Source organism: Rhamphochromis longiceps, linkage group LG2, assembly GCF_057381845.1.
Source record: "Rhamphochromis longiceps isolate RC_006_pf linkage group LG2, R_longiceps_female_GT1.1, whole genome shotgun sequence".
NCBI lineage: Eukaryota > Metazoa > Chordata > Actinopteri > Cichliformes > Cichlidae > Rhamphochromis > Rhamphochromis longiceps.
Genome location: NC_140558.1, coordinates 8,098,860 through 8,243,038, shown reverse-complemented (window position 1 = coordinate 8,243,038; position 144,179 = coordinate 8,098,860). Strand labels below are relative to the sequence as shown.

The window sequence follows — 144,179 nt, the reverse complement described above, 5'->3', positions numbered from 1 at the left end:
GTAGAATTTTGGTGATATGTGATTTTTCAGTTAGGCAGCAGGATCAATCATGGATCATTAAAAAGTTAATATAAAAGTATCAGCTCTTTCGTATATACTTCATTGATTTTATTTACAGAATAATGAAAAAATGATTGTTTGGCGCCTGCTTTTCATACTTAAAGTGACAGTAATACATGTGTATTAAGTACCTAAAAGCCTATAACAAAATCGTGGGTCAGCTTCAAGCGTTAAAGAAAAACAAAAATCTGTGCGTGACAATCATGTTCATAATATAGACCAATGACATCCCAATGACATTTGGTCCAAAAAAGTCCAAATGAGTGCTACTGAAAACCAATATTATCTTATCAAATATTTTGCTTTTTCCCAATCAAACCAGTCCATGCAGTGTTTTTGATTCAGTGCACAGTTTTATTGATTCGAGATTCAGATTATAAACTGAATCCTACAAAATTAAAAATCCCTCTGACAAAGTTAATTGTATAGTTAATGGTGTTTGTTCTGAGGCCTTCCCATACAAACAACAATATGTCAGAATATGTAATCAAATTGTAATTTGAAAAGCTCCTTGAACCCCATTGAACATCACTTTCACTCCAAAATGGATCCATCTCATTTCTCTCTGAAATGCTTCACACTCTGATCCATCTGACAAATCTCCATCTCCCCTTTCCCTTTTGTAGCCCTAATAGGTAACATTATCCCATATTAATGGTGCCAGCAGCTATATGCTGCTACTAGCCAAGCAAACGGATGACTACAGATCAGCGGGGTGAGGCGAGCAGATCATTAACCATAATTACCTCCAGCTAATCCACTTCCAAGCGGTACAAAATAAACAGCCAGGCCCATTAGAGGAGATGACTGTCAGCCTGCAAGTGGCCTGTGGCTCCTTTGGCAATGATCTGAACACACTGGGGGATAAGAGAAGGGGGGGGGGCGCTGCATGAGTGATGGTGAGTCCAACAACCCCTCTTTCACCTGACTGGGAGGGAGGGGGGGTGGGGGGTTGCAACATGGAAGGTGGCGGTAGTATGGTGTTGCTGGTTACATGCTGGCAGCGCTGGTGCATTTGTTTTGTTTCACCCCACCACCTCCCTTACCCACCTCCCTTTCATGTACCCAGATGGTGTTCATTTTGACCTGCTCTGTGTTTGCCCCCCTCGTTTCCACGTCCCATTCATTTGGTGCCTGCAGGCGTTTTCCCACTCTCTTTCTCTTCAGTCTCTCCCTCTCTCAAACACACACACACACACACACACACACACACACACACACACACACACACACACACACACACACACACACACACACTCGGTGTTCAACCATATAATTGTGTCATGGCACATAATTATGATTGTATCAGCTCTTTCACTTTTGTGTGCGGATGATTCATTAGCATAGCCATTATTATCTTCTCTGAGCATCAAAAGCACACTTTGTATTGTTTGTGTTAAAAATAAAATAAGATATTCAACAGTTGCTCCAGCCTTCATATTCAAAATTCTAATTATGCCTTTTGTTTTATGTAATTAAAGCCTTAACCAGTCAGGTTAATTAAAGGCAAGTTGGAGGTAAAAGACTAAATGAAATCCAAAAAAGAAAAAAATGATAGCATTATCTACAACAGATTAAAAAAAATAAGTGCCAGCAGTTTTCTTTTTAAATTTCCTCTAATGAACTACAAATTTTCATTTTAGTTTTGTAAACAACAGTTTGGTGGATCCTTTTTTGACATTTTGCTTTTATCTGACATTCATTATACAGGCATATGATAACATATCTACTGTTATGACTCAAAGTTTTGCATTTATTGTTTCCGGTATTTCTGGGGAAAACCCGAGCAGGAAATGACACAGTATGATTTTTTTCAAAGTAATGACTTTAGTATTACGCTATGATCTAAACAGAGATGCTCAGGAGCTTCACCAACATCTTCAAAAAAAGAAAAAAAGAACGCTTTTATAGTTTGGATTTTTCTCAAATGACTCAAGTGAATGCAGGCAGGTTCATTGTAAGCAATGGGACAGTTGCACTGGAAGACATCCAGGTCTATTTGTTTTCACTCCTGGCTCTCTTTCAGGTGCTTATTGCGGTTTTCCTTCATGCTCTTGATGTCTGTTCAACTGATGAAATGGGGGCACTCATCCAAAGAGCAGCGTTCAGGCAGATAGATGAGGGTACACGTCTCAGCGTCTCTTTGATGTCTGTGAACCTGCAGCAGCTGTCACTGTTCACCAAGTAACTGCTCGGAAGCTAAAGAATGACACATTAAGCTTCTGTTTGATATGAGCTGATTATATTATTCCTGTTGTGGTTTTGGTTAACATGAGATTATTGCCTTTTAAAGGGATGCAAAGCGTCAAGCTGAAACAAACCTCACCACATCATCATCAGCAGGCGAGTAACTCATAGAAAGAGAAAGCAATGGAAATTTAATTTCCTCGCAATTAGAACCTCTCCCTCATAATGAAATCTGAAAGGGGATTCTTCGGGCGTTGTTCATTATTTTCTTTAAAATCACAGGCTTTTGACACAGGAAATTCAATTCATCAGGCGCTGGGTAGACTTCATTTTGAAACAACGGGAAGTGAGAACAGCCCTGCCAAAGGCTTTTTAATTCAGTGGGAGCTTGCGGCTGACACAGTCGAAAGGAAAAAAACAAAACTGAGATGGAAAAATTCTAAGTGCTAACCAGTGGGCTAAACTAAAATCTTACTGTTCAGAAAAGCATAGCAGGTCGTGGAAATCCTTCTTATCTTTTTTCTTTGTATACTTCATTGTATACTTCCACAAAGAAAGCCTTGACACCATTACTCATTTTATAAATGCATTAAAAAGGCTTTTGTGAATCAAAATGAATCAGCTTTTCATAGTTTCTCTTCACACAGTATGTGTTGCATCCCATACACAAAGGAGTTGTTTTGACATGTTCTGACAATTCTTTCTTGGCATCCATAAGTTTTGTCAACATACCTCAGGATAAACAGAAAATCAGCACTTCATGTTTGTTGGTATACTTTGTACAAGAGATGGTTGAGACAGTGTTTGCCATGAAAGTGAAGATAATTCTAGGAATTATCTTCACTTTCTTCCTTCCACTTTCATCTTTATCTATCTATCTATCTATCTATCTATCTATCTATCTATCTATCTATCTATCTATCTATCTATCTATCTATCTATCTATCTATCTATCTATCTATCTATCTATCTATCTATCTATCTATCTATCTATCTATCTATCTATCTATCTATCTATCTATCTATCTAGATACACACACAAAAATTAAACAGCAACATGCGTATATAGTTTTTAGTTTGGATTTGTTTGCAAGTATTATAACCTATCCTTGTCTAAATCATGTTCAAAAAAATGATAATAGTCTGTCATGTCTTCCTTCAGGGTACAAAATTCTGTAAGCAGTGTTTACCTAAAATAAACATTGCAGAGATGAAGAGGAAAATATTTATTTTCAGCACTTCTTCAGTCCTGTGAAAAATCCAAGAAGGAAGTCTGGCACCCTGCATATGAAGAAATAGTAAATTAAAAAATAGTAAAACAAAATATTTAATAGATTTGGAGAAATTTATTTTAATGTCAAAAACAAACAAATAAAAAACAAAACAAAAAAACAAAGAAGTTATATAGCTGGAAGCAACAATGAGGCAGCTAAATAGTGCAACAGGTTGCAGGCCCAATAGATTTCTGATAATATTAAAAAAGTGTGGTAGTAAGTTAGATGGACAAAAAATATTTTCTTCATTTCCTCATTTGTCCTCTAGAGTTAAGTATGATGTTAGTAGATCAAACATTTGCTGAGCTATAGCCTTGCTTTTTGTTTCGTGGTTCTCTGCATCATTTTAATAGGCTCTAATAAAGAAAAATCTCTACACAGCTGGATAGTGTAGTGCAGTACTACCTTTGGAATGATAGTTGCGAGTTTGATTCCCACCTGGTATCCAGTAAGGGTCCTGGCTAGACCCCCCATGCTAAAACCAAGCCCTGGAATGGTGCGGCTATGTTTAAATTGAGCTGATAAGCTTTGTGGCGCTTGCTCTGCAAGTCAGCCAAATGGTGAAGATTCAAAGAAATGTGAGTGAAGTTTCAAACCTTTCAATAAAATCCAATATCGTACTCTCATCATTCAAAATGGCAAGCTGACATGTCATTCCACACTATTAGCCAACGCAAAAGTGTTTAACATTTTTTCTTTATGTTTAGCATAAATATAATTTACCTTACTGAGACATCCTCCTGGGAGACGAATAGACTTATTTTTTGCACTGCATTAGAATCGTTTCCTGAGACCATGTATCAAGATTAGGATTTGCTGTGACAGATGAAAGCCTTTGAATAGCAGAAATCCATAAAACAGCTTTTGTGAAGCTTGGTCTCAAGATCACTTGTGCCAATTTTGGCAAATGTTAAAAAACTGAAACTTGGTGAAAGCAATTAGGGAGCTGTTACCAATCACTGTGCCAAATTTTAAATCTGTTGACCATGTGGTTCTAGGGGGTACAACAGACTGCAACAGCAGAAGAAGAAAGGGAAAGAGGATGATGGTGAAAAGAAACACTATGGGTGACTTGGCTGCTTGGCCTCAGTTATTTGCTAGTATTCTCTGGCCATTGAGTCATTAATATCCAGCTTAAGAAAAGAAAGGCTAGTCTAGCCAAAGTTAGCAATCAATCCCTGCAAATAAATCAACTGACAAGAGTTTAGAAGACCTCCAAATCAGCGATCAGGTTCACTTGACCTAAAACAAAGGAAAGTTACAGGGTTTCAACAACAGGTGCATTTGACTCCAGTTTTCAAAGTGTCTCCTTTTCAGTTTTAACAGCACCTGCTCTTGCTTTTGAAAACTTTTCTTTTTTTTTCCAGATCAAGTGATCCTGTTTCCAGCAGTTACCCAGAGCAACACTAAAAGCCACCCAACCCAAGAACAACCGGGAAACATTAACTGGCCGCTCCGCTACCCACTAATGGATCGGACCCATTTCATCAGCAATCTGACATTTAATGAATATATATTTTATCTTCCCGTGCCAGTTATCGGAATGTCCTCCCCGTTCCGAGAAATGGTCGTCCTGGGACTCTTTTGAACGGACCTTTTTTCCTTCGACTGGCACCTGTACGCCAATCACACTCACTGCAACTGGCCACAATCTTCCCTTGTTTTTTCCTCTTCTCTCTCTGTCTTCAATATGGTTCATGGATTAATAATTCATGGCCAGTTATTAGGGCCAGTTCAATAGGAGATCTGCTGATGGAGGGTCGGCGCTCTGCGAGCGTGCCCGGAGGGATGCTGCGTGTTGTTGTGTCAGCCCCCATCTGCCAGAATGCAATAAGGCAAACAATGGAGGCCTTGATTTCCACCAGCAGGCCCATAATCTTTAAATGGCTATTAGCTGAAGAGTGCAACCAGTCAATAACCGACAAAATCCTTTTAAAAGCTCTCTCCCTCTTTCTCTCTCTTTCATTCTCTACTTCCCTCTCTCTTTCTGTCTTTCTCCACTCCTTTTAAGCTCCTTATTTCTCCATCTCTCAATCTTTTTATTCTCTTCTGTTTCTGGTCAAATTAGGACACAGTACATAGTATAAAACTCCCATAGTGATGGTTTTTATGTATTGCCAGCAGTGTCAGGTGGAGCCAGTACCAATAGTAGTGGCAAAATGAGGATAAGTGAGGTCAAACTCCATTTTTAAAGGTGCTACATACACATTGGAGCATCAGCACCTCAATCCAAAACAAATTGGTTCCACTTCCCCCTTACCCTCATGTTAAATTTAAAAGGTAAGGCAGCCACTATCACCTACCCATTGTAGCACTGTAAAATACTTTGAATTGCATGGATATTTAAGTCATTAGATGCTTAGACTACCATGTGCAGATGTTATGTTGCCTCTGCTCTCTGTTTCACCATGCATATCTCCGTTGATTGTGTGGGTCTGCTTCATGGAGCAGAGGAGAGATAAACATGATGAAACTGAGAGCAGAGGAGAGCAGCAAAACAACAGCAGCAGCTTCCAGCTGAGCTAAAATCCAGCTATTGTATGTGAATGAAATAAATAACATGAAGTAAACATGTATTGGGAGAACTAGCGCAGTGCTCCAGAACACTGAATTGCTTTTAGTTTAACTTTAATATCTTTCTAAACGGCACGATGGCCATTAGTTTTAAAAGAACTGACTCACACATAATAACAGACACATGCAGCCTGATCATCTATTAAACAGAGAGGCTCGGATTACAATACACAGAGAAGTATGACTTCATTTCCTGCTAAGAAAGCACTCTATATTTAGTGTAGCAAATACTTGTTTCCTGCTACAGTAATAATTAAAATCTCCTATGAAGAACTTTTAAATCATCTGAGGAATTATTATACTCTATCAATCTTGCTCTTGGTGTGTGATTTGCTTTGACATGTAATTTTTCCCTTAAGCTGATATCTTTGACCTCTAGCTCTCTTTCAGAACATGAATCCTAATCCCGTCCAACAGAATTTCACTTGTCAAAAGAATCGCCTTAAATCAAGAGGCAATGTCTTGATATAAGGCAGTTGTCTCCAAGTGACATCGTATGGATGATATACTTCTGCTTTGCCATCAATCACAAGCGATGCAGCTTGAAAGGGATTGAATTACTGTTTACAAGGATGAGATTAAATTGTTTTTAATATACAATGTTATGAAAGCAATAACCTTTTTGATGGCCGCAATCATATCCTAATAAAACTGATATTCATTAGTGTCAGAGAATATTCCCTGCTTCCAATCTCCTCTAATCTCCTCGTTACCTGAATCGCCGCGGCTGGTACACAAACAAATCCTGTTGCTCTTCACTGCTGACAAGGTAAACATCACATGTGCTAGGTGAAAAGACAGATCAATTACGCTTTCGTGAAAAGGGAGACTTCAAGGTTTTGGGGGAAAAAAGTTTATATTTTCTTCTGCTCCAAAGAAAAATGTTCAAAAATATATTTTCAAGACATATATATGGAATTTTAATACTTAATGATTGATGATGGATTTTGCTATTCATTCTGCAGAGGTAGAGAAGGAAAACTCACAAAGGTTATTGAAATAACTTAAACTTGTAACACCAAATGAACAAAGTATTCACTTCAAGTTGCCTTAAAAAAACAAACTAAAAAATGTAATTGTGATACCTTTCTATCAGAACCAGCATTAACTTTTTCAGCAATCTGAGCGACAGAAGGTTGTTTATTGGGTCTGACCACATGCCTTCACACCCCGCATGCATCAATGAGCCTTGGCCAACTGTTGCTGATGCATCAATATTCATTCCTTGGATTACTTTTGTTAGTTACTCCAGTTTTGGAGACCCAACTGTCAAAGTTGCTCAAAAAATTTTTCTCGCTTCTAAAACATAAACTTTGAGGACAAAAAATGTCCACTCCCTAATATATCCCATCCACTAACATGCACCACGATAAAGAGATGATCAATATTATTCACTTCACCTGTCAATGTTATGCCTAATCAATATATCTAGATAGGCTGCAATACAGCTTATATTCTTTTTAAAGCATGTTTTTTGTATATATTTACTTCATATCATTGTAGCTCTCTATTTTACTATAGCTCTCATTCTTATGGCAGGACCAGGTGTGCCTCCAGAATTGTTTTCATAGGGGTGGGCATATAGGGGCCAAAATATTGGGGTGCTACACCAAAAACAGAAAAGTGGAGGGGTGCAGCAGAACCAAAAATTATATACGCAGGAATAGCAAATCAATGTTTCAACTCATTCTAGGGTGTCTTTCTCTCTTGTGCTCACATTTATTGAAATTATAACCAACACATAACTGTCTTGCCAGAGGGAGCCAATCAGAGGGCCAGTAACTTTTTCGGGGTTGGCCACTGCTGCACCCCCGCCTCCAACTAACCCCCCCACACACACCCTCCGTTGGTTGCACCACTGGGCAAAAAAAGTACAGCAAACATGTTTTTTTTGCACTAACATTGACCTTTCACAATGTGAGCCTATGAGGAATGATACATAAGTGGAGTCACCACCAAGCGGCCATTAGTAACTACAGTTTTTGGCAATTTGGATTCATATTTTTGCCCCAGAAGTTGGGCTACATCATCTATTTTTAGCCACAGAATTAAAAATTGGCATTTTTTAGAAGACACTGTCCAACAAACATCGTTGTGTTAACAGTTCGGTCACAGTAAGATGGCAAAAACTGCACCAAAGCAAAAAATTTTTTCGCTACTTTGCCAGACAATAGTGTTTCTGTCAGTTGAACCTCTGCAATCCAAGAAATAATTCACCATGCATTTTATTTGTTACGTGGGGAACTTTTTGGTCACGGCCATCATGCTCCCTCTAACATCAGCATTGTGAGCTTGTTGTTCAGGTTACCTACAGTGGATCAGTTCCATTGAACTCATTGGATGAGAGGCCACTTTAAATATCCCTTGATGGATTCATTCCATGACTTTGAAATCTTTTTTTTTCTAATCAAATGTGATCAAACCCCTTAGTATGTCCTGAAAACTCAAAAACTCATATATCAACACAATATGATGAAGTATGGTCCTTGAAAACACGGCACATTTAGTCCAATAAAGTAAGGAAAATAAGTAATAACTATATGAAAATGCTATCCGAGAGCTTCATAAATCACATCAAAAACAAAATTTTGCAATATGAAAGTGTCAGAACCACTGTTCTTCAGCTGAATTATGCATTTCCATGTTCATCATAACAACAAAGAAGAACACATCCTCGGACTTCATAACAGGCTCACACATTCACTCCTTCTCAGTCTGATTGAGGCACACTAAGAGCCATGGAAGAGTGAAGTGAGTCAAAAACATCACTTCAAACAGATAGCCATGTTGGTTACCACATTGTCACTCATCAGCACTGGTGTTTTGACAAGCCAGCGTGACCCCTGTGTTGCACAATCACATGATCACAACTGGTCATGTCAAAGGTCAACGCTAATGGATGGTGCAGTAAGGGAAGCCGCTTTATGTCAGGGTGTGAGCATCTGTATATGAGTGAGTGTTTGTGTCTTGCAGTTTTAAGGCCATACTCTCATAAAGACTGTGGGAGTTATCCCATTATTTTGCACTTAGTTTGACATGTAGCATTAATAATGGGCTTTTAAAAGGGTATTTTGAGAGGTGAACTTAGATTTTTACATATATTCCTCATTTAGGTTTAGCCACATATACAAAAAATAGACTACATTATCAATACATTTTTAGCCCAGGTTACATTTTTGACACATGTAATGTCACAGAAAACTATCATGTACATATGTATAGCTTGTATTTGCATTGTGAAAGCACACTTAAGAGCACAGTTGTTTAATTCGCAATGGAAATAACTGAAAAAATGCCATTTGTTCATACTGAACCCAATCAAATATAACACTAGTATGGTTAATTGTGATCTTTTACATGTCAAGTATAACACTGGTGAAAAATCATATATGCTAATGGCATTTTTCACACGTGAGAAGCTGACAAAATTTAGATATCACTTAAATAAAGCGTGCAAGATTTACAAGATTTACAATAGGTATCCTTTCTTTAAATGAAAAACTGCTGACAGTTAATGTTTTGGTACTTGGAGACTATCAAAATAAAAGTCCCTATTCTTTGGCTTGGTCCAAGGCCAAAGCGCCCACACAGGAAACACAACATATTGATGGCTCAGTCCACATAGGAAACGCCTCAAAATGAGCCTCAACCTCCTCCAACTTTTTATCTCCTGTCTCTCACCCTACCTTTTTCCCTTGCTCTTTTTCCCCTCTGCCATTTGTCTTTCCATTCCCCCTCTCTGTCTGTCTTCATCTTTTCCTCCTCCTCCTCCTCCTCCTCTGCTTCTCTGTTTTTTGCATTCCTTCTCCATCTTGCCCTCCTCTCCCTTCCTTTCCCAATCCTCCTCTGAATCCCTGAGTATCCACCCGACAGAGAGTCATCCATCTTCATTGGGGAGACATATGTGCTGTTTTGACAGCAAGTGCTCTGATGGAGCAAGAGGAAGGAAAGCAGCAACCCCACGACAGCAAAGACACATTGTCAGTGGGAAAACACATCCGACCATCAATTACTAAAACCCATCCAATTCTACCAACACTTTGGGTATTAGGTGTTGCCACTGGCGTCTGGTTCAATAATCCGCAATGACTGCAGAGGTGTTAAATCTCGCTACTGTGTTAATTTTCTATGAGATAATCCTATGTTTTTAATATTTGGAGGGGGGAAAAACACAGATCCAAAAATGTTTATAATTTTATTTTTAAATTTAACTGTACAGTACCTTCTCAGATTTGCATCTTGTGCTTAAGAGTGTTTAATTTGACATGTTTAATGTATGGATTTTTTTTTAGTGCTACAGCTAAGTATCTATCTCAGCTTTTGAATAACTCACTCAAATGCGAAACAAACATCACATCACTGAGTGAAAACACCAGTCAATGGACAAAAATGAAATTACCATTTGTTTTTAAAATTGGGAATTATTACTTCACTGACTGACCATCCATCATATCTATGTCTTCTTTCCAAGTGACAGTTTGATTGATAAGGGACAGTCAATCTGATATGGAAGACATTAGCGATGTAACTGATGTGAAGCTGGATTTGTTTGTAATTGTTGTCAGAGGTGATCTCAGTCAGTGCCATCCCATTTGGAACGGTATTACTTTGACCTAAAGATGACAGTTCAATAAATACAGTGTCTTCAGGCTGAGAGGATGTGACAAGCATGTCCATGATACTTGCCACGAGGGCATTAATGACACCCCTGCCAGTCAAACTGTCACTAGTCTCCCTGTTGTTGCAAAAACAAAAAACCCAACAAAGAAATCCTTGCAGGTGAGTCAATAATCCAATACTCCTAAAGTCACATTTATGACTTTAATAAACAAGGGAAATTGTGATCTAGCTACAGTTAAGAATTAGGCTTGATTCTACAAGAATGACTATCAGATCAAAGAGAACTGTCAAATTTAAAGGGGTACATCACCAATTTTTGCAGAGACTTCCATTTTGTCATTTTTTTAAACTCACACAGAGACACTGGCCACTAGTATTAAACCTGTTTTATATAATCTCTGTGTGTTTTTGTTTTGTTTTTTGTTTTGCGTCACCATTGTAAACCTGCTATCTAGTGTTACTAAGTTCGCCTAGTCAAAGAAGAGCTTGGCCCCTGGGTGAAAGGTCACGAGTTTAAGTATCCCTAAAAGTGGATCATCATTCCAGAATTTTTTATTCGTTTTTATTCTTTTATTCTTTTCTTTCTCAAATAAGAAAGATTTGTTTATTTTGTGACAAAGCTACTTTTATCTGCTCCTTTGTCACAAGGGCACACCACAGTGGGTAACTCAGCATTGGGTTTGATCTGGCAGAGTTTTACACCGGACGCCCTTCCTGATGTAACACCAAAGGGATTTGTGTCCCTGGGTGGAATTTAAGCAATGGAAAATGGATGCCCAAGCAATGTTCTAGAGTCATGTCCAGCACAAAGTGATGGTGCTTTGTGAGAGGTATCCTTTCACAAAGCATACTTAATACAATCACCACAGCCATACATCAAATAAGGAGCAGCTGGTCCCACCTCAAAGTGTTACAAAAGAGATTATTTGTTGCATTTTTATGTAGAAGAGATACTTTTTAAAACAAATGCAGAAAATTACTATTTTAAAAAATGTCCTTTCAGTAGCTTAAGATTGGTTTAACAGAATTAACGTTGAATGTTGAAAAGTGATCTTTAAAGGTAGTGTGCTAAATCCCTAAAGGTTGATTTTGTTCATCTGGATGTAGCATTTTCCCACTGAAAATACTACATCCAGGGATTTACTTATCTGGATGATTGAGCATGCATCAAGCGTGGTAAGTGTTGTATTAAATGGTCCACACCAAATATCTCAGGATTGCTGAAAACACCGCAAAAAGGCACAAACCCCACACATTAGATAGTGTCACACTTTAAGATGCCAGCTGCTCTGCGAGAATGGTAGCATTTGGTGCCATGTGAATGAGGACAAGGTTGTTTTGGATGTTTGAACCCATTGGCGAGAAATCGTATCAACTCAATCACCATTTTGCAAACTTTATTGCTATTTTTTAATCTAAAACCATAATTTCCTTTCCTTTTTATTTAGTATGAAAATCTATTGTGGAGCTATTATAGCTTGTTTGTCTTGTTCATTGTATTACGGTTAACATCAGGTCTGCTTTAATTGAGATGATGCAGTGCAGATGTTTCAAATCAAATCCATCTACTCTTAAAGTGCATTATGACTCAATGATAATGCATCATTGACAGAATGAAAGGGGACTTGATGTTGACTGTAAAAGATTATGAAACTCAAGCAAGTTTTATGAATGTAATGACAAACCATGATATAGTACTCTATAACAGAAGTTAATGAAAGTCAGTCGCTGCTGGAAATAATCAAAAGATACTCATATAGAACAGCAGAAACTGCTATCTAAGAAGCTAAAACTCAAGAATGTTAAATATCCTTCATAATAAATTACTTTTAATTACAAATCACTATAGTTCAATCATTACATTTAAGTTCATTTTCTTTGTCACGGCTTATCTCCTCAGATGGAGTTGCAAATTTCTAAAATAAGAAGCTTCACAAAAGTACCATGCTTGGTCTGAATCGTCTCTAAAATTAGAGCGTAACAAACTCTTTTGTTGCTTACAGTTTCACTAAACGCAAAAAGATGGCAGACACACTCTGTGTGAAAAGCCAAACTGAGCTTATAACATAAATGTAATGATGCATGAAGCTTCTCTTGCTGAATAGATTGTTTGTCTTTTGTAAATCTCCTCAATATGAAGGTATGCTGACGGAAATACATGAGTTCACACTGGTTTAAAACGGCACTGCACTTTGATGGGATCATATGTCTGAGGTCTAACTTCTATGTTATGCATTCAGTGCACTTACACTGCTTTAAAGCTGAAAATCAGCAATTAAACCGCATATTTGCCCTTTCAGTGTAAATGTAATGCACTGCAGAGTCAAAACAAGGATGCAGCAGTCTGTGTAAAGATGTTACATAGGATGACACTTTCTGTACCTTTATTTTAGACATTTTATTTTTGCAGATTGCTATTATGACGCTACATAGTAAATAAAGGTCCCATAGATTGTATAAATTTAAAACAAGCCCCAGCAAGTGACGTACTCAATGATGAATCAAAACTAGCATTTCAGTATTATTATGCACATGACTCCAGAAGTAATCGTTCTCCATTGCGAGGACTTACTAACTAGGTAATTGCATTTTGTAAAATTCTGTACTTTAAGTCAATTTTCATGTTAATACTTTTAAAGTTTTTCTTAGTTGTAAAACCCAATTAGTACCTTCAAATTGATATTGTTCACTTAAGAAAAGTTCTAAATACTTCATCCAAAACTAACCAAGCAATTATTGAATACAAAACAATTTTCAGACTCCTTGCAGTGCCATTTTTCATGTAATATCGTCTCTGTAGGGCATGGGGCAATAGCCTCAAAATTACGTTCAGTGTTTTGTAAGCCAATTTTCAATTTGATTTCCCAGGCCCATCAACCCTGGAAGGATAGACACTGTACTTTTTGTACATATCTGAAAGCATGAATCCATTCATTGACAGTTTTATATGAAAATATAACCCTTGGAAAACAACACACAAGCACAGTGAATGACTACTGAAGAAAAATGCCCTGCAACATTTGAATTGGTATGAAAAGTGTTGGTGATGCACTCACATGTTCTGGTAATAAATTTAAAACAAACTTCATCCCAGTAAAGCCTTACATCATTACTAGAACTAAATGTGTTCCGCAAAATGCTTCCTTCCCATCTTGACATCATGTCGATCACAGTAATAAGTATTTGATTTACAACCAAAATAATCCTGAGTGATTTTATTTGTGCCTAATGTTGTTTTTAAAGTTGTCACATAAATCAAGTCGAATCAAGAGGAGGAAGAGGTGATTCTCCCTTCCTCCCCCGTGCATTAGCTCATCCTCTTCTTGCAGACACTCTCCCCGCCTGGTGCTCACTTCCCGTCTGTAGGCGCTCATACCGGGACTGCATTCGCTCAGCGCTTCCTCTTGACGACCCTCTGAGGTACATTTGATGTCAGCGTGAACAGCTTGTTTTCCTTTCCTCCCTCGGATTCCCTCTCTTGCTCCCTCTTCCTCTCATGCTCCTTATTTCTTCTTTAGTCTGAAGTGCTGTCGCGTTATTGGACTCAGGTTTGAGTGGCCGTGGTACCAGATTGATGGCCGCCGGGGAGCGTGTCCGTGACATGCCGGGCCTGAAGAAACATAGAAAGAGCTTGTTTTTGCCCCCATCAATCATCCCAAAGCCATAATCACCCGGTGATGGAGAACGTACAGGATGGAAGAAGAGAGAGTTGTGGATGACAGGCATGTTTGTCTTGTACAACAAAAGCAGTTCAGATTGCTTCTGTGAGTCACCTTCTTCTCAAGTTTCATTCAACCAGCGAAGGTGGTTTTTGGGGCGAAGAGCTATCTCAGTATCACTGGCCATATACTTACTGTAGAAGTACGAAATCCTCTCAGCATTCTTCAATACAATTGTTTATAAGATTATAAGTGACTTCTCTTGCCTGTCTTTAGGTATTAAGATATTAGCCTTACGGGAAGAAAAGTACAGGAAGTGGTACAGTCAAAAACTAGCCCAATCACACTGCTCTGGAATAATTACCTATGTGTGAACATATCTGAAACAGTCTCCATCACTCCACACAAACAAAATGGAAGAAAAGCAAATCCTAGCAACACCTGATTTTGCAGCAAACAAGTCAAGTTAACATAAGTTTAAAAAAGTGGAGTCAACAGTGCAGAAAAGAACAGCCTGAAGAAACATCTAGTTTGCTGGATAAATATTCCCGTGTACTTTTCTGCATGTATCCCTGTCTGCTTTATGTTCATTGTTGTATTATTTTTTGTTTCTCTGTGCAGTTCAGGTCTTCACTTTCCCCTAACCCAAACCAGTATGGGTAGATGGCCGGCTTCTGTGTGACTTTAGTTCTGCCTAAAGGTTTCCTCAGTTTCAGAGTTTTGGCAAGTCAGGTTTGCCAAGTGGAGGTTTAGGTCATTATCTGTTTCCCACAACATTCATTGCCTTGAGATGACTATTGTGAATTTATGCTCTATATCAATAACATTCAGCATGATTGAATACTGAACATACAATTGAAAATGTCTTTGTTGCACCTTTATTAAATGTCACTGCCAATTATGCAGCAAAGGAAACTTTGCTGAGTATATTGTTTATAATTCAAAAATCTCAAATGCAGATATTTGTCTTCTATTTCGCACAGTAGACTATACTTTTATTTACTACCACATAAGCCACTTGCTTTGTTACTAAGGAGTGTGTTTGCTCACTCACTAAAATAACTAGCTGTGACTTATCAATGGCTGGCTCAACCTAGGTTACATTTGTAAACCTTGAAAACTGTCAGTCATTTCTATATCATTAATGTAGTGACTTTCTGCGGAACTGCAGTGATCTAACATTGTGTGAAACTGTTAAACCTAAAGCTTGAACAATATCCCCTGCTTATCAGCGTCTCAAAGAGAAAGCAGAGCAATCCTTTGGAAAGTGCGTCACTGCTGACTGTCACCAGAATCATCCCCCAAGAAATGAAGAATCAGCTGAGCCTAAGTAAACTTTACCAGTTTATCACTTTCAAATTTAAAATTAAAAACATAATTTTCAAAGAGAGAAATAGTAAGTGTTCATCAGGACTAACTTTTACATTTAACACATTATAAATTTAACTAAAAAAAGTGCATAAGAGATAACCATAGCATGTTAACGCACTGTCCTTTTGAGCTTTGTACAATCAAACTAACACATGGCTTTAAAATACTAGACAAAATTAGCTGGAATTCACAGTATAGCTGACTTGCTCTTTAAATCAAAAATATTTTGCCAGTCTACATAAGCTCCTTTTCCATTGGTAGCTACACGGGTCAGCTTAACTCCATTTCCATTACAATTGCTTCCTACTTAATATGCATGGTTGTTTTAATAGCGACGCCTGCGACGCAATTAATATGCGACACGAACGCTACAAAAAAAAATGGACGTCGATGCAAGAATATACCAATAGAGGGTTTTCACCTACGTCACGTTCTGGGCGGTAACCTGCATGTGCGGCCATATTGGAGGCACACGAAGGTAAACACTGCATGGATCAATGTCTGAAACCACAGAAAAGCTCATCAAAATGCGTTATAGATGCAGAAGGCATACAGTGAAGGACTTGGTCTGCAGGAAAGAGCACAATATTTGGAAAAGTTAAGGTTTATTGGTGGTGCAGATCCAAACGAGTTGTCTTGTCTGGTTTTCTCGCCAAGCCCATACACAGCAGAACACCTTAAATCTTAGAAAAGTTTGGCGGCCTATAACCAGATGGTGTGTGGATGGGAGATGCAGTATCAAGTCATCAGCGACAGATGTGTTGTGAATGCCAAAGTAAGTAATGCAATAACATCTTTAATCAACCAAACCTTCATCATCCCTTACCAAAAAGTAGCATACGAGTATATTTTATTAAGTATGCTTAACTATAGAAAAGAAATGAGCAGAACAAATTCGGATGTTGTCCAGATTTTTGCCTTGTTGATCCTGGTTTAGCTTCGCTAACCACAACCGCCTCCTTTCCTCTGATAACTTTCGGCATTGTCCTCCCTGATTTGTAATAACTTTTGGCAGTCTATAAAACTGCAAATGTTTTTCACGGTCTGACCGATTGGTACAGCCAAAAACACGGCAATAATTCACCATTTCCTTTCATTTGACGTTTGGAATCTGTTTGAGTGCGCGTGCTTTGTTTACCTCCAGTATCTCCAACATGGCGACTTCCGGTTTGATGACGCACCATGAAAACCCACTGTACTCAGTCTGTGGCTTTTCATTACACTTGGGGAACACAGCGTTGTTTTTTCTAGCCATTTCGTGCGTTGCCGGGTTTTTCATGAACTCTCATGACTCATCGAGTAACGCTGCTGACAAACCAATTGGTGGCATGCAGTCTGACGACGTCACATTTTAGTACCTGCTCGGGTTGATTGGAACCCCAGGTGAGCAGGTACTAAAGAAGTAACTGGTACCAGGTGCTATGACCTAATGGAAAACCCTGAAAACCGTTCACGAAAAGTAATTAATGGAGATGGAGCTTACGAGAGCAGATCTCAACTTCTTGTATTAAAAATGCATAACCTGTCTATGCTTTCGCCTCATGGTAGGCGATAACAATGAAAAGAAGCTTCACCTGTGAATTTGCTGTTCAGTATACTCTGTTCCTAGGCTATACTAAACTGAAGGAGTAGGAGTAGTTAGTGAGTTTGCACAGAACAAACAAAACAATACACACACTCAAAGTCTTTAAAAAAGTTTAGTGCCTCATCAGCAATTAGGCTGTTGAGAACTTTTATCTACAGAACATCAATCAAATGCAAGTGTCGTCCCACGTATCACCTTTATTTTCTTAATTGTCACAGAAGTGATTAATAGTCACTTAGTATATTATTCCACAGCATGCTGCTGCAGCTCCTGCAATTACACAATACTTAGCTTCTCAGCTGTCAGTGATTCATTGGAAGAGGATACTTTAGGTTCACGAGGCAGAGGTTATTACACTGACAGAGAGCATGTGTCAGTGTCAGCCCATCTGTTTTTCTGACTTACTCTTGAAGTTTGTCATCTACTCCAAATATTAGCCCCAAATGCTAAAAATGCACAGTCATGGAACTGCATATTACTGACAATGATAAATGAACCTTAATAACCAAAAATTTAATTGTTATTGATTTATGTGCTGTTGAAAGCAACACAAATGTCAGCTGTCAAATAAATAATAAATGGGAAATTCTCTTCAAGCATTTATCAAAGGAGCTGGCAGTCTTTCTTTCAGTTTTGAATGCATAAATGCAGTGACTAAAGTTATTACTATATTTACCACATTCATAATCTGTCAACAAACTAGTATTCTAACTTTATTTGGAGACTGTGGATTTTAGCTTTATACATACTCAAACATGAGCACAAACCTTGTTGTTGTCTAGTATTGTTTTGCGTATCTATGGAAAATAAATGAAAAATGCTCCATAGTGAATAGAAACGATAGCATGACCTCATTTAGTCTGGTCCTAACCACTGATGTAATACAAACACTGTTATTCCAGGTACTACTGAGCCTCATTTATCAGCGTCAGATGAAAGGTTTTGGAAGACAAAGATCCATTAAGTGCTTAGACTAAGTGTTTCTTCATTCAGATTATTAGATGATAGTCATTTGTTTCCACTGTCACACAAAGTAAAGACATTATTGATTCTAATGTAACAGAGCAAAAGAATTATTTTTAGTATAAAAACTTGGTATTAGCTGAAGGAATTTCTTTCTGCAGTTACACACAGTCTCAAAATGTTTCCAATATATTGACTGGGACTGGTACTTTGCGTCATATTACTCTCGGAAAAGGAAAAAGGTGCTGTTTTGTAGCCAGGTTGTGAATGCTCTTGGTCGATACTGACCTCAGTTAGTTCACTGACAGGAATACATTACTCTAACCACGTCACGAGAACTGTCGCTGCCTGTTTTGCTACTTGTTGTTTGAATATGAAGCTGCAGCGGAGCAAAAATATTTGACTCATTTTACAGGCATAAAGCCGTTAAGAGGTTCTAGGCAAATTACACAAAACAACAAACCACAATATAAAATTGCATGTACGGTCACTTCTTTCCTGCAAATCCAGAATTTGAAGGCATAAGAAATTCAAATCCTGCGTAACTGGGATGAAGAAATTGCTGGCTCATCTACTGACAACTGATAAAGTCAATACCAGGAAGGTTTTATTTTCACTGCTGTGTGGGTGCTCACAAGATTATACAAAACCTAGTCAGCTGATTTTCCTATAAGTGGAAATCAAACAAACTGTATCTGTCCCTCAAACACTTGCTAAAGGTCAGACATATTTTTGTGTGTTTACCAAAATCTTGCAAAAATTGTACTCCTGAATACCTTCGATAAAGCCAAATTCATATTATATATATTATATATTATACATATTATTATGATGCCAGTTTCTACAGTGTTGGATTGTTCCAGGTTTTACCAAAACTAGTAAACTGACCTTTCCACCATTCTGATTTTCTTTTTAAATCTATTTGTGTGTGTTCATCGAAGATGAAGTGAGATTCTGTTTCAGGGATACTTTAAACTATCATGACCAAACTTTGACTCCAGTATTTTGAAGAAGCAGAATTTGTGTTAAATGACCTTTTGGTCATTCATGATGGCCAAGGTTTGTGCTCTGTGTATGTCAAAAATAGAACATAAACAATATTTTTTCATTAACTAAAATTTGTTATAACTTTTAATCATAGCTTTAATTCATACACCTGCACGAGATGCTTGACTTTTAATTGTTACAGCTACCTTTAAAAAAAAAGAAAGGTACACGTCTCTTATGGGATGAGTTCAAAGATTGATGTCTCCTGTCATTTTCTGTTTACTTAATAAATTGTGTTTGTTCTTCTGCCTGTCTGTAGCCATTCAACAGAGAGAAATAAATAAAACCCATTTCACCAACGACTCCTACCTGAGAAATGTGTTTCATATGAAATTCCTCTGTGTTTGTATTGGCCTGAAGAACTAAGAGAACAATATGGAAATTCCCATTTTAAGATTTCAGGTTTCCTCCACCCTCTCTGTTGGCATCGCCCATTAAAGTGCTCATGCTGTTCACTTTATCATTCTTATGACCCCCGTCTTCAGCATCGGCATGAAGGCTTACCTCCCCCTCTTTCTCTAATTCATCATCCTTTATAGAGACTAATAGGCTAGGTGACACCAGGGAGAACCACCGATGACTCCTGGCTGCTCAGATCCACTCATAGTGAAGGGTTTTCATTTGCCTCCAAGACACGGTGGTATTCATTTGTTGCAATGGCACCCAATTTTCTCCTCGCTTGGAGCACAAAGTCTGTGAATCTTTACGAGGCCTCTTAAATGGAGATGTACAGCCAGAGTGTAAAGATGCTATTTTCATCTTGGGCACCTCTTCCTGTTAATATTACCAGTTTTATATTACCATTTGTTAAATAGCATGTATTTTATTTGTTAGCTGTAAGTTACACTTAAAAAAATGGACATCTCACTGTTGTTCATAGTAAATTTACTGAACAAATTATTAGGATTATTATTTTTGTTCTTTGATTTTTTTGCACATTTTTTGTTTTGTTGTTTTTTAATGAAATACCAAGATGTAAATGACTTCTTTATGAGGCAGTGTGGCATTGTGGGAGCACGATGCTTGAAATTAAAAAGGTGTCCTTTGAGAGGTGATGTGATTGTATATAAATTTGTATACAATAAAATTGTATATAAATTAAATGCAAAGAAAAGAGTTACTGTTTTAAAACTTGCTTACGCCCACATTAAAACCCCTCTGCTTCAACATTCTGTAAAAGTTGAGTACAATAAAACATGAGCAAATTATATTGTTCTGCACACATAGGTTCTTACGTTCTCTTAAATAGTACAAGTCCTAAGTAAGCAGGTGAGTTGGACAGCTGCTAAAACTGCCTAAAACTGCATTTGCTTGACAGTTTGTGCTCAGCAAACACCGGAGGACATACAGATGCCTGCAGGTAACTCTTGACTCCTTTGTTTGCATGACCCACTCTGACATTTGACAGCTTAGAGGCATGTACCAAAGAAGGTCATGGCCCTGTTATGATGTTTACTTTCAAAATAATCACAAGAACACCGTCTCCATGATTGACAGCTTCAGTTATTTCTTTTCCACTGAATTGCAATTTGGCAGCAGCATGCTTACCATGCTTAATATATTTGTTTATATTCCAAATCCTTTGTGCTGGAGACCACTGGAACCAGTGTCAGCAAGTGCATATGTCATGCATGATCTGTTTGTTAGCCTAACCAAGATCTTTTAAGTGCTGAAGTCTAACCAAGTTGTTTGTAAGGCCTAAACTAAAACAAGTGATCATTTGTCATTAACAATGTGTTTAAAATATAAAAAATGATGTGTGAAAATCTGTGTATGACCAGAACTTGGTCTTGTGTTTGTATTGAAAATTCATGCACAAAAAAATGAATTGATAATTTGAAAGTTGTGACTATTTGATGAAAAGGTTGGGATGTTTTACTATGTTTCCTTTCAAAACATCTCTAAGATCCTGTACATACAGTATAAAGACCTGCTAACAGATCATAAAACAAGAAAACAAGAGCTAAAGTCAACAATCCACCAGGTTCACACTTATTAATATGAACCAGATCACACTGTGTGCTAGCAGTTAGTGTGAATCACTAATGCACCATAGGTACATAAGCACAGGTTGTGGGAGACTGGGCGTGCTTATTCTGTCTAATTTAGTCAATGTGATGCAAATTTAACCCATCTTCCACTGTTGTTACACACTCATGGACTTATGTGCAACACATCTGTCATCTTTAATTTCTGTGAATGTATTCTTACAGTGCAAACAACAGACTGGTAGGATTCACTGAATATGCAGTGGAGCAAATCCAAGCCTTTTGTACATGCAAAGTGTTTAGTTTGGTAACGCTGGAAAAAGATAAATTCTCTAACTAGTTCAATAAGAAAAGAGCTAAAGGCAAAAGCACAAAATCAAATTTGTTATGTATAGATTTGCTTATTATCCTAGATATGTAGAAGATACATAAGATTTTAAAGAGCTCATGGAAGGTGTTAAATCCACAGGTAAACAATTATCAGGGTGAGCTGAGTTATAGCTCTCATCATCTAAATAAATGAGAAATTATTAGGTGAATTAACAAGGCAATGATAACATCATTTCACCCATCCCAATTTTAGACAACGTGGGAAGAAGATGCTAAATGACTCTGCTCAGAAACCACTCATCTGTTAATAGTATTTCCAATAAAGGGTAATAACGTTTGATTAACCAGGACATTCTTCCTTTGGGGAGAAAAATATTAGGTTGAGAAATAGTTTATTTTTAAACTGAATAACAAGTGATATTTATCTAAGCAGGAAAGCATGAGAAAAAAGGCAGTTTATCACTATTTCTTTGCACGAGTACTAACTCATTGCTTATAACAGAAGAGTTAATAGAAGGAAAATGTGTACATTTGAACAAATAATATGATGTTTAAAAGGCATCATATTCAAATTTTAAATAACTCAGTGACTCTACATACTCAAATAATATAGAATGCACTACTAAAAATTACTCTTCTATGATGTCCCCTCAGTTAGTTGCCACCTCAACATGGTGGAGGGGTTTATGTGTCCCAGTGATACGTGGTGCTATAGTGGCAGTAACTTTTGCCCCTGGTAGGATCTCCCATGAAAATGATCCTGGGTGAGGATCTAGATGAAAAACCTTTCCTAAAACCTCTATGAAGACACAGCGGAATGAACAGTGTAACCAGCATGGGACAAGGTTACTGCCTCACTTCGAAGCCAGGCCTAGGGAGGAAACTTGAGGGGGCATTTCTGGTGATTGGCCTTGGCCTGTTGGGTCTTTTGGATGAAATACAAGGAGCCAACAAAGCACCATCATCAGCAGTAAGTGTAATAGGACTCGGCTGCCATGTCTGTTGGGTGGCATTCAAGGGCAGAAGCCCTGGTAGTTCAATCCTTGTCTGCTGAAACAAGTTCTTGGAATGTGGATTGTCACCTTTCTAGTGGGGAAGGAGTTTAGAAATACCTGCTATAGCTGAGTTTGAATGGGTAGGAATGAGAATAAGCATTTTCAGGTCTAAGGCCATGGTTCTCAACTGGGAAAGGGTGGCGTGCACACTCAAGTTTAACAAGTTTATTCATCATTGGGTTTTGTTCATGAGTGGGGGGAGTGGAAGATTGACAGATGGATTGGGGCCATGCCTTGAGTGTAATGTAATGGTCCATCGTGGTGAAGAGAGAGCTGAGAATGAAAGTGAAGCTATCAATTTATCAGTCAATCTACATTCCTTGTCTCATCTGCGGTCATAAGCCCTTGGCAAGGAACGAAAGAATGAGATCAAAGATACAAGCCGTGGGAATGATCTTAATCTGAACAGTAGCTGGGCTTTCCCTTAATGATAGGATGAGGAGTTAAATCATTGGGGAGGGACAAGAGTAGAGCCCCTACTCTTCCATACTGAAAGGAACCATTTGAGGTGGTTTCAGCATCTGACTAAAATCTGTCCTGGGCGAGATGTTCTTAGGATATAGGAGGTCCTGAAATAAACCTGGGACCCGTCCCCCCACGTGACCTGGAAGAAATGGCTGGGGAGGTGTACTTCTCTGCTTAGACTGCTGGGTAAGCGGCAGAAGATGGATGGATTGATGGAATCGATTTCTTCTCTGTGAGCTTTCAGTAAAACTGAAGTCTGCAGCGATGCTTCCAAGAGATTTATTGTTTGCTGTCACCTGTCTTTAAAAAAGGTCTGCGTCACAGTAAGTCTATTTAAACTAGACATGACAGCAAGAGGAAGAGAACATTTTTCATGGGAAATGTACACTCACTCACTTTATTAGGTACAGATTTCTAGTACCTTGTTAGATCCCCCTTCTTTCTTAAGAACTGCCTTAATTCTTTATGGCATAAATTCAAAAAGGTGCTGGAAACATTCCTCAGAGATTTGAGTCCATATTGACAGGACAGCATCACACAATTGCCAAAGGATGAATGCTACAGCAGACACTGAGAAACATCTGACCAAGAAACATTTTTCAATCTTCTATTGTCCAGTGTTGGTCAACTTGTAGCCTCAGTTTCCCGTTTTTCTAGCTGACAGGTTTGATCTGTTTTTTGTTCTAAGATGCTCTGCATACCTTTGATTGTGATAAATGGTTGTTTGAGTCACTGTTGCTTTCCTATCAGCTTGATGCAGTCTGGCCATTGTCCTCTGATGTCTGGCATCATGAAGGGATTTTTAATGAGACTTTTTAATAGAAATGTGTATTTAAGAACCAGTCAATCTATCATGTACCTTAGTCAGGGATTTCCAAGCAAACTGGGTGATGGAATTTCTCCTGGTTCTTTCATGGGTTACTTCCCTGTAAGACATTTACAAAACACCTCCTCAACTTGTGAGGCACCCAAGTGGCATCTTAGCCAGTTACCTAAATTATGTCCAAGGACTCCTTTTTAGGAGTGCAAAGCTATTAGCAACAACACAGACACACATATTTATTATTTATTTACACATGTAATTGCTGTTCCACTGAACAGAATTAAAGCATTCTTTACAACCAATGAGCCAAGTGTATTCAATTAATTAGTAGCCAAGAGGACGTTTTGTTGTTGGTTGTAATGAATATCTTCTGGTGCCCCTTTTCAGTAGAGAACTGTCTCAGTTTTTTGACATCTCAGAGCTTATACTGCTGACCCAGTTACTTCAGACATGAAAACATGCAGAGAAGCTGTGACCCCTGTGAAAGGGTGGGGTGGGATCTCAACTCTCATACTCTCATCTTTACAGGTCTACCTAAAAAATCAGTCAGACAACTACAGCTCATTCAGAACTCTGCTGCTCGAGTCCTCACTAAGACCAAAAAAGTGGACCACATCAGTCCAGCTCTGAGGTCCTTACACTGGCTGCCTGTCCGTCAGAGGATAGACTTTAAAGTTCTGATGCTGGCCTATAAAGCTCTGAATGGTTTAGGACCAAAATACATCAATGACCTCCTGACCCAGTATGAACCATCCAGATCCCTCAGGTCATCTGGATCCGGTCTTTTATCAGTTCCCAGAGTCAGAACCAGACACGGAGAAGCTGCATTCAGCTTTTATGCTCCTTATATCTGGAACAAACTCCCAGAAAGCCTCAGATCAGCTGAAACACTCAGTTTATTTAAATCCAGGTTGAAGACTCACCTGTTCTCAGCTGCATTTGAATAAAGCACCAAATCCACACTTTAAGCTTAAATTTCAAAACTTACATTTAACTACTGATTTTATCTACTGTTCTGATTTTATCTGTTTTGATTTTATATACTGTTTTGTTTGTTTGTTTGTTTGTTTGTTTGTTTGTTTGTTAATTAGTTAGTTAGTTTATTTGCTTGTTTTAATCAATTTTAAATCATGCTTTTTATTTGTTCTTGTTTCTAATGTCTCTGTAAAGCACTTTGAATCACCTTGTTGTTGAATTGTGCTATACAAATAAACTTGCCTTGCCTTGCCTCATATAGATGATCTCTAAGCAAAACTTCCCATCTGCTCTGCCATGCTGTCTTGCAATCCCAAGAGAGTGCTTAAACAGACTGTCCAGAAATTAAGAGTGCAACCAAAACTCTCTTGATGGACGACACAAAGTTAAAAGTCAAATGGTCATTTCAAATTTTAATTCCACGGCAAGAAATATCGAGTATTCTAAATTAAAATAGGTTTTTGTCATTATGGTTTGGTTAAATAACTCTTATTAAGCAAAAAACAAGAAACATAACTACTCCTCCAGCAGTCAACTATAGGTGCTTTAAGAAATGAGAGTTAACATAGAACAAGTTGGAAAATAACAATCGATGCTGTGTAAAGTTAGTATCAGTGATTATCATAGCAAAGTAAGGACAGACTGGGCAGTGGTGCCTCATTGCTTTTGTGGGTTCTGTCTGGGTGCTCCCACAATCTAAGACACACATGTTGGATTAATTGGTGATTGTAAAATTTCCATTAGGGGTGTATGCAATCTGCTGGTGATCTGTTTAGGTACTCACCTGTTGGGCAGTGTTAGCTGGGAGAGGGTCCTTATTTGCTGGAAGCATTTGTTTCCATTGCTGCTAGATGCAACAGTTTTACTAAAAACCTTGTGCAATGTTCAAAATACAGATAAACTCAGCATCGGTGACACATATTATTTTGTTTTATGCTTCCTAGCTACCCAGCTTCTTTTGATACCATATTTCCTGCAATCCGCAGTTCTTCCTAAAGTCTATCTTATCATTATCCTCTGGTGTCACTCCATTTCGAAAGTTCGGATCATTGATTGGTAACTTTGACACCTGGCCTCTGGCCCCCAGCCAAAAATGATAACTGTTCATATGGGACAATGAAGCTAAGTGCTAAATCAATGGGGCCAGCCTCTCTGATGCGGATATAGCGTTACCAAGAAGGCCAATGGCAAGAGGTGGGGAAGATGTTTCCCCGGGGAAGACTTTTGGAGACACACCACCACTGCCAGGCAAAACTCCAGTCTGGGGATTCATCATTCACGTGATCGATTACACCACCTTAGTGCTCATTTCGCAGGAGTCACAGTTTGTTTATCATTATTGTCTCGTGGTTTAAAGTGTTCTGCTCCCAGTCGACAATGAAGTTTGAAGATGTGGTTGTGTACATGAATGAGAATGAAAGTCAGCCAAAGAGAAAAGAAAGAAATTCTGCAAAACTGTAGCTTTAAGGAGTCCCATTAATCTTCAAACACTTTGCCATCCACATATTTTCTGTCATACTGAAGCACTGGATCAAGCAAAGGTCATTTTTCAAAGCCCGAGCTTTAGTTTAAAATGAATCCTTGCTTGCTTTGCGACTGGACCAGAGCTTGATTGTGATAGGGGGCGATTTCGGCGGCTTGGCGATCGTTTGGGCCGTGCGATGTTGTTCTTGGGCCTGGTAAATTAGCTTGCCCGTCCCAAATGGACATTACGCATGCACACAACTGCAAACCTCGCTGTTGGGGAGGAGTCTGGGCAATGTTGCTGCCACATTAAGTTGTTTCCATCATTAGGCTCGCTGTTGCTTATTTCCCTTGTGAGTCGTGTGTTTTTGTTTTGAGCAATGTGTCTATCAAGGTTGGATGTGAGGCTCAACTGTACTGTTGAATAGTCGTGTCAATGATTATGTGTCCCACTATATGTCTTTTTTTTGTTTTCTTTTGTCTCTTTAAATTAAAAACAAATCCCTTGAAACACATAGATGAAAATGAGAATTTAGGTAACAGACAACATAAGCATTTGCCAAATGAGCAATTTCTCAAATAACACCACAGTATCTGTAATCAGCCGTGCTGCCAGGGTCTCAGGCTCTCACTGTGATAATGGTAGTTGATAAGCTGGGTTCAAATTAGCCATTGCTTCTATTATTCCTATTGTCTTCAATGTGACTGTGTCTGAAATTGGATGTCAGCATGGGACATAGTGCAGGTTTGGTTAATAGACTGAGCAGTGTCAAAAGTTGAGAATTCTTTAAAATGTATCAGTTACAGAAATCTTTTGAAGAAAAATATATTTTAATGATGTAGGAGGTAAGAAATAATATGATTTGGCAGGTAGAGTTTGAAATATACAAATTTCCAATGAAAGCAATTCATTTGCAAGTCGCTTTGATGTCTCCAGACACCAGAGGACATGATTATTTTGATTTAGCTTTGGGATCTCTAAAGTTAATCATATATCCCAGGAGTCACCAACCCTGCCTCGCCTCAGGAACATAAGGGGCTCTAAAGACAAGTTGCTAGAGTGCAGACTGAGCAGTTGTGCATGGAAACCTGATAGAGCGCCCCTCACCCAAAACTTAAAATACCAGCAGGGATCAATAGCTGCAGCATGTTATCTATTGTTCAGCGGAGTGTATTGCACATCCCAGTGTTCCAGCTAGATAGATACCCATGCAACATTTCTGCACTCACTCTCTGACACTAATGAAATGTATCCCAAAGTAAGAAGGATTCTGATGATTTTAAAGTGTGAAAATAAAGACAATGGATATGTTTAACGTTTATTTTTGTAAGGTTACTTTGGTTCAATTGTTAATTCAGCTCAGGTTTAACTTAAAAGGTCTGTTAACTGTAAACTCAAATCCTGCATATCTGTTCCAACAGATGACACCAGCAAGTGTAAAAGGCTCTTAAAGGAAAGATTATGCTAACTGGATTACAATTTCTATAATGATTTCATTCTAAATGACAAATCACAGAACACTAAATTTGGACTCAATACTCTTAATACTCTGCACATGTGCCAAACTACATGCAAATGATCTGCTTTACACCTAATTTTGCAGTTTAATGACATAGCACAGTCTGGCTAATTTCCTTCCCATTTTGACTCATGTAAATATACTACCAAAGCTTGAGTACTAAAAATAGGATACAGGTAAACATTTTGTTCAGCCAAGACTGAAGGCCAATATTGGACAGAGCGTAAGGGGAGTGAGAGCTAGAGGAGGACGTGGAGGAAAAGGAGGAACAAGAGGTGAAGTAAGATGGGAGAGGGAAGAAGAAGGGGAGTCAGAAACATAATAACTTATGAAATCAGAGAGACTGTGGTTGACCTTGTTGGAATGAGCAAGAGGAAGGCTGGGCAAGTAGTTTGTCCAAATCTGAGCCACTATATTGTTACTGCAATCACACAGGTATTTCAAAATAAGAACTAAATAACTACAAGTCAGTTTCCACTTGGTTCACAGATCATCTGCTTTTGATTGCACTCCCTATTAAACTATATCCTCTGTCCTTGAACTTGATTTGGGAATTCTTGGTGCTGTGTTTTCATGCAAAAATGTGAATTTTGCAACGATTTTTTTAGTTTCTCAAGGTTTTGTGGTTAGTGTGCAGTGAGAAAAGATATATAATGTGAATGTCGACGGGCAACATCGCCATATCACCCAATTTCACGCATCTGTGGAGATAAATGTAATATTTAAAAATTGCCTCTGTCGCTTTGCAAATGTTTATCTTTTTGTCACTAGAAACTTTAAAGGATTTCAAACTTTATTTAAACCCCATCAAAGGCGATAGCTATTAAAAAAAATATCTTGTCTGAAATCTTAACCCTCATTTTTCATCAACAGAAGTAATAAAAAGAATTGTGTATTAATATTTATACAAAGCTGCTGCCCCACAGATCCCTCACAGCAATGCAAATATTTGTACATTTAATGAGTATCCTGTCATCGGCGCCTTTTCTAAAACAATATTGAAGATGTGATGAATTATATTTTCTGTTTCAAATAAAGAAAAATAAAACAAACCCTTGTATAATTAAAAGCTGGTCTGGAGCCTCTGGGCGTCACTGATATAGGCTCAAACTGTGAGAAAAGATGAAAAACAGATCCTGCATAATCAACAATGCCTTCTGCAAGTCAGTGAAAGTGCACCTTACTCAGACGCCTGTGTGGAATGCATTCTGGAAGCATGCTGTCTAGCCCTCATGGTCGTCATTTTAAATAGCAGCAAAGACAGAACACTTGTGGACCTTTCTGGCAGATTTATGGGCTGTTAATGTCTTCCCCCTTCACCTTCTATATTCTTTCTGCTTTTGTTTTGACGTTGGTGAATGCAGGTTGGGAGTCTCAAGACTGAGATGTGATAAATCACCAAATCCTTGAAATATCAAGTTGACTCATGCCCAGACCTCTATTTTCTAGATGGTCCAGCGAGCTGAATCTAGCAACAGAGGTCAGTCAAACCCTCGGGGCGGTGGGGTCAAGTTTAGGGAGACTTTTTTGGCAGATGGTGTTGAGAGTTCAGTCTGTCACTCAGGAAGAACAGCGAAAGAAGAGAAAAGACACTTTACAGCATTAATTGACTTTTGCGTGTCTCAATATTGACCCGGTTTACCCTAAAAATAATTTTCCCTCTCATCTTGGTAAAGAGGCACTTAAGGTAAAAACGTCACCAAAACAGTCCTTAAATACCACTTATTCACCCTTCACTTAAATATTGATGATAATGTGAGTAGCTTGGCAATACTCTCAGTCAATTGGAAATCAATTCTTTTGGCGTCATTGTCACAAAGAACAGTAAAGACGGTTTCTCGTTAATTCTGTAAGTTGCTATTGTTGCATGTGGCAGGATTTTGAGCTGCATCTGGAATCCAAAAATACTCAGAGGATAAAGCTATTGCTGAATGTATCAGGAGTGGAGAAGAGCAGGGATACAGGAACCTTGTGGAGGCCTTCAGGGACTGGAGCACTAGGATTTGCGTCCAGCTCAACACCAAGGATTTCACAAGATCTAGGGCTCCTCATCAATTTAGCAAATATCCAAGTTTTTCAGAAGTCGGGAGCAAAGCTGAAACAGACGTGGGCATCTTGCATGTCCTGACTTACTGCATTCAGCCACAGGCAATGCTGGTCTAAAAAAAGAAAGTGAAGGGAGGAGCACAGAAACACAGCAAAGTTATTAAAGTTATTGTGTACATTCACATTAAATAATCCTCTGCTTTCCTAATCGCTACTTAATTTTTTTTAGTCTCAATCAATCACCTGTTTTGCTGTTGGGGGAGCCATCTTTGCATCCTGATGTTAATCAAATAAACAGCACGTGTTTTACACGGGTTTACCATCCCACACTCATTGCTGCTTGCTTGTATTGTTACCGTGTAATTATTCTAATGTTGATTAACCCACTTGGGTAATTTGCATTTTTGATTGCGACTGCATCCGCAGGTGAATTGAAGGGAGGGAAAGATAAAGAGACAGCCAAATGACATTTAGAGATGTTGAAGATGCTTGTGGTAACTGAGGATTGACGAGAGCATGTTGGCAAACTTGATCTCCACTTCAAATAAAATTTTGTTGCTAATTTAATATCTGATGTTAAAATGTCAACGAGAGCAAGTTTTAGCACTGCAGCAGGATGCAGTGCTCAAGTGAGATTAGATTCCTAAAGGGAGATATCTCTGTGGACTGAACCGTGACTTAAGGCACCCCTCTTAGTGTACTTTTTTCTTGCTTTGGGAAAACATGTCTGTTGAAACAGTCAACAGAGTGCACCAACGCACGATGGCTTTAGCCTGAATTTACTCAGGTTACCCCATATGGACGCCTTGCCACATGCTCCCTTCGGCCCTTAAGCACGAACCACAGCTCCGTGCCCTTGAGAGGGACAGAGGATATCTTGAGAAGATGCTGTGTGTGTGTTTGTGTCTGTATATATATGAAGCTTTAGATTTAGCTTGTTATGTGTGTGTTTGTTCATCTCTCTATCACAGTTTAAGCGATCACGCTGAATTATTTGTGACTATCTGTAACTTGCTGGATATAAACAAGACAAAGGTCATTGCATCAGACATGAAAAGCTTTAGAAGTGGGCATGGTCTGGAATCTCTGCAGCATACAAAATGCACATTTTGGAAAAACGGCTTTCACCATGTGTTTTTAGGCACAAATAAAAACTCCCAGGAATCAACCAGTGGGCCTGTAAATGCTCAGAGAAAATATATATACACATTTTTTTCCAGGGATAATAATTGATCTTTAGGCTTGGAATTGGTTAAACATCTATCAGCTCTGCCACTGGCGACTAGGGACATAACAGTAAACTGTGTATACGCTCACCGGTCTAGTGGCAAAATTCATAAATAGTCACAAAAGTTCATTTGTTTGTTTGTGTATGTTTCCAAAAATCACAAGTCATTTTTTAATAATGTCCAATGTTACTTTTGAACAAATATATGTCAGTTGAAAGTCCCTAGAACACAACCCTTTTCAAGACTCATCTTATGGGAGTATTGGCATGATAATAATTAAAACCAATATATGGTAAACACCACATTTAAACAACATTTTCTTTTCCTTAAAGTACCCAAATAGTAGTGGTGCCTACCTGATAAAACGTCAGCTGAAAATGAAACAAAACCACAGGTTAAAACACAGATCAACTTTATACTTTTATCCAAAAGCATCACCCCCGCCTTCATCACCCATAGATGCATTTTTATTTTGACTGTTCCACACACAGTGACTGCACTGCAAACACTCACAACAAATGTTTCTTGGTAAGACTTCTCAACATCTCCTTACTCATCGGGCGTGGTGCAACCTTTGGATCTATTTGGATTTCTGGTAAGCCAATATTTTTTCTCTGTTTGGTTCCTACATTGTATGAACTACACCATTGTTAATCGGCAGTTAGGTGTTAGGAGAGTGACATACAGATGTCTTGATCAGTGAGCTGCCTCTAACTGAACTTGAATTTCTCAGTATTTTGTCTGTTTTTTGTGTTATTTTGCTTGAAAATAAATGAAATTAAACTACACTGAAAAATTAAATGTTTATATCTTATAGTTTATTGTAGACCTACATAATTAGACAAATAAAAGTGAACAAGAGCAAAATTAGCCAGTTTTGAAGCTCTGACTGAGCTGAAGCATAAAGTTCAATGTGTAATTAAAAAAAATGCTCTGAAAAAATCTAATTAAAAATTCACTTTCAGCCGTCCCAGTTATGCTGTGTTTACATATTAGCTCATTAACTGGTGGTCACTTACCTGAAACACTTTAGGAGCTTCTCTTTTTCTCTACCTTTAACATGAATAATGATAATAATAAATACTTATTTTTGAGCTTTGAAATACATTAATTATTTAAAAAAAACAATTTAAATTCATGTTACCATATTACCTGTTTTTCTTTATTTGCTTGATTAATAATATCACATTTGGCTAGATCTCTTGACATCGAGTAATATTTTAGGTCATAGAGATCGCTTTTTTTAATGAAATTGTGCCACTATATATCCTTTATGCAACTGCGCGGTAAAATCAAAACAGTCAGCAAGACATTATTTATGTGAAAAAAAAAGTATTTTGACATGAAATTAGTATATTCTGAAGCCTTGCAGGAATCATGAATTTATTTGAGCTTTTGAATAACACACAAAACGTAATAAAACACATTCTGGGACAGCAGAGGCAGAGCTGAAGGGTCCTGTATGCAGGGGCTGGTGATGATGATGGTGGGGGCATGATGAGCTGTAGTGCTCATCCATCAAGACCACTTACACGCCATAGGATCTGTGCTATAGCTGAGGGGGGAAATTAAGTTATAGACCCACATCTGCTGATACCCGCTGGTTCATTAGAGGATCCGCTTGCTTAGGCAGCAACTGTACAACAACGAAAACGCTGCTAAAAATGTCAGGTATGCTGTAAATACGGAGCCTGTCCATTGTGGAAAAATACCTGAGGTTAGGTATTTTATTTTCAGTGTGAAAATAAAAGCTCTGCAGCTGAAAAGGTGTCACTTATTTACCTTGTGTTCTCTAAAAAAGAAACCCCCAGCTTGAACCATTTGATACTGATTGACTTCGTGTTAGATTTGTTGCAGAACGTTCTTTGACAGTAAGACAGTTCTCCAGTGCAGTTTGCTTTCTATTCATCATGTTTAAACATTAATAATCTTGCAAGAAGGAAAACAAAAGAGCACCAGTTGTTGAATCAAGCATTTCTTGCAGTACAGGTTTTATGTAGCACAGCTCTTTGTTCAAGGGTAGAAGAGAGAGTATGATGCAAGGGCAGAGATTCACTTTTCATTTAAGCAAGAGGCCACTATCAGCATGAGCCCACCACCACAGCACAGTGCAAATTAAACTGATTGGATGCTATTGGTTTGGTGCTCATATTGCTGACATTGACAAAAAAGTTAGTTATCTTTTGTTTTAATTAGTGCCACACTGAGCATGGATGCAACTGTGGAGGAGAAGGTTGCTTTTACTTATCTTGTTATGAGAATTTGGGTACGGAAGCTGATCATGTATCACTCATGTTTGGGAACTCGATATTCCTACCAGGCAAATGAACAAATGAACAGTTGTTTTTAGAGTGACAGTCTTGGATATTTTAAAATTACGAATTCTTATATTATACTATTGTGTCTTTTATTTGTTTTTACCTTTGCATTCTTTGAATGACACCATCTGTCTTTACACTGGTCCAAATTATTGTAGTCAACTAAAAACTAACTAAACACTTCCTAAATCCTAAATTTAATAAAACATTTTAGTCTATGGAAGTAAATTTAAAAACCAGGCATTTCAAACATACGGAAAATATTTTTAGATTTAGTCTTTACCAGTTTTGTCAAATTTCTCAACAGAACCATCATAACAATCCTTTGTACAGATGGTTATTAAGTCTTGGATGCTTACGTGAGAGTGTGGTCTCATACAATTTTTTAACTAAATAAAAAACTAATGCAAAACGGCCATAAGTCCTCCTATCACTGTGCAGTTCTGTCTGAATCCTTTCTAAAGAAGCAGTGAAGCATCTCTGACTCAAATCATTTACGAACAATGTCATTTCCTGCTCTGCTTTTTGGACAAAAGTAGAAACTCCAGGGAGCTTTTAGTGTAGTTAGATGCTGAACTTGGTGGTCATGTCTATTCACTGTACACTTTCGGTGTTTGGAAAACTACTTTAGCAACATACATCATTCATTCTGGTTTCAGTTGCTCATAGCCTAATAAATAATTGTTTGAAAAAGAAGGTTTGGAAAATTAAGTGCACTGTATGATTCGATAGCTTGGAGAACCACTTTTAGCAGCTTTATTAGTCTCTCACATTGTATGGAAGAATTCTGGACTACTTTTCTTTACAAATTTAGTTCAGTACATTGAGTTTTGTGGGTATTTGTTCATGCACAGCATGCTTTCCTCTCTCTGAGCCAATTTTAGCCAAGTTTCATCTGTTTCACATTTGTCTCCATAATGCTTAAAGTTTAGTTTGTGGTCAACTGTGACTGCAAGCTGTCCAGGTCCTATGGCAGAAAAAGAAGCCTGAATTATTCCCCCTCTGCCATTGTGCTTGCTGGTTGGTATGGTTCATAGGTCTAAGCTGCTGGGGGATTCCCATGATGGATTGAGTGTTTCTTCTTAGGTCACCTCTCTGCATTTGGTTATTAATTATTATTAATCTCTGGGTCTCTTCCACAGCGTGTCTTTGTCCTGTCTTCCTCCCCTCATCACAACAGGTCGCGGCAGATGGCTGCCCCTTCCTGATCCTGGTTCTGTTGGTGGTTTCTACCTGTTTAAAGGGAGTTTTTCCTTCCCACTGTTGCCAAACTGCTTGCTCACAGGGGGCCATGTAATTGTTGGGGTTTCCTCTGTTTTCTTTCCATTATTGTAGGGTCTTTACCGTATAATATAAAGCACCTAGAGGCAACTGCTGTTGTGGTTTGGTGGTATATAAATAAAATTGAATAACTGAATTGAATTGACATGTTTGTGCTGATATGCTGTGTTTGTTCTTTGCTATATGTGGTGCCGCTCCTTATCACCAAACATCTACTCTTTGGTTTCGTCTGTTCAAAGGACGTATTTAGGCTTTTTGTTGTGAATAACAGGCAATTATAACCCAAGATTATTGAGGTCCACATTCAGACAGCCACATTATTAAAAAAGCAGACTTTCAGAGATTACAGTTAAAAACTTTGGAAATTTGATTGGCGTTATTGGTTTCTTTGATAAAAACAAAACAACAAAACCTTATCTTGATTGGCGTTGGCCAACTTCTTTGAATTGGTTCTCAGCACTTTCAGGTGAATCTGAAAGTCAAGCTGTGCTTCTAATACTATGTTGTTGTTATTGTTTGTCTTTTTAATACATTTTTTTTACTGCCCGTGGTGCTGAGAAATAACAAAAGTTATTTATTCAGTCAACTAGTGGGATCAACTCTGTAATTGAAGCTACATGTTTTTACAGCAGCAGCCAAGATATATAAAATACGATATGAGGAATATGGATGAACAAAATCCCATTTGCTTTCCTTTTATTTAGCTTTCATTTATTCAGGGACGTTTCGCTGACTGTGCATTCTTACATTTTGGCAACACTCACATCACATCAATCAACACCATGAGGGACCTAGTCCATTTTTTTTAACAGTTCACCATTCAGCCACTGAACTAGAATGCCTTTTGATAATCTTGGGAAAAAAAGAAAGAAAGAAAGTTGGTTGCTTCACCCATGAAATCCTTTTTAATCAGCTGCAGGTATTCACACCAACAACCTTCCTGTCAGGTACTGTTTACGGTACCTTTACAAACCCTTTTCAAATTAGACTGAAAATGTTTGAAGCGCCCCGTGAATCACTGTCCATCCTCATGTTGCTCCAGACTGTGGAGCATTTTTCAATTATGCATTTCAATTCTGACAGCTGACACGAAACCACCGAAGCTTAAAATGTATGAATGATGGCACTTAGTGAGAAACTATACTGTCCACACTCCATTAACCGACATCGTTCATGCATTCGGTTGCAAGATTATGAGTCATAAGTCAAATGCTCAATTCAACATGCCTTCCTCTGGCCCCTATCATGCTGGAGACGAGAGAGCTGAAGTATGCAGGCTGCTAGGTGTGATTGTCACATAGGGGTACTTCCTCCCTTTCCCCATATCTAGATTCTCCAGATTAAGCAGCGAGGATGTAAACAAGCGTTAAGTGGGTATAGTAACATCAAACTAAACTGAGCTGTGTGAATTTACTTAAACTATCCATTATTTTATTTTACAAAGGACTTGCAAATCTATATAAACTTTAAACTAACTTGCAATATCATAAAAGAATCCATCCAAAAAAGGTAAAACTTGAAGTTTTGGAAACTTTTTTTTAAAGGCAGATAAAATTGAAAAAATACCTGAGATGCAATGCATGAGAACATTCTTAAAAGTCTTATTTCTCCCAACTAGTTCTGAATATTGACGTGATTTGTTCATCTATTAAAAACACTGTCAGCTCAAAGTTTTTCTCAATTAAAAAAGTGCTTTGGTCACATTCAGTGTTGGGAAGGTTACTTTTAAAATGTATTCCATTACAGAATACAGATTACATGCCCCAAAATGTATTCTGTAACGTATTCCGTTACGTTACTCAATGACAGTAACGTATTCTGAATACTTTGGATTACTTAATATATTATCATGCTTTTTACAACAACGTGAATGTACTATTGCTGTGTGATTTATTACTATTACTGAAGGTCCGCGACTCCGAACTGTAGTAAAGGGACCTCTGACTAATACGGCGGGGTCCCTGTCGGCTGGTAGCCGAAAAATAGCTTTACTTTGTTGTGTGGGTCAACATATCTTGCAAGAGCCAGAGAGAGGCGTTGAAAGGCTGCTCCAACGGAACTTATTGTTTCGGAGGAAAACACCAACACAGCGTACAGTCGAGTCTTAATAGCTTACTTACAACTGGGCTCGTCAGGCGCTCTTCTTGGCTGCAGTGGTTATTATTATATTTACATGCTTCCAGCTCCCGTTTTTCCTCGATGACAACTCGTACCTTTCCACTCGCCTTTTTCTCCCTCCTCGCGCTCACAGACCCATAACGTGTATGGCAGTCCATTCTCCCTGCAACACGGACTACACTGCCCATGATGCTACATTCTTTAGAGCTATGCTTATAGCATTCTGCCTGTTAGCTTAGTACAACAACAACGAAAAGGCGCTCTCTCACCCAGGAAACACACAGTCGCAGAGAGAGAGCGAGCATCGCCCTGTAACCATGGCAACCATAACGCTGCCGCCTGGAACAACAGAACGTAGCTGTCAAACAAAACCCAAACAGTCCTGACCCGCGACAAAATGAAACAGGAAAGTACCGCCGTGTAATCCATTTATTTCAACAAAGTAACTGTATTCTGAATACCACCTTTTTAAACGGTAACTGTAACGGAATACAGTTACTCATATTTTGTATTTTAAATACGTAACGGCGGTACATGTATTCCGTTACTCCCCAACACTGGTCACATTACATTTTAGTATCCATCCTGCCAATTATGAATGTAACAATAATTGTTACAAATAACTGTTTGTGAAAACTACAATGTCAGTTTCCAGAGTTGGCTTGTGGCATTTCAGATTGAACCTGTATAGCATGAGTTTAATATTACTTTGCTTGTCCTTCTCAGTCACAAGACATTATAAGAAAGATATTTAGCAATCAAAAACCCCTCATTAGAAAACTACAGGCTGGTTCTGTAATGGCAAAGACAGTGGTTTCCTACCTCTGCTTCCAAACAGCTAATCAATAGCTGATATGAGCCAGTCAATTTGTTGCACTGATGCATGATCACTATCAAGCTGGACCACAGTTTTAACTGCTTGATGGAAGACAAAGATCTAAATAAGCATAATCATTTTTTCCAGAGTTACTGTATCCAGCTAGATGTTGATCATGTTGCCACTTTATTTACGAGAAATGAAGCTGTAATGTTTCATGGCTTTGCACATGCATAGCAGACCCAGCAATATATTTTTGTCCAATGTGGGGGTCATGAGTCTGAGCCCTATATATCAAACACCCTTTACAAGATTTATTTGATTCCTTCTGTACTTGCTAAGAGAACATCCTGAGGGATTTAAAAAAAAATACATCTATTGTTAAAATTCATATTGAGTCTTCAGTGTACACGTCTTAAATTTGGTTTGGCTTGATTTCAAAAATATGAAATTTTTTTTTTACCTGTTTTTAAACAAAACTTTCATTCAGTGTCCTTTGTAGTGGAAGGCAGACGGCTGAAAGAGGCAGAGAGGATGTTATTCAGAATTGTGGAAGGGGAGCCAGACTAAGAGCTTTCAGGAGATTTAGTGGAGGAAGTCCAAACAGCAGAGCAGGTGGTGACAACTTGGAAGAGGAGATACCAGCCTTTAAATAGAATGAGGAGGGAGAAAATAATGGCACTCACCCTCCATTATGAATAAGGAATACTGTGTAAGTTAGGGCTCTGAAGTTGTGGAGTTTGGTTCCAGGCCACCGGCCTGTGGAAGGGATCAGCAAATTGAGGCAGCACTGCTGCAAATTTCACTAAACCCTACCCCTCTTATCTTTATCAGTTTAATTTCCACCACATTAAATTGGTTGAAAAAGGTTTTAACTTGCAACATGAAAAAAGGACAACACTGCCCACAATCATTATCGTTGTTGTTATTTGTTAATGTGATGATATTGCTCATTAAAGCAGTCTGTGAAGTTTATGAAGTATTTAACACAGACATTTGCATCATAGAATGTATATAGGCATTTTTAGCCTATGTACCTGGACCGAAGGAAAAAAAAAGTCTGGAAAGTAGTCTTTCCATCATGTGACGATTTCATTGTTATGCGCTAGTCTCTCATATTCTTGGAAAAACCAAATGATTTTCTTCATAATTTAACACAGTTAACTGTAAATGACAAAGAACCGGAGCAACAGTCGTGCCTTATCAGGAAACATCAAAGGCTTTATCACTAATGGCCATTAACTTGATCTCTTCTCAGCATCCGTCAAGGTGAGGGTAATGCAACTCAAGCAGAAGATCAGAGATAGGTTGATGAATGAATGAATCTGGGTCGTCTTTATTGAGACTAAAGCCATGATGGTAGCGTTTGTGTTTCTCCAAACACTCTCAGCTTTGTCCTCAGGTTATTATGGCACAGCATCAATGGTTTGAACCTCATACATCACCTGTTCAGAGATGGTGGCTGAGGGCGTTCTCACACACTGTGAAGGAAACATCTTTTGGAAAACTAAGAGATATGTCTGAAGCCTCTAGGAAAGTTGCAAAACTGCAGCGGGTCAAACTTATTTCCCAATTGATTGAAGCAATTGTTAATGATTGCAAATCTCGTCTTATTCATGATGTGTGGAATATAATCTTATGAGATTCTTGAATTCATATTTGACCCCTGTAGGTTTACATGCTGTGTGATGATCTTGAGAGAGCTTAAACAGATGTTTTATGTAGTTGTTTTGTGTCTCATTATTATTCTTTTATATGTTGTGTTTTCACTGAGGAACCATGGCAAAGACAATTTACTGTCACCTGCAGAGAGACAGACATTAAATTTTTGCTTATTCTATTTCTAATTATTCCTACTTGGAACATTTAGAATAAGACTGCCGTGTAATGCAGTTTCTTCATTACTAAAGTTTTGCACCAAGGTAAATTTCGCTGCTGTAGTACTTTAACTAGGCAATATTTTTTCTGTAAAATTACACCCAGCTGGGTGTCATGCTTGGTCGGCCTTATCATGACAGCACTGCCTTCACGTCAGCCTGAATCACAAAGTGGGGCTACAACAGAGAAATGTGCCCCATTCTACTTTAATTGAAATACTGTAGACCCTATTGCCCAAATGTAATTATAGCATCAAGGATGGGCACAAGAGAAAACAGCAAGAACCAAATTGAAATTTAAGAGTGGAATACAAACTGTCTCCAGCAGTGAGTAAGTGCTCATAATGCCCGCAAGACCTGGAAAAGCTGGTATAGATGAAATAACAGTGAGACACGGTCCAACTAATTGGTGGAAATGCTGTTACAAAGACGCTTCAGATACCTAATTAAATAATTAGCAATAATTGCATACACCCATACGATGTAAAAATGCATCATAATCGTTTTGTAGACGATTGTGTCCAAAGCATAAAAGGCCCTAAAAAAACTACAAGAGGGGGAAGAGGTCATTAAATTTAAATTGTGAGCCACACTTTTTGACTACATGGAATTCAAAGTAGGAAAAGGTGAAGTTATTAATAAAAGGAAACATTAACAGCTAAGATTACCGTGTTTTGCTTGCTTAAGTCTATGTGACAATGCCAAACACAGATTTTTTAAAATTCATTCATTAGTCTATTAATTCTCTTATTGTAAGTGATAATTGTCATAAGTGGTTTTAATGATACATACAAAATATTTGTACATTTGTAAGGATTATTTGTGGTACAAAAACGCAGGATGAGTACTTAACCAGAAATAAGAGGAAGCTATTTCTGTCAGTCAGTGCACAGGGTGTTAGTTCTTACTAGAAATTGCTGCTCTTTTCAGATTGATTGATAAGTCTCATGATGTTTTACCAAAATGCACTGATGGTTTTTTCAAAGCACTGCATCAGTGTAGTGACGACTAAATATGGTATATAGGCTGTTTTTAAAACACTTATCCCCCAGCTGCTGGTGTTGTGACTCCCCTCACGTTCAGAAGCTGTCAGCAGGTCGGCCGTAGGGAGCTCAGAGTGGAGATGACAGGTGGAAGAGCAGAGCGGCTGCACTGGAATGAAAATGGCACAGGCTGGACAGCATGGCGACAAAACGTTTTAAGAGGCTGAATAGTTCAGAGGATTCAGTCAAGAGATGCTATCCAGATGCCTCTTTTCGGCTTTACCATGAGTCAGCGTGTCGATCACTGTTTGGAAGTGAGGTGGAGGGAGGGAGAAGGTGGGGTTTTTTTCTTTTGTTTTTTTTTCCAGGTCGTGTTCTTCAGACTTCATCGTTTGCGTGCTTCAATATTAGTAAGACCTGCAGGCTTGGACAGGCCAAGTTCATCAGTGTCAGCTCCTTCTCTGACTCTGCTCCTGTCTAATGTTTGTGTATGGGTTACTTATCTGAACCTCTTAAGTAACTCTTTAAGCAGTGAAAACTTGTGTATGCACGTTGGTGTTTTCTTATCTTTCTAAAGATCATCACAGTTGGTGCCAATAAGAGATCATTACTACTCTTCTCCATGTTAACTTTACAAGCCGCAAATAATCTTTGAAAATTAAAGCATTTACAATCTGGCACAACCTTGAGACAGAGCCAGTTGTTGTTGTGAGGTTAAACCCCACAGCACCTGCTTCATGATTAACATAAGAAACGGCAACAGGCTCATTTTAAGCTCTGACATAAATTAACTTGTGTCCTTCTTTATAAAAGAAGCATATCTGGTTTCCGGAGGACTACAATCCATTGGGACTAATGCATTTTCCTCCTGCTAGAAGGCCGCACCGTCGACAACACAGACGTTTCACACAAGCTGGTGAAAACTGCAGCCACTTCACTCATGCTTAATCCAGATATTTCAATCTTGACACTTTTATGGGTGGACAGTCAAAGGGGAGTAGAAGCTGCACTGCTGTGGAAAAAAAAATCCCCTTAGTTACAGTAGCCAGGAATTTGGCCATGGTGGAAAGACGCAGATGTGGAGGATCATGTTTCAGATGAAGGTTGATACACCAATAGCTCCAACAAGCCTCTGCAACAGCTCTGCACAAAGGTATGTGCCCCACTCTCCATGGTTGATGACGTTTTTGATGACACATGACCAATTTTTTGTCTTCTTTTTAGACCCCATGTGAAAAGCCTCACAGCTTTGTGTTTCTCTGGGAAAGAGAGCTGAAATCTCAAAGTGCCAGACATGTCTGCTGTGTCTTTTCATATACCTGTGGCGCCCCAAACACAAAAATCTAGTCACCACAAGTGGATTGACCTTGCTTTGTAACCAGAGACGTAGTTGTTCTCTGGAATTCACAAACTTTCATTGCCGCAGTCAAAACCTTTCATTGCAATTGGTTCAGCGTCTTGATCTGCCGTCAGTTATCTGCCAAGAAAAGTAAATATGAAACAAAAAGGCCCGCACTTTTAGAAATATAGAGTAACTGAGACCATGAAAAACATTTTAATTATGGGCAACTTGTGAATGCTTAAAGTGTTCAAGCGATTTACAGCTCGCGAGCCTGCGAGCAGACGACAAGTTGAAGAAGTCCTCCGATTCTTAAACATTATAAACGCAGCATTTAAAGGTTCAAAATTTTTTAATGTACATCCTAAAAAATATTTTGTCATGGCATGCTTGAAAACAAAATTTTTTTTGCATGGACAATCAAGTAAAGTTCAATCCTGTAGGTGATGCAATCCTCCAAAACATTCCATCAGGCTGCATTGGAAAAAAAAGAAAACATTCATTGTGCACCTTCAAAGTTTGCAAGATCACATTATGATTCATTAGCAAATATGATTTCACTGAAAGCTGATAGTGACAGCATTAACCTGTTTGATTAGGCAAATATTTTAAGCTAGAGGCTGCAAACCTCCCCATTTATCTAGGCTTGGGACATGCGCAAGGAGTGCATTGGTTTGGTTGAATGAAAGTTGGCTAATGGCAAATGGTGGAAAAATGCTGGTTGGAATCAGTAGCACAAGAAGCTGTGACGCCCCTGCAGGCTAATGGTCAGAAATACTGTTTTACCACATAGCGAAACTCAAATTGGTCATTATATTCTGCCTGCTTGGCAAGTCCTCTTGCTTTTCAGACCCTTCTTTCACTTCAAATAAAAAAAAAGCGCAAGAGAGATTACTTATTTTCCAGGCTTGACAAAACTTCTCCAGCTCCGATTACAGAACAGGAATTACTGGTTGAGACACACTTGTTTGATATCATTGGAGGCCCCGTTTAAACAAAGATGCACACCTAAAGGAAGTCAAATCATGTCTTCTAGGTGACTCCTAACTATCTTGTGTAACATCTGGATGTGTACCAGTCCTCATTTATTTTTGACTAATTTCAACCATAAGCAAAGCTAGTTTGGCCTGCTGCATACATGGAACTCAGTGCCATAAGACTCCTTCTCTTCCCTCTTGCTGTAAAAGAGCAATCATTTCTTCATTAGCCTTTTATTTGTTTCTAACTGTTCCACTTCAGGGGTAACACACACAGTTTATTTGGGTACTCTTAATTACAAAAGGGAGATCGTGTGCCCTCTTCACCAAAATGAATGTCTCTCTCAGCCTCCCAAAGGGCAACAGCAGCTTAGAGTTGGACTGTATCTGATTGCATTTTCCAGGATTGATGACGTTATTGAAATACTGACCAGACTGACTTAGAACTTATCTCACTTGTATAGGGCCGTGAAGTCCTTAACCTATGTCTTTCACCCTTGAGGTGAAGAGGATTAAGAGGAGAAAATGCCTTTATTTCCTATTTGTTCGATTTTTACATTTTTTTCCTTTAGAAGAAGCCCGAGGGCTGTGAGCTCAGTCACGATAAATTACATTGCTGTGCTGTTTCTCTCTCCAGATAGCCGTTCAGGAGGTATAGCTACCTTCAGGAGCTTTTCATTTTTCGTGCCGTTATTAAACCTAGTGATAAAATCGCCTTCCCCTAGTTGATTCAGAAATGCCAGGGTTGACAACAGAAGGAGAAATGTGGATTGCTGTTTGCACTTTACTGTCACCCTCAACATCAAATCAGTGGCGAAAAACACACACACAAGGAAAAGCTATGTCATGCAGCCACACAAAAATACAGTGACCTAGAATGTAATTCATGAAGTTGAATAGGAAATAAAATGTGGAGGAAAAACAGGGATGCAGCTCTGCGTTTTTCAATTTTTAACTATGACCTTACCGTCTTCTTGATATGAGCGGTTTAGTTGCCTTTTGAAAACAACACTGTGGTTCCACTGATGAGCATCTTATTAAAACCTTTAAACATCTACAAAGAAATCTTTAAAAAAAATTTGTAACCTAAAACAACCTAAACAACCAAAAATAAAAATTGAAAGAATAACTTGAGATTTCTGTTACTCTTGTATAGAGCCACGTCTTTTTTTATTCAGTCCTTATATTGACTAAGCTAACCAGTTTCTAGCCCCAGCGAAGTTTTTGTGTGCTCTTGGTAAGAGTTTGCAAGTGAGCAAACACATCTCCTTACCAGGGGTTAAACGAAAAGATCAATCCCTATATTTGCTTCCTTTACTGTGGAATTTTGATTGTTACACAATCCTACTCCTAATATTGATAGAGAGTAGCAAAATATGTTGTTATTTCGAGCCACTAGGAAGAAGAACAGAACTCTGACACATAATATGATTGCCTACTGCTAATGTGACCAACATGTTAACCAAATGAAATCATATTTAATTTGCACATTTAGCACAGTTTGCCATGTGTTTATCACTGGTGTTAAATGTTGTATGGATAAAACATGATCAGAGTGATCAGCAAAAGCTCGCTAAAGAAGATCATATTTCACTTTTTTGTAAATGCAATGTAAATTAGCACAGTGATACTATTAAGAAGACACCCAGCTCTACTGAGTGGATGACTACAATATGTTTTTTCTCTCTCTGGAAACAGCTGCCTGCTGCTGCTTTCAAACCAGGTTAATGAGAGCCTTGAGACTGAACCATACAGTGAATGTGGTGTAAAATACAAACATGAGCTAAAAATGGCTACAGACATTCATTCAGACGTTCATTGATGTTTCTCTGTGGGTTTTTAAACTGAAATCTGTATAATATTAATTAGTGATGTTTAAACATTTAAAAAGCTTAATTGTGCTTTAGTTGCCTCGGTCAATGTGAAAGCAAATTAAATAACATTTTGACAAGCTTCATTTACTAAAGAAAAGCTTTCTGCAGCCATGCATAGAGCTAATAAATAAAGCATCCTGCAACCTGTATGTTTTGTTAACCAAAATAGTATGCAAATACGGATGATTTTCCTCCAAAGTGACCGACGGAATGAGTCTGGTGGAAAACATTCATCTATGACGATTCAGTATGAGAATCGCTGTTGCTCGGTACATATAAACACCTATAGTTATTTCCTGGGAAGCTTAATTCTTGCTATCCATCCAAAATCTAGGAGGGTGAGGCTAAAAGGCCTTGAATCTCATCCACAATTGATTGTGGGCATCGAACTCAGCGTACATTAATTCAGTTTATGGCCATTAAAAGAAGAAGAATGCTTGGGCTTGCAAATGGCAAACTACGACTGTCAACAGCATGATGTATGGTAGCTTATTATATTCCCCTCATTATGATTAATAACATAGGAAGGTATCCTCCATTCTTGTCGAGATGGAAAATGTAATTAGCTGCCTTGGCTGGCGTTGCAGCCAGGCCTCCTCTGGCTGCTTGCTTCCCAAAGATAAAACACCCAGTTTACAGCAGGAGACTCGGGATCGAGTCGGCGATAACCTAAAGCCGGTTATGCATCATGCTAAACGTTACTTTTTTCTCCCCAACATCCTGTCATACCACAAGTATCAAATGTGCTCGTACTTTCTGCCTGATAAGACTCTGCATGAAATACAGTAAATTCTTTCGGTTTCTCTTTCTGAGTGATAAAAAGCACCACAAGGCTGATGATTTATATCCTGAAACAATTATTTTCTTTTAAATTTAAGCCTTTTCTGTTGATTTCACGGGTGTCTTAGGGGTGGTCGGTTAGTTAGTTGGAGGGATTGTGGAAGAGAGTAAGGAGGGGGGGTCCTAGTCCACCTTCACGTAGACTCACAGAAGCAGCCTCCTGATTTCTGCGATGGCTGTGAGGAACCAAGTGACACTGATTGAAGATGTTTCAGTGAAGGGCTTTAATCACAGTGCATTTAATTCTGACCTTATCTGGACTGCCCTACAAATGCTATGATGACAGATTTCAGTTTCTACATCGAGGGGAGAGGAACAAGGAAATCCCTTCTCTGATGTGTGACAATGTCATGATATTTAAACGTTACGCAGTAAACAAAACACATTTGATTTCTTTAAAAAATTCTTTATTTTTATAAATAGGTAATACTGGTGAATGTAAGAAAAAAAAATGATACAGAAGACGTAAATAACCTGATAATTAACGTGACATTAGAAAGACATGGAGAGACACCACTACAACTTATTAATGGCAAACTAACTACACTAATGTACAGACATGATTTTCTTTTATTGTTAAGAACTCACTTTTAGCCATTTAATACACAGCAAAAAAGCATTGCATGCATTTTTGTAATTACTTTCACACTGAGGCGTCTTTGAAGTCAATGGAAAACATGTTTAATCTGATTAAACATTTGAGTTGGTGAAAACAAATGGTATAAACAGATTATATAAAAGGGGGTAACAACACAGATTTATCTCATCATCAGCCCAGAAGAGGAGACACTGTCTGAGTACTTTTTGGGCTCCTCCTTCCAGTTTCCTCACCTAATTAGAAAATACTATATATTCTTTTGGCTCATTTTGACGAATAAATATAGGGAAACCAGATGATTCTGTTCATTTTTCTCCAGCGCTACCTCGTCTGATGTCAAACAGATGGCATGTCCTTAATATGGTCAGAAGTCACACCCACATGCTGTTCAAACCGTATGTTTGCAACCTGCAGAAGAAAGTTGGCTTTATGGGACAGGGAGGGACCTAAAATGCCTCGTTTCTGTCAGTGTGCAAATATAAGGGGTGCACAAACGTTTGGTGTAACTTAAATAAGGATTACAAATAATGTAACTTATTGCTATAGCTGGGAATGTGGTGTGTGGCATGTACTACATGAAAACCAGGTGCCCTCTCTACTTGCACATCACTCTGACCTCTGCCCTAAAACCCTTTTGCTATTACTTCCTTGGTTGGTTGTTGGCATTTAGGTGCATATTGTGAAAAACAATAAATTACATGTTCTATTTTTACAGTAAAGAGTTGTAGTTTTTGTTGAGTCAGTGCATCAACTTGTCTTTGGACCTTTCTCTGCATTCTGCTTGAGAAGCGATTTGACTAAATTGAGGCTTTTTTGCCCTTGTCTTGGATACTGCTGCTGAAAATGTTTAGCTCCTTAGGTTAGACAGAAATGTTGTGCTCTTTAGTTGGTATGAAAAGGAAAAAAGCTGAGTCATCAGCTGACTTCGCTCAAGAATCAGTTTGAAACATTATAGTTGATCTGATTTATGGCACACACCAGTAGATAGTCTGCTTCAGACAAATTCTGAACACCAGAAAGATTTTCTTTTCTTTGTCAGTGGGCCATCCGATTAGTTGTGCAGGAGGCACAAACGTTGCACCAGAAAAGCAGCACAGTAAATACAGTTTAGTGTTCAATCAGACCAAGCATTTCATAAGGCAGGATCTAAAAACATTCAGGGCTGCATGTGTGAAAACAATTATCCTTAAGAGGGATCTACGGTTAATAAATTAAGCAGCACTTCTACTGAACGTTAGCATCCCGAACAATGACACACAAAGATGCAAAGAAAGCTAAACAGCTTTAGCAGTTAGCTTTACTTCATACCCTTGTCAACAGAGATTGGAAGCAGAATTCGACCGCGTCCAGAAATATATGTAAACTGTCAAAAAAAGCATAAAATCAAACTAAAATCTTACACAGGCATCATTTAGAAACACGAGAAGAAGTCCTGGAGTGTCAACATAACTGCAGTTAACACCTTACTCCTTCTGCAATTACATCTGCCCAAGTTCAACTCCCATTAGCCCGCTTTGCACCGTCTCTCCCTCTCTGTCTTCCTACAGCCTCAATAAAGAGAATATAAGGTGTATGTGTGCAGACTGGCTAACTTTCCTATTAGAAGAGAGGAGGAAAAAAAAGTCACCAATAGCAATCGACTAAGAGCAACTTGAGATGGTGGGCTCTCATCCATCACTCTGCATGTTCACGGATGCCATATGAAAACACAAACAAGCAATCAATTGTTTTCTGCACAGCTTGGGGCCTCCTAATAGAGAACATTTATCTGACGCCATGGTGGTAGCCCCAGCAATACTTTAATTTGTGAGACATTATGTTGAGTTAATGCCTACCAGGTTGCCGTTCAACCAGGGGGACTTGGCACATTTGGCGGCATTGTTAAAGCCGGCATCATGCTGTATTGTACTGGGACACTGTGATGTAAATGATCTCACCCGCTGTATCTTTAATGGGTTGTGAAATGAATTTATGTGAGAATATTTGGAGAGGAATATTGCATTGTATCATGGTTTAATTAGAGAACAGGAACTGCGCTGCCCTGTACGGAAGCTTCCGCACGATGGCCGTTCTGTTTGTCCTTCGACCACCCCTGCGATTGGATGCATTGGGTCTGGTAGAGTTAAGAAGAGGCAGAGAGTAAGAGAGAGCGAGAGAGAGGTGGAGATGGAAATGGAGAGAAAGGGAGCGAAGCCAGGCTCTCTAATAATGATGTGCCCCCAGGCCTAATGTGCCATCTTTCTCTCTCTCTCTCTCCCTCGCTGCTGGTCTAGTAAACAAACACACACAGCTCGGTACATGGTTCATTCTTCCCCAGACTTGTTTAATACCAATAAAGAGTTAATTTATAAAAGCTTCTTATTTTTTTTCTTCTTGCAAACAAATTTAACCTTTTAAATTCATTATTTAATTTCTAAAACATAAACAAGAATCAACCCTATAAAGATTTTTTCTTTCTTTCTTTCTTTTTTTTTCCAAATGAGAAATTAAATGACCTTTAAAGACAGGTCTGAGTTTTAAATGCGTAGCAGAGCCTTTTATTCCCTTCATACTGTGCTCAATTAAATTTGAATTTGTCCTAAAAACACCACCAAATGTCTCCAATGTGAAATCAGCAACTTCAGCCCGCTGTGTGGTCTAAATTTAATTCTTGTATATTATTATCATTATTTATTGATATATTTATTTTTTTACAAAGTGTAAGTAGTGCTTCCTCTTTTCCAGACTTGAACCTGGCACGGTTGCTTTTAATTTTACTTTGCTCCTCTTTCACATAAGAGCGTCAATGTGCTTTTGCCCCTTTGCTTTCTTTCTTCGTCCTAGTTTTTTGTACAAAGTCTGTGATGATAACGGAAAGGGTGGTAATGCTGATCGTCATCAGAAAAAGAAATCCATCAGTTGTAATATCCTGATCTTATTCTTCCCTTTTCTGTTATACTGTCTCGGATTCTAGGTTAGGTAGGTTTAGGTTAATTTTTCACGTTAACTCAAATTATTTTGTGGCGAGGGGAAAAAAACAAGACGTGAGTGAGCTTACATTTAAATTAAACAATAAAAAACAAGTGACGGATAAAATTAAAAATCTTTAAATAATCTGTAAATAATCTGTAAATAATCTAAAGGCGATGAAAGCGAATTAGTATATCTTATGTTGCTATAATGTTAATATGAAATAATCCATTGATAAGAAGATATGTGCAACTGGAAGCTAACGGGTAAACAAAGAAAATGTACATTCATCAAAAGCAAAACACTCTTGGTCACCACTTGGTCACAGCAGTATAAATATTTTTAAGCCATAATGACATGTCCATCCTCCATTGCATCCCAGCATATCATTCATATTGACTTTTATTGTGAGGCAGATGTCGCCCTCCTCATCCTCCGCCCCTCCTCTTTCTCCCTTACTCTCTCTCCAGAATCGCCCCGGGCCTTTCGCCTACCCGCTGCCCGGGGATGGGGAGGCTGTGCTCGGCCCTGACAGGCGGCTGGTGGCTCTTCAATGCGGCGGCGGAAATTAAATTACCGCTCCTGTTGCCCGCTTTGTAAACAAGACAAAAGCCAATGATACGGCCAATTACACTTAAATACGACGCATGTGTACAACAGGCTCTCCGAGCAGTCGGGATTTGGACTGTAGACTCAGGGAATGAAGGGGACGACAAACAACCTCTGTCCAGTTTGTTTATCACGTTTGATCCTGGTTGTCCTGCAGAGATTCGTCACGTTTTTGTGGCCAAATATTATCTTTTATTTATATCTCTCTCTCTCTCTCTCTCTCTCTGTGTGTGTGTGTGTGTGTGTGTGTGTGTGTGTGTGTGTGTGTGTGTGTGTGTGTGTGTGTGTGTGTGTGTGTGTGTTTGTGCTAACTGCAAAATTAGCATTCAGGAAAAACACGTATTTCTATCCTCCCATTAAAAAAGAATCTAAAGTGTAAAATGTAAATCTTAATTTTTCCCCACAGTACCTGCATTATTATTAATCCATCTAATCAAATATAATTTCAAATAATTCATTTAAGGGGGAAAAAAAACATAATTAGTCAATTAAAAAGATGCTCCGTTTTATATAGGTTCACTGGAGAAGTGGAAAGAAGTCTTCTCGTACATCTTGTAGCAGCTCACGTGGAAATTGCAGATTTCTGTTACTCCTGCACACAAAAAATAAAATTAAAAAAATAATAATAACAAAAACTTTATCGGTTTTACTGAGTGAATATGATCACATTTACAAAAAATTACAGGTAGGTAATAATAATTTTATAAATATGTAATCTTGCGGCTTTGTTCTTCTTTTTTTTCCTGTTCTTCTGCTTAAACCTGTAAATATCGAATCCTAATTCAAAATCCTAATTTTCTTTCCTCCCGAAAAAACCTCCACCAACTCTGCCCTCACAGTCTCACAATAAAGCTTCGATGAAAATGGCGATCAGAGTAAATAAAATAGATGGTCTTTATCAAAGTAAATTAGATTCACCTAAATAGTTCACCGGAGGGGCAGAGCAGTTCCTGTAATTCACTTTAAGGTTCACCAACTTACTCAATAAAACCCTGGCTAGGAATCTAACTGATGTCTAATCGATAGGTTTATCTGAGGCAAACAGCTGAGAAGGGCAAAATGAATCGGTTTGCATTTAAAAGGAAAGGAGAAAAAGATAAACTCAAGAAATCTGACGTCCAGTAATGAAATGATCGCTTCTATTTTACCTTTTTAGGGGTCGATTTTTTTTTCATAAAAACTTAGAGATTAAATACAGTTTAGCCTTTTAAAATAAATACATGTATCACAACAATAAAAACAACGACAACAACAACAACAACAACAACAACAACAACAACAACAATAATAATAATAATAATAATAATAATAATAATAATAATAATAATAATAATAATAATAATAATAATTACCCGATTCTTTTTTTAGGCCTAGTGCAGAAACATGACATCCCTCCATCCTCCCAGTCCCATGCCTGTATTTCAGCGGTTTCTCGTCTCTTTTTTCACTGGTTTTACTCCCCTCTTCCTCCCCTCCTCCTCTCCATTCAGTCCAGTTGAGTCGTCTGATAGGGGCATGAGGCGCCAGGTTTTCCCCTGAGGGAGGCGAAGAGTCAAGGACTGAACCCTCCAAATGCAGAATAATGTAATCCTACACTCTCAACAAAAAGGGTTCCACGTACATGACGGTTCTTTATGGGTTCTGTGATTTGTAGCAGAACACTGGTGGCGCTGCACTCTACATGCTGATGTTGTTTCTTGAGTCGCTGAGTCTTGTTTGTCTACACTCGATAAAAGGCTCAACACCATGAAGGTTGATGGCTACAGCAACACGAGGAGGGTCACTAGTGATTATAGGTGTCGTTCCTATGGCAGAAAATGGGATTTTGAATTTTTGAAAACTGGGGATGTGGCGAAATCAGTGCTCAGCAAAAAAACCCAACACAACCTGCAGATTGCAAACATAACTTAACGATATTACCAAAACAGAAAATGAAAGTGATTTTCGTGTGAGTAAACAACCCTGGCTGCCAAAAGTAAAACCTGTCACTGTCTGGAACCAGTGAAAAGTTTGAACAATCTAATACTGTAGAGGTTCAATTTTACTAAGTAGAATGATTGTTTTATATTTCTAAAAAACAACAACAACAACAACAACAACAACAACTTTATAGCTCTTAGCTTTAATAGAGACATATTTAATCCAGTTAGATATCCTGGAAAATAAATTTAAGAAAATATAAGCAGTTGCATTCATCTACTTTGATTAATACTTCTGTCACAGCTCATGGAGCCAAGAGGACTTCTCAGTTCATGCATTTTATATAAAAAAAATACCTTAATATGTACCATCTTTTAGACAGTAAAGTCAATACGTTATAATTCTCCATGTATCAAGTGGGCATGAGTGCAAAAACAAGTCCACAGAAAACCTGAAATATTTTTCTATGAAATTCTTCTGCTTCTCTGTTTCTATGAGGCTCCTGTAAGTGTTTGGAAAAAAGCACAAGTACATTACCCTCTTCAAGCCTGAATTCTACACCTTCAGTACCGTCTGCGGATCACAGCATAGTTATTGCACCACAGTTTTGTAACTGGAGAGTGACATGATTCAGGGTTCTATGGGTATATCCTATTCTTGTGGCTTTTTGCTTCTTCTTTTATGTCCAAAGACTTTGACTCAAGACACCAGGGTTTGTGCCCCACGTGGAACCAATATTTTTACACTTTGTTTCCTAAGATTTAACAACTTATTTTTACTTTTCAGTTTTTGGCTGCATTAAGGCACTATAATTAATAGCTATATTTTGAAAAAAAAAATCTTAGACTTACTTACAGACATTTTTACATAATTCCACATTTTTGGAAACCTTTATTTTCAAGGTTACCAGTGTGACGAGCTCGAAATTGGTGCAGACATGCAAGATTTCAACAAGTTCCATTAGCGTATTTCCATACTTCCCATCCACTGTCTATTTAGTCATGCAAGGCAATGCTTTCAGAGAGACTGATTATTAAGTTAGCTGATACTTAATTCCATACAGTCAAAGTCAAGCCTGAGGTCAAGGATAAGTGGTGTCAGGTCAGATTTGCTACCCTTTGGAAACTCACACAAAACTGTCAAACGAACTATTTTTGATCTAAAATGAAAAGAGATGGAACAGCACAAGGCTAACCTCTTGTTTCTTGTCTTCAGAAACCCATTTCTTTAAACTATTTCTAGATAGGAAGTTGTCATATCAAAGAAGGTTTTCAAATATCCGACCATGTTGGTGTGGTTTAAAATTTGTGGGCACACAGCAGCCAAGTGTTAGCAGGCATTTGTCCAAGAATGTACCTACGCACAAGTAACTTTTACTTTGAATGTACTCTGGGCTGAAAAAGATCAATTTCTGTCCATGTATTCACAAATTTGTATACTTTGAATTGCAATAAAACAAGGCTCCTGGCAGCACAAAATACTCTAGCTGTTATATATTTCTAGATACTTTCAGAGATCATTAAGGTGCTAGCATTGAGGCCAAATATGATTTTTGTGCAGGTGTCCATTTATTTATCTCGCTACCTGGAGAAAAGACTCTGGGAACTAAACCCACTCAAAGGCTACCAAGACACCCTTGCCTGTAGTCTTGCTATGAATCAGAAATCTGTAAATGTGCCTAAGCTGATCACTGATATGGCTTGAACTGTAAAGGTAAGGGCAACAGCAGAATTCACCACCAAACGTAAAGCAAATACAGACAAATCAGACAAATATACTTGTATTAAGTAACTGTGAAAAGGCTTTTGTAGAAGAACTCATGTTCTTCTCACAGACAACAAAACGTGCCGTGGTAATGCTATGTGTTTCCAATAAACATGTGGTATTGAACTTTTGAGTTTATTAAAATTCATGGGTATTTTATAATGATATTTTTAGGTCTTTGGAACAGTGCATTTTAATTTTTAACTTGATGCATGGATGAGTCCTTTAACAGTTGGACTTTGTTATTTTTTCTAGGTGTGTCTCCTCTGAATTTCAACCTAATAGCAACAGAGAACCAAACAAAACTGGGAAGAGAAGAGCATATAACTTGGCAGGTAGACATCCATTATGAGATGCCTGTGTTTGTCCTTAGTGAATTTTTCCTGTGTTAACTGCAGGTTTTGTGTGTGTGGTGTCAACTAGGCAGGAAGATGTTCACAATTATCAACGTGCTCTCAAATTTTTCTTAGTTTTGTTGTTTTTTGTTGTTTTATGGAAAAATGAAGCCAACTTTAAGTGAATGGAGGGGTGTGGGTGGGGTTCTTTTGTACAAAAAAATCCATGGACAGTAAAAAAATTCATAGCACAATCTAAAGATACAAAGCCAGTGATATTTGCTGAAAGTTTTGTTGATGATTCACTGGGTAAAATTATACTTTTTTTTTTTATTTATTTAAGTAACATTGTGTCTAGTATTTAACCTTAAGCTTTTTCTGTTTGGTGACTTTTATTTTGTCTTGTATTCCTTTCTTATCAACGTTCTGTTAATAAAACCCCTCAAGGATTACATATAAATAATAACTTAGAATAGGCCTGAACTGTGATCCCCTCAGTGCTGGAGAATTAGGCCAAATCCAGATTTATGACCGGCTGAAATGTATTGGAAAACGTTGAACACTTGCAGCACGGAAAGCTGGTTCGCATGCATCTTAGAGCATTATGTGAAAGATTACCTGTAACTAAAGTATAAAGTTGTATATTATTATGAATTTGTAAGCCCAGAAGGAGATCTATACGGTCCTCTCCCAAAGCCCGAGCATCCTTTGGCTCTTTGCTTATACGTAACTTTGCCATTTGCGTCTTTTTTATCATCCTCTTCTGTTCATTTTAATTTGGTGTGCAGCTCCCTCAGTCCCCCAAATGAGAGCTAAATCGGCCTATAGGTCACTAATATATCGGGGAGGCAACTGTGACAAATTCCTTTTGTCTCCGCTTTGCTGGTACTTTATTACCCAGACGAGCAACATGGCCTGGAGATAACGATTCATCACGCACAGCCGGCAACCATAGACAACGCCTTTGGGCAAAGTCAGCAAGGGGCTTTCATATTAAGAGAGAGTAGAGAGCATGCGTGCATGCGCACATGTGTTTGTGTGTGTTGGGATGTGCGTGTCTGAGTGTGTGTGTGTGTGTGTGTGTGTGTGTGTGTGTGTGTGTGTGTGTGTGTGTGTGTGTGTGTGTGTGTGTGCGATGGGGGGGGGGGGGGGGGTATCTTAATTGGCTATGGGGTTTTATTGCATTAGTAAAACTGCTGATTGCAAACCTGCACAGCATCATGTTGAGTTTACGTTTAAAACCTATAGATAAACCTCCTATGGGCCTATTATAGATTTTTATAATGACAAAACAAGTTCAGGGATCTTTATTCAAAAATCTACAATAATTTAAGACGTTCTGCAGGTGTAGCACATTGGAAGAAAAAACAGTCTCTTTTGGAAAACTGGGTAATTGCCACCGCAGATTCGCAGACTGGGAGATATATATAAGTGGGAAGTGTGGCCAGAGGAAGATATTTTAACTCGCACTTGAAGCTAGAGAGAATATGGAGTCCACAGAGAACAGTCCCAACAGTGTTTCACAATGCGCTATGTCATGCGTCTATAAGATTTAGCAAGATATGGCTCAAAACCTGGTGCTTTGGATGTCAAAAGAAAATAAAATCCAGAGAATTAAAACAAATCAAAAAACCATTTAGAGGATTGAAAATAATAAAAAAAGTATACAAGTAGAAGGAAACCCTGCTACAGGTCACAGGATAAGAAGTTGCTCGATCCATCTAAAGAGTCCCAAACTACACATTAGACATCAGATAAGTTTTAAAACCCCATCTTAACTCCCTGGTGTCTCATTATAATACGTTCATTTTACACGAGAGCTAATCATGGTGTGCAGTCTAAATTGTTGAGAATAATGAAACAAGACGCTTGGTGTCCTATTGAGCAGGCTCAGGTTGTCAAGCTCAATAAAGAGATCTCAGATATTACACCTACATTAGAGGTTTACACTTTAACTCTTTTGTTTAACATGATTATGTCTCTTAAAATCCTTCGGAAATGAGATGTCAAATAATCAATATAAATGTAAATGCTACTAATACTACTACTAATTACTATTATTATTATGATCTAATCGGAATATGCGATCTAACAGCTTCCCTCAGATCCCTCAAATTCCAAATGTTTTAGATTATAATCACTCAGAATTTGTGATAGGAGGCATTCATCTAACGCTGACCCCACACACAAGTTGATCATCCTTTTAAAAGTCTGAATCTACATTACAGTGTTGCGCAACAATAGAGCAGTCGGCAATTTTAGATACAGTTCTGTAAATCGTGCATCAGTACATCAGATTTTCTATTTACTGGACATGGAAAAAATGGGATTCCCTGCATGCTCTGTATCCAAAAAGAAAAAAAATGTCACTTAAGGTGACGCCCAATCAGACATCACATCACAGCTGCTGACATCACCAACAGGGAGAGATGTGTTACCCCAAAGTGGCTTGCAAACATTATTTTCCGCCTTCCTGCCCATAGATCTTCCTGGTTTTGCATAAACGGCCAATTACCTTGTCAGTAAGCTGATCCGAGTCTCAGTGCATCCTCCCGTCCCTATTCATTTTATTGTAACGCACAAATATAAACAGGCCTAATAGCAGCTACACTCGCACCGGTCTCGTCCCGCACCGTTATTGATATGGCCTCGAATTCACACAATTGATTTTTATGCTTCCCTCTAGCCACCTTGTGCAGTTGAGAGATATCTTTATTCGCACAGAAAGTGAAATAAGTGCGTAATAAAACGGTGATATATTAAATTCGTTTTTCCCCGTGTCGCGCTTTTATTATGAGCCATTTTTCATTTTTATTGAATTGAGACCCGACTGATCCACGTCGTCGCTCCGGGCGGGGAAAGGTTAAATAATTTGTGCAAATCAGAAACGCCGCTTTTCACATTTGGCTTCTTGATATCTGTCCATCTGCTATTTATTTGTTTAATTCTATCTATCTATCTATCTATCTATCTATCTATCTATCTATCTATCTATCTATCTATCTATCTATCTATCTATCTATCTATCTATCTATCTATCTATCTATCTATCTATCTATCTATCTATCTATCTATCTATCTATCTATCTTTGTGATCGTGTGTATTGGAATGAGACGATCAGCGCCTACAGTGATCACATCAAAATCTGAGATTTATGACTTCATTGTGCGCAAACGCGCAACAAGCACCTTTACACTTGCTCACAGTTTGTTGTTTCATTTAGGATAAATTGTACTGCTATCAGCTGCCATCAAATCAGCGGAGATACCACACAGCTCGCTGTCACTTCTTTTGATCTTCTGTCCGTTTCTACTGGTTAGAATATTGGTGAATAATGGATAAATGATGGTACCAACAAACTCTGGCGGAATATGTGTCACTGTGTATGCAGTTTAAGTGGCTTCGTGGATTACACATAAAGTAGGATTAATTGAAGAGTAAACTGTTGTTTTCCTTAAAGCGTCCCCTTGCTATTAAGTTCTGTTCCAAATCATGTCCAGCAGCAGTTTTCCTTGGGGAAAGAATAAAATCCTAACAGAGAGCACTGATTTGAAAACCTTGGTCATAACATAAAGATAATGATTATCAGACCATTTGCTGTCATAAACTCACCAAAGCTCATAATGTTATTGTGGGAAATGTTTACATAAATCTTTAGTTTATGTTCACAGACAGCAATGTTCATTTTTTTTGTCCTGTGATTTTGTCCCCCACTGTTGTTCAATTTTGATTTTTGTTAAATAATTTACTTTCTTAAAACTGAAAAAATATTATCATTCCTGAAGACCTAGCATAGTTCTCAAATCTCTGATACGTAGAGGAGCATTAAGGTGAAAGTAGCCACTTGACGCGGGCCTCAGTTCCACTAAATGCACGAAACCTTGCATTTGAAACCAGAAGAGCTGAATAAAAAATAAAAAGCTGCGGTTTCTTTAAGACATCCGAGCAAAACAACTGTCCTACCGTGGAGGAGGGAGGGAAGAAGAGAGGGAGGGAAGGAGGGTTGGCTGGAGGACCGAATGGCAGCTTTTACGCAGAGGGTAGTCTCACCTGCTGAAACGCAGCACTACAGAGCACTCTTCCGCGCTCCCCTCCAATTAATAAACACGCCTGCGAGGTCAGCGCTTCGTTTCGCTTCTTCGGGGTTGTTTTGTTTTGTCTTCAGCTCCATTTTGATGCGACGAGCTTGGTTATCCTATCGTGACCCCAGCGTATGGATCGTCTTTGCCCGAGTAGGCGAACAAAGCGCATCAAGTCTCTCCAGAGAGGTGCCTCCCCCCAAAATCTCGGATTTTTCTCAGTAAGTAGGCTACTCGGGATAGCCATTTGGCATTTATCGGCTGTTTTTCTTGTTGTAAAGCTGCCTTGTATCTAATTCACTTGGAAAGAACTCGCTATTAAAGATGGATACGGTATTTCTTAGTCCGACGGATAGGCATTTAATTTAGGGAACACCCGATCCCACTGTTGGACAAAAAATAATGGGAAGATTTTGGATAGCGCTGGACACCTTATTGGTTTCCTGGGAGTAGAACAGGCCCGTGTCGATGCTCGAAAGCAAAAAAAAAAAAAAAAAAAAAAAAACCTCACCACTGCAGACTACATCCAAATACTTCATTTCCAAAGGCGTGAATTGCCATATGTCAAAAACACATCCGTGCGCTGATAAAATATACTGACAAGCACATTAAGAACAAAAACTATGGAGCACACTGGGATCGAGGAGGTGAACCAGACGCACCAGCAGCAGCATGAACCCATCAGCTTCGGCATCGACCAGATCCTCAACAGCTCGGACCAGTCCAGCGGCTGCATGCTCCCTAACCGGACCGGTGACCCGGATTACGCGCTGGCCTCTAATGTCTACAGCAATGGGTACAACAGCGTCTACAACCCGGCCTGCTCCATGGCAGCAGCGGCGGGTTTAGCCGGCTCCTATAATGTCAACATGAACATGAACGTCAGTATGAACATGAACGTTAACGTGAACTCTGGAGGTGCAGGTGGGGTAATTCGGGTGCCGGCGCACAGGCCCATGCCGCCTCCGCCACCGCCACCCGCCGCTGCTGCTCCTCATCCACCCCCATCGACGCATCCACCGGGCATCGGACCCGGCATCCCCTCGATGCCGGGGATGGGAATGGGGAATGCAGCAAACTTCACATTTCCGTGGATGGAAAGCAGCAGAAGATTCGCCAAGGACAGATTAACAGGTAAAGAATAAATCTTATCCTGGTCCCACAACACTTGTAGTTTAATGTTTTTCATGAACACAGACATAGTAGGTCAGAAAGCAAGACCTCGTTATTTACCACCAAAAAAGTGAATATTTTCCTCACAGCCACTAAAGAGGAAATTATGAATTTACTAACACTTGTGTTGAAAACAACCCCCGACCGACGAAGCGTGAAGTGGGCCTATAATGGCTCAACAAAGTGGCGCTGATGATTTCATCTTTAGGTTGTAATCTATAACGAATCATATATGCGCACACAGTCAGTTTTATTATGCTGGAAGGGCAGCCTGATAAACGAGTGGAGAAATTGACTCGGACATGCTGATGAATCAGTATTGGACCATCACTCTCCATTTACAGCGGATGACGGATAACAACGTCCCCCGTTTTTTCATGAGGATGAATGATTTTTTCCCCCCTCTCCCGGAGAGCCAATTGAGAAAGCAAGAAGATGAGTCACCGTAGTAACAATATATGACATGTTAAATTCTAAACAAGAATGTATTATTATTATTATTATTATTATTATTATTTGAACTGAGTAAATTAGGCTATAATTGGACAACAGCTACAATATTGCTTGCAGACTTACTCTAGCAGACTATATGTAGACTTCAGTGGGGTTTTTTTTTAATTTGTAGTTTTTATTTCCAATTTTACTTCTTTCAGAACCAGCTGCTTTTATTTTTTTCCTTAAAAATGAAATTCACCGAAGTCGATTTTTGTGCCATTTGGGCTTTTAATACCCACGATGAGTTACATAATTCCTGCCTATGTTTTTTATTCAGGTGTCTGCAAACACATGCAGCCATTTTTGTTCCCAAAACCCCACACGCCCTTCAACACTATCAGAATCACATGCTACTTAAAGGCTGACATCGTTTTTTTATTTGTTTCCTTCTCAATCCAAAATGAGATATTTGCTTTACTTAATTAAATATTATATGTATGCTTATTTAAATAATGAAATGTAATGCAATTGAAGATAAGTTCTTTTCTAGTATAACGACTATATATTGTTTATAATAAATTATATGAAAAACATACGAAAGATAATTCTCAGTGAGAAAATGGTAAAAAAAAACCGATTGCCAATAAAATTTTAATGGAATATGCTGAGATAGGTAAACGTATTTCATAAAAACGATTTCTGCGTTCTCTGTTTTCTTTTTTTGGGTGGGGGAGGGGTGGTTCAGCTTATATTTTTCTCATGACCTCATTGCTATAAAGGAAGAACATCATGGATTTGCGCGCGCACGCCCCTCCTCTCCATGCATTAAATATTCACTCTTCAGTTCTTTCTACCTGATTAATTATTAAATACCGGGGGACGATATGTCATCTGCAAAAAGATACAGTGTAAATAGGCTTATCAATTTTACTCATAGTCACCGAGGGCCCCTCGTTTAATTTCTCTCAGCTTTGTGTCGCTGTAATTATTTCGCAGCTTATATCTTTCCTCTGTATTGATCAGCCAAAGATCACCAGCAGCAGGAACAGCTACAGCAGCAGCTACAGTAGCACTATCCACACATACACACACACACACGCGCGCGCAGACACACACACACATTCAGATATACACACACAAACACTCCAGATTTAGCCTGCTCTGTTTCCTATAAAAGGCCGTAAATCAAATGGACTATCATCTATCCTGATGGGTAGAGCACCGTTTTAAATGTTTCTCCTTGTTTCTTGTTTTTCCTTTTCGCCTTCCAAGTTGAAACCGGAGGAGAAAAACGGTCCCGTGCAGATTTAAACAGCTAAACATGTTGCCAAATGCTTCCAGCTCTGGCATTCATGGCAGGATTTCTTTCTTTTTTTTCTTGCAGAGATGTAAACGAAACCTGTTAACTTCGACAATAGATTCTCATTTTTCACGCCGGGATGCCTCCCACATGGCACAAACTCGTGTTATTAATCACAGTAAGCTGAATTGGACTGTCGCAAAAGATTTACGGGTTATAGGGGCATCATTTATCCATCTGTAAAGATACACTTCATGTAGCCTACTGATGTATCCTTGGTGGTCACCCACTCCTCTGTGTATTCACTCAGCGCTTACAGGCCTAAAATGTTGTGCGTCAGGCTATTTTATTGCAACTAATTTATGTGTTATTTTATTTTTATTTATTTCTGAAGGACGAGTGAAGAATTAAAATAAGTTCACCAGGGTTAGCTAGCTGCTATTTTCCATCTGCTGTTCCTGAACATGTAGGCAAAAATCAACCAGAGAAGAATAAAATCATACATAAAGCCGCACCGTGCGTAAAAGTACACACGCACAACTATAGCAGCAACAGCATCAGTAGTAGTCGGAGGCTAACAGTAGCCACCTTTATTTTTCAATGTACTCTGCTCAAAAAAATAAACAAACCCGTCTATATACGGGTTCAAGATTTATTTGTAATGTTATTTTTTTCACATTATTATTTTTTTACGTCAGAAACGAATTAAAAAATAATACATTAATAACATAAAACATAGCACAATAATATGTAATGAAAATTAAGACTAGTTAGTAACTGAAGAAAAATATAATGGATAGTGAAATGAAAATTGGGCTTTACAGCACAAAATGTCAAGTAAAATATGTACTAATTTTAAGAAACCAAGCCTTTTACCACTAGTGATTACTACTACTAATAATAATAATAATAATCTAACAGAAATTTGTCATCTTTGATGAAGGATCAAAGTACATAATAATATGTTCTTTGAATTGTTTGGACATTTTGACAATAAACAGAGCAATAATACAGCGTCTTTCACTGTAGACCACCTAACAGAAATAAAAGAAATATAATTAAAGCGCCTTTTCTCTCCTGTATATCTGTGTCTGGGTGTAAATGGCAGCAGTGCCGAAAAAAATATGATTTTATTTCAGAGCTGAACCCGCTCCTGCCCTTTTGCTTCCACGCTGGCCTGATTTTCCGTGTGACAAAAGACAGTATCCCTGCTTTTTGTTGCGTATAGTGTAATAAATAGCAATATATGTTCATGTTATATTTCAATATCCCCTTTAGAATCCTTCACGGATATATTTATTAGATTGCTACAAAGGTAATATCCGCCGTGGGGACGGGAGGCGCTGTCACCGGGAAGTGTTATTAAGTATAAGTGGTTTTATTATGGCAAACATATTCTCCACGGTAGCATTTTATTTTTTGATATGCTTATGCTAAATTGTGTTATCCAGGCAACAGATTTAGCATTCGCACCCATTTTCTTTTCCATTTGATGAAGAGGGGGAACAAAATGTGCAATGTGTTTTGCAGCATTTATTTTTGGTTGCTGGTGATTCTTTTCATTTTCTTTGTTTCATGGGAACACTTACATGATCGCTTTTTTGTTGGGGATAATGGCCACATACAGACTGCTTAACTGTTTTCCGAGCTATAGGAAAACAATTAATTATTAGAAAAATAATTATGTTTTACAGCTTTATTTAATAACTCATTTCCTAATTGTGGAAGCTCTAAGCTCGTGGGACTTATTATACCCTTACATTTGGAATCTGTACAGGAGTGGTATTCTTCTCCAGATACAAATTACTGCCATCAGTATTTCTGATATATTTCAGATTTATAAAATTTTGACTAGTATATTTATTATTCCATATGGCTTTAATTTTTGGTACTATTATTTGTAACATATTACTTATAATCCAGTTACATCCAGCTAGTTTACACTGACTGTCTCTAAACTAACCGACTCACTGATGCAATTGAGCAAGGGCATTCTTAATTGGTTTGGCTTAAAATCCAGCACATTGCATAATTCATTTTGATTCTATACTGCAGTTCACAGTCTCGATAATTATAGTAATGAATAAACCTGAAGGCATATGGAGTAAAACCAAAGAAAAAAAAAGCATTAAACATGTCTGGTGGGGTATCACACCACTGGATCATATATTTATCAGGATTTTGCACACTGTAAAGCAAAGCCTTGCTGTACTTGTCAGGTCTAAAGGGTGCTGCTGCATGTTAGGTTGCCTCTGAACGTGCTTGTATGTGCCTGGCCCATTACTTAGCCCACAGATGGCCTGAAATAGCCATCTAATGCTGTATTAGTTAGCCAGACCTGCCGCTGGGAGCAACAACAGGCATGCTTGCTTTCTCTGTGGGACCCATAAAGCTCCAAATAGATTTGGGCAATGACACAAAAAGCAAAAATGATATGTTGCTTAACATATGTGCTGTACATTTAAGACTCCACTTTAAAGTTACTGTAAGAATGTGGCTTTACAGGAGATTTAGAAACACACTATGAAGTCCAATAAGGGCCGTATAATTCAGTATTAAGGACTGTGGAGGTGCTCCAGTCCATTGTGAGCACCTATAGTAGTGTTATAGAAATATCTTGGGGATTTTGTCATTAGAAACTCGTGATTAAATACTACAGATGCCGGTCTAAGTCCCAAAAGGAATGTTGGAGGGGTACAATTACCATTTTTTATTATTATTGAGCATCAGAGCAGCACATAACGTGAAATTGTTATAAGAATATTAACATAGAAGATTAAAAATAATAATGAGAGGGAACGAAGAGGTCATGGTCACTATAAATCCATGCGAAAGCCAATAACTGTAGCACATTTTCACTTCAGACACTAAATCTGTGCTACTAATTTGCACTTACGTGATGTTAACTTTATGTGACCTACCGTAACAGTGCATAGTAGCTATTCATCTTTACTTTACAAATCATTTGTTTGTGTACGCTTCAATTTGCCACTCATGTTCAGCACCATCAGGGGACGTTGGCGGCTCCCTTGAAATGACTGCCAAGTGCGTAATAACTTCATGTTCTATTTTACATCCAAATTGTCATCGTCTGTATAGCAAATGAATTTTCAAGTCGCTGAAAACTCTGAGAACAGCAGCAGCAGGAGGAGCAGCAGCAGGAGCAGCACGTAACCCTGAGGGGACACCTATGCAGATGTTTTCATATTCATTTTGGCTCCTGGTGAGCTTTTCTGACAAAACAAAAACAAATAAACACCCTGTAAGACAGCAGGCAAAACAGCTTGCTGGGGACGGATGACATAGAGATAGAGAGAGAAGGAGAGAAGACAGAAAGTATTTTTTTTTCTCTTTTCTTCTGCTGATTTCCATTCAGAATGAGAATGTGGCCTGGGAGTGGATCTATGGCCAACGATCTCATTACATTTATCGATCTTCTGTTTACCCATGGCTGACAAAATAGACAGGATTCATAGATATTTTATGATGCAAGAAGATAACTTGTTATTAATACCCGGCAGTTGAAAAAGAACCACGAGGCACTGAGGCAGAGAGTGAAGAAAAACACAATGTACACCCTTACAGTGCAAAACTGCAGTTTATATTTTTGAGAAGGAACAGTGACTAAGCGACAAGAGACAAAGTAAGACAATACAACAATACTTTGAAATAGCATTTATTATAAAGTGTCTATATTCTAAATAGTAATGCGTGTAAAGTTTATGACAGCCTATTCTGCAAAAAATGATGTCACTGTGCAAGAAGTTACACAATTGCAAATTGAGGTTATTGCTTGAGTTGTAATGACACACGCTTCATGTTTGTGCTCCAAGACATTTTGCAAATATCAAATATTTTTTAAATGCAATTATTGTGATGAAAAAAGACCCACCAAAATCTACTTTCCTTCAGAAATTGTGTTTTGTTAGGCTTACAATTATATTATGTAGGTCTGTGAATAGTACTTATGGAGCTTCATCACATTGTCAGAGAATGACCTTGGCTGTAGGTTTTTGATTGGTCAGCCAGGGCTTGATTTATCTGTGTAATCCTGCTAGATGTCACTTATTTTTTTTCCGAATGGCATATATCTCATTTCTTAGCTAAAGATCTCCAAATGCTAACTTAAGAGACTAGAAGCAAATGGCATTAAAGTAGACTCTGTTCATCATTTAGGCCCCTTCATGTGATTAGCTGCTATGCGTCGGTGCCCGCCCGGCGGCAGCTGCTGCTGTGCTCCAGATGCGGGACCTCACTGTGTCTCCCTTTCCTTTAGGGGAGCAGGCAGAGGAGAGCCGAGCTGGAGAGGCCACAGGGGGGCCGGGGGCCACCGGATCCCTCTGTCCTCTCCCCAAGGGAGACATCGGCAGGGTCCCTGTCTGGAGCACGGTGGAGACATTAGCCAAATGTTATTACCCCGAGCTTGCCCACCTGCGAGACGGCAATGGCCTTCTAGCAGACTATCCTTTTCCAAAGGGTGCTTGCCCAGGTGAGTCACCCCCTCTCCCCCACCAAAAAACCTCACCTGTAGCTAATTGTTAAGAGCCACCATTGTGTGCCACCAGAAAGTATAAACTGGATTTAAAACAGCATTTGAAATCTTAATATGCGTCAGTATTTTTCACGTCTTTATCCTCTAGCACTTTAAATTTTGAAGTGATAATTCACATACCATTTTTCTACTTCTGCCTCAATTACTTTTTCCTTGGATTTTCTGTTTGCACATCTCAGCGTGCTCTTCAGAAATGGAAAATGTGGCAGTGACGTTATCTTCTTCAGTTGGCAGCTTCTAGGCCATCTCTTAAGACTCCCCAAACATCATAGCTTTTTTTTTTCAGTTAGCAGCAAATGAACAATAATTTTTATCTTACCAAGGAATGGAAAGCTAGCTAGGTTTATGAGTCTATAGAAATAAATCCTCAGGAGAAATGCATTTATAATTCAGAAGAACAGGTCACTCCAGCTTAGAAATGGAAATAAGTAACCAATCAAGCATTCATGTTAAATCTCTAGAATTTTACAAATTTAAAACACTCATCAGACAAATTAATCCTCTTTTTCCTCCCTCTTTCAGCTGCCCTCTCGCCCTTTTCTGTGACCCGTCGAATCGGCCACCCGTACCAGAACCGGACGCCACCTAAGAGGAAAAAGCCTCGCACCTCCTTCAGCCGGGTGCAGATCTGTGAGCTTGAGAAACGTTTTCACCGACAGAAGTACCTGGCATCGGCCGAGCGTGCCACCCTGGCTAAGGCGCTGAAGATGACGGATGCACAAGTTAAGACCTGGTTTCAAAACAGGCGGACAAAATGGCGGTAAGATTGCAGCAGGGTGTTATTGGATGCTAAAGTAACATAGTTCTCCGTTCTACGTGTCACGTCTTGCTCTTTTTTTGCATCCCACTATATACTTAAGCAAAACAAACAGGCCTTGATGGTTTTTGACTTCATTAGGACAGGATGTTTGCGCAGAATTACAAATCTTCTTGTCCCACAAACTGACATTACAGAATGTGTCTCTGTTTTACACTTGCGTCCAAAAATGTTTACTGGTGTCTTACTTTGAAGACAAGTAAAATGGCCCACATTGCATTGAAGGAGTTGTACAACACTTATTTTGCTTAGCTTAGCTGCCAGTTGAGGCCAGTTCACTTGACCAAGCACAATTACTCCTGAGCCTCCTGAAAGGCCTTTTAGAAACCTGCTGTCCAAAGCAATACTGAAACACTCACAGGAGGAATTGACTGCCGAGTCCATGAAAAAAACACACACTCATTCACTTCATTCTAACTGTTGTTTATAGCCATTTGAAAGTAAATGAGTAGGAAATCAAATTATGATGCCCTGCCCCTTGTTAAAGGAGCAGGATACATATTTCAAACGCATATTACACACAGCTAAATTACCTTAAGTCATTACCCTAAGGGTTTTTATGTGTAAATGGCTTTAAAGCTTTTTCGAATGATTTTCTATTTAAAAGTTAAAGAAAACAGTTAAAAATCACTGCCTTCTTTGTTGTAAATTAAAGTATAATATAGAATTTTGGTTTAAGGATGTTCATTTACATTTTCTTAAAAAAATGCATTTATAGAAGAAAAAAACCTGCAGCAATCATGTCCTTAAGCCATAAAATGCTAATGCACAGTTTCCACTACAAAGTGCAGTAAAAATGAATTTGCTTAAAATAAACAGCAGACTGAACGGCATGTCACGAGTAACAAGGGAATTGGCTTAACTCGCTTTTCTGATTTCCTACTTTTGCTGAGATTTATGCCATTTCCCTGTAGTGTGCACCTGATAGGATGAGCATGAGGGATGTCTTTGTGTGACGACTACGCGAGTAACAAGAGGATGATCAAATCAACAGCCAGGGAATTAGATTATGATAATGCTGTTAACAATAATGTGTGGCTAATGGATGGAGGTTGGCGTGCTTGAAAGAGTGTTTTTAGAGGTGTGCTTATGCTGGTGATTTCTAGCTGCCATTTGTATTTTGCTTTATATTTTTAAGAGAATTGAACATTTATTACATGTTGTTTAACATATCATTTCCAAATGTCCGTAAATAAATCACCATGAATTATTCTGTTATGGTAATAAGAAATTTTCAAGACCGATAGAGTAAAATGTTCCACTGTTTATAGATATGCTTGCCTTTGTAAAGTAATTCAAGTAAATTGCCAAAAGTATTTACATTCACTATTTAAATTGAAATAGAAGTGTAATTTTTGTTGAGTACTAAAACACCAGTTCACTCTGGAGGTTTTCCAACATAAACGCTACAAAACAGGCTGTTTTTTTTTTAGGAAGACGCATGACTTTTCAATGCAGCAAATGTTGATATCAGCACAGCGCATATACAGGATGTGCGGAGTCGTTTCTTTGAAAAGAAAAGAAACAGATGCAACTTTTCACCTTGAGGCAGGAAGTGCTTTGTATGTCTTCCCCCTCTATTAGTCACGTTCCTTCAGCAACACCTGTCACTCATCTTGATCAGCTGTCGTGTAGCCAAAAGCAGAAGGAGTATCTGGCACAGGTGTAGTACAAAGACAGAAGAAAAAACAGGCAATTTGCAAATCCACATGATTTATTATGAAATTTGCAATCTCATCTGATCGCTAAAAGCTTTTTTTTCCCTTGATTCCTTTGACTTCTTTGATCAGTGGCTTTTTACTATATATATATGTCTATATATATATTTTTTTCTTGTTATTTTCAGGCATTGCAGCATATGATTGAAATTCTTCACCACCAGTACCAAAGACTGCCAGCTTTTTCTTGGTTTTGTCAATTAGAAATGACAATAAATGAGCCCTGGATATGCTAACTTATCCAGGAAAATTTTAACAGAAGCACCTAATACAGAATTGCAGATCTATTCTACGTATGGTGTCTGTTTAAAAAGTAAAGAAAGAAGGAGGGAGAGAATCCCACTGTTTCTTTATTAAAGCATAGCACACTGCTAAAATGCTCTGGCACGTGGTACAAGTCGATACTGTGTACAATCGCCATAAAAAAGAAACATTATATTGGTCTTAAATCCTTCTTTGCTCTCCTTTGTCTCCTCCTTTCACCCAGGAGACAGACTGCAGAGGAGAGGGAGGCTGAGAGGCAGCAGGCCAACCGGCTGATGCTGCAACTTCAGCAGGAAGCTTTCCAGAAGACGTTGAGCCAGCCACTGCAGCCGGACCCACTCTGCCTGCACAACTCCTCCCTCTACGCCCTGCAGAACCTGCAGCCCTGGGCAGAAGACAATAAGGTGACCTCCGTCACCTCTGTAGCATCTGTAGTGTGAGCGTGTGTGAGTGTGTGTGTGTTTAGAAGAGAAAGGGAGGGAAGGGGAGAAAACAGAATGTCTTGATCAAAGTGTCGTGAGTGTGAATGGACACAAGAGAGGAATTTCTTCCAAGACTGACATTCAAAAACTCAGAACCATTTTGGGATATCATAGATGCAGGATGCTTACTTTGGAAAAAAAATCAAATCAAATAATGGACAATGTGCTTATTCACTCATTGATCGTTACCAGCAACATGGTGGGGAAGAGTCTGTAGAGAGAAAGACACAGCTATCGGTTACTGACCAGACCTGCAAAACACTGTTTGCGGACTTCACAGCACAGGAGCCGCACTTACATTGATGTTTGTCAAAACTAAGCAAGTCTAAAACTGTTATCTTAAATATCTAAAGCATGTTGAGTAATTTCCTGCCTTACACCAAGTTTCCGCTCTCCCTTCAGCTGTCGGTCTAAAAGAGAAGAGGGCACTTTATCCCTAAGTGCCAGGAAACAAATGGACACCTCTGTACATGCCCAACTGTCAAGACTGTACCCTCTTTTGCCTCTGGATCCCTCACAAGGTGGCAGAGAGACTCTTTGCCAATAATGGCAAAAAGAGACCTCGTGTTTTCGCTTTTGACTTTGTAACAATGTAGTAAATGCATGTTTCAACCCTTTTCTGTGTGAACTCGGATGTACCATTGAAGTCAGCGGCTGCCAAGGTGGATCTCCTCCCCAACTGCAGTGTTCAAATGGTAGTGGATTGGTGAAAGCCCTGATCACGGATTCCTCATTATGTCGAATTTAAAGGTGTTTTATATTAAAAAATATTGTGACTTTTTGAAAAGATGACAAACCTCTCCGTTTTTCTTGCCTCTTATTGTCTTGTTGGGTTCCCTCACTCACTTCCTGTTGTTGTTTGTCACCATTATGAAAACTGTGCAATAATACTTTATGATTTTAGGGATGTAGTTAGCCTCATGGGAATTGGCTATGATTACACATTAAAGTTTCAAACCACCCAAAGGTAAGATACCATCAAACTGTATGAGTAGGACAGAGCAATACCTTTTTTTATCCATAAAAACTGATGACTACAGCTCCCATGTGTGAACGTGAAGCAGGGCGTTGCCGAAAAAACAGCAAGCGTGCTCGGCAAAAGCCTCCCTGGATAAATAAAAGGTTTGAAAACCGATGCCAGCTCAAATTAGAATGAGAGTACATGAGAAAGTACGAGCTGTGCCTGTGCCAAATGAACATCTGAAATGCGGCAGCCTGATTTTGTTTGTATTTTTGTTTTACTCCACTGAACTGCGAGGACTTAATGAAGCAGTTGTCCAGTGATTGGTGCAGGAAACCAAGCAACAAATGAAAGGCTAACAAGTTTAGCCTTTTTCTGTGGGTCACTGATTGAGATAGCGTCTCAACAGCAGGGATAGCAGGGAACGGCTGAAACTATCGGGGGCCAGATATCTTGTTTAATAATGTCATTCCTTCCTTCATCCCAGCACAAAAAAAACATATTTCATAACCGAGTGAGATCAACAGTTACCTTAAACAAGAATTTTGATGCTTGATTTGATCAGAGTTCGTTTGCCTTTTACTGTAATCCAGCAGGAATGCAAATCTCAACCCTAAATAATCTCCCAAATACCTGTTGCCTTTTTTATGGTTAATGTATCTTTACGTTTCGAAAGAGTTTCTTTTTTGGCCAAAAAGAATGCGATTAAACTTAAACTTACGCTAAATGTACAAGCGGAATGCCAAAAGACAGCACTATTATTTAGTATTTAGTATTTATTTATTTATTGTCATTGTCAAGAACAATGAAATTGCGTTTGGGGCTTCCATACAACCCAAAAAAAGAAGAAAATAATAAATACCCCTTAAAACCCAAGTGTACATATTTAACCCAGTGTGACTCCAATGCAATAAGACAATCCTTAGCAATAATGTTCGTAGAAATTCAGACAAAGACCTGAGAAACATGACAAAATACAACAATGCAACCCATTCAATATTATTGTACTGTGAGATATGATATCAGATATGATAGTTATCTATTTAAGAAAGAGGGGGGGGGGGCCAGGAGGGGGAAGAGAATAAAGATATGATGCACCAATGCAGACCAGTTCATTGCTATTAAGAAGTTGGATATGGTTATTGTCCGTGAGAGGGGGGCAGAGAGTTCAGGAGCCTCACAGCCTGTGGATACAGGCTGTTGGCCAGTCTGGATGTTCTGGCCTGTATAGACCTGTACCTTCTCCCTGAGGGCAGCAGATGGAAAAGGTGGCGCGCAGGGTGATGTTGGTCCCACAGGATACTGTGCACCCTCCTCAGACAGCGAGTGGGGAAGATATTACTGATCTCTGGCAGACTTGTTCCAATAATTAGAATAGAAAACGAAAACAAAACATCCTCTATTGGAGAGTAGCCATTTTTGGTGTTTGCCTCCATTGTTGTCTGGGCGAATCGTGGCCACCTGCGCACCAGACAGTCGTAAACATTTGTTATCAACACATCCAGCCTATCGTGCTTATCGCCCAAGTCAAAACAAAAACGACCCAGGCAGACCTAGGCACAGTAAACACATCATTCAGGTTCCCTGCTTGTAAATGAGCCTTCAACACAAAGAACGTCACAGGAAATGGGCCTTGTTGTGCTCTATCTTCTTTCCTTAACAGTGAGCTACTCAGTTCCTTTGGACTGTAAAGCATAACATCAACCTCCTGTTAATCTTGGCTGTACCTGCCACTGAAAAATACCTATCAGAAGGCCTGTCCCTTTCCTTCTTTTTTGAGATTTGCCTGTTTGAGCCTTGCCTTTCTCTTAGAGCAGCTTGATGATGTGGTTCGAAACAGCTGTCTGCAGCTGCAGCCACCCTCAACAACCCTCTGTTTTCTCAGAGGCATAGTGCCAATGTTTAGTCAGTTTCCAGAGCGTCTTGCCTGGTTGAGATCGTGTCAATATCAGCCAGCTCTCCAGGTGAATCCTCCTCAACCCCCACTTCCTCTGCTCCCTGCTGCTTTCATCTCTCTATCTCGAATGCCTTGAAGACGTGACTTGGCCCATTTTAGAAAAATTCCTTCCTTTTACCGTTTTCAAAACTGCTCATTGTGTTTTGCTACAGGTGCTTAAAGATTTTTTTTCCTCCTCTCCTATCGTGGCACTGAATTTTTTTTCTCCCACCCCCCTCTCTGTTGCCACTGAGGAGCCCTGTCCTTATCCAATAAAATGTCACCACACAAGATGAACAAGAACAAAGAGGCTCAAGGTATATCAGACTTCCTATCAAGCATTTTGTTTTGAACAGGAGCACCATAAACGAAAAAAGTACTCACCACGTTGTGCTGTCTCCTCCAATCAGCTGTTTCCATTCTTGAGAAGTGCAGTAAACATTTAAGCCGTTATCAGGCAGTTGTTGACGCTTCGGTGGGTTTAGCTCTTCGAGCATTGAAAGTTCGACTTCTATAGTATGATTATCAAGTCAGATCTGCTCTTGTGCAATAAATATTTCCTACTTGTTATCACCCTGCATATCTTAGTGTCGATATATACATCTATCTATCCATCTATCGACATATATATATATAAGTAAAATGCCTGTGACCTGCACATTTGGTACAAAAAGCATAATTTTACGGCCTCATCTGGACAATAAATATACTAAATTCCATTTAATCCAGTGACATATTTGTCATTCTTTACAAAACCAGGCATTTGATAAGTTTTATTTCCAGACTGGCTTGATGCCATGACACCAATGTTCAGATGCCAAACATCCCATGGCATATCTACGGCATAAATAAACAGGATATAAAATCTTTGAGATTCTTTTTTTCTAGATGTAATGTCATCACTCAGCAGTTATAACAACTTTTCCGTCTGTGGCAGCTGCAATATTTCAGAGGAAGGCAAACACAGTCTGACACTGCCAAACTGCTAATGTGTTGACACGCGAGGCTTTGTTGACAAAAGGTCGTCTATGGTTCTTGGCTCTAAAGTAGCACTGTGATCCTTTTGTGTAGCAGAAAATGCTCAATGAAGAAGAACTCTACTGAAGATTAACAATATACTTGGTAGCTGTTTGCACTAAATCCGCAAAACACTCCAAAGGTGATCTGTGCAGTTTACCTCTAATGCTTTGTCAAGTGTGACAGATTCTTGAAAAAGGTGCATATAAGCAGGTTATTACATGTGGGCAAATTAGGCTTGTCAGCAAGTTTAGCTCTGTTTGATAAAACACCCAAATAAGGTTAAACAAATTTATTTTTTACGTTTGATGAAAAGTTTGAACCACAAACAATAGATTTTCTTAGAGAAATGTTATTTTGAACACCGGTATCAGTTCAGACTCAGAACCATAATCCTCTGCTGATGAATGTAATGGTAATACTACTTAGATTTTGTAGTTTGTATTCAGAAATGCCATTCTTTATTATTCCCTTCATCTTCTTTTATTTTGAATAGGGTAGATATATACGTGTTCAAATGATGCTAACTGGTTTAAATGGACATATTAATGTTTTCCAGTACTAAACACATCCATGGACGGGATTCGGCCTGAAGTGGCAAGTAAAACCCTAACATTTACAAAGTCATACAGAATATTTAACAAAAAGTGCACATGATTTTATGGCAGAGAAGTAGAAGGCAAGACGGTTGAAAATATTGGTTTAATATGATCATTTTAAAAAAACAAAAAACAAGGAAATTCCATAAGGATCAAGTCAGAAGTCAAAGTGATGAATGAGGAACTCTTTCTGCTGTTTGATGCCACGACATGAATAAACTCTGTCTGTTGACTTGATATGCTCTCATGTCTCTCTTTGATGTACACACATATACAATTGAACCCTAAGTGTGTGCAAACAGTTACACTTTTGCATATTTACACATAAGAATGCATACAAGGAAAAGAGAACAAGGAAATGTGAGCATTTCCCTGTTAAGGTTAGGAGGAAGGAAGATTTATACAGTAGTGGGAATATGTAGATGGGAACATTTCATTGTATGTTCTTTTTATCTCATATGGTAAAATTATTCTAGCATAACTGTAATCTCAAAGAAGTACTTAAATTTTTTATTAAGCAGTATAAGCTAATTGGTGATAGAAAATGACCAGTCACCAGCAACTTCATACATTCATACAGTCTTACAGCATTACTATCTGTGCTAAAGTGCAAAACTAGTTTTGAGTAATGCCCATGCACATCAAAGTCACATCATTCATGAGAACGGATCTGCAGACGTGTCCCAACAGTACATGACACATTAAAGCTTTCTCAAGCTTCCAGGCATGCATGAAGAGGACTTATTCTTGTTGAGTAATACAGGTTGAGTAATACCTCAGCTGTCGTTTTCCTATTACACTTTACACATTTGTTTGTGTGCCCTGGAAATGGTTAAAGGCAAGTAAAATAGCCATGTGAATGGCAGATTTTTGCTGGCATGGGCTGGGTTCACTTGTCCTCTAAGAAGGAAAGGTTACTCCGTGTCAGTGAAAGTGATAACCTTTATCATGCAAAGAAACATTTCTGACCTTAACACAACAAATACTTTACTGCAGCTTTTCTTTTCTTTTTATGGAAGAATCCGATTTGAATGCTCCTTTCAGTTCGGATTTATTTTCATATAGCACCAGTTCTCAACAACAGTCGTCACAAGGTGGTTACAATAAAAGAATGCTAACAAAATGTTATAACCATGCAGGACAGAGGCAGTTATCTGATTTATTCTATCCCCTGCCTTGTAATTAAAAAGAACAATGCGGTCATTCACTTGATCACCAAACCAAAAAGGGTAATGTTTTTATACATTTAAAGTGACCATCACAAAAACAATGAGTTTAAGAAGATCGATCTGTTTCAGTCTGGAACGTCATAATGGTTAATTTCTCCTGTAATATGCAAGGCTGCAATGATTCTTCACTGTATTATGAATATTTTTAACAACCGCAGAGGACTCTTCCATTCTGCAACTGCCCCCTGGGCTGGACTTTTAATATTACTGACCAAAGGCCTCTTTTATTTAGTCCAAACAGCACATTAGACAATGGACATAAGGGAAAAGATCACAATCTAAATATAAACCCTGCTATCTATCTATCTATCTATCTATCTATCTATCTATCTATCTATCTATCTATCTATCTATCTATCTATCTATCTATCTATCTATCTATCTATCTATCTATCTAGATACACACACAAAAATTAAACAACAACATGCGTATAGACTTCAAGCTTTACTATAGCTTTTAATTTGGATTTGTTTGCCAAGTATTATAACCTATGCTTGTCTCAATCATGTTCAAAAAAACGATAATAGTCTGTCAAGTCTTCCTTCCTTTAGTTAGTATTATGTATGTATACTTTATATATTAAGGTTTATTAAAGATAAAACTACCAAATATTCATTCAACGGCGCCATCTCGTGTTCATCCAGATGACCGCTCACCTTGAGTTTTCTCTCCGCTCTAATTTCTATTGGCTCCAGATCACTTGTCCCTAAGTGACGTTTCACCGTCCTAGTGGCTCTTTGATGTGTCCGTCATACGAGTTTACGGAACTGTATCCACCCACTACAAAGATGGAGGACGATATCTCAGATATGAGCAGACCACAAATGTACTTATTTGGTGAGCTCGCTAATTCTGACAAACCCGATTTTTTTGTTTGCACAATCAGTTTTAACGTCATGTTGTCATGCACAAATAGCCACTGGAGATTTTTAATCGGAAGATAGCTAAACAGCTGGCTAGCCTGCTTACCCCCTCCCACTCGCGCCAATTCAGCTCTTTTGTTAGCTAGCAGAGCATGGCGTGGAGCCACGTAAAGAAGCAAAATGTATATACACCTCTTTATCTGATAAAATGATATGCATGTGCGTATGTTTATTTAAGACGAGCGCAACCCACGGTTGGTTACACGTATTGTTTCCCCCTCAGGTTGCACCTTGAAATCGGACAAACGGGAATTCAAAGTTGACCTAGACGGCGATGAAACGGAGCAGCAGCTGTCACTGAAAGCAGTAAGAATCAGACTTTAGATCGAGTTTGCCTGGTCTTGAAAAAATTAATTCTTTGACTAATACGGCTATTAACTACGGAAGCCGAGATCGACATTGAGCGCTGTTATTCTTTAATGCTATACTCTCGCGATAAATTGTTATGTCTTGTAAATTCGTAATAACATAGTTTGTTTTATCGCGATAAGATATTAATTATCCAGAAATTGGCAAATGCCTTTGTTATGGCACGTGAAGATAAAGGTGTAGGCAATAAACAGAGAGAATAATATTACATATAGTATGTATATATAATTTAAAATATATCTACCCCTAAAAGACATCCACCCCTCAAATTTTCTATAATTCGCTTCCTAAGAGCCTATTATAAATTGGTCTTGAGCAATATTTCCTCAGGATTTCTGGAGGTCTTTCAAAGCTTTTCTTTGGAAATTTGGTGCTTTCTCACTCATTTGCTGTTCTTTTCTGAAAATCGACTACTTGCAATCTGTAGCAAAAACAAATAATCTGTTACGAAAAATGGCAAACATAAGAGAATTTGACAGCCATGTAGTAGGATTTTTTGGTTTTTTTGGTTTTTGCATTGACAAAGTGATTCCCGAAGGGCTATCGGCCAAAGTCTTGGCTTATGTTGACATGGTGTATACTGTTTCCTTAAAAACAATTGAGGAAACAGGACATGTGGAGGACCAAAAAAAAGAAGTGGCAGTATGAAAAAACTATTTACAGTCATATCCTTAAGAAACAGGAAATAAATCCAGCAAAGACTTGAAACAGGACCTGAGACATCAGATCTTTCTTCCATGTACTAGTTACTAAAATCTTATCAGAAATTGTGTAAGTGGAAGGGTGGCTGTCGAAAAGCCATTTTAAAGGAAAGGAAATGGGGAGAAGAGTCTGTGTTATGCCAAAATACACAAGAACTGGACAGAAAGTGACTAGTAACAGGTCTCATGGAGAAATGAATCCAGATTTAACATTTTTGGTTCAAATTGCCTTAAGTACGGATGAGGTCAGGCGAAAGGGTGAGTGTCGCTATTTCTGAAAAACAGAATGTAGAAAAAAACCTGTCAGATTTGTTAATGGCTTCATTTTTCATCCTGACAATAATCCAGAATACACCTAGTGCAATAAAAGCATATCTCAATTAAAAAAAACACAATGAAAGATTCCAGTCAGTCGTGGTTTGACCTCCCCAGAGCCCAGACCTGAACCTTATTGAAGCAGTGTGGGATCATCTTGACAGAACTGAATAAAAGGCAGCTGACATCCAAAGAAGAGCTTTGAAAGAAAATAAATTGCATGTATGGCAAATATGGACTAAACAGACTTAAACTGGGTGTTTAGCCTAATCAGATGCATGAGGGAAGGCTGCTGGTTGAAGGATCAAAAAATCCCACATTGAATAAAAACCCCACTCCTTGCACCCTAGCAATTGTTTATTAGAAGTTCCTTACCAGTAGTTTGTGAGCTAGTGAGCAGCGGATTGGAGTTTCGGCTCTATTTTATATTCTCCTGAGAACACGATTTCTGAAATGTTAACATATTGGATTTTTGGTATTAATTTATATTTATTTATTAATTTATTGTCATGGAGCATTCACAGCGTTAGTCTACTAACCTTACTGATGCAGTAGGCTATTTATAGATGATAAAACAGGAGTTTAATCAGATTAACAGTAACATTAACAAGAACAGTTTATGTTTGCACCAAAAAAAAAAAAAAAAGAGAGACATTTTGCCAGTACATGGAGGTAGTGTTATATAGCACACTGTTATTTTGTTCCAGGTGTGTCTGGGAGCTGAGGCTGAAGATAAGTTCCACATGGTGGAAGTTGAAGGCCTCACTTACGACGGGAAGACGACAAAAGTGCCGCTAGCTGTCCTTAAACCTTCCGTCCTGCCCTCTGTGAGTCAGCACCAACACTGACAGAAGTATTTAAGAGGCTTCTGGTTTAAATTAACTTGTTTTTACGGTCTTCATGCCTAATAAAAAAGAGAACTAAAAAGAAAAGGCATTTTCTCAGAACCATAAATACAAACATTACACTGTTCTGATAAATATAAATAATTCATAAATCGTTGACAAAATACTTATAATGTCATCTTCCTTCCTGCTATGTTTTTCTCCAGATGAGTTTAGGTGGATTTGAGATTACACCTCCAGTTACCTTCCGTCTCCAGTCTGGTTCTGGACCAGTTTACATAAGCGGGCAACATTTTATTAGTGAGTATTAAGGTTAAGACTCAGGTAACTATTTGCCTCATTGTTAAAATAAAGTAGGCATACCTAATGAAGACCTTGTCAGTGGAAAAATAGCAAGTTGTAAGTCTGACCTTCATGCTCGGTAAAACAATACAGGGTCAAATTTTCCAGCCCGAAAAAAGTCCACATATGACTTTACACTTAATTTTTTGAGTAAGTTTTTCTTCTAAAACAATGTTTTGGGGTAAAATAACATAAAGAAAAGTTGTATGATTGTTTGACAATATGTGACCAGTGTGTTCGCTCTGTCAGGTGTGAAGGAGTCTGATGACGAAGAGGAGGAGAACAATTCGTCGCCGGTAAAGCGGCCTGCAAATCTGCTGGCAGGGAAGAAACCCCCAATGGTAGTTATTGACATTGTCGTATTACATTGCTTTAAATGTTTTATATTTGCACTTATAGCAAAACTAATCATTGTTTACAGAAATTGTTCTCCTGCCGAGGTGGTGGCTTACTGCATAGCCTTCTGTTTAATGGTTGTCACGTTTAGTAATCGGTGATAAGATGCTATCGCGGGACGTCAGCATTAAAGTGCACTGTTACTTATTCTGACACCACAAATAAGCCTCAAATGTTGTTTTTGACAAAAAGACTATTCATATTTCTTGTAGAAAAAGCTGAAGATGGATTCTGATGATGGTGACGATGATGATGATGAAGAAGACAGTGATGAAGATGATGATGAGTATGTTTTTATTTTATTCATTTATTTGTTTATTTAATTGGCTTAGTTTTCTAAATAATTTTGCATTCTAAAAGATAACATCTTTGTGAACTCATAGTATAAAATCTATTATTTTGTGTGTGTGTTTTTTTGTAAATTTTGGGCACAAACATCGAGCAGTGTAGCTTTTAACCAGCTTACTTGCTTCTTGTAGCGATGATGACAGTGATGAAAATGATGTGAAGCCACAGAAGAATGTGGGAAAAGTGCTTACAAAGGTAAGCTTCATCCGTTTTGTTTTATTACAAATAACAATCAACCTTAAGGTTCTCCATGTTAAAAAATATGAGAGTAGGTTTGAGGTACAATCAAATATGGAGGAAATATGGTCAAATAAAAACATTTGTGTATCATGGAGTTTGTGATAAATGCAGTTTGGATTTGTAATCTTGGAAAGAAAGTGACTGGAAGTTTCTTGAAGACATCTGAGGAGCTTCTTGAAAAGTGAATAAGCTTGCTTTCTTTCCAAGCTGCTTGGACTAACTTGACCTGGATGACTGAGAACTAGGGCTGAACGATATATCGCATTTGCGATAATATCGCGACATGATCAAGTGCAATTTTCTAACCGCAAAGGCTGCGATTATACTCTGGACATGTCCAAATTCATGGGCTGCATCCTCCTGAGGCCGCATTTGTAGACCGATTACGTCACAGCGACGCGCCGAAGGCTGTCCAAATTACTACCATATCCCAAAATTCATAGCGCGGCCCAGCCAAACTCCAGTTTCCAGCAATGGCGGCCGCTACTGAGTTTTAAAATTACTCATACTAATCTTTCAGGGTCACAAAATAAACTTTTAACATATTTTCAGGCGAGAAAGTAGTTGTGTAAACATCAAATATCTGCTCGGTTTATCAAGATATCCCATATTTGCAAAAGTGCTTCGACGTTTTCAGAGGCGTCTGCTACCCACCAGCTCGACAGCTAGCTGGGAGCTCGAGGGTTACTGATGCGGCCGAGAACGGCACAACTCCCGGCACATCATTTTCAGATCACCGCGGAGTTTCGCTGCTCGGGTTAAACGTAATATATAAGTCACTTAGACAACCTAAAAATGTTATTGTTGGGCTTTTTTCAGTGTTTTGTTTGTTCGTGAGTAAATCGGTTTGGCTGAGATTAAAGTTATTAGATTAGATAAAATAAAACTTTATTAATCCCCCGGGTGGGTTCCTCCTTGGTTTTCACACAGCTGACTAAACGTCAAACAGAAAACTTATTAAACAGAAGTATGAGACAGTCGAGAATTTACGCCAGTGTCTGGTTATATTTTAGATAGCAAGAAGCAGACGGCCGAGTTTATTAAACTCCACCGAGACAGCGGTGACGCTAATCAGAACTAGACCGTCCAATTTCACGCCTTTAAATTTTAAAGGCGTGTTTGTGTGTGTGTTTATACAATTGCTATTATGTTTGCACTTTATGTGTAATGTTACTGACTGCAGAGATCAGTAAGATGTGTGTATTTTTTATTTATTAGTTTTATTTATTTAATATTATTTTTTAATTGAATGACTGTCTAGTAGTTCACAGATGTCGAAAAACTGAGTGTGGTAAAGCCACTGATTTTTTTTATGTATATTTCTGCAATCTGCACATTGTACTGACTTTCATTTTAATGTTTACACCAGGGTTCCTTGCCAGCACTTTATGCTCAGATGTTTGTAAGCTAAAAATAAACTATTGTGTATGTTCAAATATACTGTTGTGATTGAAGAAGTTAAATAAAAATGTCAGTCATCAATTCATGCATCACCTCATGTCATCATAACAGAGGTCTGTCTTCCAGGAAAGAACAGTTTAAAATTAATGTAATATAGTATTGGCCATACTATATGATGTATTGCTTGTCTTTGTTTAATAATACAGAAGACAAAGACCTTAAAAAATAATCGCATATCGCATCGCAATCGCAATATTGGGGCAAAAAATCGCAATTAGATTATTTTCCATAATCGTTCAGCCCTACTGAGAACCTACACAGACATATCATGTGCCTGCTTTCTGCATCTTTGATTTAGGCAGCACCCTTTGCTAAATTAAACAGAATATTTCCAGTAGTGAGTGTGTCAAAAGTGGGCAGTGTCTTGCGTTGTGCTATATGTGAGAAAGGATAATCTGACCTGATTCTCACCATATTTTTTAAAGTTTGTGCGTTAAACAACTTTAGAAAAGCAGAAATCACCTATTTGCTTCATCAAACTCGTCTGACTTGACGTTTATAAACCTTCATTTGTTTATAAAAATGCTGCACACCAACTGGCCCACTGAAAGAGTGTTATTGGAACGTGGCACCAGATAAAGCCTGGATTATACTTAGGTTGTGGACACAGACAGCTGGAGACTCAGTGGCCAAGTACTGATTCCTGTGATGCTTCTTTGAAGTCTGCCGCCTCGAGCGTCACCAGGACCCAAGTGGACTTGTACATGCCGAAAGTATCATTTCTGTTTAACCCCAGTCATACAGCTTGAAGGAGAGAAACATACGATTCTGTCCTTGCTCATTTAAGTATTAACGTTAGTGTCATTGTAAATAAATAAAGAGGACTGTTTACATTTCATAACCATTTCTGGAAGTATGTTTGGGAAACGTTGCTACAAAATTAATATGAACCAGTGCTCATCAGAATTTAGTTGTTTTTTTTAACCCTAAGAACATAATGAGCAGTTAAATTGGAATATCTCTGAATATTAATAAAAATTGTTTAACTTTTTAGAGCTTCTGTCCAGAAAAAACTTTTTATTTACAACTTTTTAGTTAAAGAAAACAACAATAAAAAGCTAACAAAGAGATGCCATCACCATCAGTGTCTCGAATTTTGCTATTTAAATCATATTGAACCAAACATTTATCATGTAATGTACTGTGATGACCGTTGCCTTTTAAGCTTGGTAAAAAACACAAGCAGATCATTGCGGATCTTTGTAGTTTTCAGTACCTGAGAGGAAACTGCCATGATCAAACTACTTTTCCATACACAGCGTTTTCATTGCTTTGTTGCGGTCATAATTACAGAGAAGAAGGGCAAGTACATTTTGTTTATTTCCACTCACAGTGAATTGAGTTGTTTATTGCTTTCTTGCTTTCTTTTCTATGAGCTTTTTAAGGCACTTGATAGATTAGTAGAGCTAGAGCAATTCTCAGGGTGCTGTTACCCCCATTTGAGAAGCTACTATCTGATAGGCTCGGATAATTTGTATTTGACAAAATTCATTAGATGCAAGGACACATTTTTCCAGCCTGTCTTTGAGAGCTGTGGATATTTCCACATCTTAGTTTCACTTTTAGTATTATTGCATAAACATTTATTGATCTTTTGTTTATTGACTCATTTGTTCTGTCATTTTAGTTCAAACAAAGTTTCTTGCGGTTCAGTAACTCTGATTTTTACAGTGGAATGTATTTGTGTTTCTGAGCCTTTGTTGTCCACTAGATGTCAGGGCAGCCATTAGCGTCCCCTTAGTGTTTGTTTGTGTGTGCGTGTGTGTCTAGAAAGAATTTCTCTAACCCTTTTTTTTAACCACATCATTTAAACTTCCACTCACTGTATGCTACAGTAGCATTTCATTTTAGCAGGCCCTCCCCATTCGTGCACTCGCTGACCGTCCACCTCTTTGTATGAGACAAAACATGGAACTTTTTCATCCTGTTCGCTCAAGTACCCACCTGTTTTCCTAGAGTAAAACACAGGGTCTGTGTGGTGTAATGATCGGATTTCTTCTCTGTAATCTGCTTGAATTCTCACCGTCTCACCAGCAAGACAACAGTATGTTATGCTGTGCGTAAGCAGACACACACACACACACACACACACACACACACACACACACACACACACACACACACACACACACACACACACACACACACACCCATATAAAGGGATAAATACACTTTAGTAGACATGCACATTTGAACATATAAGTACATATAACCTCTAGCGTAAATGCACAAAGTCTGCAAACAAATGCACTTCATTCTGGTAGCGCATAAGCAGAGAACTGCACTCTACATACTGTTTCTCACCCATGCGTGCTCACACGCACATGCACTTCAGTTATGGGAAACATCTTCAACCATTTTTCTGAAACACTGCATATCTTTGTCCCTCTGTCATCCCACTGTTAATATGATTGCTCCTTTTTATCGTTTCTCATGCCATTTCAGCTTTGCACCTGGGTTTTGCCTTTGAACACTTGTTTTGCATGTTACCACAATCGCTTGCAAGTGTGTGGGTGCGTGTGTGTGTGTATCTGCCTCATTTTTACGTCGGTGTCTGTTTGTGATTTCGTTCTTCTATTTTTTTAAAAGCACGCTATCCAAGTGCAAACTCTGCCAGGCAAAAGATCAAAGCAGGGCAGATGCGCATACCTGCGACGTGAGCGCCGATCCTTCCCTCAGGGTCAGATGACAGCTGAGCATTTCTGTCACCTGTTGATTTATTCTGTTGTCTTCTCTTCCAATTCCTCCTGCACCCCACACCCCATTCCTTCCATGACCTTAATCCTTTTTTTCACCCTTCGTCTCTTTAGCTCAATAGCTACCCTGTCTCATTCTTTAATAATGAAAGCACAAAGCTTTGGGGAAGTGGGGCTGGGAACAATTATTATCCCTTTTTTTTACTGCTAATTCAGCTGTGTTTCAAGCTATATTTTGCTTTCTTTTTCTTGTCAAACCTCCATACTGTACTGAATAGGACCCAAAACATCTCAGACATATTCAGTATCAAAATTGAATCAAATCCTTTTTCATATGAATCTACATTTCTTGTTATTATTTGATCATGTATTTTTGATGAACAGGTAATCAGGATATTAAGCTGTTCTTGTGTAGATTAGTATTGTCACGGAATCTCACGTGTTTTAAATAATTACACACTACTTTTGTGTTTCTTGCAACAGATTTGTACAGGGTTTATAAATGTTCTTTACTCAAATTTACTGGACAGCAAATTGCCTATTGATTGGAAGATTTCGTGCTCTCTCTAAACACTTAATATCATTATTAATGGACTGTAATAACTGTTGAGCCTGTTGAAAGACTGGAAAATGTTCTTTACTACAAGCTGACACGCGTGTCACTCATCTCATCATCCTTCAAGAGTTGGTCTTTGGTTTCCTCTTTCTGTGAATGGGTCTTAGTGCTTTGTAGCAACATGAGCGTTCTAAAGTCGCACCCAGAATACCTTCATAACTCCTGAGTTGGAAAGAGATGGTAGAAAGGTGTGAAGAAAACAAAAAAACAATGGAAAAACAAGAGTTTCCGAGGTCATCCACCTGCTGACATATTACAGAATCTCTGTGTTTGGGTAGATGTGGTAGATATTTTTTAATTAAACTTTAAAAATTACAAGAGTTGCAGGTTTGCATTGGTCGTAAAGCCCTTTTTGACTGGGTACCTACATAACCCTAACCCTTGGTATAATCGTTGTGCTCATCCTAATCTCATTCAAATTTCTCCACAATTTGTCTGAAATACCCCCAACATTTTTGGGGGTATTTTAGAGGTCAGGAAATTCAGATGGTTGGTTTAATATAACCATATAAAACAGAAAAATGAGATACAAATGTTGATGTACAGATTCTATTTGGTAGACTCAGATGCATCCATGATGATGTTTAGTTTCTCTTGATTGAATTTTGTCCTTCAGGAATTAAGGCTTTGAAACCTCATTGTTACTTCCAGCATCTTATATTGCAGGCGTTGCTGTAGGATATTACATGTGTGATTGCATTGTAGCATTTGTGTCAACACAGGCAATTACACTTCTAGTCCATTCCAAGGTGAATACCAGTGATTGCAAGAAAGGATTTGCTGCTTAGGATATTCAGGTACTTGCCAGCTTTTCCAAGGTAATTACATATGTGACTGAGAGCAATCAAAACCTGACGGGAAGGAATCCAGTGCAACAATTACAGGTTGTCTGGGTACTAAGTACCTGATCAATGAGAAATCACTAATTAAGTGTAGTCCTTAATTAATGATTAGCACTATTAAAGGTATGCTTTTAACATACAAAGGAAGGCAATTGTTTTGCTGTCATATCTAATTAGCTGCATAACCTTATAACTGATGCTATTTCTTTTCTTTTTTTTGGTTTAGGTTTTACTTTTCTTGGCCTTTTTCTTGTGCTTTTTTATGCACACATGAAGCAGTAACACCTTATAGGAGTGGGAGAAAATATTGTGACAAGTCATGGCAAAACAAGAAATGGAGTTACTGCAAATGAGGATAATGTTTTGTCACTTGCCATTTATTATTTATCGGCTATAAAAGGGGGGCATTGCGTTTAGCAAGAACATCAGTGGGATACAGATTTTTAGAGGGTTAGGAAATTGTAAATGGCCAGCAGTCTAAACTGAGCCACATGTGTTGCATTGAATATTTAGTTAGTTGAGTTGGTCAGAACACGAGGGCAGGCTTCATTGAGTTGTCAGCAATGAACAACAGCAGTTAAGTAACTTCAGTCTGTCACTTTTGGTTTTGTTTAGCGTGATTAACTGCCACTAGCTGTTCTCACACATAAATTCTAAAAATGATCCAAACTTGAATTTTCTCATTTACAGCACACAGCAGAAATAGACAGATTCAGAGATGCATGTGTGTAAGATGCATGATGCCCCCTCAGTCGCTCTGAATTTACTAGACAATTACCAGCGCTAAATCCGTGTGGACATAGTCTTTGTACAAAGGAGCTGATAGGTTAAAAAGTTTTACATGTTCCAAACAATATCTCTGTCAGATAGTATGAAGGAAAGCTCAGGGCTGTAGTGCATGCATTAAGAAAGCATTAACATCTTTATGAATTTCAGGAACCCGGTGTGGTGAATTGAGCTGTTTAAAGTACACACATTTCTATGGAGCTCTGAGATATCTTACTGGGAATGTTGTTCATTTCCTCAGATCCCGGAGTCCTCACCTAAGAAGCCCAACAAGACTCCAGTAAAACAAAATGGCCCTGCAGGAAAAGCCTCAGGATCAGCTGTCAAACCACAGATTAAGGTATGCCCAAAAGATTTCCGAAGTAAATCTTTGTTTACCTGCGGTTGGCTTGTGGGTATTTAAAATACCCAGTTGTTAACCGTTGTACTCCAGATCAAAAGTGTTTAAGAAAATGTGTAACATTGCAATTTTTATGGGAATTTTTTTATTATGTCACTAGTTACAGCAGGGTAAAGTCAAAGCCAGTAGTTGTATTTCTGAAGAAATGTGTCGTGTTAGGCATAGAAACAAGTATACAAACAATAGATGATGAAAAGTTTTACAGAAGAGTGGATAAAAAAGTACACAATTACATAATGTTTTACAGAAGGTGAGGGAACTTTGCTAAATTGGTTGTTTGCATTTACTGCCATTATCAATTGAAAAAATGCAGGCTCACCAAATGGAGGGGAAAAGACACACAAAAAACTTGGAGAGCCTTCCCATTCCAAAGCCAAGGAATGTGATAAATGCACGGTGCAATTAGTTCAACCTGATAGTTAATTTCTTCGATGGAATGTCTTGGACAGCCACTTCTGAAAACCTAAAGCTTGAACTCTGCCTGTCTTTAAGCAAACACACCTGACCTCTAAACGGGTTTCCTGGGGCAAGGTTTAAACCTGCGACCTTTTAGCTTGACCTCGCCATCTTAAGTTGCAGCCACCTTTGATGCCCCTCACCCCTCTGTAGCTCGCGCACACTTTAAGAAAAACAAATTGTCAAGCTTCTCTGCAGGTTTACATACTTCTCAAAGCATGTTACTGTGAAAGAAAATACTTGGACAGAAACTCGGCTCAGATAAGGTGTTACGTGTTGGCATGCGAATGTTGTCTGTTTGTATGATAGAAACATGACTTGCGCTCACTTACGCAGACAGGGCGCGTGAGAAGATTATCGTTTCTCGTCTGACATCTTGATGGAAAGCTTTGTGATTTTTTTTTTTTGTCATGTTAAACACTAAGCCACAGGATTACCGAACCCCTGAAGGTGTAGTGCCCTGAAGGGCATGCTGTATGGGTGAGCGCAGTTTATAATGCAGTAGTTGTTGTCCAGACATAACACAGCGACTCTTGAAATGCTCTTGGGGATTAGCCAATGGGCAACTAAATCGCCCCAAACCAACCTGCTGGTTTAACTTTCTTGCCTGTGGTGCTTTGAATGCTTCCATCCCCTCTCAGCTTCTTCACAACTGTTCTCTCTCCACCACCTCTTCACACCCCTCACTTCCTGGACACACCTTCTCCCAATTGCTCTCATTACCAGTGTTTGATGTCTGGTGCAGCTTGCGCTTCCAGATGCCCCTGAGGAGCGAGGAAGCGGGTGTGGGTGTCTGTTTTTTTCGTTCCTAAATGCAGGTGACTGGTCATTAGATTGGCTTGTCAGATCTGTTGCCAGTACCACGGTTCTCACCTCTCACGGCCCAGCGTGTAGCTGCACCTTCTTGTATAACAGGCTCGACGTGAGAACCAGCTAACTCGAGTTGCGCTGATCTGAAGTAACTTTATCTTGCAGCTGGTGTCGGTTGATTGATGGGTTTGGCGAAGCCGATGCCTTCGAGCACACGTCAGAGTCGTAAAGTTGTTAACTACTTCACTCAGCCTTATCCCACAAGGGTTTGAGTCATTGTTTTAGCGACTGATTGGCATGTGTTACAGCAGGTGCATATCTTGTAAGTGCTTTAATATCTTTTGTCAATCTGTCATTTTACCATTTGGACTCAAAGATAGACCAAAAGATCAACTCATTAAAGTACCTGTAGATACAGAGGCTTTATAGGATGAGAGTCACTTTTTTTCCGTGTGACCTGACATTTTCCCCCTACTTGTGCCTCCAAGGTTTTCATTCCAGCAAAATGACAATTACTATCCCTGAACAGCCCTGATGAGCAAAAATGTCACAACCATGTATTTGCACTGGATTGAAGATGAGAGATTACATCAAATGATAGCGTGCTTGTGATTAAGTTCCATGTCTCATGGCATCTGTAATCAGTGTCTGGGCCAGATGAAAAAGCTTGTTGGCTTTGTGTGTTTATCAGCTGTTTCAGGTCCACAGCTGTCCCTTGGAAGTGGAGAGCTGCCTGTAAATAATAAACGTGTAGTGCATTTGTCTGGCTAGGAGCCAGAAAAAAGGCCATTTTCTTAGTGTGGTATGTGTGTGCCAAGGTTTTGTTCATTTTATACCTTTTAATCTCTGCTATTAAAAGAGAACCTGATCTCTCAGAGGCAGGGACAGGGCATTGTGGCTACACGTGTACGACTAATTACAAAATTTTGGGTCTGGTATTTGGAAGATGAGAGCTTCTCCTGGAAGGCCTGTTAAACTTAGGTTATGCATGGCAAGACATTACATATATTATATTATGCAGTTATTGTTCTTTTTTTTGCAATCAGCACATTTTGACTCAGTATCTAAAATTAAAGATACATATAATGACCTCTAGTTCCAGTAGGAATGACACTACAAACATAGTGATTTCTATGTCCTTGTTAACTAGTGAGCTGCTAGATGTCACCATGAAATAGTATAGTGTCGTAATGCAGGCACACAGACATACAGTTGGTTGACTATAGAGTGGGTATAGAGTTTCTCTGTACATCTATACACTGTCATCTTTCCGATGTGTCTCTGGCTATCAATGAAACCCTGCAATTTCGCTGAATTCCACACTCCGCTTTGCATGTAGGGGCAAGCTCCATGGCTTGCATAACATGCAGTAACAGAGTATGGCGTATGTGTGTTTTTGTTGTGTCACATTCAGACACTTGCTAATTGAGGACCTGAGTCGTTGGCTGCCCAGGTCTGGACACACCTATTGGCCTACTAGTTCAGTGCTCGCACTTCTCTTCCTCAGAAACACAGCAAAGTCTTTGTGTTTTGAAACATTTACTGTTGCAAATCTGGTGATAGTATTGTTTTTTTTAATCCTGACCATTGGTAGTAAATACAGTACTGTGCAAAATTCTTGAGCTACACATAATTTCTTTATATTTTGATCGGCAGAAAGCAAACTCTGTTTTTACCTGATATACTGTATTTCCATTTATGTTTACATGTTTCAATAAATCACTGCACCTGTTTTCCATTTTCCAATGAAAATATACAGAAATGAGTGGCTGCTTTTTGCCCAGACAGTACTGTCTGTTGAAAAGAAAATCTGTTGCTTTATTTGTGCAAATCAATAATTTGATATTCAGTAGAAATCTTTTACTGACAGCAGCCATAAAAGCTAAAGTTGCACTTTTTTTCTTTCGAATTCAGTGTTTGAGAAACTTTTCTTCAATGGAAAACACTTGACAAACAACCTGAATTGCTCACTGGAGAGTCAGGGCTTGCCCTCTCCTGCTTGCAGACAATAAAAACATAATTTGTACCTGATGTATTTGTTAAAAAAAGGATGATGGTGTAATTAGGCTAGAATTTGTTGTCCTCTCCAATTCTTTTATCCCCTTCCAGCTGGTTGCCCACGCCAAGGCTTTAAACACAGACCAAGGCTAAGTGGGTCACAACAGGGCTTTTGCCCAGACTGGCCTGTTGGTCAACAGATTAATTAATCAGCAGCATGCTAAATTTAGCAACTGTGTGTTTGGTTCATTTTAGCAAAATAATACTGATGGCAAGAACTGAGCTTGTGTTAACGATGAAATGCTGTGGCATAATCTGAAGCCATCATTTTATCTATAGCTCTGTAAATTTCTAGTGTCTTATCTAGTTGATGTACTTTTCCAGACACCTGCCCTGGGAAAAGACAAACAACAGCCCGGCCCATCTAAATCTCTGCCTGAGATTAAGAGCAAGTTGTCAACTGCAGCCAAGGAGGTAAGGCTGCTGTTTTTTTATTTGTTTTTAAATGATCCTTCATAATTTAATGACAGTTAAGATTATGATGATTTAATTGTCCTTTTCTTCAGGGAAAGCCACTTCCAAAGACAGAGCCGAAGTTTGAGAATTACTTGAGAAGTGCTTTTAAAATCTCAGACAAACAAGTAAGTAATCTTTGTACAGTGTTGTGAGAGCTTTTTGCTTATGTAAATTATTAAAGCGGACCTGTTGTGCTTATTTCCAACTTCATGTATATCTTTTTGGGCCCTTCTAGAATAGTTTTTCATTCCTCACAGTTCAAAATAATCTTTATCCAATATGTTGGAGCAGCCCCTTTAGCTTCCATTTAAGCCAGCGTTTGTCCGATTGGCTGTCCCTTGTAAATAAAAGCTTTGAATAGCAGGTGAGAGAGGCCTGTGCTCACACCAGAAATATGCCTGAGATGAGCATAATAAGGGATGTGTATATGTGCTCCCTTTAAGTTTGTACATTTTTATCCCATGTGCAGTTCTCATCAGTTTTCTGCTGTTCTGCAGTCTGGTGTAATCGGTCTCGTAAACGCTCACCCGAGAGTGGCTGTTTTCCGCCAGGTTTCTAGGAATACTCCTTCAGATGTAGAGTGTTAGCAGTCGCATTTATGCCCAAACTCATTTTATCTGTAAGAGCTCATTGCCATGATGTATAACCGGGCATACGTTATTCTTCCTCTCACTCTCCTCATACCTTATTCTGTTCAGTTTGCCTCAAATGTTTCTCCAGCACAGTGTGTACTCTTTGAATTATATTCACACTGTTTCGGTGGGCTCTTGCGAGATGGATTTGGGAGTACACCTGCCAAGGCAAACTCTTTCACGGTGATTTAATGGAAGTGTGTCTTTTGTAGCCCTAATGAAGCGACTGGTGGTATGTGCGTGGTACCAGCCTTTTTCGCTTTCAAGGCCTTTGACCAAATGCAAGCCTTAAATCTTTTCTAATGCAGCTTCTGTCGTTTCAGAAGAAAAACAACATCCCCTGCACATTATTTTGCAAAGCATGAATTAATCACCCTTAAACCCTTAGATGATCACTGTAGACTTAATGATTCTGGGCAGTGTGTCAGATAGTGAAGTTGTGTTTTCTGTATTAAGGCATCTGTTAGATGGCGATCACTTGAACCGAGCTATTTGAACATTCATATGTGATTGCTTTGCAGTGTTTAAATAATAACTGTACAGTTATGAGAGCAGGTGAAAGCTCTTTAGAGCGGCACATGGGTTGGGTGGACAAGGGAAAGAGTGGGGGTGGAGTTGGGTCAGGGAGAGCTTGTTGATCCCACTGTGTAGAAACATCTGTGGAAGTGCTTTGGTTTCATCAGCCAAGGCTGAGATCTGTCAGACCTGGAGCACCTAGTCATATACTCTGGTATGTAATGCTGCCCCCACCCAGCCCCTCGTCGTTCCCCCAACAGCCCCATCCAAATTCAGTGTTCCCACAGCCGAGACGCACAAAAGCATGTTGTAGTAAAAGTGAGTCATGTGTCTCATGCTGTATAGCACTTCATTTAGATAATTTGTAATTTTTCTCTTTCTTTCCTTGTTTCTTATTTTGGTGTTATCCCTCCTTCCACAGGTGGTCAAGGGTCTTTGGAGTTTTGTGCAAACACTGAAGACTGAGAAGAAGTAACATACACATACATTAAAGCATTTGTACATTTGCATCCTATAAGGCATTTAAAGGCACAGTCGGCTAGATTTCCTAATCGGTCTCCTTCTTTCAGCCCTGTGAAGGACTATGATCAGATGAAAATGGACTGAGTGCTGAAATATGGTAGAGCCATCAATGCATAGATTTAGGTGTCAATGTTTTTCTTCTTCGTTTTTTCCTAGACTGAAAGGACCAACTATTGAGTTGGTTCTTTCACAGACTCGATTCATGTTTAGCAGACTGTAGATTTGCTGCAAGGGGAAGCTGCGTGCATCACAATGGGCGGGGTCTGTGTTGCTACTACAGGAAAGGAAAAGTTTCTAAAATTTATACTACCTGCAGATTTATGTAGCTCCTGTGTATCACTGAATATGATCATTATTAGTTAACAATAAATCTTGTACTTGAAGTATTCAAAACCAAAACCAGGCCAAACTTAGAACCTAACCTAGTTAGTAGTTGCTAGTTCTTTCGTACGCCCTGTTGGCAAAACAGTATTATTTTTATACCAGCAGAAGGACTCACTAACACAAATGTGCTTGACAAAAAGTAAACAAAATTTTGAAACTGTTGAAACGCTGCCTGCAGGTGGTGTAAGTGTTACAATACAGAAGCTATTCCTTTCCTTGCCTGTAGGTGGTGATATCCTCATTGAACGTCCCACTTTCTTCAAATACTGAAGAAGATGCAGGTCACATTGAAACAGCATCTGGGTGGAAATATATGAAATTGGTTGATTAGCATCTGTTTATCATATTCAGTCATTATTGCAAGAGGAGGTTATGCAGAATGTGCCTTTAAATACAGTCCTGATCAAATGTTTAAGACCACCTGAAAAATGGCCAAAAATCATACTTTGCCTGGTTGGATCTTAACAAGGTTCCAAGTTAGGGATGGGTATTGAAAACTGGTTCTTGTTGAGAACCGGTTTTCGATATCCATCCCTAACTTGCAACCTTGTTAGGATTCAACCATGTAAAATCTGATTTTTTTTTGTTGTTGCCATTTTTCAAGTGGTCTTAACCTTTTGACTGGGGAATGTATCTCTACTGTAAACTGAGATAAACCCATTTTGTGTGAATTTGAGCAGCGCATATGTAAATGGTGAAGACAGCTAATAAAAGAGGACCGGTTGACAGCTAGAAAATTTAATCAGTCAGTGACAATAAAAGTTGTTTGTTATTTCAGCTTTGAGGAGTTAAAAAGCATTTCCGCTTACAGACTTACAGATTGTACATGCGGTTTTTTGAATACTGTATTGTTTTAGTCAAACCACAATCAGTCATTATAATATAATACAATACAATTATATTTTTTAACAGCTTGGCCAGCAAAATCAATAAATATGTTTCTCCCAGCAAAAATTAAGCAAATAGGCAAAAAGATGTCACAAAAATAAATGCATTAAAAAACAATTTTTGCAGAGTAAAATTATCATAGATCCCCGTTGTGTATTCATGTCCACAACATGAACAACTCTCATTAAAATACTTATAACGCAGGTGCTCTGACTAAAATGTTTTTGTTTATTGTATATTTCATATAAAATCAAAACAGAGCAAAACAGATTGCTAACTCCAGGAGTATATTAGCCCTAATGCTGTTTTGCATTATATTTGAATGTACTGTAATGCATCAGAAAACATTACAAGCATATTAATAATATTAGAACAGTATGAGGTATCAGAGAATTACATCAGAGTAGCATGACATCACCTTAAAAAAACATATCGTTAGCTTCATAGCATAAGTGCCTAAGTCATTGACTTAGTCAAATGACTTAGGCAATTATGCTATGAAGCTAACGATATAAGAACTCATATCTGTAATTGTTTGCAGTCATATATCAGTCCTCTGATGACAACAAACTTTCGTTCATGCTGAGCTTATGATGTGTTTCTATTCTCATTTAATATCAAAATGTTCCACATCTTAAACCAATTAAATTGATATGCTCAAACTCTACATTATCAAGCGTTTTTGCTATAAAATGTATTACTTCAATTTTAATAACGGAAGTTGGCCCTGTAATTTACCCAAATGTAATTAATAATTGTTAGTGATGTCTTCTTTACACTGAGGTTTCAGTAGCAGCAGGTTGCCAGGCCCAGTCTTTTGTCCTTTTGCTTTGCACGTGTTTGAGTGATTTTTTTTAAAAATACTTTTGTCATATCAGTCCTAATGAACGTTGTGTTGTGTAAACATATTTCTTGCTTTTATTTACAAGACCGGCAGCTGGACAATTGCAGTTTAGGTTTTATCCTGCCCTTTCTAATCGTTTCTTTTACTGCTTTGAGCTGTTTTCTTAGTCTTTGTTTCACATATTGTGTTCTAGTAAAAAAAAATCCCTTATTAAAATGTCTGGAATATTATTCTGATTGTTGTTGATCTTTCGTTTTACACACGATGTGTGTAAGTTTGTCATATTTTGGGCAACGGTGAAGCCAGGACCTTAAACAAGTCCAAGTGCAAAAAAGTGATTGTTATTTGTTGAAAGCTGACGCATGTTTAAGGCTCATTATTTTTAAATAATATTTGTAATCACAAACATCTGGTTTAATTTGGCTGTAAAAAATGTAAGGGATAATAGGAGCAGACTCTTTGTAACGGAGCTGTTTCTCATTTTTTGGCAGTACATGATGAGCAGGTGATGCATGTATCGCTTTACTGAGCGAGCTTTGTCCCAAACCATGTAATGGCACTTCACTGAATTTAGTTACTTCATCCAAATGGTTGTCTTTTTTTTCCTGTAACATAAAATACAAACTGTAAGCTAGTACCCATCTTCAGTTTGACTGGATGTCAAAACAAAGCCACATGAAATTTTAATTTACTGTGTGATGTAGTCAAGTATAAATTGTAATTAGGTAGCTTTGCTGACCCATTGTGTGTTAAAATAAAATGCATTGTGTCCATTTACTACATCAGACTTAGTTTATTGTTAATGGTTTGTTGAGAGGAACATGTGCGTCCTTTTTTGTACTTATCTGTAACATTTACCTGAATAAAATAAATTCTAGTAAGTCTTTGACTTACATTCTACCCTCTTTACTGTAGACAACACCATTTGACAGTATCATTATAGTCACATTTGTAACTATGTGACTGACGTGACGACTTTCAGCTGTAATTAAGTGGGTTTAATAAAAAAAAAAAAATCATGCACCAGCAGTTTCGGAATTACAGACATTTTTATACAGTCTCCTTTTCAGGAGCTCAAAATTAATTTGACTGTTGAATAATGAGCAGTTTGATGGGCAGGTGAAGCCTGTTCCATTGTTATTTCATGACAAATGAAGCAGACAATATCTTGAGATGATTTCAGATTTAAGACCGCACAAATACAATTGAAATCTGAATTTATATTATACAGCTTTTGACTATAATTTTAAAATACAAGCTTCAAAGAGATTGCAACTTTAGGTAGGCTACCGTTAACCGAGCTGAAAACCATTTCAAAACGTTAGGCATTTCATTGTCCATGTTGACGGTCATAAAATGCCATCATGAGTAGAAAAATACAGAGTTAAACCAGTGGTTTACATAAGGTGCAAAGTGCAAACCACTGGTTACACTCAAGAATTGAAAGGCCGGATTAGATTTTGCTAGAAAGAAAATCTAAAAGGAAAAAATGAGATGAAACCAACAAACCAATGCAGGGCCCAGGTATTGCATCATAATACCATGTCGAGCAAAATACAAAACTACTGAAAAAACAAGAAAGCGCTGTCATTGGCCTCCGCCTGGAAAACCAATCCTGTTTTGGGGGTTGTCTCATTGTTGCCTCTCTAGTGGGAGAATTGTTGGCAATTTCGTCAACACCGAATCACTTAAAATGATTAATAACGTCCTCTGCTTCTTTACCCACCAGATCAATATCCCAGAAGTTTAATTGACTTGATGCTGCGCTTTGATTAAAATGTCCCTCTATGTTTTTGTAAACAATATTCAGGAATGATCTTTTTCCAACAAATTCTGGACCTAACTGCAAAAAATGACTGTTGGACCATATATATTGTATATAAGATGACTGAGGTATAAGTGTATTTTTATTATCACGAATCGAAAATATGCTGCGTTCACATGGAACTTATTATGCCCATAAATTCGCTTTGTCACACGATTAAGGTTGATGGGAAGAAACCACCCCCATTAAACCTCATGTACTGGAAACTAAGCATAAACACCAGTGACTGTCAGATGTTAAGCATGTTAAGTTGTTCATCACTACATGAACTTTTACACTACATTTATCATTAACCTTTTACATTTGTTTGCAATTTATCCATGTTATTGTTAGTTTCCTTTGTTGATAACATGGCTGTGAAATTTCAGCATAAAGAAACAATTATGAAGCATATGGGCTACATTACCTTTCAAAATTCGCCAGATTTGGTCTTTTTGTCACAGACTAAATGAAAACTCTGATTATATATCTCCTGATGCTTCCAAATACCAGAGTTCCACAACCTTTATATTTTGAGTCAGTCCTTTGTAAAGTTCCTTAACATTGCCAAAGAGCTGAGGTTAGGGAACGCTTTGTTTCTTTTAAAATATTTGCAAGAATCTGTTCTGACTACATTCACAGAATTATCAACACACATCTGGCTGTTAAAAGAAATTTAAGTCCAAGGTGACGAACCATCCACCTTTGTAGTCTCCACTGGGTGGCACTGAAGTCCAGGCATTAACTTCAAAGCCAGACTCATAATGATATAAATTGATTAAGCTTTTACCTGAAGTGTGAGTCAAGCATTACTTCACTGCCAGCTGAAGAGTTTTTGCCCCCTAGCCACGAGGAAGTGAGGCGCACTAGCAGATGCAGCCACGGGATGACGCACAATTTTATGTTCCAAACAAGACGATTGCGAAGCACGTGGAAATCCCCCTATTGTAGTTCACTTGAATTCCAGTCCAGGGTTTGACTGAACCAGCCTGGAGGTATTGACACACTCTTGCACATTGAAATCCCACTGAAAACACGTTCAAATATAGGTGCTATAGAAGTAGGCTTACAACTTTCTCTAAGTGTGGCAAGAAAATAGGAGTATTGACTTGCAGTATTTAATTCCACTTCAGTTACCGGCATCCATTACCAGTAAATTAGGCATCAGACAGGTAGATACCAAGAAAAAAGGGCACTAAAAGCAAAGATCATCTTTAGAAACCGGTTTGAAAAGGTAAAAACTAAATGGTACAAATCAACAAAAGGATGCAAGGACAAGAAACACGAACACTTCCCAGTTCTAGTGATCTTCATAACTCTTAAAATTGCAGGAAGCAGAAATGTATAAAAGGGAATAAACACCCATCCTGCAGCTCTCCCTTCCTCTACAGTCCAAGTCACTTCCACGAAATATGCTTGACAACAGCTAGAAAGAAGTCTATGAACCGAGTCTTTCTGTTTAACAGAAGATTTAAACCGTACTCACTCAGGTGAATGACCTTTGCTAAACACATTAAAGAGACCCGTGTTTGACCAAGGCCTCTGCCCAAAAAGCCCAGAGGGAAGCAGGTGTCTAGTTCCTCATTGAGCGTACTCACTAGGTGATCCATATCGTGCCAGTTGAGCAAACCATGCCTATGAAAAGATGGGCTTGGGTGTGGTGTAATTGTAGTGTGATCAACTACAGCTGCCTCTATAAAAGTTGCTTTGTTAAGTAATTAGCAACTACGTGAGGGTTCAAAGTGTCACCACTGCGGTTAAGTGAGAAAAAACGAAAAAGTTAAACCCTGAATCTCTTTTCAAAAGCCCACGTGTTTGTGCATAAAAGGGAAACGGCAAAGAAAAGAGAGGATCTGAGATGCTGAGACAAAGAGACACCTACTCAGGCCCGCATCTTCACTGTAATGGGAGTGGGGAGGGTGGGCAGCCATGCCTAGTGTTTTTGGATGTTTGTGCTCAGCTACACCGAAAAGCTCTTCCCTACTCCAGTGCAGGTGATCACAACTTCACGTTCAATATCCTCAACTCTGCAAGTGGGGCTATTTTTTTCCCTAAAATGGCATCATTGCTTTAGAATAAGGCAGAAATAAGAAACTGGCTTCTCAAAGCTTTCATATATAAACACCCTGCGAACTTTAATGGCACCAGGGTGAGTGGAAATATGTTTTACTTATCTAATTTGAATGAAATGACCCTTTAATCCTTCATTAGTCAGTCAGTGCCTTACGATAAGAGTTAAACCACACAGACGCACAGCAGGTGGGCTGTACACATGTGAGACTGCAGGTATCCATACCCAGCATGTGCCAGCCAACCACAACATTCAGCCATTAGGGAAATATTGCCCTTCTCTTTAATCCAGGTGTCACGCGATATGGGACAGAATTCAGTCTGCTGTGAGGACTGCATCCTGCCTTTGTGTGTGTGTGTTCGTGTTTGCGCTCTGAGGAGAACAGGTGTGTTTTGTTTGAGTGCATTTGTACCCCCATTGAAGAGAGTGTAAGCGGTACACAGCATAGGCTGTTTGTGCTGGGTACTGTACCACCATCTGCCTTATTAACAATCTTATAGTGTGTGTGTGAAGAAATGTATGGGGCTAAGAAATCTGCAGTAAATAACTTCCAGTATTTGTACTCTTCAGAGGACTTGAAGCTAAAACATACACAAATATATTTTTTAAAATACTACTTAAAGCTACAGAGATTGTGTTCATTGCAAATCGTAAAGACACGAACAGCTGCATGTCAGACACCACTGTACACAAATAACTGTTTTCACAACACATGAAATGGAAGTGGGGAAGAGGAGGAACTGTAGATAGCATCTAATAGGCACAAGCTGTTCTTCTACATTCAAACAATCTGCTGTAAAACCTTGAAAAAAAAAAACAGAGGGACCTTAAATAGTTCAAAACGTCTTTTGAGGAAACTGAATACTTTTGTAACACAAACCAGGATGTCGTGTTATACAGTTGACCAGTAACAGAGTTTAACCCCAAATACACGTAGTTTAACAGAACTAGGCTGAACAAAACTTCAGAGCAAAATTATATTAGAAATAATGCGAACTACCAAAGAACGAAATCGCGGATACAAGCGGCTGAAATGAGCTTCCTCCGAAGGGTGGCTGGCCTCTCCCTTAGAGATAGGGTGAGAAGTTCGGCCATCCGGGAGGGGCTCAGAGTAGAGCCGCTGCTGCTCCACATCGAAAGGAGCCAGCTGAGGTGGTTCGGACATCTGACAAGGATGCCCCCTGGGCGCCTCCTGGGCGAGGTGTTCCAGGCATGTCCCACCGGGAGGAGGCCCCGGGGCAGACCCAGGACACGCTGGAGAGATTATATCTCTCAGCTGGCCTGGGAACGCCTTGGTGTTCCCCCGGATAAACTGGAGGAGGTGGCTGAGGAGATGGAGGTCTGGGCCTCTTTGCTTAGGCTGCTGCCCCCGCGACCCGGCCTCGGATAAAGCGGATGAGAATGGATGGATGCAAACTAAAGTGGATAATCATTTTTCCTGGTTCAGGATATTAACCATTTTATTTTCAGCACGTTTCTCCATCTATTTCTGTCATTTCTTACATTTTCCACTTTTTTTCTTTTGCTTTCCTTTATATTATTGTATTATTGAAAGAAGAATTAGCATTCTGCAGCTTTCACCTGGATTTACTTGATCGCTAAACCATGGCAGAACTGAATATTTCTGGCAGATACAATGCAATATATATCTAGACAAGCCAGAGGCTTATCGGATCCTTACGATAGTTTGGCAGCTTCTGCTTGAGCTCCAGCAGTTATATTTTAAAAGACCCTCTTTGCTTTACCATACTTTCTCTTGTATATATACAATTACAATAGTGGATTAAACATGACCAAAGTTTGAAATAATAAGTTTTGCATATGTGCGAGTACTCCATAGCCAAAAGCTCAGATTCAAGACTTCATGAAACTCTCAATTTCAGACAGTATTTCTACTCTTGGCTCTGTGTGATGCCATTGAGCGGCGTTAACCCAAATCTGGTCATCTCAGAGACACAGTGCACTCACCTGCTGTTCTGTTTCTGGGGTGCAGTCAGCCAGATGAGAGCTGACTTACAGGGAGAAAATGAAAGGAGGGACTGCGCTATGAGATACACAATAATTATTTTGAGAGTTCAGTAATAAAAATAAGAAGGTGGAAATGAGCACAACGTGTAATATTTAAACCTTATGCAACATAAATTGTGATTGTCTGTGTTTGCCAGTTTGCGGGTGCCTTTTATTCAAGCTTTGTAAGCACATTTCACATTTGCATGCCTTCTGCATGCAGGTCTAAAGTCTTCTACTGTTTGAATTTTTTATGAGAAGACCAAAAACGAAAAAGTCTGTTAAATCTATTCAAAAATGTATCACAATGCAAACTTTCATATCCATTTTTTTAAAATTCATACATGCCTTGTCACTCCCTCATCACTTTCTCTGTTATTACGGCTTGTAGCAACTAGTATCAATTAAGCTACAAATTTCCATTTCATACAATCACCTGCGTTTCTGCCAAGAGCGTTACTCCACATGCTTCTCTAAAGACAACTTGGAAGTGTCAGTATCTTTCTCAGAGATCAGGCTCTCTTTTCCATGAGACTGAAGGATGGATTATGCAATCTCATTCTACACTGTTCTTTAAACTGCCTTCAGGGAATGCTAGCACTACTGTCAGATTGACTATATCACTCTACTCACAACGGCCAAGTCTGTACTTCTACAGCTTCAGTTTTGATAGCTAGAAGCAGTGATGGCAAGCACAACCACTTTATTTATTTAGTTTCTTTAGAAATGTCTACTTTGATTGTTCTTGCAATTTTTAATTTTTTTTAAATTTATTTCTTTTAGAATGACTGCCAATATTTAGTAGCGCATTGCTGACACGAGAAGTTCAGCGAGACTTTGTGAGTCCAGTCAAATCAGGCATCATCAGTCAGATTGTGTTTTACCTGGGGTTTACCTGCAGGACATCTAACCGAGGACAATATTTTCATGCACTGTCTCTGGTGGAAAGAAATGTAAGGTCATGTCTCTGCAGGCATGTACATTTCCGCCCTCTTTTTTCTTATGACCCAAAGGGATGTGTGATTTTAGAGACATCTGTGTGTTGAGTTTTTTTTCTAAACCCTTTCCAGCAGATGTTATTATGTTCTAACCCTATGTAACGTTTTTGTAGATAACACATGTGGTCAGTATTATAACTTGTAATTTCTGTTGTTGTTAGGTTAGAGAGACATTGGAAATGTATTTGTCCTTCGAAAATAGGACATGCAGTAATGAAACATTTCTTAACCAACACATCTACACTTTGGCGGCCCCAAGTGGCAGGGAAATATAACGTTCTTTTTTGGTCTTTTAGCTTTTTCAGTCATGTAATATGATGTGACATGATTTGGGACAGGAAAAAAAGGTCTGTTTTTGTTTTAGGTTTTGATTAGCATGTTATTATCCACGATCAAACCAGCTCAACTTCACGTAATATCCAAAATAGAACAACAGCCTAGACCTTTTAGACGTTTCATTTAGACGGATTCAAAATCTTTTGTTTTCACACATAAATTTTAGATCTCTTGCTTCTGCAAATAGGTCGTTTATTTGTTACAGAAAGGTTTGAGAGAGACTCTTTCTGCAGTTGGTTTGAACTTAATTTATCAAACTAAAACTCGTGAGTGTGATCTATAACCCCCCCACGCACATGCACACGCACACACACACCCATCCCGTGACGATTGTTTTGACCTTTGCTCTGAGGAAATAAGGCTGTGTGTGCTTGATGTGACAGGTTGGCACATCACCTGGCTACAAGCAAATAAAGAGCAGAGGGAAAAAATATCAAGGCAGCGTTTCAAGCATTCACAGAGAGCTTTCAAAATGGAACAATGACTTTGCCCTAGGGGGAAAAAGTGATCATGCTGGTATGTTTATATTAGACAGAAAGGAAGCCATCATTGTCATCACCGGTGATTTTCTCTTTCACAGCACGATTCTGACAGTTGACTGTATCTTAATAACAATTCCTTCTATGTATAAGTCAATTGTCAAGGGTGATGCTCTTATATAAACATTTTTTTCAACCCCCCCCCCCCCCAAAAAAAGGAGCAGTCAGCTCTTTTCCTGTCAAGATTTGTGAACTCACTGGCAGCATAATTTAATACTCTGAAAGGTAAACAGATCTATTTTTAACTATTTTTGTTGTGCACAAAATGTCCTCGTACTCAGTCATAAATGCAATACTCTTGCTGATCCTCTTTACACCACGTGTATTTTTTTTCTTTGCTAAAGTATGCTCCTGACATTTATAATATGTGGGGGATGACATAGTGGGGGTTGTATGGGTGTTTTTAATTCATGGACGGGGAATACTTCAGTGAAACAGACTTTGGGGGAAGTTATTGTGTAAATTAAAGGAAGAGGTGTGGGGCGTTCATCATCTTGTCTTCCCATAAGCAAACCCAGGCCTAGTAAAACAGAGCCCAGTTGATACAGCAATAGGACATGCGGTTATTAATACAGAAGAGGGAGGTGCACTCTCCTCGACAAGCGCCAACACGCGAGCACATTACCTTTACGGCTGCTATGGCAAAGATGCGAGCTGCATTCCTCTGCCCACAAACTGGGAGCTCTTTTCCGCTAATGCAGTCGAGAGACTTCTTACAGTGACTCTGCCGGAGGAATTTGAGGGCTGGGGCTGTGAAAGAGAAGCCACATAAACCTTTATATCCCACGTATTCATGTGTCTATCTTCTTGATTGATTTATTTGTTTATTTGGCCATAAATACATTTTGAGAAGACAACAAATCTAAATAGACCTACAGTACTGCGCTACACTTTGATATACAGTATACCTCACTAGTACATTACAATTTGAAGTATGTCAGTCTTTATGCAAGATTAATGGTTATTGTTTTTTGGAAGATAAAAATATGACGCAGTTTTATGTTTGCTTTTGAGAAGTCTGGGCATGTTTTCCCACTATGAAGCTCATCACATCAGCACAAGAAGTTGGTGAGATTGCAGCGCAATTAAGTTTATATTTGGAAGAAACTGAAAGAAACTGCAGCCAACTTAATCACATGTAAGAAACGTCATCACATGTAAGAGTGTAACATCTCAGCCTGGCTTCAATTAGATGTTTGTAGCCAATCTAGTTAAACAAAATCGACTGCATCCTATATGTAAATCCAGCCGCTACCCTGTTGGAAGACTGGAAGATTCTCATTAGTTTCTGGTTGGAAAACTGATTATGGCAAACCTTGGTTATATTGTCTGGTCTTAAGTTTGATGTCACTCGGGATGATTCGGTTATAAGGATCCTCTTCGCACTGAGCAGCCTACAAGACGTCTTCTTGCACTCTCAGTTTGCATTTCCTGTTATATTCTCAAGGAAGTTATAAAGCTATTGCCTTCAGCTTGCTCTTAAATTATTAACATTTCTATTATTTCTGGTTATGCCCCAACCTGTTTTGTCAAAGCTATTATTAGGTCTGCCTTTGAAAACTTTGACCCCTTTGCTTTAAGCATCTAGTAAAAGCCACGAATAAATCTGTGGTGAAGCAGAGTGATTAGACTGACAGCTGGAAAGCCCGGGGTAGGCAGTGGGTAGATACGTATGGGAATGCACTTAGTTTGTTTCTCGAAATGATTTCATCCTTAATGTCTTCTGCTTGTGAAAGACTGCAGTTCCTGGGTATGGCTTGGTTTTAAATATGCGCTATTTTCATTGTATACTTATATACATTATATACATGTATATATATGTGTATATATACATACATATATATATATATATATACATACATATATATATATATATATATATATAGATTGACGAGGTACAACACAAATGCCACGGCAAGGAGGAGTCAGGACGCCAGGTCAGGGGGGAGATATCATCACCCCCACCCGAGATTGGGTACATAGCCCCAAGTGCGATAGGAGAAGAGGAACTGACCTGAAAAATAGGATCATGGCCAAGCTTGAAACCTGGATCTCCCGTAGCCGGTTACCAAGATTACGTGAAGTACCCTCAGAAGGTCTGCTAGATGATGTTAATGCAGCATTACGGACAATACCTACAACCACTATTACCGACACTAACAGGCTGATCTACAATACGGCAGCAGTGATCAGTGAGATGCTTGGCTACAAGTTGAACAGCCACAAGGGGCAGTACCCTCCATGGAGAAGAAGGCTAGAGGGCAAGATCAAAGTAGCACGGAGGGAGGTTAGCCAACTAACAGAGTTGCAGAAAGGTGCGACAAAGAAGGTGCATAAGAAATACAGCAAGCTGTCCATACCTGAGGCCTTGGAAACTGCCAAGCAAAGACTCACAGCCTTGGCCAGCCGCTTGAGGAGGTACACCAGAGAGATAGAAGGCAGGAAAATAAACCAGCTGTTCTCCACAGAACCAGCAAAGGTGTACTCTCAGTGGCAAGGGAACAATAATAAGAGAACAGCACCACCAAGGCTGGAGACGGAGCAATACTGGAAGAGCATATGGGAGAAGGACGCAACCCATAATGGCAATGCTCAGTGGCTAGTGGATCTGAGGGCAGACCACAGCGACCTCCCTGAACAGGGTCCAGTAACCATCACAGTGGCAGATATCCAAGAAAGGGTCTCCAGTATGAAGAGTTGGACAGCACCAGGGCCCGACATGGTTCACGCCTACTGGCTAAAGAAGCTGACTGCACTCCACGAGCGTCTGGCAGCACAAATGAACCAGCTGCTAGTTAACGAGAGACACCCGGAATGGCTAACTGAAGGTCGGACGGTCCTGATCCCCAAGGACCCCAAGAAGGGACCGGTCCCCTCCAACTACCGACCAATAACCTGCCTCAGTACTACATGGAAGCTCCTGTCAGGCATCATATCGGCTAAGATGAACAGGCACATGGGTCAATACATGAGTGGGACACAGAAAGGAATTGGCAAGAATACCAGAGGTGCAAAACACCAGCTACTGGTAGACAGAACAGTCAGCCGAGACTGCAAGACCAGACTGACCAACCTGTGCACTGCCTGGATTGATTACAAGAAGGCCTATGACTCAATGCCCCACAGCTGGATACTGGAATGCCTAGAATTGTACAAGATCAATGGGACCCTAAGAGCCTTCATCAGGAACTCAATGGGGATGTGGCGTACAACACTAGAGGCCAACTCCAAGCCCATAACACAAGTCACCATCAAGTGCGGGATCTACCAAGGAGATGCTCTGTCCCCACTGCTGTTCTGCATAGGCCTGAACCCCCTCAGTGAGATCATTAACAAGACTGGCTACGGATACCGACTACGGAACGGAGCAGTTGTCAGCCACCTCCTGTACATGGATGACATCAAGCTGTATGCCAAGAGTGAACGAGACATCTATTCACTGATCCACACTACCAGGCTATACAGCAATGACATTGGAATGTCGTTCGGACTGGAGAAGTGTAGTCGGATGGTAACAAAGAGAGGGAAGGTAGTCAGAACTGAGGGGATTGAACTACCAGAAGGCAACATTGCAGACATAGAGGACAGTTACAAGTACCTGGGGATCCCGCAGGCAAATGGGAACCATGAAGAGGCCGCTAGAAAGGCTGCAACCACCAAGTACCTGCAGAGGGTCAGGCAAGTCCTGAGGAGTCAGCTGAATGGTAAGAACAAGATCCGGGCCATCAACACGTACGCCCTGCCCGTGATCAGGTACCCTGCTGGGGTAATAGGCTGGCCAAAGGAGGAGATAGAAGCCACTGACATAAAGACAAGAAAGCTCCTTACCATGCATGGAGGGTTTCACCCCAAGTCCAGCACCCTGAGGCTGTACGCTAAGCGGAAGGAAGGGGGCCGGGGACTGGTGAGTGTCAGCACCACAGTCCAGGATGAGACAACGAACATCCAAGAATACATTGGGAAGATGGCCCCAACTGACCGAGTGCTCAGTGAATACCTCAGGCAGCAGAAACCCAAGAAAGAGGAGGAAGACGAGGAACCATCATGGAAGGACAGGCCCCTGCACGGTATGTACCACCGGCAGATAGAGGAGGTGGCTGATATCCAGAAATCCTACCAGTGGCTGGACAAAGCTGGACTGAAAGACAGCACAGAGGCACTAATCATGGCAGCACAAGAACAAGCTCTGAGTACAAGATCCATAGAGGCTGGGGTCTATCACACCAGGCAAGACCCCAGGTGCAGGCTGTGTAAAGATGCCCCAGAGACAATCCAGCACATAACAGCAGGGTGCAAGATGCTAGCAGGCAAGGCATACATGGAACGCCATAACCAAGTGGCCGGCATAGTGTACAGGAACATCTGTGCCGAGTATAACCTGGAAGTCCCGAGGTCAAAGTGGGAGATGCCCCCAAGGGTGGTGGAGAATGACCGAGCTAAGATCCTGTGGGACTTCCAGATACAGACGGACAAAATGGTGGTGGCTAACCAACCGGACATAGTGGTGGTAGACAAACAGAAGAAGACGGCCGTAGTGATCGATGTAGCGGTTCCGAATGACAGCAATATCAGGAAGAAGGAACACGAGAAGCTGGAGAAATACCAAGGGCTCAGAGAAGAGCTCGAGAGGATGTGGAGGGTGAAGGTAATGGTGGTCCCCGTGGTAATCGGAGCACTAGGTGCGGTGACTCCCAAGCTAGGCGAGTGGCTCCAGCAGATCCCGGGAATAACATCGGAGATCTCTGTCCAGAAGAGCGCAGTCCTGGGAACAGCTAAGATACTGCGCAGGACCCTCAAGCTCCCAGGCCTCTGGTAGAGGACCCGAGCTTGAAGGATAAACCGCCCGCAGGGGCGTGCTGGGTGTTTTTTTATATATATATATATAATATTCTGTAACTCTGTAACTTCTGTCGGTGCTGTGCTTTTTTGGAAATCGAATTTCCCAGAGGAACCCACCCGAGGGATTAATAAAGTTCTATCTAATCTAATCTAATCTACTCCGTGACCCTGGAGGCCGTGTGGTAAGGGGCAACATTATATTGGCCTCAGGTATAGACAGATCAGAAAACACGGACACCTAAAATACCCCCAACACTCAGAGTGAGACACAGATCAACCAGAAACCATGGAAATATAAACATATGAAATGTGTTTTGCATCTTCATCTGAGTATCGTGCAAATAGTTAACTTCACCTTGTGTCATTTTGCATCTCTTTAAGGTCATTATGAATCATGTTTTGTTTATTTTATCTGTCATGTTGGTAATGTTGCTTCATGTTGTACAGTCGGAGTCTTTTTGAGTTCAGTTGGTATCTTTACGCTTGTGTTTTTTCCCATTTGGTTTATTGTGATCATTTCCAGCTTCTTAATACAAGTGGATCCCTGACTCTTTAGAGCCTTCAGCCTGGGTCTAGTAGGACTATTCACTAATCCTTCAGTTCTGAAGACTACCTTAGTAAAGGATACAAAGATGCGTACTGGTCTAGATCTCAAGGGACCAGCATGGGTGTGCGTTTGCTCTGTGCAGAAGCTATTGGCAGTTTTTGCAGATCATCATCTGCATTACTGTCACCAGTGGGTAGAGCCAGAAAAATGACGAACAACCAGTTTGTGGGCTACTTTCCCTTTATGCCGTTGTTTGTCCTTCAGAAGGCTATGGAGAAGAGTGAGGTAACATGCAAATAGCTGAACAGAAACGTAGTGTTACGATATAAACTGTTCCCTGCAGCCACTTTTTGATCTTTGATGGGGTTTTTTTTGTTGTTTTTGCGCTGCTCCCATTGGTGGTGAACTCCACTGTCACATCCTTTCCTGTCCAGGCCCACCTTTCAACTTGTCAGCATCCCACCCGTGCATGGTGGCATCCAGCTCCCCACTTTAGAAAGCTCTCAACTGCAGATGTCCTGCAGAAGTTTGGTTGATCAGAGTTATGTCAAGAGGCCCCTATAACTGTCACAGCCTGATAACCCTGATATCCTGAATCCTAGAGTGAACACTTTTTGAACCTAAATAAAGAGAAGGAACAAAACTAGATATCTCAGAAGTCTTGGATGTCTGTCGGATAAGGGTTATAATATGGCAAGGATGTGGTTCATATTTCTTTCCACTGTTGTGTTAAAATTAAGACAGACTTAGCTGATACTAAGTATGGTTAATGAAATAAACAGTACTGTATACCTATCTCAGGCACATTTCTATTACTGTATACTATTCTGTGTATTTAAAGGGAGATTTACCTGAGTAGAGTGTGCAGGAAGTGGGACATTTAATGCCAAGAGTACTCCAGAATATTAATTGGTCCACTGGCACTATCCGATACCAAACAGACTTTGTACTAGAGAGTTGGCAAGTTAAAGACTGGCTAATGTGCGATCTGGCTGTGACAGACATTTTTGTTCTCACATGTGCCTTTGTTGAGTAAGTCCTAGAAGAGTTCAGGGCTGGAGTTCACGTATGAAAAAAGCTTAAGATAAGACATGGAAAGTAAATGAACGGACTCTCACATCTCTATTTTTAATAAATAAATATGTTAGTTCAAGATAAGAGTAAGATATGTGTCTGAAAAACTGAAAAACATAACTGAGGTTTAGTGTTTCTCTGCAGTCTGCCTGAGTGTCAGCCACTAAAGAACTCCACTCAGTGTTACTGCATCCCAGTAAACCAATACTGTGTAAAAATGCTTAGTAACAAGTTACAGTATTCAGTGTGAATGATGGCTTAATACATGAAAATGTTGCTGAAGGACAAACATTATTAGTATTATGAGTCTTTGTAAACTGAAATCAGCTGTTTTACATAACTTTAATGTTAATTTATCACCACATCACAGGTTCACTCTACTGAATTTACATTTATCTGTTTCACATGCACTTATCTGTCCAGGATCAGTCCAACAGCAGCCTCGGGCAGCCTTTTATCAGATATTTGACAGACAAGCCTCATTCAGACTAATAAAGTTCAACAAGGTAATTTGTCAGTCCCCAAACTTCAAAAAGCTGATAACGGTAATGACTTTAGCCCCCAAGCTCTGTGAGGCCATTACACACCTTGCACGTTGTCTCATCTGACATCTTTCACAGCTCCTTAGTGTATTCATTTTAACAAAGTGAAGGCTTCTATTTTGTATGTAAAGCAAGATGCGACTCTTTGTAATGACTGATTGTTTTAGCTACTGTTCCAGCTCTCTGGTTGTCCAACGACAGCAAATAACCATAGACGTTAACATGAAGTCGACTGTAATTTGCATGAAGTAAAAGTCAACACATACAATGAGATAATGTTCTTTTTTTATTGCTGTTACTTTATTTCATACATTAATTAAGAGCAACAAAAGTAACAGAGAAAAGAATATTTACTACAGATTAAAGTGTTTATCACATTAGCAGGAATGCAGAGACACTGCACTAAAAGTTGCTAAAAGTGCCTCTGAAATCTGGAACACAACAAACCTTCAAACCCACGCACTCACTCAACAGTGTGGCCTCCTATACACAGGTGAGAGTAGCTTCAAAGCTATAAGCGATTATAATTTGAAAAGTGGTTTCACAAGAGAAGTTCAGAGGAAGGAGGACTTGTAAGTGGCGATACTAAATCCCCCCATTCTTTATTCGGTTTAAGCTAATGCATTTCTTGACCTACGACACACTTTTACCAGCACTAACTTGATTTACTGGTTTAACTTCTTTTTTTTCTTTTTTACTTTACTAATGTATTTATTTGTCTTGCATGACACAAAGACAAATTATGAACATAATAAAAACCGAGTACCAACCCGAAACCTAAATGCTTTTACTCTCGTGTATCTTGTTTAGTTTATTTTAATGCCATCGTTTAAACAGTATTAGTGTATACAAATTTGCATGTTCAAGTTTAACAGTCATTTTGCAGCTTGCATGCAGTCACAATGCTGCAGAACACTATGTTAATAGTACAACAGTAGCTATAAATTGGATCATCAACTTATGTAATATATAAGGAACAACAATGCATGTTTGCACGTTTTATATTTGTTACCTTTGGACTAAACAAGACAAGCAAACCGGAGCAATTAGGAACTAACGTCTTATGATTTAATTATACTTTTACCTGCATAATTGATGTAGAAAGGATCCATCTGAAGTACTTCAAGGAATGGTTCAGCGATATCTCAGCATGCGTTGACAGTGAAACTGCATCAGTCATATTTTATCTTTCATTTCAGTGCAAGATGATGTAACACATCACATATTTGCTTGAAGGAAATGGCGTAGGCAAGAACACAGACTTTAGCCATATCAAAAATGGTTGGGTGTGGATGAGTCCAGCCTTTTTCTCTGTGGGTGGAGGTACCAGCCTGCCTTCCTTTTGTACATTTTACATCTGGAATGGGTACCCCCCGCTCCCCTTTTCAAATAACATCTGCAGCTAAAAAAGCCAGACAGGTAGTTAGAGTTGATTGGTCATGGATGGATTTTCTCTCACTCTTTCTGCTCTCTCCTTGCCTGTTTTTTTTTCCCTATTCTAAGAAGCCCAGAGGCTAGTATTTCACTGATTACAGAGTTGCCCTATTTGAATGGTCGTTTGTGCATTGTCAGAACAAAGGGGCAAGCGGCCTCTGAAGAGGTGCTAGACAAGGGAATGGATTGGGCTCAGCGGTTAGGATGAGTGGAACTGCAGGTTCAGGCTAGCTTAGCACCGCAGAGACGGCACAAGAAGAGACTCCACTTCAGCTCCTGAAGATTCTTTCATGACTGGGAACAGAGGACTGTTCCCAGTGAAGCTCACATTTGAAAACAGACCAGCTTTAAAATGTCAAAGACGTTTATTTTTAAAGTTGATTCACCAATGACACAACAGTAACGCTTTACCTCCAAGCTACAAAGCGAAACTATCAGCAATCCTGTGTGCTAGAAACTGGAAAACATGTTTTCTTAATATTATTATTTTTAAACAAATCATGTATTCTCCTAATATTTTGAGGGAAAGCATGATATATTTCCTCCATTATATTCTCAGTTGTAGAAACTTGCATTATACAAGTAGAACGTTGTAGGTGGTCTGGGTGGATTCTGGAAACTGATCTATTTCAGGTTTTATCCCTCTTGTCAGTTGTGAAAAGTTGCTCCATGATACTGTTTTTCGATGGAGTCCAGCTTTAAAAACAGGTTTCCTTTTTAAGTATGTAAAAAAAAAATTCTAACTGTAAAAAAAAAGATATAATATTATTATTATTTAAAAATTATGTTTATTTCTACAAGGCCTTGAACCTTATAGGACCGCATAAGACCAGAGCGGACCAGCTACACCCAAGCAAGTCCTTTTTTTTCTTTTTTACACTACACAGTAATCAGATAAATGTTAGTCTGACAGGTTTCAGGAGTACATCTCCTAACCCTCCCAGCTTGAAGGTAATGAGGTAAAACCAAAGTCCTCATCAAAATATAAAGGCGAGTTTAGGTCACACTCTTGGTGGGCTTCCATTTGATTAGAAAGTATCACCTTTTCAAAGCTGTTCTAAAGTAGATTTTTAATTTACTTAGAGCCTTTGTCTCTTTAATGGCATCTATAAATTGTGATCCATCAAGGGTTCAGGATTCGTTTAAACACGGCAGGGGGCCTAAGTGTTTTTAGTAGCTGTCAAATAACCACACATTTTGTGTGAATGAGTCAAACCTGGCCAGTTTGCGAGTCTCTAAGCAATTTTATGCCACATTACAAACAAAGCAGCCCCTTAATTCGGTAATTGTGGCCATCCAAGAAAACAATTTTGAGGCTGTTCAATTCAGGGAGGAAAAAAAAATTAAAGAGCTGACAAGAAACACTTACATCATTTAACTTCCCAAACTTTCACCACTAGTCCACCCAGCTCTGAAGGCTTATTATGTCATTAAAGCACTCATATTGTTCAACAAAAGTCTGCGAACAGAAACACGACTTTTTGATTACCTTTGCTTGTCCAAGGGAGTTGACATTTATCTGTCAAATGCGGGCCAAAAACTTAGAACACATGAATTCTGCCGGCTGATTGTTATTCAACTGTAGGATTGTGACACATTTTGGCAGTTTGTCTTTGCTAGGCAATAGCCAAAGAATTAATCCAGGCATGAATAGTCTAGTGAGGTCTTCAAAATGCATGTAGTCACAAAAGGTTATAGCATATGTTAGCAACTAGCAACAAAAAAGCCCAAACTTGTGTTTATGTTTTTGGACAACTTTAGACTCCCCGCTGGATCGCTTTGGAGCAAATCATCATTAATGTCAAACAGACGACCAAAGCTAATGGAAAAGATAATATGTTCGACGTGTAATGTAGTGCGTGGAGATAATTTGTTGAAGAGCGATGCTTTCATTTTTAACCCTTACCTCCCACGGCCTGCACCCAAATTTTTGGGCAGCTTCTCTTCAAGGCAAAACCTAAATGGTCCTTAATGAGTCCGTGCAAACAACGTGTGACGGGGGACAAATTACCAAAGCAGTCCCTCCCCCCCTCTCCTTCTTCCTCAGGTGATACTTGAAAGGTCTCAGAGGTAGAGCTCTCTGAACCCTCCCTCCTCTGGCTCCTTTCTCTGTCACCCTCCACAATGTCAAGGTGTCGCGACCCCTTTATGACCTGGAGCCACGTTAGCAATTGGACTTTTGGTAACCAGCAGCGGGGCATGATCACCAGTGTGAAAAAGGATGTTTGTGTGTGTGCGCGTGGGTGTGTGCAGAGGCGGGGGTAGGGTCAGCATACACTAATGGGGTGAGGCTGAGTTTTAGGGAGATGAGAGGAAAGGGGCCGTCCCATTTAGGTCTCACATGCTTGTCGGCCTGTGACTTCTAGTTTAAAAAAGGCTTCTGGGTGGCTTATATGAGTCAGTGGTCACCCCTCGGCATCAATCGCTTCACCTTGGGCACTGAATGGGACACATGCACCCCCTCGACACACACCACAACTACTGACCCCTCCTTCGTGTCCCGGGCACCCCTCCTTTCCTTTAAGTCAATATGTCCGTGTCAGAGATGAAAGTGCAAAGTGGGAGGGACGCGGAGGGGGTCCTGACACTAATGTAGTACATTGGGCTTCACTTACTGATCTGCCAAGTTCTTTTATCAAGCCTTAAATGGCTGCTAGGTTCCTTTGAACTGCTGAGCGCTCGCCGGCCCTCAGATGCCTCCTCCTTCAGCTTCAATGAGATATCCTCGGTGACATTCCCACAGTCTCGTTGCTGCAGACAGACACGCATAACTGCACGGAAGCGGCGAGGTTCAAATTCAAAGGCTTGGGAGGACTCTGGGAGTCGTCTAAGTAACATCATCGCCACTTTGTAGCCCCTGGCTAAAACAGTTCTCTTCATTTTCATAAAAATTGAAATATCATTGACAAATTTGGCTGCAGTGGATTCATTCATTCATTTCAGGCACCAGGCTTGAAAGCACTTTCATTGGCTGCCAAGCACAGCAAGGCAGGTAAACTAAGACCTTTACCTTGCTTGCTTGTTTTTTCTCACTCCCTCTCTCTTTTCAGCTAATCTGTGTGGGTAACCTTATCCCAACTCTTGAGTGGTTGCCCCCCCCACTCATCCCTCTTCCAAACCTCGTGAACTAGACGGAAACTTTTCTCCTCATTCACAAAGCTCTCTCTTGTTACACTTTTCCAGCGTCAACCTGCGTTGATTGATTTTCATGGTTTCATCAGGATTTTTTTCTCTTTTCTGTTTTTCCTACTTTTTCACATCAGCACACGTTTTTGTTTTGTTTTTAGGTACACCAACTCTTCTAACTGACTTTTTTGGTTCAGGGTAAATTCACACATGGATCCAGTGATTAAAAAAAAACCTTCCTGATGTTGTGTACGCTTTTCCTTGTTCCACCAAAGCAGCTCTGATCTGTTGGAGCATTGACATAACCTCTACGGTTGCCGTTAAGCGTCTGTCTCTGGGACACTGACAGTGGATCCTTCAGGTCGTACGGGTTTCGTAGTGGGGCCTCCGTGGCTCTGGTTAGTTTGTCTCATCGAGCAGATGTTCAGTCAGATTGGGGAAGTGTGAAATTTAGAGGTTAGGTCAACATCTTAGTGTCTTTGTCACGTTTCTCAGGCTGTTCCTGAGCGGTTATTGCAGTAAGGTGACCTGCATTGTCCTGCTGGGGGAGGCCACTGCCATGAGAGACTGCTATTACCATGAAGGGGGTTTCTTAATATGCAACAACTTTTAGTTGGCTCCTGTGTTAAAGTTACATCCCCATGAATAATAGAGATAATGTTATAAATTACACATGTCAGTAGTTTTATCAGTGATCAATGTATTTTCCCACTTGCTTCAATTGGTACCTTTCTTAGAATTGCAATTTTTTTTTAAATTTTGTACAAAAAAAGTAGATAAAAAAAAAATTATTAATCTAAATTGTAAAAAAAATACAGAATGTGATAGCAAACATTTTAATTTCAACTACTGCTAATACTGTGTAGGAAATGTATTTATTTATTATTATTATTATGTATTTTTAAGACTGCATCGCATTTAGCACAATATGTTCTTGTTCTGTGTCTGCATCCTTTAGCACCATTTCACTTCAATCTCCTTGTGCAAAAGTTGCATAAAACCACAGGTGGAAATAGATAAAAGTGTTGATAAGGTAATTGTGTGTTGAAATGAGGCATCGCAAGACCAGTGGAGTCAAATCATGGAACTTCAATAAATAAAAAATTCCACTTCGTAAGTACAACTTTTGGCAGAATTGGAAAACAAAATATTTATTTGGGTTTACTTGAACTTTTTTGTTCTATATATTAGTTTAAGTTTCTAGAATTACCTGCTGACTCCTGCAATTGGTCAGCTGCCAAAGTGACTACTAGACCAGACAAGTGCATTGCAGAACCATCACACAGTTGGCTTGTGGCCATTGCTTATTCCCATACTTGTAACACTGATGAAATGATAAAAGTCCCCTAAAAAGGGGGGCCTTCCCTTTTTCCAAGAGCCAGGAAAGGTTTTCTCCTTCTTGTGCTTCACAGGTGGCCACATCCAAGCCTCTTGCTCCCACCCCTTAGTTGTGGAGTTACAGTCATGCTCCGAGAGGTTTGTCGCAAACATGTGCTTAAGAGGCGATGAGTGATTCCACAATGCTGGCTGTATCACATTCAGTGTGATAATTGCTGTTTATCATCCTGCCTTTAAATCAATTGTCAGGTGCATTTACATTTGACCTTCAGAGAAATCAATGAGCAGCAGCTATTGTTTGCTCACACAATCTGAAAGCCCTTCATTTCTAAGGAAGTAATCAAATTATCTTTTAGGATAATTACTATTTGCTCATTTTTTGGTGATTTCCCTCCCTAAGGCAGACAAGACTAAATTAGTCATGCTTTAAATTACATTGTACATCAGGTGTGTTAAAGGGATTTGTACAGTGCACTGAGGTTGACAGGATCAAGGAGTCTTGTTAGGCAGAGAGCCATAAATCACTGGATAAACCCACATTATCCATGCACTTGCAGGAAAGATACAGGCTTTTAAAAACTCATAAACACAATATATTTTAAATTAAAGTGATAGATACTTTCCTGACTTTTTTCTGCTAGCAGAAATTATAAGCTCGAGTTCTTAGTTAAACACTCATTTTCAATTCCCACTGAACTAGCTGCAGGGAACCCTTTGAAATTCCCAGCATGGGGAGTTATGTATGTGATCATTTAGAATCATTTTGAATATCAATGGGAGAAGAATCCCGAGGACCCAGTTTTAATGGGACAATAAGGGCCAGCCACAAAGGTTTTCTCTTTTTTTTAAGGCAGCATGCAGAGAGATGGACTCACTTTACTGCTACCAGCTCTGAAGTAAGCTACTCCCAACCACATTCACACCTCTCTCTCATTTAAATTCAGGGTAAGTTATAGCACATTACTGAAAAAATTCGAGACAACCTGCATTTGAATGCTGTCTGGGAGAGCCAGGCCAATACACAAACCATTCGCTGTTTAAAACGCACAAATAACTTTAGGGACAAATAGTTTCTGTAACACTTAGAACGCCTAATTTCAGCTAACAACAATTATAATAATGATAATAATAAATACAAAACCACTGAATCGACTTGTTTTTTTTTTCAATTAAATACATAGAGTGCATATTAGATTGTCGGATTGGGTTATCTTTGTTTATGTGAGAATACACATTCAGTCCTAAAAGTTCTAAAAAACAAAATTAATTAATAAAAAAAAAGTCCAAATCTAAACTAAATTTAAAAAAAAAAGCACCTAATCTCTGTGTTCAAGTTCTTTGCGCAACGCTTCGCCCACCAAGCAGAAAAAAACCCTCTCCAAGATGATGGTCTCTCCAAGATTACCCTATCAGGTGCTAACCGCTGACATGTTTCCACCCACCAACAACAAAAAAGCCTCTCTGTGCCCAAATCTCAAGCCGCAGACGCACAAACACCACTGACAGGCACTGCTGCGCCATCCTCAGCTCCCGAACCTCTCCAGGGATCCGCTCCTGTTGCTACCGCTGCGATTGCTCAGCACTTCTTTTTTTTTTTAAAATATAAATTGAAAGTTTGTCCTCCCATATTAAACAACTTCGTTTTGGTGGACTGCTCTTTTATTTATCGCCACTTTCTTTTTTTACTCTTGCACTTGGTAGCGTAAAATGATCCATGCAAGGTGTAGAAATCCAGCACAGGTACGGACGGAGATGAGAAGCATGTGATCTCTGGAGCAACAACCTTCGGTTTGTGGGGTAACTTAGCTGTTGGTGCGCAAAACTGAAGGATACTTTTTAGAGAGGTTTTGGAGAGGTCGAATACTGACTTCCATTCTTGACACAGACTTGCGGAGACGGGTTTTTTTTTTTTTTCGGGAAGTGAAGGAGACTGAGCAGAGAAGAAATAATCTTCTGGATAATTTCATCCAACAAGGAAGCACCCAATGTTGCACTCCGTAACTCTGCCGCTGGTGTCCCGTCATCTGCCCTTACACTGGGATCCAGTCTCCTACTTACCCCCGGAGCTGTGTGCGTAAAATACGCACAGGGGAGCGAAACGGAGCGAGAGAGGGGGGCGATTTCGCCAACCTTTCCTGGGGCTAAATCAGTGGAAGCAGGTGTATTTCAGCTGTATTTCTGCAAGTCAAGATGTCTCTCCTGCCTTCGAGGTTCATATACCTGTAAGTCTTCCACCTCTCCGTTTGCTTTTGCACACAAACTCATGCATTCTTACCAATAGAAGTCGCCAAACGCTTCATATTTTTGGATTGCTGTCATCCAGGTAGGCAGCGTTTATTTTTCACGTAATTGCCTGTGTGATTAACTCCCGTCTTCCCTTCTCTCTCCTCTCCACTTAGGTGTTTACATTTTCTGGTGTTCTATTTCCAACTGCAGGTATGTTTTATTACTTTTTGTGTGTATGTGTTTGTATGTCCCTGTGCAGCTTTTTGATGTAACTGTTGATTATATCACGGTTATAGTTTAATTTCACGACGGTCTTTGCCACGCAGGACAGGAAATTCATGTGCTTTAATTCTGTTCATTTCAATACTAATTGGTTAGAATGATGAGGAAAAAAGTGACAAATTTTGGGTCTACTGCGTGCCACAGTAAAAAAAAAAACAAACAACAACAACAACAACACCAAAAAAATAAACAAAAACTTAGTCGCACAGTAAACCACAAAAACCCCGTGAAATATCATTTATGTGATTTAAATACTTGTCACGAGTATTACAGTAATGCATAATTAATGTATATTCAAAATGTTCATTATTCATTCAAATCAGTACAATTATCCGGGCTACACCTTAATTAAAACCCGATGTTTGCAATTTGACATTCAAGTAGCAGTTTCGATATTTTACAGCAGAATTGTGTAAAAAAATATTGCGATCCCTGGGGTTAACAGTTGTTCTTTGAACAGATGGCTCTTTTGGCGCTCAGCTTTTATTAGTTGCGCGTCTCACTTTGAACAGTAATGATTTGCAGGCACCCACTCAGCTAATTGATTGCGCGCCGTGATTCACATAGGATGCAGTCAGCACACTCCTTCTCTCATAAAACTATCTGATGGGTTTGTTGGTATGACGTGTCCGACCATAATATTGCACACACAGTTGTTTCATATTAATTTCTCGGTGTTATTGTGATCTACGACATTTAATAAAAACAGGATACCCTGCCTTAAAAGGTACCGGTATCTCATCCGTTTTTTAACAAGCAGCTCTTAAAAAGTTGGCAACGTTTTAGTGTTTATGTAATTACATCTTTTAAAAGTTACTACATTTCTTTCTTTCTTTTAATTGAAAAATAAAAACTATACCAAGAATAAGGAATAAAAGGAGTGTTTGTTTGTAAACTATAAACAATATATTTTATTGGTTACAGTTACTGCTGCTAGGATCACATTGTCCCAACCTGAAAACCATCAGCTTTTAGAGTAATAGGTAAATTTCCTAGGGACAAAATGTAAACCAACCTGAAATTAGAAATTGCAATCTTAAAACTGTGTAATCAGATTATTTCAACAGAAATGGCACAAACACAGTTGATGAAAAAAGTTGACCCCTCTTCACTTGACCCAACATTTTTGGTTATTATTTTTTTAATGTGAACTTCATGCTTGTTGTGATTTAAAGTTCGTCAGATGATAGCTACAGGTAAACAGAGGATGTTCATGGCTTCAGTGGTTTCAGCCTAATCATTTATCTTAGAAAAATGCAGGGACATGCCTTTATCCTCCACTCCTTCTCAATGCTCCTCGGTATGGCTTAATGGCTCTTGCATGTCATGCTGTGGTTGTGACTTTATGAGGTAAAACAAAAGAAGCAACCGCACTTGGAAGTTAACTTTGAATACACTGCCAATGTCTGTCGGAATGTTTTTCTGTATGTGAGTGTGTGTGACCCCATCTGTATGTATGTATGTATGAATGTGTGTGTGTGTGTGTGGGGGGGGGGGGGGGAGCAGATAGCAAGGTGTATCTTAGATGACTGCGACAACTTCACTTCCTCAGTGGAACTGAGTGCCAGACTTTTGAAGTTTCAACCATATCCGTTTTCGTGTTGTCTTTGAAGAAAGGAGACAGAGTGATTTAAAAAAAAAAAAAAAAAGCTGTTGTCGCTAGCGTTCACCTCAGCCATGTGCTTAGGCTTGCCTTTCCCTTGACATGAAATGCAACTGTCTACCAAACACACCTTTATGTTTGTTTAGAGATGGGGAGATTTGGGATAAATCCCTCAGCAGCCCAGTTAGGCTATGTTTTGTTGTGCGTTCATTTTTTTTTTCTTGTTCTTCAGCTTTGAGTTTCATATTAAGAAAGAACATTGACAACAGATGATGTTAATGTTCAGCTTTTAAACACTGTTGTACTTATTCTACGATAAGCAAGTTTGCTGGAACCATTGGACACATGCTTACTTTTACACTGTTATGCATTAGTCACTGGTAATCCAGCCCCTAAGACTCTATTTAACTAACTTCTTCACCTGAAATGGTGACACTTTTCTCCCCCGTCAGTTTCTTTAACTGCTGTATCTGAAATACCCACTCAACTGTTGATATTTATCATTTTTTTAAGACACATACTGTGTAGAACAACAGACACTGAAACTTTCACGACTCACAAATGTAAAATGACAACTCTTTCTCTAGAATTTCCATTTGTTTGGTCAGTTTTAATGTGCAAATATAAAAGGATATTTCCAGCCAGTAAGCAGACTCCTCTCTTACATCTTTGTAAGATCAACAAAGGCTTCAATCAGTGCCTTAATCAGCTTACAAAGATAAGCAGTTTCATCTCTGATAATCTATATCTCTTGTCAAGGAACGGCAAAGGGTTTTTCTGGAATACTCTTACCCTCCTAAGAGACCCTCTCTAAATCCACCCATCTCCATGGGACCTTCGACAAAGTCTGACACTGACAGTATTTTTCACAAGAACTGATTAGCCAGAAACAAGTCTTTTTGTTTGGATTAGTATGTTAAGTAAAACATAAGCTGTGATGGAGGTTAAGAGTTCGAGATGTGTTAGCATGGTGTGGTATCCTAGTACGAAGATAACAACCACTGCAGCTCTGAAGAATCAAGGTTAAACCTGAATTGACCCCAACAAACCCCAAATCTGCTTTGCAGTACAAGCCTCTGGTGGTCCAGGTTGGGTTTAGGATTGTGAGTATTGAAGACCAGGGAATGTTTAGTTTTCAGAGTTTTCCAGAGGGTTCTTCTTGTGATTTATTTTGATTTCATATTGTGTTATGTGCAGAAAAATCGAAATATATTCTAGGGCAGTGTGTAACATCATTGTTCTGTATTGTATCATGAAGGTTGTGTACTTCTTTGAAGTAATTGGGGAAAAGATACTATAGAATATTCTTATAGGGGGATAGTCAATCTGTGACTAGAGACAAAAAAGCCATCACATGCCAAATTTGAGTAAGCGAGTACATTTGATTTGATTATCTTCAGCGTCTTATTTTCCACACTGTCTGATGCCAAAAATAATATCATTCGTGTTTCCTAAATGTCAACAGACACAGAGGATATGTCACCGTTGTAGACCAAATATGCCATAACAAGCAAGCATATCTTTCATATTTCAAAGGCTCTTTGAAACATGACCAAGAAGTGCTACTTAATCTGCACCTCATGACCTTTTTGGCAATTTAAAATGTTTACAGATGAGTTGGTGCTCAAACGTGTCTTTTAGTTTGGTTTATTGAGGTTAAACTGTAAAGCCGGGCTTCTTCAGTAGAACCCATGTTCGTGGACAACATCCGTGGTGCACGACTCATACGACATGTTTCAGCAGAGCGTTGTCGGAAGCCTCTTCAGAATTGCACCCAGTTTTGCGAAATTGTTTACTTTTTCCTCTCTGATTTTAAGGATTTGTTCGGTAGAGGCCATAATTTCCAATCAAGTTTGCTACATGTCAGTCATTTTACTAGAATAACAAGGACTTGGGGTATGTAATGTGTATATAATTAGCCACCTGAGAACAGCCACATAAAAAGCCATTACTGTGCAATTACGACACCATACAGCTGGGGAAATGGGATTTTGGCGTGAACTTAGATTCCAGGGCTTCTGAAAGTATACGTTTCCTCTTCCACGTGTTGAGTCACAGTCGTTTTACTGAGCTGCCACTGAATTCTGCAATTTCCTCTATTTTCATGTCAAGTCTAAATTTATTCCTAAACAGCTGACCAGTGAGTTTTGAGAAGCAGGTTTCAATGCGATTTTTACAAAAATTCCTCCCACAAGAGAACTTTTATGGTTTGAGGTGCCTCTTTCCATCTTGTCCTCCGCCTGCTGCATTTCCTAATTTATGGACTTTACTTTGCCTGCAGGCAGATATTTGTTTGATGATAGTGCAACAGGTCTGGATGCTTCAGGTGTATAATTGCTAGTGGCTTGCTTGCTTGTGGAAATGGAATACAGGTTTCTCAGTATTGCCCAGGGCACAGAATATATACTCTGTCAATATAAACCAACACTCAGTTTTCACTGTATGGTTTGCTCTTGCTCTGTGCAATTTTTACTCAAACCGTGACTTCATTAACATGTCTCGTAACATAGTTAGCAGCTTGTAAATGCATTGCATATAAAATGTGTCAGTTAAAAGCAAGGAGCAAAACACTAAAAAGCCACAGCACAATTTCCAGGTTGTTATATGAGTTTTTAAAACCCTGGGGCAATTTTTTTTTTCTTTTTACACCAGGCCCATAAAATGAGCAGTGCACATTACTATCAATACCTGTGCTACGATGATCTCTCACCATCTGTCTCTCCTCCTCTCTGTTTCTTCATCTACTGTCCCTCTCTCTGTTTCCTCCTGTCTCACATCTGTGCAGGAATCGCAGCAGCGCTCTGCTGATTTCAGGTTTTACATCGAAAACCACACCAGAAACCCAGATGACCTGAGCCGGAAGCAAGTCCGGATCTATCAACTCTACAGCAGAACCACTGGCAAACACGTCCAGATCTTGGGAAAGAAAGTCAACGCCAATGGAGATGATGGGGGCAAGTATGGTATGGGAGAACTCCTGTGCATCTCACTTGACATTTAGCTAGGCTGTTATAATAGGATGAGAAATTACCTGCCAGCCAGAGCTTTTCTATCTCCACCAGCCACTTTGGCTGTTTACTACTCATTGTTTGTCGGTGGTTTTCCGTGCTCTGTGTTTGGCTGGCTCAAGAGAGGATGGTGACTTTTCAAAGCCACCAACTACAGGTTGGGGTGGATGAATACATACTGAAATTGCTGACTTTGCTGTTGATGTTTACTGCAGGATTTGGGTATCTGGGGCAAGTCTGTTTTTATCCTGTTGGAGTCATATGTCAGCAGTGTTATGCTTTTTGGGGGGGTCTAATTCAGACCAAGACTTGTTGGTATCTGATGGTAAAAATATTGTTTTCTTTTGGTTTCTGAGTTGTAAAATATAGTTTTTTGCCCTCTAAGGATTCAGTCTCAACTTGGTTACTGTGAACTTCCATCATGCAAACTGGGGAAATCTCACATTTGCATTACAAGAAATCAAATTTATATACACGGTTTCGGAAAGCCAGGAGAGTTTTGTTCAGCCAAGCAGTGTAAAAGTGCTCACCTGAAAATGTTAAGCATTAAGTCTGAAGATGTCAAAATACGTTTGGCAGATTGACCCAGTAATTATCATTGTTGTTATGTAATTAGTAGTATTTCAGATAAATCTTAGGCTTTTATCATCTTTTTAAAGTGTTCTCTGTCTTTTCTTTCTTTCTTTTTTCTTTTTTTTTCACGTGCACTTTGCTATTTTGGTTTAAAACGAGTATGGCGAATGACTAAATCGATGGTCAGTATAGCACCCTTTTGAAGTAGTAGTCCAAACGCAAAGCAGTGGGGCTTATGTTGTGCTTCCCTGCAGATATTTTGCTCATAACAGCTGACTCACGGCTCTAAAATTGCTGGTCTTGAATGCCTTTGAGTGAGTGTGTTCAGTCACAGATGCGCCGAGGCGAAGTTTCCTCACTGCTTGTTAGAGCTTGAGTGGAAGCAGATCCAATTTTTCCCATGAGGCTTTGCCAATTCCACCCTCCACCCCTCCTCCCATCCCCCCCACCTCCTCCTCCCCATCCAGCTGCAGTACCTGGCACCTGTGAACTCCTTTGCAGCAATAATGCTCAGTGAGATAACTCTCCTTACTCTAATTCATGCATAGTGTCTGCAGCTTCACATACAGGGACCAAAATACGCTGCTGAAGAAATATAATATATTGCTAATATACTCCTAAGTAGGTATCTCTCCAGTTAACATCACTGGTATTATAAATCTTCTTAGGTATTAATGTAGCGTATTCATTACTTTTAGGAGACCAGACCAGTCATTTTCCAGAACAGTCCATTGTAAGTGATGTCTGCCAAGAGTGATGGTGGGTCATTGCAAAGGCTTTTAAATTGATAAAAGCTGCAATCTTTGATTAATGCTGACTTTTTCAGCTTTTTGAACAGGTGGCCTTTTGCTGAGGTCAAAATATGGCAGCAACCTGTATTATTCATATGGAAGCAAGGCAGAAAAAGTGCAGCATACCTCAGAAGCGAAGGGGTTCATGGCTCACAGTTCTGCCTGTGTGTCTCTTTAACTTTAGAAAGTAGACGTTTGGCAAGTTTGTCTGTAACTTTTGTCATATTTTTTCATTTTCTTTTGATCTTCTGACTTCTGCTCCGTTAAATAAAATACACCCTTTTCATGTTTTAGACCTTTTTTTGTTTATCCATAAAAAACTGGGAAGCATTGAGGAGTCCTACACTCACAAGGCTGCTGTGAGATTATTGAAGCACCCGGTTCATACATTCAGCAATTTTTAAGGTTGTGGATTATGGAGATTAGGGGTATTCAAGTGCTTACAGTGTAAATAAAAGCACCACATTCCCTCCTTTGTCAACTCAGTGCCACTTGTTAGAGGTATTGACAACAGTGAGATTCCTCCAAGTGTTTGCATTTCACTGTAACTATGACTCAAGGATCTAATTACGTTTATTGATGCCTTAAGCTGCCAAACTCTTCTTTTATAAAGATCAAACCATTAGTGTTTTCCCAGAAAAACTCAAGATAGGGGTTGGAACTGGGTCACAGACAAAGAACAACTTACAGTAAGGAGGGAAATATTGTTTTATCTGATGTTCTCAGTCTCCAGCATAACTGAGGTTGAATTTTTGGGTCTTTTTGTAAAAGTAGCTCACAATGAAAAGGCCAAGGTGTGGTTAAAGATTTCCTAAATTTGCATTCATGGCAGTAGTTTCTTTCAGAACATTATTTTATTTGTGTGAAAACCAATGTTGTTGGGCTGTCTTTTCTTTTTTAAGGATGTCCCTGCATATCTATTCGACGATAAAACCAAGTCCGATGTGCTATTCTTTAGATCCCAAGTAAGACGTACAAACAAATCTTTTGCAAATGAAGAATGAATAACTATTTCTTCCCTCACCTTTAAGACAGATTACCTACCACTTTTCTCCCAAGGTTGGATTTAGGGGGGGTGGAGAGTTATTTCTGCCCCCGAGCCTATCCCGTCCCCTTCGACTATTCTTTCTCTCCTCCCTTGAGTGCTACTGAATGGCTCTGTGTGTTAAACAAATGGATCATCTTAACTTTTTGATTGAGTGAGCACAGACTAAAGGGAACTTGAAACCTAATCTGGAGGGGCACATAACCGCTCCACAAATGTTTGGCAGATCTCTTTACTGGTCAGAGGGTGAGCAGAGACAAAGGTGACCTCGCAGGGGTTAACACTGGGGTGGCGGAGTGGGCACGGAAAACTAAAAAGGCTACCGAGATAGGTTTTTAAAGTGGACTACTGAAGTGACAGTGGCATTGTTTTTCTGATGTGTATCATACAAGGAATTTTTAAATAATGTTCTACTTGAATTGAAATATTTTAACTGCATTTAGTCAAGAAAATCATCATTTAGCTAATGATCACAATACTGTGTCCTTTTGTTTGTGTTTCTTTAACTAAAAAATAACAAAAGAAGTTAACCATGATTAAAACTTGTATTCTTACAGAATCAACTAAATGTGTTTGACTCCTTAAGGTATGTGTGCTACAAGACATATACATGGCATTAATTGGATGTGTTTTTCTTTTCTTTTCATTTGCAGCTCTCCTTATTGTTGAGACAGAAACCTTTGGGAGCCACGTCCGAATAAAAGGAAAAGAGAGCGAACATTACATTTGCATGAATGAGAAGGGCAAAATAGTTGGAATGGTGAGTACATTTTGATTTTCACTATGGTAATATTCAATGAATACTGATATTTTAAAGCGTGCACTTAATCCATGCTGAATCAAACGCAGCCTAGGATCTGCTTTCTCCTGCTGTTTTTCTACACCCTAACAAAACCTCTTTGATAACTCACAGCCATTCTTCCATTACGTAATCGGCCTACTCCTTTGACACTCGATCAGTCAATTACAGTCTGCAATCACCAAAATGCATTGAGAGACTAATAGTCACTTAGGAGGAATACCATTGCAATTATATCACTTAGTCGCACCAGGTGGCCACAAGTGCAGGATGACTGCATGTGGCTCGGCAGATGACCATTTCAGTGTGAAAAAAGCTAACATTTGAAACTGTAACATTTTTTAGAGCGCATGTGCTGTTTCTCTAATAAATCATGTTCTTAGCATTGGTGCGACTGGATTATTTCACTCAAGTTTTCCCTCGCTGCGGTCATCTGCTAGAACTAAATTATGTTCCCATCAAGATTTCTAAACTGTCTTTAACCCAAATGCCAGAATTTGCCATGTTAGTGTTCATTTTCCTGGCCTCTGATTTGTCTGAAACCCAGTGATGTATTGATTTTGTGTCTGTCAATATTTTACTATTTTTAACTCTAAACCTATCAAGAAAGTGTTAATGAGTTGAGCCAAGAGCCATTTCCTGTAGACTTCTATGAGAATTCTATGAGAATCAGAGAGGTGCAACCAGAGGAGTGCCCCCTCCTGGCCTACAGAGATTATGCAGGTTGAAGGCACTTCGGCTGACTTTAATTTTAAGACCATCTTTTATGAACGTTATATGGTGTGAGAGCTTCCTGTGTGTCATCCTATACATAGCCATATGTAGTGTACTTGTATACCTATGCTATAGAGCTGGGAGATAGCTAGCTTAACTTTGCATAAAAGCTAGATGCAATGGGATATAGCTAGCATAACTGAATTACAAGCTAAGAAATCCATCCAACTGCAAGACGTCACTGCTCTAAAAAGTTGTCCGTCCCATAATATTCTGTAAAGCCAGATATTTAATTTTATCTGCCACTGCACCACTTTGTTTTGTTTTGTATAGATTAACTAAATGTGAGCTTTAGAGAAACTGTTAGATTTTTTTTCCGTATTATCTTTGGAATTTATATAGAACCTTTCTAAGCAGCAAGGAAGCTCAAATAAAAAGATTTTCTACAATTATTTAAAGAGTTCAATTTTCTCAACTAGCGAGAGTGCATTAGTGGTAAAAATGGGAATGAGTCAAGTAACAGTTAATATGTTTACGCTTACCTAACATTAACTCTCACATCACAGGGAGAACTTTTTTTTACCTCACAAAAAGTTGATTCTGTTAAACGTAACCTTTTCAGTGGGTGAAACTCATCCAAACTCATTCAAGTGACTTCTTCACTCTCAGTTGACTGCAGGTTTCCCCGACCCTATAAACAGTACATTTGCATAATGACTGAAACTAGCACCGCTGATTAACAATTGTATTTTCAGCTGTGACTGAAACCCTTTTTGATCTGTGAGTACGTTATAACCATGTGACGGGAAAACTTAGATTGCAACACAAAATCACTCCAAACTGAAAAAGAGGAGAAAATGAGGTAGACTATTCAAAGGCCACACTACTATATTAATAATTAGTGTCAGATGATAACTTCCTCTGCATTCTTGTTCTTTTTTCTTTCAGCCTGATGGAAGGAAGCAGGAGTGTGTCTTTATCGAGGAATTCCTGGAGAACAACTACACGGCTCTCGTCTCTGCCAAGTACAAAGGATGGTACCTCGGATTCAATCGGAAAGGGCGGCCTAAGAAAGGCTCGCGGACCACGCAACGACAACAGGAAGTCCACTTTATGAAACGCCAGCCGAAGGGCAAGGTGAACCCAGTGCAGGAGTTTCGCTTCACCACAGTAACTAAGCGGACACGAAGGGCTCGGCGGTTAAAATCCAACGCAAAGAGGAACTGACAGGACTAATGGGACAGCTCTAGTTTTCCTCGTGGAGGAAAAAAACTGTACCTGAAAATCTCAAGATTCTTAAAAGAAGACTTCTTTTCTGTAAAAGAAAGACTGACTAAAAGAACAAAAAATAAAGATTTTTTATTTTTGTATTTCAGGATGACTGAATATTTCCTAACTGTCGGATTCTTCTGGGTTGATGCCATTGAGCTAATGTTTCTGTCATGTTATTTATACTGGATAAACTAAAGGACCTCTGAGCGAATTCCTGTGATCGTGGCCCTCAGCTACATATGAACTGCAAGCTGAAGGCATGCTTTCTTTTTGACAAAAGCAGGAGCTGATGCAATGTTATAAAAATCAGCCAACTAGAGATTTATTGGAATACCTGTCGGTTTTTGTTTGTGTTGCCCCTGACAATGCGGATCCCATACTTTCCACTGGAATTAGAAACCATGGAGATGAAACGGAGAGAGGTGGCAGTTGCAGGTGACACTGTGCTGCCAGAATAACTGTGTAGCTTCGAGTGCAATATTTTACAGGTCTCTCTCTTTCTCGTCTTCTTTCTTTCCATGTGTGGCTCAGCTCCTAGAATGCGCGGAAGCCTCCAAGTACTGTGTGAGATTTCCATACAGCCTGAGATTCAGCTGAAACCCAACATGCTTTGACTAGTCAAGCGCCAAACGTGGCTTTTGTTCTGTTTAAAGACTGAAAAACCAACACAAAAATACAACAGCTGATGTGATACATAAATTCACACTGTCTTCCAACTTCATTGCATTTGAGTAGGGATCTTAATCCCTTTCATCTCCCCTCAGATTGCATCTTTTACAGCTCTTCTTTGCATGGGTTAGAGCTGTTCCACAACAAAAAGCTGCCTTAATTCTTTGAGTCGGAGCTACTGTCTGGGGGCTGATGATGACTTCCTCTACCTCCTTAATCTTTTGTTTATCTTCACCTACACGGTCTGCATTCGGTTGATTTCAGGAACCTTTCTGTTGACTCATTTTCTTTCTCTCTCTGTCTCTCCTTAATTCTCTCGCTGTTACAAAATCATCTTTTGACTGTGAGCTCATCTTCGCTCCTTTCACTCTCACTGGAAGACAGTCTCAAAGATGCTTTTGGGAAGGCTTAGCTTTATGCAGATTAGTCATCCATGGATAGGAATACTGTACATAATACACTCCACATCACCTCATGAACTCATATTTAACAATTAAACAATTTCCTCAAAAATCCAGATGACCAATACGTCAAGGATCCAGGGAATACTTTCAGCAGCATGGTAGTTTTATTTTGTTTTCAAATCTGAATCCTAAAGGGAAAAGTCTGCTTTTATAATTATTTTTTCTCACTGACAACAAACTCCAGCCTCTTATCACCCGTAGTATGTATTTACCTGCTGTCAGGCAGGTCTTATGTATGAGTTGCTACTAACAACATGACACGTTTATGATTTTTTTTTAAAAAACAAATGTAAGCAAAAAATAATTTTATGACTATTATTAAGATATTTATTGCCTCTCTTTGTAAATAAAATGTGAGTTTTATTTGGCCTCTGTTAATAAAATGAGGAGTATATTTTAAAACAGACTTATTTTATGTCTTTATTGAACTCTGAAAACAGGTATAAATGTCTTTATAGCCTAATTTGAGACAGATTTTTGAGATGTGCATACTGACTATAACACTCCCTGAAAGTGAAATCACTCCAGGTAGGGTTTGGATGAATAGAGTACATTCCCTTCTCTGCATACTGCCAAGTTATGCATTTTTATATACAAACCCAAAGCGTGAGGACTGCTTTTAAGTGCAGTGATTTGAGAAAGGCCACTGAAATATTTCTGAAGTTTTCTTTATATCATTGTGTGTGGCAACTGGAGTTCAAGCACCTGGTGCTTTAAAAAACAGATTTTCTTTTTAACATTTAGGAAATGGTGGAATAAAGTTTCCCCACCAAGTTATTAAGGTTATAAATCAAGATTTGATGAATTTTTCAATCATAGCTAAAGTGAGTGGTGAGACAATTATAAATATTTTTGTCACAAGACTAAAGAACTTGATCAGGTATGAGACCCCAAACAATCTTTGAGTACTTGCAGTGCAGCCTACTTTGATTTAAATGCTTCGTCCTCCAAAGAGTAAGCATGAAGAGGTAAAAGATGGACAACTTTGCATCTGTTAAAAGCACTGAAAGAATGTGGGGAAAGCATGTCTTATAATGCTGTGTGCAGGAATGATGTTTACAGTAACCGTCAGACTGAAAGATGGCGGCTTTGAGGGGGAAAAAAATACTTTTGTTTAAATTCCTTGCAACGCTATCGGCCCCCCTCCCTTTCACTCCACTCTGGTAGTTGCCTCCAACACATCCAGAAGTTCCCCCATTCCGTCATGGGATTTTGAATGTCTGGCCTGCTGCTTTTAAAGGTGGAAACATAGTGCTTGAAGTGTGACCCTGTTATGTTCCATTAACATAATGGATCAGCACTGAAGATGGTGCTTGTCTTTGGGGGGATGGAAGGAGGTATCTGTAGGATTTTGAAGAATGTTTTATGCCCTTTATCTTGTCTTCATCTTCTTTAACTGTGTATTGTCACTTCTGTAGAGGAATGATGACTTTACTGAAAGGAATAGAAACATGCAGCCAGAGTACATACATTGTACAATGAAAAATTTCACGTGCCATAAATAAAAACATTTAATTCACTGCTTCCTGTTTAAATCGCCAAAGTTCTGTCCTGCCAGTCACTTACTGCAAAGATTTGTTACTCTAGAGGACTGGGAGTTAAAATCAGCCTGGTAGATGTTTGAGGAATTTAATCAATGCAACTTTTGAAACCCTGCAAATTCTATTCATACAAGCAACAAGTTTTTCTTTTTTTTTCCATTCTGCATACTTCAAACTTGACCAAGCACAGCCAAAGTGCATCTGGGTATATTGACATTTAAACGAGAGCCGATGGTTTCCAACATGGCAGCCCATTCGCAATAACGAGATGACATTTTTGCATAAGCCTCCCGCTAGGCTTTTCTCTGACTCAACCTTTGATCGTTGGAGGCTAGATGGTCTTGGAACTGGACCAATAACTTCAAAATGAAACATAGAATTCCCTTTTGCAAAGCCCAGCCCCTTTTCAAAGGAGGTGGAATCTTTAAATGCAGTCCTCCTTGCCAAGTAGTTTATATTCTATTATTAGAAAATCTCAGCACACTGAAAATGTGCACAATGGATACAGTATGACCAGAAAGCAGAGTCAACGTAGAGAAAAAACTTTGTGGTTCTGAATAAATTATACAAATTTTAGTGGAACAACCAAAAGTGGTCCGTTGGCCTTGAGATCAGCAACCACACACTTAACAATTAGCCCTGTCAACAGAAATTTTCTTCTATTTGAGACATGAAACAAGTTTTTTCTCGATGAATATTACTGAAATTGTCCCTCAAGGTCAGTGAAAAACAAAACTCTGAAGCCAAATAAAACAGTATTCAACCTATAATATACCTTGTGTCATTAAATGTAGTTTGACATCACGTCATTTACTGTCAAAACAGGACTGTTGCTACCGCCCATCTAACTCATGCTAAGCGCTAACCACACTTGACTGGACTGCCTTTGTGACTGTGAAATCCACAGGGGAAACCCTCTCTGTGATTCTCAAAGTATTTTTGAATACATGGCTGAGTTGTGTTTTTACAGGATTACAAATGTGCTTACTGTACATACAGTTTCTGGAAAGCCAGACCTCTTCTCTGTTCTCCTCATAACAACATGTGGCCAGCATGTTTTGAATAAGAAGGGTCAAAAATAAAGGTTAGTATGTATACTGTGTCAGCCTTATTATATTTTATTTCAAGTTCACATGAGGTGATTTTTAAAGTTAGCACAGTGGTTAAAGTCCCTATCCACATTTGTGGGAAATACACTAACCAACTTAAGTGAAAATTCTGTGTTTTTTAAATATTGTGTCAAAACTAAAGTGTGAAATATCAAAGCTTACCTGGCAGTTTTAATCCTACTGCATGTAATTGAGGGTTACGACATTATGTCACCAGTCACAGCATTTTAAAACTGCTAGCAGCATACTTGCATCTGGAACAGAATGTATTTCATTCCATCAAATGCATATGTACCTATACTTTGATTTTCTTTCTGATGTTTTCATAACTACAGTAGCAACTGATGGAATTACTGCTACAGGCGGCTCTGTCAGGCGATCTGTCCAGGGCGCACCCTGCCTCTTGCCCTGTGGTAGCTGGAATAAGCTCCAGCTCCCCCCGTGACCCTTACAAGGATAGGCAGAAGAGGATGGATGGATGTATAGAATACTCTCAGCTTTTGATCCACCATGCAATGCCATTTGGAAAGCATGTGATTGGGAACAGCTTTGTTTTTTTGTTTTTATTCTTCAAACCTTAACAGACCTGACTAGACAATGACAGTCACAGTGGCTGAACACCTAAAGGGGGAGAAACAGCAACACTGACAAAGCTTCACATTGCATACATAATAATAGAGTAATAGAAAGTTTAAATTTATTATATTGCTGCGCTACATTTTTCTATCTTTTGGGCAATGTTGCAGAAAAATGAACTTAAAGTGACGAACTGTGAAAACACATTTGAACATACATAATATGTTTTCTCCTCTCACATGGCCACAGACAGACTATACTAGTCAGTCCTTGTCCCTACATCAGCAGATGCCAGGTGACACAGCTCATTAACTTCTCCTTTCCCCTATTATTTTGGCTCCTCATTGTCTTGAGATATGAGATGAGCCTTTGTTGAGAGTTTTGCCCCCTTTTCTCTCAACCAGGCAGGGCCCGTAATTAGTGCTTTGCGCTGGGCGTACTTTCTCACAGGGCTACGACACAATTAATCAGCACTTTCCCACCAATGGGCAGAAAATGCTTGGTTCTATCAAGGCCAAATTTTTAAGTTGTGACGCCTGTTTCCGGCAATGGAAATGTCAGGATGCAACAATGATTTTCAAAATATATGACGCAATCGGCAAGGGGTCACCCAATACGCCAGGTCAAATAAAAATGGATGCATTGTGCCTTTAGGTATAATCAAATACGTTTTTTAATTTAAATTTGATGTTTTTTATGTCTGCATATGTGCCAACTTTTGGAATTAGTTTTGTAAAACAAAGCAGTGAGCACCCACCATTGATGGGTTTTTAAAATTCACCAGCGGTGATTGCCTGACATCTCAGAAGTCTACTTATATCGTCGATCTATTGTGCCACTGTTACTCCTGTATGAAACAATGTTGTCTTGTCTTATCTACTCTCACACGATCTTTTTCCTATATTTTCCTTATGATCTTTGGTTATTTTTTAACCACTGAGCTGTCTCAGGCATTTATGTGAATGGTTTGTTTGCAAAATAGCAGTCAACACCAACAACCTAGTGCAGTGATTTGGGTGGGTGCATCTGAATCAGTGCTATACAGACAAAGGGAGAGATGGGTGAGAAGAATGTGGTTCCGGTTTGTTACACAGTACATGAAAACAAGCCCTCCAACCAAAATGATTATATTATTAGGTTGTCTGTCCTAGATATGATCCACAGCCAGTAGCAAGAGGTATACATCAGATAAAATACTGAAAATCATCGTTGAAAAAACCCCCCAAAAAACAAAAAGAACTGTATGATGAGATTATTTTATGGTATAATTTAGTTATATAGGCATTAGCACAAACACTTAGAATTGAGTTAGACACCCATCTTTTTTTGACTGCTTTGGGTTTAGGCACTAAAAACTAACTGGTTAGGATAAATCTTTCTAGAAGCAAGTCTACAAACTTGAAAGTCATATTGGCAACAGTTCTGGGCTGTAACAACATGAAGCACCAATCTAAATAAATAAGGTAAAAAATATCACTTTTATTTGATAAGTGACTCCTTCCAAAAACAAGATTGAAAAAGCTTTTTTTTTCCATCAACATCTTCATGTCTTTGACTCATGCACCAGAGCACTGAACAAAACACCATGCACCATTTATGTACAGTAAAACAAGATGGCACAGTTACCTACATTTTTATTGTAACCATAAATAGATATCCTTGCCACCTTACAGTTTAAACTATGCAGTGTACACAACACAGTTTCCCAGGCTCAGTGGCTGATGTTAGTTGGCTTTTTTCGTAGAATTCTCGCATATGTTTCTGTTCAGGATACTTCAGTATTATGTCGCTGCCTGATATTGTGGGTAGAGTTAGGAAAAGACAGTGATTTGGCTTCAAAGACATCTTTTCGAGATTTTTACTACAAATCAGAATGCTTAGTTGTCTAGTGTTACTAGGGTCTCCACTCGAAATTTTACACACACTTATTTACATGAAGGTGTTCTCAGACACGATCTGGGTTGCTTTCTCTTATATCAGTGATTAAAAAGGATGATAGTGCACCTTTTGGACTACCTGTAGATACACGAGGGTGCCTACTGGCCATATCTGTGTGTGTGATTACAACTGATAAGGGACATTCATTGTGATGATAACAGTCAAAGCGGGTAGTTTCTCTGAGGCTTTCAGCAGAAAGTCTCATCTTTTTCAATTGTTGTAGTAATCTCCCTCCACGAGTTCTGTTTAATCTGGGAATCCTTATGCTCCCGCATTGAGTGATTGAAGAGATGCCTGCAGAGGGTGGCCTGCTCGCAGACTTGTCACTCTAGCTTGTTTATTTTTTTATATACAACAGCCCTACAGTGCACGCCATGGTCGAAAAACTGGGCCATGCATGAAGCACCTGAACACCTGAAGTAGCACTAAAGCACACAGCAAGCATAAGCTAAGCTTTAAAGGAACAGTTAATTTATTTTTAAGTTTATTTATTAGAAAACAAATGTGATACTCAGAAATACACATTGATTAATGAATGTGTAATTACATCTTCCAAAAACTAATGTGGGTAGAATTAATTGAATAAAAATACAGCAGGTTATTGGTTTGTGGAAGTAGCCATGTTGCCCCAGCAACTTGAATACAGTGGCCAATATGAAGTTATTGTCACATTGTTATTCCCCCAGTCACGTTTTTGTATGCGACTAAAGACTCCATATGTAGGACACCAAAGGTAAAAGATAAGAGAACTTGTAGGTGTTCGTGTGTTACTGCAAATTTTAATTAGTAGCTGCACCTTCAGACTCACGAAGGATTAAGGATTAAGGATCATAGGATCGATCTGAGAAGAAGTCCCTTTCATCAAAGAAGCAAAAATGTGTATGCATATTTATTTCTGATATTGTTGTAATTACGTATTCTCAGCAGATTAGACATGCAATACAGCAACAAGCTGTCTAAACAACAGCTGATTATAGGTGAAAAGCTAACGTTATGACACAGTTTCCTTCTGATAAACGGTTTGATCAAATTCTAACATAACATCATATCAATTTATTCACTGAGTGTCAAAGAACAATAATGTTTGATCCGCTTCAAAGACAGTTTCACTAATGCCGGCTAACAGCAGCTAACAGCGGAAACTACAGCAGTTCTTACCGCAAGAAAAGTTCCGGACATCCTCAACATTTCACCTCAGCATTGCTGTCATCAGATAGAAGTGAGCTTTACAGACTCATTGACTCATATTGGGCTTCACTGACAAAGTTTTACAGCTTCCTCTAGAGAAAATACACATGGACACCTGAGATATTGACAGCTGAGGTAAACATCGGACTGACAGCCTACAAAGAACTCAGTTGACTGCAATCTTTAATCTACTGACATCTAGTGGTGAGAATTCACAAACTGTAACTTTATCATTGGAAAGATTCTAAAATCCAAACTTCTGTTTATCCAGCAGTCCACCCCAACTTCTACCGATGCATTTATGGAAATTCTGATAAGGACAGTTTATTTTAGAGAATTAGTATTGAGAAACTAGTAGCACAAGCTTTCTTCATGTACATCTTATAGCGAGATGACAAGAAGAGACAACTCCAATTCCTAGCCAGATTAAAAGGAATATCAAGAATAATTGGTGGCCAGTATCTATTCTTAGATTAATGATAATGGTAATGGAGAAAAAAAGGAAAAGGAAAAGAAAAGACTTGCGCTTTGACCTTTCACCTGAGGTCGAAACACAAGTCCTCTGCTGCTAATCTAACATATGTTTTCATGAGCCAAGACAAGCAACCCTGCCATGGTGGCCGCTCTCCAAAACTAATGATGTCAAGTGATTCCCTCTAAAAAAAATCCCTTTTAAAACAGAATGAAAGAGGCAGAGAGGGGAGGAAGTGCAGGGGCTCTGGGGGTCCAGCAAGGGGATAGAGTTGAAGCTGAGTGACAGGTTAGAGCAAAGAAAAAGACTGAAAAGACCCCTTCTCATTATCAAAAAACTCAACTTGTTTTGGCTAAAAGACCCTAGCAGCTACTTTCTCTGCCAGATCTTGCCCCTCGCCACTATCATATCACTGTACACAGAGAAAAGGGCTCACTTTTTATTTACGCCATCTTTATTGTCAGAATATTGCTTTTAATTGCTGTCCTGGATTCCCTGCTGCGGTATAGGACGAGTCTGAGACGATTACTCAAAGTAATGGAGCATAATGATGTCTCGGAGTGGCCCCTAAAACTCAGGTCAGGGGTTAGACAATGTGAACATTCAGCTACTTAGCTTCCTTTGCAACTTTGTGACAAAATCTGTTTGCCCAACACCAATTAAGATGCCTCTCCGTGTGCTCTGGTCAATGGGTTTGACGGAGGGGGTCGTCCAACGAGTTGACATGTCCCTGAGCACGAACAAGCTGGCCAGTGTCCTCGCCTCAATAATTGGTGTCCCTTGCAACATGCCGCTTCCCAGGGCTGTCCTTTGTGTCCCCATGGCAGTCCTAAATGAAGGGAGTCAGGGCTTTAATGGGATTCCTGTTAGTTTTAAACAAACACAGGGCGACCCCCTACTGTTCAGCATGTTGCATAGAACAGCTGGGAGTCTACAGTGCTCTCACTTGGGAGCCTGCAACCCCCACGGGGGACCAAGAGGCCACTGCCCACTTGCCATTGTATCTCGAATGACGTCCTCTCAGGAGCTTGACAGTACTTCTGTGTTCACACTGCTAGCAGCTATGTTGGTGTTCTACTTTTCAGTGGCCTGAGTGCAAGGTGTGGTGCCAGCAGAGCCACACAGAGAGGCAGAGCATCATGCAAAGCAGGTCCATAATTGGCTGCTTTAAGGGAATGTCTACCAAAGGTTTACTGTCAGACAAGAAAGAAAAGTGCCTGTAGTCAGTATGAGCATGGGCTCCAAATGCAATTGTGGGATTAATTTTTTATTTGTTTAGTAACATATGCACAAAATTTTAAATAGCACACTTCACAGTAAGAGAAGAAGAAGAGTAGAAGTAACAGCTAAAGAAGTGCGAAGCAAACAGGAAATGAACAGGGTTCACCTTCAGAGTAAAAGTTGTTCCTTGCTGCTGAAACATGCATGTGTCAAAAGTCACAGCTTTACCTTTGAAGGCACTCTATGTTTCTGTTTTTTTCATTTTTGAGTTTCACTGCCACTTTGTAGGTAGTTGGTGAATGTTTCCAGACAAGTCGGCATCTTCCGTGTAAACACTGGGTAACTGCATCGGTCTGCTACCAAACAAAAGAAATCATAAGGAAGTTTTGATGCAATACTGTATACCAAATTCACCCAGCAACTTTCAAGGACCTTCAAAGTTGGGTCCTTGAAAGTTGGGTCCCAATATAAAATGAAGCCCAATATACTGATGGCTACCTGGGATCACTGAATTGTCTCGGGCCTGCGTGACTAGAGTTTTAGCAATCAATTTCACAGCAACTGTCAGCAACTGCCTGCAACCACAAGCAACCGCTCAGGGAATATTTATTTTTGCATATTGACTTGAAGTTGCCAGGAAGTCGCCAACTGCTGTCTAGGCATCTCAGTCAAGTTCATGCTCCAACAGCTGGATGATGCCTTGACATCTTGTTTCATCATTCAATGATGTGTACAATCATGCCATTATGAGAAACCAGATGTAACAACATAATACTTATAATTATAAATGGAAAGAAAGTCCCTTCATTGCTTAAAGCCTATTGTACTTCTAAGCTTCATCATTGTGTCTTGCTCCTAAAAATCAGGCTCATTCACAAAGTAAGCCCATATGTCAAAAACAAAGACCAACTCATATCACATGTGTCTTATTCAGTTGTTATTTTAAGATAAAACTTTGCACAATGCAGTTTAATTATTCTTCACAGTATCTTGCATTTCAAAATTTGAGCTCCTTGTTTTGCTGGGAAAGGAACATCGTGACTCCCAGTCTGAATTTCATTGAGAAAGCGAGGAGGATTTGTCAATGGGGCTCTTGAGTGCTGTGTTGATGTTGTGTGGCTAATGTGTTTGCACTGGCTGTGATAGAGGGGATTAACTCCTTTGTGGTGGTCTGCTGGGACTGCAGACTACTGGACTTTGAAAGCATACTTGCCAACTTACTCACAGGCAAATCAAAGCTTGAGAAAAATCATTCCCTCAGCACCTAGTTGACTGGTTGACCTCTGTATCAGAAAAGGTACAAGTGTAAACACACACACACACACACACACACACACACACACACACACACACACACACACACACACACACACACACACACACACACTTCACAGCCTGTACCATACAGGCCACAGTCAATGTTTGTAGAATGACTAGGGGTCAAGGTAACAAATACCAATCCCTGCTAACTGGTCAGCCAACAATTAACCTACTTCCTCCAACTTACGTCTTGGGTATGCTTTAGAGCTCTGTTAGAGCAGCATATTTGCACATTTCCTCTATCATTTTAGTACTACAACACAATCAAAATGATGTTTTAACTGCTGCTTTTTCACAGCATTTCCAAATCATCATCATATGAACCCTAGCACAAACAGTATGAACAGAAACAAGAAAACTGGATTCAAAAAAATTATAGATGCTTATTCATTATTTGACCCCAGTTAAAAAAAAGAATGATTCATTAATTCTCTATGTAAAATTACAGCTTATCCTACCCAGTGTGAGCTGGGGTAGACTTCTTCACTCTTCAGCTATATAAAAATCAGTGTATAAAAATCAATCTCACCTGCCTACTTCAAAAACAGTCCAGAACCTCCAACTTAACTCTATGGAAGCCCCGTGACAAAAAACCCCACACTCACACACAAACACTCACATGTGACCTCTGTGACACCCTTGCCAGTGTGTTTACAGTAAACCAAACCAGTCCTAAGTGTACCCCACAAAGGACCCTGCCGTCTTTGTTTTCCAGCATGCTCTTAGGAGACTATGAGGATGAAACACAGATATGAGGAGATAGAGTTACCGCTTAATAAAACATATCAACACCACCAATCACAGCAATGCAGAATGCCAATAGCACTTTGCCATGGTTGGATGAACTCTGGGAGCTTGAATAAAGAAACTCATTCATCTACAATAACTAGTCCTCTGTGAAAGTGTGTTTAGGATAATATACATTTTATGTGTCACTGTCTACATATTGAAGTTAAGAATATTTAATAAAGGCAACAGCTGAAAACATAAAAGCAAGAAGTAAAGAAAGGCCTCACATCCAGTGATGTAATTTGGTGTAAGTTTGGTCTCCAGCAGCAGGGATGTATTGTAACTTTTCTTTGGTGTATTTTACTGTATTTCTCATTTTCATTATAAGGCTTTAATTATTTTATATAGGAATCAAATGACTAAAAACAAGTAAAACATTTAGCAACTAAAAACCCAAACATTCTCCCTTTTAGAAGTATTTGGAGAGTAACAAAAGTAAATACGTATCCATGAGGAAGAGAGAATGCCAAGCACAGTAGCCTTTTCTGATCTGATGCCTTCATGTAAAGCCATTTTTTGGGTTGACCAACTGATTTAGGCATATGTATCCCTTCAACGCAACCTACTTCCCAGGTAGACTGGGTTACTTTATACTAATTGTTTTCGAATCTTTTCTGACATGTCTTCATTTAGAATCCAAAACGAAGGGGAAAAATAGGATCAAGTGGAGCTTGAGTAAAATGATAGCATCAGCAAACTCTTTTTCTTTGAAACATCTTGAAACATTTTTTTTGTCTCCATTTATTTATTCATGCTATTTGTATTTTTATATGTTTATACATATTAACCAGCATCTGTGTGTGGACAGCAGAGAAAGAATATCATTGTACAGAGAAATTTCTTGGTACACATGACAATAAACATTTAGAATCTTTGAATCTTGAATCTTGTTCATACAATTTATTTTCACTCCATGTTTTACCTCAACCATGCGTAACTCAGGGATTTACCCTGCAATGGCTTTATGCCTCACCAGAGTTTGCGAACCAGTGCTTTATAAAAAAGATTTGAGAAGATGATATTTTCAGAGATATTTTTGAAATGATTGATTCTTTTGTTTTGTTTGCTTTTTGCTGGAAGGAATTAATAAATGATTGTTGCTCCAGGTCTGTTAGCTCACAAGTTTAGCTCAATAACTTTATGATGTTAGATGAAAATCTTTCTTGCCAAAATCTTTTTTTGGAATCCCCTAAAGTGGGAAAAAATAAATAAATCAGAATTCTGCTTTGATAAAGCACAGCCTAATCCATCACTCTCCATGTTTTTTCACACTGTGAGAAAGGTATTTTTATATTCTGCTTTAGGGTACTTTTCCTGTCTTACTTTCTCTTTTTTTTAGGATTTAGGAATCCTACAAGAACAACCTAGACTTACCAGCTGGTAAGTCTCTCACACAGAATACACTACTCATCAACTAGTGCTTGTACATATTATTATCAATTTGCATACTGCCAGTCTAGCAGGTAGTTTAGTATTCATTCAAATAGAAAGAATTTTTACATGGACACTGCAAAACTGCTAACTCAAGAATGTCTCAAACATGAGCAAAGTAGAGCAAAGAGTCTATATTGGTAAATAATTCAAAAGACAACATTATTTATTAAAATTGTTTGTGACAACATCAGCACAAGAAAGCACATCAGCACATTTTTATACAGAAAAAAAAGAGGGACATGGAAAAGATGACAGCAGACACTGTAACAAAAATAAACATTAGTTAAGAAAAAAATACAAACGTCACACAATAAAAATGAACAATGAAAAATTAGTGAACAAAGCATCTGGATCGTATGGAATAAACAATCAAGAACTAGAGCAAGTTAAGTTTAGAATTCACATTCATCAGTCGAACAAAATGGAATTTTTATAATCCTCTTTCTTACAAAATGTATGTGCACAAAAAAGAACCAACCCAACCGGTAGGAGAGTCAATAAGCATAAAGAGTGAGCCACTTAACATACAAAGGACAGTGATCTGCATGGCTCCCACAGCAAGTAATAAGATGTAAAGCACAATAATATTCCCTTCAGGTCTGATTAGCTTACTGCTATGTCTGATTTTCTCTGTTTTAGTTTGCTTGTCCTGTGGGTTTTCTGTTTTCCATTTGGGCCATTCCATCCCGAGTATTTGATTTGTAAAAATACGTTTTATGGTACATTTTTGAATATATATAATTCTTGCTCTGAAATGTTAGTTTAATATACATGAATATCTCAAAGACTCTTAAAGATAAAACATTTTCACTTTTTTTTTACCATGAAAATGAATCAGAATTTGTAATTTGTGACAGATATTTTTTTTTAATTTAAATATCAGTTTAGTTATTGGCTAATGAAAATATTTGTAAAAGGTTTAGCACTGGACACTCTTATGTTCGAACAGGGTGTTCGTTATGGCCAAACTGTGATTAGCACAGAAGTCCAATAACAGAGCACCGCTCGGGTTCAGATCAGGGAGGCCGTTCCTCCCAATCATGCCCCTCCAGGTCTCGCTGTCGTTACCCACGTGAGCATTGAAGTCTCCCAGCAGGACAACAGAGTCTCCAGGTGGAGCACCCTCCAGCACCCCCCCCCCCCAGGGACTCTAAGAAGGCTGGGTACTCTGAACTGCCACTCGGCGCATAAGCGCAGATGACAGTCCGGACCCGTTCCCCGACCCTAAGGCGCAGGGAACAAACCCTCTCGTCCACCGGGAAAAACCCCAACGTACCGGCAGCAAGCCGAGTGCACGTGGCACCAGGATGCTCTAGGCCGTAGGTCGATGATTGATTTTGTAATCGTATCAGCAGACCTGCGACCATATGTTCTGGACACTCGGGTAAAGAGAGGGGCTGAGCTGTCAACTGATCACCACCTGGTGGTGAGTTGGATCAGGTGGCGGGGGAAGACGCTGGACAGACCTGGTGCACCTAAACGCGTAGTGAGGGTGTGCTGGGAACGTCTAGCAGAGGCCCCAGTCCGCGAGATGTTCAACGCACACCTCCGGCAGAGCTTCAACAGCATTCCGAGGGAGACTGGGGACATTGAGTCCGAATGGACCATGTTCAGCGTCTCCATTGCCGAAGCTGCTGCATTGAGCTGCGGCCGCAAGGTGGTTGGTGCCTGCCGTGGTGGTAATCCCCGAACCAAATGGTGGACACCAGAGGTGAAGGGAGCCACCAGGCTGAAGAAGGAGTCCTATCGGGCTTGGTTAGCCTGTGGGACTCCGGAGGCAGCTGACAGGTATCGACAGGCCAAGCGGAATGCGGCTCGGGCAGTGGCTGAAGCAAAAACTCGGGTGTGGGAGGAGTTCGGAGAGGCCATGGAAAAAGACTTTCGGGCTGCCTCGAAGAGATTCTGGCAAACCGTCAGACGTCTCAGGAGGGGAAAGCGGTGCTCTACCTGCACTGTGTATAGTGCTGGCGGAGCGCTGCTGACGTCGACTGAGAAAATTGTCAGGCGGTGGAAGGAATACTTCGAGGACCTCCTTAATCCCACTGACACGTCTTCCGAGGAGGAAGCAGAGTCTGGGGATGAGGGGAATGACCCGCCAATTTCCGGGGGCGAGGTCACTGAGGCAGTTAAACAACTCCTTGGTGGCAGAGCCCCTGGTGTTGATGAGGTCCGCCCCGAGTTCCTGAAGGCTCTGGACGTTGTAGGGCTGTCCTGGTTGACACGCCTCTGCAATGTTGCGTGGAGATCAGGGGCAGTACCTGTGGACTGGCAGACCGGGGTGGTGGTCCCCATCTTCAAGAAAGGGGACCGGAGGGTGTGTTCCAACTACAGGGGGATCACACTCCTCAGCCTCCCTGGGAAAGTCTATGCCAGGGTGCTGGAAAGGAGAGTTCGTCCGTTAGTCGAACCTCGGATACAGGAGGAACAATGCGGTTTTCGTCCTGGTCGCGGAACACTGGACCAGCTCTTTATCCTCTCCAGGATACTTGAGGGTGCATGGGAGTTTGCCCAACCAGTCTACATGTGTTTTGTGGACTTGGAGAAGGCATTCGACCGTGTCCCTCGGGGTGTCCTGTGGGAGGTGTTGCGGGAATATGGGGTGTCTGGCCCATTGCTACGGGCCATTCGATCCCTATACAACCGTTGCAAGAGCTTGGTTCGCATTGCCGGCAATAAGTCGGACTCGTTCCCGGTGGGTGATGGGCTCCGCCAGGGCTGCCCTTTGTCTCCGGTTCTGTTCATAATTTTTATGGACAGGATTTCTAGGCGCAGCCAAGTGGCGGAGGGCTTTCGCTTTGGTGGCCTCAGAATCTCATCTCTGATTTTTGCAGATGATGTGGTTCTGTTGGCTTCATCGGGTGAGGGCCTCCAGCTCGCACTGGAGCGGTTCGCAGCCGAGTGTGAAGCAGCGGGAATGAGGATCAGCACCTCCAAATCTGAGGCCATGGTTCTCAGCCGGAAAAGGGTGGAGTGCCCACTCCGGGTCGGGGATGAGTTCCTGCCCCAAGTGGAGGAGTTCAAGTATCTCAGGGTCTTGTTCGCGAGTGATGGGAGAAGGGAGCCGGAGATCGACAGACGGATTGGGGCTGCAGCTGCAGTAATGCGGACGCTGCACCGGTCCGTCGTGGTGAAGAGGGAACTGAGTGTAAAAGCGAAGCTCTCAATTTACCGGTCGATCTACGTCCCTACCCTCACCTATGGCCACGAGCTGTGGGTAGTGACCGAAAGAACGAGATCGCGGATACAAGCGGCAGAAATGAGCTTCCTCCGAAGGGTGGCTGGCCTCTCCCTTAGAGATAGGGTGAGAAGTTCGGACATCCGGGAGGGGCTCAGAGTAGAGCAGCTGCTGCTCCACATCGAAAGGAGCCAGCTGAGGTGGTTCGGGCATCTGACAAGGATGCCCCCTGGGCGCCTCCTGGGTGAGGTGTTCCAGGCATGTCCCACCGGGAGGAGGCCCCGGGGCAGACCCAGGACACGCTGGAGAGATTATATCTCTCGGCTGGCCTGGGAGCGCCTTGGTATTCCCCCGGATAAGCTGGAGGAGGTGGCTGGGGAGAGGGAGGTCTGGGCCTCTTTGCTTAGGCTGCTGCCCCCGCGACCCGGCCCCGGACAAAGCGGATGAAAATGGATGGATGGATGGATGGATGGGTTTAGCACTGCTGCAAAGTCCCATATTAAATAAAAAAAAAAACCCTTTATATTGCAAAAGATAACTAGTGACAATTTCTGAATGTTATATAGTTGAATTTCAGATATAGTAAAATAAAGCATGTATTTAACATGAAATCCTAGTCACAAAAAATGAAGAGAAAATACAATGTTCATTTCTTTCTTTCTTTCTTTTTTTCTTTCATTTCGAACAAATAAAAATTCAACAAAAGAAACACAGGAAATAGAAAACAAAATAAAAAATTTCCAACAAAATGACCTTTGAAGCAAAAACGTAAAATGTACATATTAATATTTTTATGTTGGATTGAGCAAATATGACAAGTTGTACCACAAAAATAGAATTATCAGATTTCACTGTACAAACAGATTAAAATTGTGTCGTTTCCAGATGGAACTCTAAGTTTAACTCGGAAATTAATTTAGTAAAAAATTTGCATATTTTTCCATTTTCTGCTCTAGCAATCTATCATTTTTGAAAACTAGCCTAGACCATTCCCATGGTTGTATGTATAATGTGAGCAATGTTACCATTAGCTTTCTTCTTATGCTCACAGGTCAGAGATATATATAATCTGTAAAGGTGATAGAAAATCATAAATTTTAATATTTAAGATTTGAGACCAATAAGAAAATACCATGTGCTTATTCATTTGTATAGGGACAATAGTGTGAGCAGTGCCACACACACCTAGAAATAGCCCCTATATGTGGGTTACTGTGTTTCACTTTTTATGCTCCTGTAGATTCTAAAATCATGTATTTTTTCCTTAGCATTTTCTGATATGAAAAATAAACACAATGGTAACAATTCTGTAAAATGGTAACACTATTGCATGAATACTCCAATGCCACAATTTTTGCAAGAGTCCCGTCTTCTTCTGGAGATAGTTCTGGTTAGATTATATGGCTGAACTTTTGTTTTAAGTTAATAGATCTTCGAGGGCTTTGGCTTTGTTGTTTTTTTGGGGTTTTTTTTGCAAATGTACTGTTTATAAGGTTGGGGAAACCTTATAAACAGTACATTTGCAAAACGTTTCTCCCACTGAAAACACTACATCCAGATGAACACAATCAACTTTTTGGGATACCTTTGTTTTGGCAGGCATCTTTATGAGAAAAAAGCTAAACCATGTCATAGACACAGGGTGAAAAGAGGAGCAGCTATCTGGTCTTTACGTGATGACGTGATGAACCCTGCTTCCAGGTCCAAACTAGTCTGCATTTATTAAGCTGTTGTGTTTTTAACATGTTTTAATGCTTTGTATCGTGTTCTATTTAATGAACAAGCCCCTAAAAAGTGTCGGCCTCTCTCAGTTTTTGTTACCACTATTCATTTTAAAGCTCAGTTTTTAAAACCTAGCCCATGTAGCAGTATATTAATGACTAACCTCGTATTGTGGATGGACTATCTCAGTTGTTCTCCTGACTTAAGTTTAGTCTGTTTACAGCATCTTGCCATGAAATTGCATTTGTCCCTAACCATCAGGAAGCCTCGCATAAACTTTTATCGAATGGAAAAAAGTAAGTGTTCATCTTCCAGCTTCAGTGTGCTAATGTGTTTATATTATGCTAAC

At 39.3% G+C, this 144,179-nt stretch overlaps 3 protein-coding genes and 1 long non-coding RNA gene across 8 annotated transcripts; 3 read left to right on the top strand and 1 right to left on the bottom strand.

The window, feature by feature from the left end:
• Positions 1-50,038: 50,038 nt before the first annotated feature.
• LOC146676925 (uncharacterized) lies at positions 50,039-51,390 on the bottom strand. Its single transcript, XR_014907285.1, has 2 exons — positions 51,168-51,390; positions 50,039-50,407 (listed from the first exon to the last, which is right to left on the bottom strand). It is a non-coding gene; the product is annotated as an uncharacterized LOC146676925 (long non-coding RNA).
• Positions 51,391-57,833: 6,443 nt separating this feature from the next.
• On the top strand, positions 57,834-69,454 carry tlx2 (T cell leukemia homeobox 2). Of its 3 annotated transcripts, XM_085416695.1 has the most exons (5): positions 57,836-59,048; positions 65,099-65,311; positions 65,897-66,134; positions 68,397-68,577; positions 69,058-69,454. In XM_085416695.1, exons 1-5 carry the CDS (start codon positions 58,538-58,540, stop codon positions 69,067-69,069), a joined length of 1,155 nt encoding a protein of 384 aa, XP_085272821.1. In that variant the 5' UTR covers positions 57,836-58,537; the 3' UTR covers positions 69,070-69,454. The 3 variants fall into 3 exon arrangements, with proteins under 3 accessions (XP_085272812.1, XP_085272830.1, XP_085272821.1); XM_085416686.1 differs by lacking the exon at positions 69,058-69,454 and having other exon boundaries at positions 57,834-59,048; positions 68,397-69,046; XM_085416704.1 differs by lacking the exons at positions 65,099-65,311; positions 69,058-69,454 and having other exon boundaries at positions 57,835-59,048; positions 68,397-69,045.
• Positions 69,455-75,147: 5,693 nt separating this feature from the next.
• On the top strand, positions 75,148-94,024 carry npm1b (nucleophosmin 1b). Of its 2 annotated transcripts, none has more exons than XM_085416667.1 (11): positions 75,148-75,235; positions 75,545-75,627; positions 77,414-77,533; positions 77,758-77,851; positions 78,143-78,234; positions 78,502-78,575; positions 78,769-78,832; positions 85,520-85,618; positions 89,327-89,416; positions 89,509-89,583; positions 91,028-94,024. In XM_085416667.1, exons 1-11 carry the CDS (start codon positions 75,187-75,189, stop codon positions 91,079-91,081), a joined length of 894 nt encoding a protein of 297 aa, XP_085272793.1. In that variant the 5' UTR covers positions 75,148-75,186; the 3' UTR covers positions 91,082-94,024. The 2 variants fall into 2 exon arrangements, with proteins under 2 accessions (XP_085272793.1, XP_085272802.1); XM_085416676.1 differs by lacking the exon at positions 75,148-75,235 and adding an exon at positions 75,295-75,443.
• Positions 94,025-115,116: 21,092 nt separating this feature from the next.
• Positions 115,117-126,589, top strand: fgf24 (fibroblast growth factor 24). Of its 2 annotated transcripts, none has more exons than XM_085416657.1 (5): positions 115,117-116,121; positions 116,299-116,335; positions 120,796-120,964; positions 124,081-124,187; positions 125,889-126,589. In XM_085416657.1, exons 1-5 carry the CDS (start codon positions 116,090-116,092, stop codon positions 126,165-126,167), a joined length of 624 nt encoding a protein of 207 aa, XP_085272783.1. In that variant the 5' UTR covers positions 115,117-116,089; the 3' UTR covers positions 126,168-126,589. The 2 variants fall into 2 exon arrangements, with proteins under 2 accessions (XP_085272783.1, XP_085272772.1); XM_085416646.1 differs by having other exon boundaries at positions 115,186-116,121; positions 120,796-120,973.
• The last annotated feature ends 17,590 nt before the right edge of the window (positions 126,590-144,179 follow it).

Excerpts from the sequence above, each read along its gene's own strand:
- tlx2 (XM_085416686.1), top strand. The coding sequence starts at position 58,538 with ATGGAGCACACTGGGATCGAGGAGGTGAACCAGACGCACCAGCAGCAG. Across the intron at positions 59,049-65,098 it reads CGCCAAGGACAGATTAACAG|GGGAGCAGGCAGAGGAGAGC; the intron begins GTAAAGAATAAA and ends CCTTTCCTTTAG. Across the intron at positions 66,135-68,396 it reads AACAGGCGGACAAAATGGCG|GAGACAGACTGCAGAGGAGA; the intron begins GTAAGATTGCAG and ends CCTTTCACCCAG.
- npm1b (XM_085416667.1), top strand. The coding sequence starts at position 75,187 with ATGGAGGACGATATCTCAGATATGAGCAGACCACAAATGTACTTATTT. Across the intron at positions 75,236-75,544 it reads ACCACAAATGTACTTATTTG|GTTGCACCTTGAAATCGGAC; the intron begins GTGAGCTCGCTA and ends TTTCCCCCTCAG. Across the intron at positions 75,628-77,413 it reads AGCAGCTGTCACTGAAAGCA|GTGTGTCTGGGAGCTGAGGC; the intron begins GTAAGAATCAGA and ends ATTTTGTTCCAG.
- fgf24 (XM_085416646.1), top strand. The coding sequence starts at position 116,090 with ATGTCTCTCCTGCCTTCGAGGTTCATATACCT. Across the intron at positions 116,122-116,298 it reads CCTTCGAGGTTCATATACCT|GTGTTTACATTTTCTGGTGT; the intron begins GTAAGTCTTCCA and ends CTCTCCACTTAG. Across the intron at positions 116,336-120,795 it reads TGTTCTATTTCCAACTGCAG|GAATCGCAGCAGCGCTCTGC; the intron begins GTATGTTTTATT and ends ACATCTGTGCAG.